Raw genomic sequence first — 144179 nt, 5'->3', positions numbered from 1 at the left:
TTTCCACAGAACTTCCATGTGATCTACTATGCACTGAAAAAAACTGTGATCCCTGCCAGTCCTAAATCCAAAGTGAATTAATTTGAAGCTGTAAGTATCAAGACTCACACCTACAAAATACCTCTCCTGATAAAAAAACATGACTTAACCAATCTGTTTACAGTAGGGTGTCACCTGACAGTTTTTTTTTTAACGATCATCATTAAAGACCAAGCTTATTGTTATTTACAAATTTTGTAATTTCATAAATACATACTTCAATTAGTTTTATTGGGCATATTCTACTTGATATTTATTTAATTTTTGTGTCTGTCATTGTCCTTTGTAATTTATTTGTCTAACACATTGGGTATATTAAAATAAAAGATGAGGTAAAAATAACATGTTAAATTGGAAACAAATGTCCCTTAATAATAGTAAACTTTATAGTAGAAAACTACTTTACTTTGATAATAGAACTCTGTATCAAATTAAAATTAAATAGATGTAGTTTTTCATTTGCTTATCTTAAACATTAAAATTAAAGTGTACAATCCTGTTGTACAACCTTAATTTAGTTGTGTCTATTTTTTCAGGTCACAACCTCAGATAAACTTTACCAAGCAGTTTCGCTGTTTACCAATGAACATTTCACAAGTACCAATTAGCATTTATTCAGACAGAGATGGTCATCTCTAGTAACTGTGCAATTGATGCTACATATCTTGTAGGTAATTCCCACACGTCCTGATTCATCTAAGTTGGTACTTAATATCATCTTGAAATCGCTTGCTTTATCTGACTGTTCCTTGTACCTTTTTAAAGAAATATTTATTTTTTCATTAAAGCCATACCTTGTACTGTAAGGATTTCATCATTGTCCCGTAGATTAGTTTGTTGAAACTTACAAGTTTTAGTTGTCAAGCCTGTTGATTTCCCAATGCAATTTTAGTATATCGCTAGTAATACTTTGTCCATTCCTCTAACTGATATATTTACATCTGTGGTGAGAAAATATTACTAGTTTTGTCCTTGTTTTCAACTATTTATCATGTTTTTATGTGATGTTCTGTTTTTGTTTTATTGAGTTTCTCTAATATCTGATCATAATTTTGGATCTTAGGAGTAATTATCATTGACACGTTCTGGTCAACCCCATTAAAATTAATGTTGCTGTGAGTAGGGTATTATAAAGCTGCTTTGCTGATAGCAATACCTCAGTCAAGCCTAATCCTCACCCAAACTCTGATTTTTGTCCCTAAGAGAAGAGCCATGTTTTTTTTCTGAATTAAGTACCAATAATAAAGCATTCTCTGTTGTCATCTCAGTACTACTTAGACATTTTAGTTTCATTGTAATTAGTTTCATTTTTCTTTAATCAGAGATCAAGTTATTTTTGTACTTGTGTTGTAGGCTGAACTTCAGTCATGTAGTTTAAAACTTTAATTCATGTTTTTTTTTTCAAGTCTTAATCAGCTGTCAATTTTAACTTATTTACTTGTTTTGGTGCGTCTTGGTTTAGTTTTGCATCATACGTCTTACACACGCAACAATTCATACAATCAGTATTTTTTTGTCTTGATTTGTTTTAAAAACGTTCTTGGCTTCTACATGCTGTTTTTTTTCTACTTGATGAATGTTGACGTGTGTTAGACTTTTGCCCTGGATATCATGTTTCTTCTGTTGTAAGTTTTTTAAATATATTTTTAAACTTCAGTGCAAAACATTTTTCCACTGATAATGTTTGATGTGAACTATTTTTTTCCTTTTAACCTTCCATACGTCTATTAAACTGCATTGCCTATTTTTAAAAATACTATGTATTTAGTGCCTCAAATTTCACATCTTGGAGAGTTTAAAATTTAAATTAGATCTCAAGATTTTAATTTTGATAATTTTCTACGGCTATTTTTCTTTAAGTTTTGAAAAAACTAAAATTAGAAAAATGTTCTTTCTTGCATGAAGAGATAGTATGGTATTTTTGTATCTGATGTTGTGTATCATTTTATTGAGAGCAGTTATGTTAGTTAAATGTGAATGTGGTGTCATGATTGTAAACCTGCTGGTCCATTGTCTGAGTGTGATTTGTGATAGATAGATGTAGTACATGATGCAATTCTACTGCCAGTGTGGAACAAATTAATGAATAAAGTGTAGATTTTAAACATTTGTAAACTGAAATTGTTGCTTGGTTATTCAGTCTGTGTATTGTTGTATGGGGTTTGATAATATATTGTCTTAACTGGTAGGGTTTTAAATACTCTTTCTTGTTTCGTAAAACTTAGATTGAGTTGGTCTGTGTATTATTATCATTTAGAGGTGATAAAATTGAAAACATTGAGGGATTCACATCAAGTCCAGTAAAGGGAATGGTCAAGGTTTTTTCTGTGGGATGAAATTGTTGTTGAGACACAAATATAGCTTATTTATGTCATTGCTAACCAAGCTCTGCCTTATCATAAACTCCAATTTCTGGATGTAACAACCTGATGATATTCTAGCGCTACAACCTAACACACTTACTTTTGGACGAGTCCACCTAGGGTTTACTTCAGGCATAAAATATTTTATATAGAAAAATATTATATATACTTCCCTTATATACTTATATATACGGCCTCTCCCCCCCCCCCCCCCCCCCCCCCCACGGAGTTAAAAAACTTCCAATTTCCTGACACTGGTTAAGAAACAGTCTCAGAATCAACGGCTTAATCCTGAGGATGAAAGGCGCCATTATGTGCATTAACGTTAGCGTCTGTACCACCCTGATGGTTATAAGCGAATGACACACATGATCACGTTATAGGAGCCTGACGTTTAATGACTTATGTGTGCACGAGAAGTATTATCCCGAGAACAAGCCGTCAGTGTTTATTCTTGACTTTTTCTCAAGGGGGAGGGGGCACTTGAAATTTTCGGGGGGGGGGGGACGACACTGTTAAAAGTATTTATTTTCTATATAAATAAATTCCATTTTGTTGGGGGGGGGGGGGCGGTATGAAACTTGTACATTTAGATTTTATTGAATGAGGTAAAATGGGGACATGTCATTTATTTGCACGAAAGGCTCTGTATTTTGGTACATTTGACCTTAACCTAGAGGCGCATAAGGAGTTGTTTTATGGCGTGCTTTTAAATATTCAAATGTCTAGACATCAGAAATAGGTCACAAGATGCTTAACTTTTCGCCGTGCATTTTTATTTCATTAGTAGGCGGGGCTTAACTGGACACCGTCAAATTTTTCACTAATGTTAATTTTCCTTGTATAGTTTTAGAAGCTTTACGATCGCATTGTGCTGCACAGTTTTGATAAAAGTGTGTTTTTCCTATCTCTTCTTACACAATCTAGCCCTACACGCGTGTAAATGTTACACGTTGGGCTGACGCAAAAAATTAGCATTAAAAAAAAACTGACTTTTATGGTATATTGTTCAATGATACATGCAGCCGGTGAGTGGGTAAATTGACACCGTTTTATTTTTACACAGTTATTTTTAACCAGCCTCAACTCTATCTGAATAGCGTCACGAGGTAGGAGCTTAAAACGCAATGGATGACACTATCTAAAGTGGTGACACTATCCAAAGTGGTGATACCACCCAAAGTGGTGACACTATCCAAAGTGATGACACTAAAACGAAAAGTAAAATTTTTAATGAGTCTGATTCTCCCAGTAAGTTTACAAACTCTAAAGTTATAAATATTTTTTTTTCTGGACAAGGCGACACCAACCGCCAGGAGACAACTTTTTAAATTGTAGTTAATTTAGTACATCGTGTGTGTGACACCATGGGTTACCGCATCCGGTGTCACCGACCTTGTGACGCCGCCGAGTTGAAGTACGTCAACAAAAATTATGCATTGATGCCAACTGGCCAACATATTGTTGCTTACATTAGTTTTATAAAGAAATTTTTGCTCTACAAAAAACAAATGTTGATTTAATTCATTTTTTTTAATGCTGGCTAAATTGTAGAAGAGAAATTATATTTAAGTGGAAAAAAGAATCGTAACTCCAATACAACATTATTTTTAAAGTTTATTTAATTAATTAAAGAGGTCCTTAAGATATTAGCAAGAATGAAAATTTTTTATTTTACGTTTATTCAGCCAAGCTACATGTCAAAATTGATATCCAGACATTAAATATGATTCACTGTATCTGATTATCCTACATCATCCATATGGCGTGTCTAGTCAGTCTAGACCCTACCGGGATGTCTAAATATTTTTTCATCCGACATTTGAAATTCGCCTCAGACCGTCATAGACCCGCAGACCAAACTGTATGTGAGTAAAGGAAAGCTCCCCTAACAGACCTAACGATGCATAGTGCAGATGAAGTAGAGTTTATATTTTTATTGACCTCAGCATGTTTGTGTGAGTGTGCATGATGACATCCAACAAATATTGCACCTAAGCAAGCATGAATCAAACACCAACACTTTTTATCTAAGCTTCGATAGAACTGTTGCGCATAACCTTAGTAATTTACATTTTAGCGGAATGGCACAGTTGTAATGCATACATCTAACGGTTCATGTTTAAGCTGGATCATACCATTGTAATACATACATCTGAGAATTCTTAACTAAGATAGACAATACGGTCGCGACGGATGCCAATTTAACATTAGTAAGTTCATTAGTAAGTCAGTTGCAATAAAAACTGAAAACTTTCTCAGTCAGGCTGGTCTGTATTTCTAGCACTTTATACTTAAGCAGGACGGTATACTTGCAACAAATGATACTAATACTTCATAATTAACCTGGATTGTGCTACATAATCAACGATTCTTAATTAAGATGGACATTACAAGTGCAATGCAGCTGTAAGTACAGATGAAAGCTGACCAAACCAGCAGCACGTTAACAAATGTATTTGCTTCATACACACATTCACACGGTTAGAAAAAAAAACAAAACAACAAGATTTTAAAAGAAAAACGTTGACAGTAAGAATTAAACGCCACTCATAGTATCGTTACGGTAACTCTACCAAACAATTAATTCACTTTTTAACGAATATAAACGTTATTCTTGATCACAACATCCAGTGGCTTTTTTGGGTTGGGGGGGGGGGGGTGTTGTATATCACGTTATGTATTGGCATATATATATATATATATATATATATATATATATATATATATATATATATATATATATATATATATATATATATATATATATCTGAGATAAATATAGTAATATAAAAAATCCTTTTGCTTAAATAGACAAAAGGTTTTATACGTTTATTTAACCTTTACCTGACCCTAATTATGACCCTAACAGCAATACTAACAATAATAAAAACTCAATAAAATGTCCAACTCCTTTATCCTGCTAACGCTTTTATAACTGGCGAATACCAAAACAACAAAGCGAATAACAAAAAAAAAAAAAAAGATTTGTTCCGTTTCTAAAATAAAAAAATAAAAAACAACAAACAAACGATTATGTGGATCCATGTTTTTAAATTGCTCTGGTAAAACCACTTTGGATACCTAACACCAAACAGGCAAGATCAATGATAAAGCTGACAAACCAATTAGCTCAATGTTTACATTGCACAGTTATTATTACACTGTATAATTCCAATCGATCTGATTATTACAAAATCAATAAAAGAGCAGGTTTTTAATAAAAACATACGGACTGTAGAAAACAAAAGCTGAATCAGTGACAGCAACTATAAGCTGCTTGTGGGAAGAAAACATTCAATAAGAAATTAAATTATATAAGTCATATATATATATATATTTATATATATATATATATATATATATATATATATATATATATATATATATATATATATATATATATATATATATATATGTACTCCATACATACATACATACATACATACATGCATGCATATATACATACATATACATACGTACTACATATATATATATATATATATATATATATATATATATATATATATATATATATATATATATATATACACACACACATAAATCACGTAATGGGTGCAGTTTTTTAGCGTTGGTGGTTCAGGCCTTGATATTTACAATGACTTTCATGATTGTGATTACGAGAGAGTGTAGGTATATACAGGAGATTACCGTACATGAGGTAATAAGACTTTCTAGCTTTGCGGATGGGGAGGTGGTGGTTGGTTTAAAATTGAAAGAGATTGTAAAATTCTAGAAAGTTAGAAGTGCTAGTAGTAATTAAGAGAATAAAGATTTTGTGCACATAGCTCAGTTATTTAAAAGATGGTTTGGTTCTTGATTTTTTTAAAAAGATTAAACTTGGCGTGATGCAGATAATAGTAAACGAATGAATGATCTTTTTTTTGATTGATTGAATTTAATGATAAAAACAATTCTTACACTTATTTATAAATTACATTACCACTATAAAAATGACTTATAAAAGTGTGGCCTAAGATTTTAAGTTGTAGGCCTATCACTTTTCTTAAAAAAAATATAATTGAGTTAGAAAAATAAGATACAAAAATCGCTAAAACTTCGGCTTATCTACCAAGTTACAGATCACCTTCTAGTGTGAACCATTTAAATACACTGTAGATCTATAGACCTCCCCCACCACACCGCACCTAAACTAATTTCCTAACCCTACAAATACGTGCTGTAACATAGCTAAAATTCGCAGGGTCGGTTATTTTTGTCCGGAGGTCATCAGTTTTAATTCACTTATCCTATCATTGCATTATAACGATCAATTTTTTTTTTCATTAGCATAGAGCTAAAGCCGCACACAATTTGTAGCGAAACGAGCGCCCCCCCCCCCCACCCCACCCATTCCCTAACATAAACACACTGAAACTTAACAAACAACTATACATGCGGCTTTTTAGATTGCTGATTATAAAAATGTGTTTAGAAAATCTGTATTAAGTCTTAAAGAATTTAAACTATGAAAAATAAAATGTTGAAATTTACTGAATGTATACTAGGTTCCTATTGTTAAGCACAAGTTAATTGTGAAAAGCAAAAGCTTTTTTTTCCCCAGTAAGTTTTCAAAAGAAGACGGAAATTCAGCAATTGCAATTCCTTACAAACATACAACGTTTTATTTTATACAGCTTTGTTTTCTTTCGGTATAATTATAGCAAGTTAAGCTGAAATAGTTGACACAAATATTGACGTGTAAAGAAAGTTTTCCACCTTTTAAAAACAAATTTAAATAAACACCAAACAATTTATTTTGATTTTTGTGGCCTTTTTGTCGTGATCAGTTGTAAATACCAAGACTAACATAAAACCAGCGTCAAATGAAAAGGCAGGATGACACAAATGTTCATAGCAACAGTCTCTAGAAGGAAATTGGTTAAGAAAAAGGATATAAACTAGCTACATTAATATCGTCTCTCCGGTATGTCGACTGGCTCAGACTGATCCCACGTGATGGGGTTTCTCCGCTTGGCAGGGGGCGCGCTCAGGCACCGTCGCCCGCCCCAGTTCCTGAAACTCGCGCTCTTGGACACCGGCGGTCCGCTGCTCTTGCTGCCGATGGACAATTTCTTGATGGTCACGGCCTCGGACACCCAATCCGGGTGGATAACAAAGTACTCCGCTTGTCCCGAGTGAGCACCGACGAAAAACCCACCGTCGTAGGAGTAGGAAGAGCTGGGGCGGGCTGTGGCTGACTTCCCCGCGGGAGACGCCTTTTCGGAGGTTGCGTCCCTGGAAGAACGAGGCGAGGACGAGGCGGAGCTGGCGAACTGCCGGTGTAGGAAGCTGGAACTGGGCAGGCTCTGGCTCATCAGCTGACTGCCGTCTGTCCACATGTGGGTCGTGCGGTTTCTCTTTTGGTAGGCCATAGAGTGAGGTGGGTGATCGCTCATCTTCGGATGGACGACCTTGAGGTTGGTTTTGGTGCCCGGGAGGGGGACACTCTGCCGTCTGCTGACGGGTCGGCTGGTGGACGGCCGGATGGAGCTCACACTGGCACAGCGCGAGCTTTGGTCGTCACTGGACCTGTACAGAGAGATGTGAGAACGTCTGATAGTGCTCGTCTTTGTATGGTAACATATAGTACTATAGTTAAGATAAACACGTTCATATCTTTATTTAACATACAGTGATATGGGAACATATGATCGTGTATGTCTATTTATGTTTACAGTAGTGGTAGTAATATATAAAGGGACGGAGTGGCCTAGCAGTAGAGAGTTGGACTGCTAACCCGTACGTCTAGAGTTCAAATCCGGGTTCATGTCAGAAGATAGTCCCTGAGTCCACCCAGCTCTGATGGGTACCTAACTCACGTTAAGGTAAGTAAAGACGGCTGGGCATAGTGCTGACCACACTATCCCTTCATATGCCGAGGTCACAGAAACAAGTGAACTCTACTTCACCTGCCCTGTAGACCGTCAGGTTTGAAGTGGAACTTTAAGTAATATATAGTAATATAGATAAAAATAATGTTAAGATAAACATGTTAATATCGCTGCTTAGCACAAAAAGATATTGGAATATATGATTGTGTATATCTATGTAAGTTTACAGTAATGGTAGTAATATATTCTAATATAGATAAAAATATAGTTAAGATAAACATGTTCATATCTTTGTTAAGCACAAAGAGATATGGTGACATCTGAGTGCACGTGTATGATTAGAAAAATAGCACCTCTTCAGTAATGACGTAATTAATAAAGTTAAATAATAAACAGATTAATATCTTTGTTTACATCTAGTGTAGAGAAAGAACGGGCACTTCTAGCAGAGACAAGGGAATATTCTTTTCGGATCAAGGATTCCCAAGACCTTAAGGTCTATACTTTAAAAATAACCATTAATTTATTTCTGGTTTAAACTTTGTATTCGTTTCTTCAGAATCAAAGTCTCGGAGCGCACATGACAAAAAAATAAAATTATGAAGCAAAACGAAAAACGTAACGTTTTATCCTATTTGAAGATTGTAACATGGCTACCATGTAATCAAGCTAGCAAAAAGATCTATATAATTCAACTCCGGCAAGCTAAGCTTTTGAACAAGTCTATACACTAGCATCATGTTGATGTACAGTGTCTGATATCTTCACCCAGTGTTGACACGCTTGTGCAAACGTTAGTGAAATTGATACATATTTCAAAGATCATTGTTGTATTTATAGATTAGCATTCACTTACACGTAGATTCAAATAGATTTTCTATTAATTTCTCAATAAAGAACACACTGTCGAGTGACGTTAAAAATACTTCTTAATGTAGCGTATTCTATTATTTTAAAACCTCTTTTTTGTTATTAATGTTTAATAAATACGCCTACGTAGGATAAATTTAGAAAATTACAGTCTATAAACATTGGCTATTTAATACGCTTGAAATCAAAGACCTACAGATGCATGCTCATTGATCAAGATAAAAAACAACAACAACAACAACAACAACAACAACAAAAACAATTAATTTAGAATGGCTATTTTAAGCCGTGTAGCCTATAAATCTATATGTTTGCATCTCTACAATCCATTTAATATGCACGCTAATTGATTAAAGAGAAAGATATCGCTAGCGATTCTACACCCAAGAGCACCCATGGGACAAACTTCCTGCCACAGCGGCCTCTAAGGAACCGTTGCATCAGTACAACTGGCAACTCCACCGTCACGCGACACGTGTGTCGCACACCCCCGTACCTGCGGTTCTCGGCGCCTCGTGTATTGATTTTAACCAAGTCTATCAACTTGCCCGGCAGGGCCGTCCAGGGGCGGATCCTCTTGGGTTTGTAGACGTGCCCCACAGAGTCAGCCATGACGCCGTCTGACTCCTCCAGCTGGTACAGCGTCGGCACCGGCGTCACCAGCGGGCGGGTGGGGGAGAGCAGTGGTTTGCGTTTGAACGCGAGTGACGGGCCTTTGCCTTGGAGAATCGTCGGAGACTCGTCGGCGTCGTCGTCGTCATGGAAACGCAGCCGACACAGCGAGAGTTTAAAAGTTCTAGAAGTCAAGTTCGTGTTCTCCGCATTGTGACTCTGATGCGCTAGTTTTTTCATCAACTCCCCATTTATAACAGGGGGCGTTGGGTGTGTGGGGCTACCACCCGTGTTACTTTGAGAATCCTCGATCCCCTCCCCCACCGCTCTCTCCCCGTACCGGTGCCGACTATACGACCTCAGGGCTTTGGCCATAATGTCACGATGCTCCACCTCTAGGTCTGAGAAAAACAAGTCACGTGACACCAATTAATTAACATAGTATCTTCACAATAAAACGAAACAAAAAAATGTCTTACCTTTTCAAAGCCTCCTGTATCTGAAAGACGTTGACAAATTTGTTATTTGTCGAAGGATTTTCTGTGGACCTTGCTAGGAAACAAGTACCTTTGCATTGCATCTATCTACGTTTATCTTAATAACCTATGACACACAAATCGTTTGCAGGTATACAAATATCTCCCCGCACTTTAGCTGATCTAAGCTAAAACTATAAAGACAGCTTAACTATCCTCATATAAACACGTTTTTAAAAATAAATCGCAATTTAATTTGTTAATTAATATCAGAAATGATCTTCATTTGAAAACACAAATATGGAACACTCGACACAACACAGGATCCGCCATCTTGGATAGCAGCATAGATTATAGCACTAGAAGCAGCAGCGTCGCGCGGCCAGCCGGATATCGATCGTCAGGTCCCACAACAAAGCCGTCAAAGCTGAGCACTGGCCCGCCTCGGTCTCACCCGAGCAGGGGCGGACAACTCGCGAATTGCTTTGTGTTTCATCAAGACTATCACCTCCCTTGGGTTAGCATATAAAAGGCGGGGGTCGGAAACTACAATTTAAAAAAAGAAACACCGATTGTTTAGTTTTGGTTAAAAAAATGTAACATTAACAGCAGTATTGATACAATTAGCCTATTGTTAAAATTACTTTGACTTAAAAAAACAACAACTCGTCAGCTGCAGTTAATACAAACAATGGGAAGGAAACAGGTGTAACCTATTTATTTAATTTTAAAAAGGTAATTAATTTCCCACTACATAGAATCTTATTTCTAATAACAAACGAAATTTTACAATTTATTGTTCAGTATAAAAAATAGGCCTAGCAAAAAAGGGATGTTTGAAAAGAGAGCCTATTGCTATTATGTTCGTATGGTAGAGGTTTATCGTCTCTCTCTCCAGACCCCCCCCCCCCCCCAAGCATGGGATAGTATAAAATAAAGACATTAAAATATCCTGAGCATGGTAAGCACTTGATAGAATTTTAATAGTTCAATTTGGCAGCTGTTAATCAGAAGGCTATGTTGATCCTGAGCTCCCACAACGACCCACCTCACACAATAGACAGGATACGCCGTCGACACACATTTTCTTTCTTTCGTCGACCTAACTATTGAACAGCAGTGTGTGTGTGTGTCCGTGTGTGTGTGTCTGTGTGTGTATATCTGTGCGTGAGTACCAATGCGTGCATCGATTTTTTTTGGACGAGTCACCTGTACTATGGTCCAGTCACCCCCCCCCTCCCCTCCCCCACCTACATTTGTATCCAAGTTTTTTTTTGCTCACAGACAGTTTTTATTGTTGTTGTAAAAACGTATCTGGCCTTAACCCACCTTAGCTATTGTAGTGAGGTTGTAAGCTGGGGGAGATTACGCGAGTTTATCCTGCAGGTTAATTGTTCTCCCCCCTCTCACTAATGACCTATGTTATTGTTTTCCGTTATTTCGAGCGTAGTCCCCGCATGTGTGTGTGTGTGTTGTTTACCTGGACCGTTTGGATTAGCTGACCGCAGGTGCGACACGGGATAAACAAGCAGCGAGCACACTGAAGCTATTGTAGTTTTTTTTTTCATTTTTTTTTTCACAAATACAACAAACGAAGAAAACGAAAGTGCCCCCCCCCCCCCTGTCCCCTCCTTCACGTCTTTCTTTCGTCTTCGAGAGAGGCCACTGTCATACAGTACATAATCACACATCTCCTTTCTGTGGTCACGTTCTTGTGTTGTTGACACGAACACATACACACATCTCTATCTCACACACACGCCTCTCTCTTAGACACATACACACCTGAAAACAAGCACACACTAATACCACCAACACAGAGATTCAATTACATACACACATGTGTTATACACACATAACGCACATACCACACACTTCAACCACACGCATAAGCACACACACTTACATACACATTGCACATTCATTGCACATAAACACATACATATCTCTCACAACCTCACGCATACGCACATTTCAAAAGCGGTAACCAGTTTATGATTCACATTTAGGCCACACAACAACACAGTAAAAAAATAAAAATAAACAACAACTAAATGACTTGAGTAGTTTTGTAAGGCAAATAATTATTTCGTGTGCTCTAAATGAAAATTGTAAAGTAAGTTATTAATTCCACCCCTTCCCCCCACCGACTCCCCAAACATTATTTTTTTTTAGTTCCATCACTTATCTAAACAAGTTAATTAAAAAAGTCTAGTGACATTTATGCGCAATTTCCTTATGTTATCTAAAAATAGCTCTGACGAATAATGATGGGGTGCGTTCAAGCTAGAAGAAAGATCGGTTTGTAGGTGTTTATGTAATTTTAAAATTTGTGACCGAACGAGAGGATATTTTTGAAAACTTTCTTCGGCAATATTGTTCTAAATTATGGCAGGAATCGATTGGTACATGTTTCAAGTCGCTAAGTGGTCTGGTTGCCGAGATATGGGCCAAAAACTGAATTTTTTCGAGGTTTTTTGGCTTTTCCGGGAAATACATGAAAGAAACCCGGAATTTTTATGGCCTATGCTCATTCTCCTAACTTACTTAACATAATTGCTTTTGGAACTAGTCATCGATATTGCTTCGTTAAGGAGGAGATACGACTTAAAGCCCGGACACACATTCATCCATCCATCCATTCCCAGAAATGACGAGTTAATAAACGCAATTCTCCAGAATGGAAATTGCGCTAAAAATGTTCCCAAATTTTACCATACCTCATCAGTTACTATGGAAGGAGAAAAAACATATAATAATGGCGTGGCTAGACATTGGTGACTTTTCTGATATCCACCCACAGCTACATAAATATAAATTAAAGAAACATTATGAACAGAACAACTTATATGTTTTACAAATAAGCAAATGATGAGTTATTTTTATATGTCTATATTAAAAAAAAATTTACCAATTTTCATACCCCCCCCCCCCCCCCTCCTCGTCTACCCAATAGATATTCCTATGTGATTACTAGATTATTTCTAGTAACAATTCCTTCATGAACATTCAAACTCGTTTTGCTACAAAATAAAAAAATAAAATTGGAATGTCAGAAATCATGTCTAATCTGAACACGCGAGAACTGCTTAGAGTTCGGGCGTCATGTAGAAACGGTGCCAAAGAATTCGGTGGCGCGATGTAAGGGGTCAGACGCGCGTGCTCTCGCTTGTTACCGCCTCATTGATTGGCTGGGATCAAACGCGCCATAGTTTTATTCTGTCTCATCGGCTTCCCGATAAACAAAGAGCTATTTTTAGTAACAATTGTAAAAAAAAAATAATGCACTTGTAGAATCGAATATTTTAATTTTTGTTTTCATGAAATTTGGGAAAGCTTGATGCAGCCTGTTTATTTATTGATAGATCTACAAGGGAGATAACACCGTGTCTTCGCTGGCTGTTGAAAGTGTCACTTTACAGCGTGATTGTTTGCACAGCGTTTTCAGGTCAAGGATCGGTCACACAGGGACCGTTATGAGGTCCCTGGACACACATTGATCTCATGTGTCCGGATATTAAATGATGGTCAATGCGGACGGACATTGTTCTGGCGTGGCCATTCACTCGAGTGCGGGCGCCATATGGGACTCACCCTCTTCTATTGAATGGCGCGTCTCATGTTTTCTAAAGCAATTATTGTTTAGATAAAGGTTCTTCTTGAACGTGTCAGTTTTTCAGATTAATTCTATCTTAGCTAGCCTTAGTTATGAGTTCTTTGGTTCCACGCTTGTATATAATTCGAGCATTCGTCAAACTATCAACACTACCCTCACATATATTCCCTTTAAAATTAAAAGAGATGTTTTAGAAAATTTGAGAGCCGCTGATTTATAGCCCAAGAATAAAATTAGAAATCACCCTGCTCACACGAGTATTACAGCAACTAACTATAAGATTCATGAATCATACTGACTTCATGAATACAAACTCAACTAACCATGAATCATACTGACCACATGAATACAAACTCAACTAATCATCAATCATACTGACCGCATGAATACAAACTCAACTAATCATCAATCATACTGGCCACATGAATACAAACTCAACTAATCATCAATCATACTGACCGCATGAATACAAACTCAACTAATCATCAATCATACTGACCACATGAATACAAACTCAACTAATCATCAATCATACTGACCACATGAATACAAACTCAACTAATCATCAATCATACTGACCGCATGAATACAAACTCAACTAATCATCAATCATACTGACCACATGAATACAAACTCAACTAATCATGAATCATACTGACCGCATGAATACAAACTCAACTAATCATGAATCATACTGACCACATGAATACAAACTCAACTAATCATCAATCATACTGACCACATGAATACAAACTCAACTAATCATCAATCATACTGACCGCATGAGTACAAACTCATCTAAATTTTGCGAATCATGAATCACGCTGACCACATGAATACTATAAAAATGGTTTCATAGTCTGACAAAAGATTGGATGATTGCGCCTAGAAAATCAACGTGCAAGGCCCGGACATCAAGCTGAGTAGAGCCAGAAGTTGCCGATGTATCAGATCCCAACTCTACACACAACAAAAGTGCCAAAGGGAGTGACGTCACCTACACAACCTGGCACCAGCCGTGTCGCAGAAGCTGCCAACTGGAAACCAGAGCTGGTATCCCAGCGCCTAAAGGCCCCCAACCTACTTGATTTCCGTTTTCTCTCCTAGATGGGTTGCTGTCCCCAGCTAGCGAGCCACATCTGCCCGGGGGTTCGAACTCTTGAACTTTTCATGTTAGCAACCATGCCCTACCCCGCCTACTAACGAATATTACGAATCATGAGTCAGTTCTGCTGACCTCACGAATACTAATAACTCGATTATATGGTAAAAAAATATCGCAATATTGTAATTGATGTTTAAATTTGAATTAACAATTTAACAAATTCATTGTATACAAAAAGCATGATAAACTAACTAACATTTTAAAACATCCATTCACTGTAAATAATATAAGAGTAACTGATCAGTAATACTATTCGTATATGTTTCACTAGAAAATCTTACCATATGTCTCTGTCACAGATAGTCGTACAGGCTCGTGATGTGCTGACTGTTCCCTTGACAACGGACTCTGTTGAGAGAAACTTAACATTTTTAGTATGAGAGAATACAACTTTTATTTAGTAAAAAAGTAGTTAAAATCACTAAAATGATGCATGCATGACCTTGGTTTCTATGTAGGGCCCAGTGTCAGATAAACAGGGCTTAAAACTATACAGGATCTTATGCGATTATTATACCACATAGTCTATTTAAAACATTTTATAGCTAAAGTAAAGCAACATTTAAGACGCCCAAATTTCGAGAGATCCACTCAAGTCTGGTCAGGCTCTTCTTCAATGTAGTAAAGCTAGTACAATATCTATCAATACTTACTGGGTTTGTATATATACATGCTGTGAGACACCAAGGTGTATTAAAAAGTGCGGTGCTTATTAAAAGCGCGGTGCTGAAAATTATCAGAATCAGGTCTTTAACAAGTTTCATCAACACTGTTGATTTAAACTCTGATAGACCCACATATCATGTAAAGCAGAAGTTAAGAAATTCTAAACCCAGAGTTGCCTTGCTTCTCAATATATGATGGGCTACTTTTAGAGCTGATTCTACTCAGACAATGAGATTTTTACACGGACTTTTCCTTCTAGAGATTAACATATCCATACTTTATTAAACTTAATTTTAGCAACGAGAACAAAACTACGCTAACATACAGACCTTCCTATATCCCAGTCTTGGTGACGAGGCCGGTGTTTTGCCTCCCCGCGTTTGACCTCTGTCCAGCACAACGTTGTGGTCAGCCATGTTGGTGAACAGGTTCAGCTGTGTTTGGTCAAGAGGGAGTGTTATCTCCTGCTGGTGTAGCTGTGGGTGGTGGTGATGATGTTTGTAGTGATGGTGATGCTGGTGGCCATTCTGATGGTTGGGTTGATGGTTGGGTTGATGGTTTGGCTGTAGGTTATGCTGTTGGTTATCCTGAGAATTAGGTTGATGAATATGTTGTTGGTTATTTTGAAGGTTCGCCCGGAGCTTTAGTTGATGTGTTTGATGATGGCGATGAAAAGTGTGATCATCTGGATGTTCGATAAACGCCGATTCTGTTGCCTGAGAATCACATATTTCCCCGCGACCATTGTTTTGAGAATCACTGATTTGACGGTCGAGCAGTTCGACCTCTGGTACAGCCACAGTACCTCTGCTGATATCCGCACCATCAGAAGTGACGGGATCATCAACACCATCTGCAAGCGATGACGTCTCGTCGTCCTGCGCCATAGGCACCACTATTTTAATCTCCGTTGGCATGTTCTATATGGAGTTTAACTACAAGTTTTAGAAATTTTAATCTTCGTATCACTTGGTGCAGGCATGTTCTGTATTGAGTCTAAACACAATTTTTAGAAGTTTTAATCTACATATCACTTGGTGCAGAAGTGTTCAATATGGAGTCTAATCACAATTTTTAGAAATGGAAATCTTCACATCAATCGGTGCAGATCGTGTGGAGCCAATGCAGTACCCGTCATTTTCCTCTGTCGTGTTCACCAAATCCAAAAAGCGCCTAGCGCCCAAGCAGAATTTTAAACTTCTGAATCTATAAGGAAAAAACCGCAATTAGTGAAGCAAATAGGAATATTAAGCTTAAGGCTATAGGATAATTTAACCAAGCACAAATTATTTGGGTCCAGTAAGCTAAGACCCAGGCATATGGTGTCATTAAACAAAGGCCAAAGCATACGGGCTCATTAAGCCTAGTCCCACTTATACGGGGTCATTAAGCAAAGCCCCACATACATAGGTTAATAATTAAACCAAGCCCCTCACATTTAGGATCGTTAAACCAAGCCCACCAGTAGGCTAGATATGCTCACATTGTACATGTATAAATCAGGCTCTTTAAAAAATCATAAATCAATCGTTACATGTAGGCCTACGTATTCTTCATATCCATGACATAGCAGCATTCGCCTAATTACAATCTGTTTGAGAGGTTCTTAAAGTTCAGGCAGCACGATCTAAAGGTTCACGATTCAAAATCAGACAACATTAGTGCGTGCGTTTTAGTCTGTGTTGAAGCATGAAAAAAGTAAAAAAGCTTATCTTTCGACGGAAATGTTTTTGTTTGTTTTTCTCTAAAATACTTTTTTTAACAATACACATTGCAAATATAAACTAGAGATATTTTTATAACCAAGACATTATATTCTTACCGGTCTAGTGTCAAACCAGCTATTTATAAGATTAAGTATAACATCGATACAACTATTTATAAGATTAAGTATACCACCAAACCAAATATTTATAAGATTAAGTATAACACCAAACCAACATGTTTCAAGGACCACTAGAAAAGATATATTGATACGTTGAACAGCAAATCGATCAAGTAAACGTATCTATGTTATGATCTCTAGCCGATAGGCGACCTCGTTGTACCCCCACGTTGGTCTGAATTAAGGTGATTGACAGCTTATGGTGACTTGATTTTATGTTAGTGAGAGTTTATTTATTTAGGGTGTATGCTTTGTAGACATGTTTTGATCGCACGGGTTTCTGAGCTAAATTAGCAATCTGGGTCTGGGTATCAAGGGAATATACTGTTGAGTATTTTCATATTCTAAGGGCGATAACAATTTTAATGTTTCGCATCTAAATGTTTGAAATCAAAATTTTACTTTTTAAATTTATTTAACTAAAGAGACAGAAGAGAATCTCAAACATTTAATCTCCGAGAAAAAGCTAAATGTAGAATTTCAAAACTTTCTGAAGCCTTTCGTAAGAATATTTTTAGAATACTTCTTTTTGTTTTAATTTTTTAAAATTTTAATTTCCAAAACCATAAATTGATACACTATGATGATTGTCTCAAGTTGATTAAAATTAAAATTATTTAATTAAAAATATAAGAATGACATATAATTAAAATTCAGATCAATACCCAATGCCCGTCACCATAATCGATACAAGTCAAGCACGAATACCTAATTCTGTAAGGGAAATAACTCAATCAGAACTGTTTTCCCGCGACGTTACCTGTCAACCCGGTCTGTTTCAAGGGGAGATAAATACTGAGTTTGTCAGCAGGAGTTACACGCATTTTAATTGAATCGCTGTGTTTTCACAATCTAAATTGAAATAAAACTGAATTCAGTGCACAACTAAAAATATACTTTAGGCACCTAAAACACTCTTAAGACAAAAGTTTTTTAGGGCAATTTTTTTTTAAAATTTACAACATAACTTTTCAGATAAACCTTTCATATTTATGACAAAAATTCTAGCACCGACAATCATTTTTTTTTAGGATAACCCCCCCCCCCCCCTATACACCTATAAAAAACCACTTTCATAAGGAAATCAAGCACTAACGAAAGACTAAAATATTCGGTGAGATATTTGCAAAAGGAAACTAAATTTCCTCGCGAAATTTTTAGCACACAAGTCCAGTGGATAAAGATAATGATATGTCAGTAGATCACTGTGTGATACAATCTGAGTTCCTTGCAGGTGTCCAGAGGCATGGCGAGGGGGGGGATTCATATGTCCCCGGTCGCCGATCTTAGGGGGCGCCAAAATGGGTTGGAAAAACAAATTACAATCTCATTTTAGCTGCAGTTTTGCATTATAAAAAAATATATGGGTGGGGGGTGCAAATTGAAAGTTTGAGGGGGGGGGGGTGCAAATCGAAAGTTTTAGGGGGTGGGGTGCAAATTGCAAAATGAAAGTTTGTCCCAGGGCGCCGGGAAGGGTCGCTACGCCTCTGCAGTTATCTCTCAGTGACCGCCCCCCCCCCCTCCCCCACACACATCCATCTCTCCAAATCTCAGTTTTACAAAAACGTGTTAATGAAAGCAATGGCAAACGAAAATCTAGAAAGAATGGACACATTAACACTTGTAGTTATTTGGGCATTAAACTTATGATAATGTTGATGAAAATGTTAATGGCAATGTTAATGACAATGTTAATGACAATGTTAATGGCAATGTTAATGATAATGTTAATGGAAATGTTAATGTTAATGACAATGTTGATGACAATGTTGATAATAATGACGATGATAATGTTGATAGCCATGGTCGATACACTATTGACAACTTTTAAACTATATCACCACGTTGTTAGAAAATTTCAATTAACGATTTAAACCATTAATTAACTGTAACTGGTTCCAGTAATTAAAAAATTCGAATCTGGCTTAACCAGTTTCTATTTAGCGACACAATCTATTTAAAGATTACACCCTTATCTAGTGCCATAATCTATTCATATCCTCTTCTTATTTAATGCCATAATCTATTTAAAGCTTATACCCAAACATAAACACCAATGTTTCCGTTTTGGCATTCACACACGAACCTACGTAGACATTTGCCGGTAGAAACAACCACTGTTACAAAAATTGTCTTTCAGTACAAGGTAACATTTAGCGTAACGCTAGCTCAACAGTCAACATAACGGTTTTAATTCCACGTCCGCTACCGACAGGTGTAACAGGGTTAGATAACAAAACCGATTCCAAAACTCCCTGCGCAAAAAATAAACCAAACATTTCAGAAAGGTGATTTACAACGAACCATAACTCCTTTGATTCAATCGTGGCTGTTAAAATTTTGTCAAAGCGCTTCTTTGAATATGGATTTGAAAAAAGAAGAGGTTTGTGTATTGCTATTGACAGGTTTTTATAAAACAAGTACTTGGTGACCGTAGACGTAAAGGGGGTGAATAGACAGGGACTTGTGTGTAAAGGGAATTATTGACTGCGGATAAGTAAGACGTACAAAGACAGGGTGGTTTTTAAAATGTTGACAAAATGGTTAGAGGATCTTTGATTTAAAACTTGGGAATAAACGGAGGTGTTGATAGCAGTGGTGTTGTAGGCTGTGGTGTTATTGGATGGTGTGGTATTGGATGGTGTGGTATTGGATGTTTTGATATTGGATGTGGTGGTATTGGATGTGGTGGTATTGGATGGGGTGGTATTTGTGGTGGTATTGGTTGTGGTGGTATCGAATGTGGTGGTATTGGATGTGGTACTATTGGTTTTGGTGGTATTGGATGTGATGATACTGCATGTGGTGATATTGGATGTGGCGATATTGCCTGGGGTGCCACACAAGACAACCCCTCCCCCTAATGTCAGCAGGATATTTTATTGTAGGATTTTCTCTCAAATAATCCCCTCTTGACCCATCGTGCGATGCCAGCGTTGGTCCGCTGATATCAAATATTTGACCACTGCTTGACATGGTTGCTATGATTGGACACTATCAAATGTCACATTGGGTTGAAAGACATAACATGAGCTATGTCAACAAAAACACAATAGCCAGCATACAGCTCTAAAAAAAGTTGATTATTTAAAGTAATGTGTGGAACGAAGTGGTCGAATAGTAGAGCTTTTACCTACTAGCCCGAAGTTCACGAGTTCGGATCTCGGTTCGGGATAGTGACTGTAGAACGTCCATGATTCCACCCAGCTCTAATGGGAACCCACAACTCACATTAGGAAAACAAATGCGGATGAGCATAGTGCTGATCCTAAACAGATGAACTCTACTTCATTTGTCTTGGAAACGTACGAGACGAGATGATGATGAGGAAATAATGCACACTTTAAGAATGTATGTTCAGCATTCAAGATGACAGACAGCATAGTGCAACTGCACACTTTCGGAATGTGTGCGCATAATACAAGCTGACATAATGACAGACAGTTCGCTCCACCAACTAAAGCCATTTTTATCCTTTGTACTTGGCTAAAGCTAGACTCTTGTAAACCAGTGATTGATTTTTTTGTAATTAATGACAACAAATGGCCGTTAAGCCGAAAGACGGATTAAATTTATTCGTTATCGAACTAGCATTAATCCAACTGAGCCCGCGCAGCAGTTGGTACTTGTACAGGAAAGGGGTGTGGTAAAAAGGGGGGGGGGGGTCGGGTGGAGAGGAAAGGGGAAGGGGTAGGGTGGAGAGGAAAGGGGTGGGGTAGCGAGTGGGTGTCGGGTGTACAGGAAAGATTAGGGGAGGGGGGTTACTGAGAAACATTATATAGTGTGGGCATAGATCATGTTTAGTAAATATCGTACGTCTTCTAATAGCACCAAATAGAGTTTTGATCTTCCTTTGTTGATGTTAGTGTCCGGACTGAGGTTAGGGTCTAAATTATAATTTAGATCGGGTCTATGTTTGATTGCTACTACAAAAACAAAAAAAAAAAACACTTTCCTTCGTACACCAGTAGGTGTTTATAGAAAAATAACCTAAATTATTACTTTCTGTTAAACACATATAAATGGTATTTTCTACCAAATTTTTATACCCCCTCCCCTCCCCCCCCGCCCCACCTTCTACTTCTATTTCTAAATACGGACATGATTTAATCAATACAAATTAATGCATTAAGCAGCTGATTAACGGCCCCATGCTTAAGTAGGTAAACAAAGTCTCCAACCCCCCCCCCCCACCCCCATAAAAAAACAACTGTTTCCTTAGCAATACAAAAACATCAACATGTACCGATCAATGAAGCCAGACTGAAGTTTGTATGAAGACTTGGCATTTAAAAAATGAGCATTTTTTTGCCGCATGTGAACACCCTTCACACCCCCGACTTCTTCAAATATTGCTTCGTTTCTTTCTCTCAGCTGTCCAAGTTTTTAATGAACCACGTCATAGCGAACACGAAGAACGAATTAGCTCAAGTTCTATCCAACGTTAAGTGTGTGTAGCGTTAACGAATTCATCTAAATAAGGTTTTCAACGCGCCGTCGAGAGGTATAAATTGAGTTGTGTCCCTTTGATGGCCAATCACCGCGACTAATCTCCCCTGGATATCGAGCTAATCAGTTAGGCGGGTGTAGTGTGACCCAATGGCGTCGATTAACTAACTAGAGACAACGAATGGTTATGGTTAAATGTACTCTACGTTAACGATTTCTAAATAACTTTATTGATTCAGATCATGTTAAATTAATTATAATCATAATTATGTTTAAGAAAACACATTTCAATCATTAAAACAAACTTCAAACTTTTATAATTAGATGGTTAGGTTAGTTTGAAGTACACAACAGCGACACAGATCAAATCCCTACATTGGCACTTACATTTCAGACACAGTGTATGTATTAATCTATTAATATTTGTTCAGTGGAGCAGAAATATCAGGGGCAGCACATGATTATAAAGACCTGTATATGTAGACACTGCAAGCAACACAATGTAGGCGTATTGTAGGGTTAAAGACGTGTTTCGAGAATTGGGATAGTTTAATTGAATTTATAATGTGTGGTCTAGCGGTAGAGCGCTAGACTGCTAACCCGAAAGTCTCGAAGCTGGGTTCAAGTCAGTGGAACGGTAGGGTAGATAAAGGCAGCTGGTCATGGTACTGACCACATCATCCCTTCATATGCAGACAAACATATGAGCTCTAATTCTTTACTTTTAAGCACAAATACAGAACTAATTAAGTCACAGCTTAGGATTTAAAGGTACCACGTTGTGAAACGCTGAAATGTCCACACAATCTTTTAGTGCTAGACTTAAAACTACCAAATAAGACGAAAATTAGTGTAACTGAGATTCGAACCTAGCACATTAGCCAACCGTCTCGACCACTCTTTCTACAATAATTAGTTAACTGTACGCATTAGTTTTCATTTAAAAAAAATATATTAAGCATTAATCTAAAATTTATCAACAAATACCTTTTCTTTAAATTAATCAAAATGTCAAAATTAGGTACAAAATTCAGCAATAACCTGTGCTAAAATAGACCTAATCACAAAGAAGAAGTAACGATACAACAGACAGAAAACATTACCTTAACGTTAAGATAGTTCCACAACTCCAAATGAAACCCCTGGGATCCAATCGCCCCCCTTCAGAACTCTAGCAGTGACGTCAGACCAACGGGTTCCACCGGTTCCCCTCCCCCACCCCGCCCGGCGGTAAACACAAAATATACCCAGAGATCTGGTCTAGAACCGTTAGCTTTACCAATCAATGCCCAGGTGATTTGACGAATGAATAGAATAATATTCCAGCATTCTTTGGTCTGATTTTTCTTCCACTTTACCCGTGTGAATGGAGGAACTTTTGGACCTATTCCGTTAGAGGGGTACAAGTCGACCATTGTTAAGTCTAAGTTAGGGTGTTAGGGACAGGTCAGCTTTGATACTAACGTTAAATCTAGAGTTAAAGTTAGAAATAGTTACAGGTTTTGAGCTGTAGAGCTAATTTTGAAGTCGATTCGCGACAAACTTTTTCTTTCCCTTATGGAATCAAGCGTCGGACTTTCTTGCAATTCTTCTTTATTTTATACCATAATTAATTACTATTTTCGATTTTACAAATCTGAATTTACCTTGAAAACACCACCCAGTTAACTTTATTAAAATATTTGATGCAACTTTTATTACAACCTCACCTGATGGTTGAATTCCTCTATGTAATTACAACACTAATTTTCCCAGACTTTAATTAGTGAATGCGACATTGCCAGGTTTGATTTGATATGATAGCTAAATCCATTGTCGACAGTAAAGTGTCACCCCCACTCCCTCTAACAGTTTTGCATTATTGGTTTGGTGTCACCTCTGCTCTCTAATGTTATTATTTCCACTGGGTAAAACAATTTATAGTCAATAAAATTAGTTTTTAATTTGGTGTCGCCTCCTAAATGGTGTCATCCCTTAAACGGTGTCACTCCTAAATGGTGTCACATGACTGGGATCAAACCTCCCCCCCCTCGCCTTTTACCCCTTGTATAAGACAAATACGAGTTATAGTAGGTGGCACATATTTATTCACTCAGCAAACATTCGAACCTTTCATTAATTTATCAGCAACCTGACACCAAGCCTTCATAACTTAGACCTCATTTCTCTTCACAAAATACAGTTTTACCAACCTTTCATCAAACAGATCACAATTCCCCTCACATAATAATTTAACTAATGAGACATAACATAACCACATCCCTAGTCACATAACAACATCCATAGTCACATAACCATGAAGTTTAATCAATTCTCCATCACATAACAACATCCCTAGTCACATAACCATACAGTTTAACCAAACCTTCAGCACTTAGACCACTGTTATGCAATTCAAATTAATCAAAAACAAAGTGTCAAAGGTTAAATGCACAATATATATCCCCCAACTCCCATACTATAATTATCTTTTTTGCCTTCTCACATACATATTCAATCTTATTATCGTGTCTTCAGATAGACTACAGACCTGAAATCAATGGAATAAAATAAGCTTTAAAAAGGCCATACACACCCTGTATTTCTCTAACTGCTTGACTGGATCTATGACAAACGTATGTTGTATGACTTCTCAGACGTATGTCTGTTTTTTTGTTGTACGACACGAGGAAGCCTCGCTTGAGTGGATCTATGACAGTCCAGGTATTATCTCGATACCTGTCTCTCCGGTGCCAGAGAAAAGCAACTTGTGTCACAGGTAGTGCAGAGATTTGTCGGGCTTAATGGTGCCTTGTTGATACTTGGGTGACTGTTGACCCGGAAGTGATTGCTCGTATACCAGTACCAGCCGGCGGTTAGGTATTACTTACTGTAAAAGGCTAACACGGTTGGGGAACTTTAGCATACGGTTAAAAGATGTCTCACAAGCTGTCTCAGGTACCACTCTAATCTTTTATAGTAAATTTGATTGTTCTCTTAATGGGCGGCGTTGTTGGATAGTAGAGCACATGGCTGCTAACACGAAAGTCCCGGGTTCGAATCCCAGGTTCGAGTCCTGAGGATATTTTAGAGTCTACCCAGCTCTAAAGGGTATTGTGAGGGTACGGGTGTTTACGATAAATGAATGATGACAGAAATATCCAACACAAGTTCAAAATCAAAATGTTTTTTATTGACATTATACCTGTTTTTACCTAACTAGCCTATTCTACACTCTCTACTGTTTACTACTACTGCTAACTGTTCACTATACTACTAACTACGCACTCCCATGACCAATCCTAACACTAACTTTCTGTTTCCTAGCTCTGCAAATTACGACCGTCTCTGACCGCTTCCTAACACCTTCTCTACTCTTCGCTAGCTACCTATCAACTGCCGCTAATCTCTCTACTACTGACCCACGCCTCAGTGGTCAGCTGACCGTCCCACGTGACCGGTCAGCTCCTGTATTTCCATTGGCCTCTCCAACCAACCAACTAGGCCTATAGTATGTTTCTGCTAACCTATATCTGCTAAACATGTCTGACGTAATCTTGCGTCATCACAGGTATCTTACTCACATTAGGAATAGTAAAGGCATAGAGCTGACCACACTATTCCTTCACAGGTCACAGAAATAGATGAAGTCTACTGGACAGTGGGTTCAAGGGGGTAACTTTCTTCATCTCTTGTATTACATGAGCTGTTGTATTACATGACCATTAGCTCTTTTATTAAATAATGGCTGGTACCAAGAACGTCTCAAGTTCGAATCCGGGTCCAAGACAGTAGAACGTACTTGAGTCCACCAAGCTCTGCTAAAGACATTAAAGGCAGCTGGGCTAAGTACTGACCACATCTCCTCTTTAACAGTGGCTCTGTTCCTCAAGGAACCAAAAGGAAAAATGAAGATGATGATGCGGATTTCTTATGATTATCCTCACTCCCCCCCCCCCCCCCCTCTCATGCACACACAAATCAGCACTCGCTTCAAACAACATCTCAATTCTCTTTTCAATACGATCATTTTTTTACTCTCACCTTCTTGTACACTCTTACACGTCTAACTTTATGGACACGACTAGAGTGACAATTGTGGCAAATGTGACATTGTGTCGACCAACACCTTCTTCTCACAATCTCATTCCCTGACATCAAGTGACGCACATAAATCTCCCCCGTCCCTGGCTGATTGTCTGCCACTCAATCCACCAATCAGCATGATTTTCACGACATTTGCAACATACCCCGGGCATGGCTCCTCTCCATGAGCCCGACATTTACAACATGCCCCGGGCATGGCTCCTCTCCGTGAACCCGACATTTACAACATGCCCCGGGCATGGCTCCTCTCCGTGAACCCGACATTTACAACATGCCCCGGGCATGGCTCCTCTCCGTGAACCCGACATTTACAACATGCCCCGGGCATGGCTCCTCTCCGTGAACCCGACATTTACAACATGCCCCGGGCATGGGCCCTCTCCCTGAGCCCTGACAACCTGTCACTCACATCCGTCGTTGTAGGTTTACAGCTCTGGTTTTAGCCGGTACCACATCCGGTTTCTGTTCTCGTAGGTTCTACTGCTTCCGGTTGTCAAGATTGCATTGGAAAGAAATAAGTAGCTTTTCGTTTCTTTTTAATTTATAGTTTTCAGCAACGATAAATAGACTTATTCCAACGTGCAAGCCAGATAAATCAAGCTATTTTTCTAACTAATTTTTTTAAAAAGTGTAGAGAAAATACTTATCATCATCTTTTCCCTTTCGGGCTCAAGATACATTGGGCAGATAAAGTAGAGTTCATCTGTTTCTGTGACCTCGGCATGTAAAGGGATAGTGTGGTCAGCACTATGCCTAGCCGCCTTTACTTTCCCTAACGTGAGTTAGGTACCCATCTGAGCTGGAAGGACTCTGGGACGGTCTACTGACTAGCACCCAGATTCAATCTCGAGACTTTCGGATTAGCAGCCCAGCTCTCTACCGCTAGGCCACGGCCGTCCTTCGACAATACTAATACATAGAATAAAAAACCAGTGTTCAATTTACGATCATCCTACCCCGTACAACAAAGTATTAAAACACCACACTACCCCAATCATGTTGTATAATATGCGAACTGTATCTTACCAGACTTTAAGATCGTTTTTTCCGTATAGATTTACGTTGGCAGAATATTATTTCTCTTTGTATAATTACAGTGGTTGATTGAGTTGAATCATTAATTAGTGACGTGTTGATACAACCGTAACTAACACCAGCTCAATGTGTGGCAGGTGGCTGGGTGTGTTCATACCCCCCCCCCCCCCAACTTATAACCAGGTGTGCTGAAGACACTCATGGAGACGGGGGTGTTTTGTTTGCTTGAGGCAATGCATGCCTCGGTGAACGATACGGCTCGATGGCTATACAAAAACACCTTGGCCACAGAAATAAACAATCATAGGCAGCTAACGTGTAGAACTAATTAGCTTGACGAACTAGGCGATTGACAAAATTATTATCGTAAACTGTGTCCGTGTAAGCGGCAAACCGGCACTTTATAATCAAAGGCAGCTAGGCAATTAACAAAACAATTATCGTAAACATTGTCTATGTAAGCGGCAAGTCGGCACTTTAACATCAAAGAAAACTCACTGATGCAAAGATGTGGATCTAAAGACATCGATCGCAGAATGTTCTGGAGATTTACACCAGGGGTTGTTTACGGTCAATCACTAAACCAAACAGGGACCCCACGCACATAAAGGTAAATTGTATCAAGGATCATTAAACCGCTGCATTGAACCCAGATTTAGTGTTGGGGGGGGGGGGGGGTGGCTTTGGGTAATAGTTTAAGGTAAGTAGAAGATATGACGTAAGGAAGGTTAAAAAATTTAGACAATATTTACCTCCGCCCCACCCCTCTTTTTTACATTGTCCCCTAACTATACATCATGATTAGAAAATAAAAATCGCAGCAATTTATGTTATATGAAGACAATTTACCAACGGAGTATGTATGTTTACTCGCAAGGTAAACAAGCGTAAGAACACACAATTCAAAGTCTAATTCTCATTGTGTAAATATACGTGACACTCCTAATACATCAGACATAATAAATAAATCAATAACCGTTTAGTTTTTGAGGCATTTTAATTTTTTTTAAATTCGAGAACAGGTTTTTATTCATACAGAATTCTCATATCAATTTAACCAAAAACAAACATCTCAAATGTAAAGGGCACTTGGTACATCTCAGAGCATTTCGAGATAGTTAAAGTCACATTTGGGTTAATCTTTCATGGTAAAACACATCAGCGGAAGACATGAAATCTATTCTTAATGGGACCTTTATTTAGTACCATCGTGTTATTTAGTCAGTAGTCGAGGTCTAGATTAGAGACGTGCCTGTCTTAAAGGTAAGGTAGGGTTCTGGATACACGGGTCAAATCTAGTTGGTCTGCCCGCTTATCAAGATTACGGGGGTTCAAAACCTCTGCAGTCGAGATTATTTTGAACAAACTACAGCCGTGTGAGACTAGGTATGATGGTACTGGGAATGTCAGGATAGACGCTGTGGACTTATTACTGACCAATGAGAACATTATTTTTTAAAACAAAATTTGTACAAGAAATCAATTAGTGTAAAATAATTGCAGTGGTTTAAGTTTAATAAACAGAAGTAGCAGTTAATTTAATTTCTCATACATACGCATTCAAATAACATAACACGTTTTACATTAATAGCATGCACTCGGATTGAAATAACAAAATGTTTACAGTAATGGCATACACACGCATTAAAATAACAAAATGTTTACAGTAATTAATGTAAAAGCTGTTCTCTAGGTTGGAATATGCAATATAAACTAGTTGATGGCACTGACTAACCCACACACCGCAGTGAAAGTACATAGTAGAATAAAAATATAAACATTAGAGATCCGTTCTGTTGCTTTGTCTAATGTTACAAGCAGTGGCGGATTGAGCGACGGGGCTGACAAGGCAGCAGCCAAAAGGGCATCTAAATTTTAGTGGTTTAATGAGATTAAGCTATATCTATAGCATGACATACATACTCTCCGTGATATAAAAAGTCACGGTTGCAGAATACATTTAAGAGTTGGACAATTTTTAGCCTGTGGCTCCGACCAAGCTAAATCCGCCTCTGCTTATAAGTAATCTTGAACATGTATAAAAATATTAAATAAACAGACATGTACAATTATGTTGTAAAAACATAAAAAGTTAAGTTATCCAGCGAACTTGGAGAAAATAAAATTACGTATTGTATATATGATTTATTATCTAATCAGTAGTATGTGTAAATACGATCAGTGGCTTAAGGCTCTAAAATCAGTTTTTACAATCTTCGATGTAGTTGGCTGGTTAGTAAAAACTTCATGGATGTATTAAATTCCTCCGGATACCACGCAAGTGTAACGCTAGTTTTATGTGTACTAAGTACCAACGATCACGGCCATTAGATAACTTATATCTTCGTCTTTGTGTAGAACGTAAACAGTCAATTTTAAATACTAATAGAGTAGGTTAAAGAACAAACAACAATATAAAAGCATTATACACTAAGCACATCTTAAAATCTACATCTTACTTACTGTTAAAATAATGTCTAAAGATTTAATTCTATCAAGTTTACATCGGAAATTAATTTTAAGAAACGTGGCTAGTTGCTAATTAGGCTACCTATAAAAACAATTGTGGCTGTTTAAAAAAACATGCCAAGTACTTACATAAGCAATAATTTTAAGACACAACATTGTAGTTAGACAAATACAATCAGAAAAGAACAATAACAACAAGTGAGATATAAATAAATATAATCACAGTTCAGCACAGTTGTCGGTGTAGGTCATTCTGCAGACTCGATTACAGTCAAAACAATTACTCGATACTAAATCGGATAAAAGAAAGTCAAATAACGAACAAAATATGAAGCTTGAATACACATATTTTAGTGCGTGTGAATAAAATAATGAGCCTTGTATATTTGTATCGTAGATAAATAATCTTCGCCAGTTAACGTTCGCGATAAAATATTCTTGTTTACATTTCATATATATATATATATATATATATATATATATATATATATATATATATATATATATATATATATATATATATATATATATATATATATATATATATATATATATATAAATATATATATATATATATATATATATATATATATATATATATATATATATAAGGATTCCAATAGTACACAACGAAAACATGATTGCAATAGACCGACTGATCTATAAAGCTTAACGCTATTACAGAAACATGAAAAATAAAGCAGAAGTTGAACACAAATATGGGCATAGATCAATACAAACTAACGTCATCAAATTTAAATCTTCTGTTTGCACTAAAACATCGTTTTGATACTGGCATTAGTTGATATAAGCAGAGCTCGGCACTTGATTGGATTAAAATGATCAACATTTAATAAAATTAATAGTTTTTTAAAAAGATTTCACTAGTGTAAATATTGTTGAATGATTTGTCTGTGTGCCGCCTTAAAGCCGTGCTGTAAGGCATCACAGGGATTGGTCAGTTTTTGTTTGACGCTGTTCAAGCGGTCACCTATTGTTGAAGTTGTTGAACCTGGCCACAACGTCCTCGACCGACTCTCTCTTGGTGGACCTCCGAGGTTCCCGTAGCGACCTGCTGACGAAGGGGTCAAAATCTGGGTCCTGACCCGTCTCGGCTGAATGGTTTCTCAACATCTTGCGGTACCGACGTTCAAACTGTCGCCTCAGTGTGTTGTTCTTGTCCACCATGGTAGATTTACTTCTCCCTAGTTTCGAAGAGTTGCCTTTTTTCTTCCCGCTTCCGTCTGCGGATTTTTCTTTCACCGGAGTGTCGTCAGCGGAAGCTCCGGCTTGTTTAGCGGCCGCGTCTTGAAAGGCTTGGTTCTCCAGCATCAGGGAATACGGCGAGTCGCTTGCAGGTTGGATGGGTACGTCGCTATCTTCAAGACCGAGAGATCTCGACGAGAGATAGTTGGCGCTGCCGGGGTAGATAGAGTTCCCCGGCTGCATGCTGGCGGGTCGGCTTTCTGTCGAGCTCATGTACTCGTAGTCTTGGTCTGTCAGGTCTTCGTCAAAACCGTTGGACAGCTTTTGTAGTTTTCTGGCGTACTCCACGATATCGCGAATAGCTTGTTTTTGGTTGAATTTCTTCTTGTCAACTTTGAGCTCGGTAGAGGCTAGGATATGCAAGAGAGTGCCGTATCTGTGTCTTAACATAGCAGCGAACTGAAGCAGGAGTAGAACAGCGAACACGCTGAGAAAGATTAAGCCCAGAGGTTCTATACTCAAGTACCCGCCGCCGTATTTCGGGATCTGCAGACTTATCTTGTCCTTGACGCGCTGAAGCATGAAGATGATGACCATCCAGAAGGCGTTCATCATGAAAAACGCGAACGCGATGTTGTTTCTCATGGACTTGAGGTCTACGGTGATTTTGGCCTCCACGGCTTTATCGGGGTTGATGGGGTGGAGGTACTTGGCTATACACCTCTGCCAGAACTCGATCTCTCTCACAGGTAGGTACTGCACCTCACCGTGCTTCAGACCTGGGTCTTCCAACCACCGTGGGTTAATGAGCTCATCACGTTCCTCCTCCATGTAAATCTCATCTCCAGATAAAGATCCAGAACTGGATGAACTCGCGTCTCCGTTTTCGGCCTCTTCCTCGATATCGTTGATGTTGGACTTGTTGGATTTCTTGGAGTGTCTTGATCTAGATGATGACCTCTTGCGGTTGTGCTGAAACGCTGTGCTGCCGTTAGTATTGACGGTCTTAATTCCAGCTTCAACTTTATCCAGTTTTTCAATCACCTGTCTCAGAATTTCCGTATGCAAGTCTTGGTTCCCAGATCCGCATAACCGCCTTAGATATCTGAAGAATCTTCCGCAGCAAGCGCTCTCTTCTTCTTGGCGATGTATCCAAGCTGAGATGCCGCTGTTCTTGGGCGTCAGCCGCTGCTGCATTTGGGCTTTGATCTCCTTGGCTGAGGTCTCGCGAGTTCCCCAGGAGACGACGTGCAGGTTACACATGGCGTAGATCATCAGCAGCACGTACCCAGAAGGCAGCGCCAAGAAATACAACGCCCCCGGTAGCAGGCAAAAAAATTCCTGAGGGTGGAACGACGCCGAGACGATGAAAATAGCGATCATCATGATGAGGAACAAAGCGTTAGGGCTAATGATGGTGTCCTCGGATATCTGAACAGCCGTGCCGACAATGACAGCCATCATCAGCAAGGAGTAGATGGCGCTGAGGACGGCAGCGATGGTCAGCTGGGTGTCCGACTTGGTGATGAAGCACAGGATGAGGAAGACGGCGATGGGTCCGACGATGATGAGGTAGGCGAGCCAGAGGTCAATGCTGAAGACAGGGTTCACGGCGCCGGCCATCATGAGCAGAATAGTTGCAGGTCCCAGTACAGTAGACAACATCAGGAGGCCCTAGAGGAATAGATGAAGTCATACGTCGTGTATTTAGGATTAGATATAACAAGGGTATAACAAATGATTAAGGTTGATATACCTATATCAATTGAGTTTAGACACCATCTACTACGACGTTTATGTTAAAGTCGAGAGAATGTGTTTATTTTGAACCGGTATTACAAACAAAAAGATACCCATTCTATAACTAGTCATAGCTGTAACTATTCCTACAGCCGATGAATCAGCATTATTGTTTTTTTGGCAACAATTTATTTCTAACAAATAATGTAAGCTAAAAACATCTTGGAAGAAGCATTGACGTTAGATGTAGTGTAGTTCTTTTAATTAAGTTAAATTAATTAGTTTGTGTATATTATAATTGTTTTCCACTGTTTTCTCCGTAATTCTTGAGGTGATCGCCAAACCATGTCCTATCCCTTACTTTAATGTAAACCCAGTCCTTAATCTAAGCTTAAGAGAACAGTCGTTTCAATAGACAGACTTAAGAAACATCTATAATGAAGAAATTAACTTCTATAAATACACCACAGGCGTATTCTACCACACACCAGGTGTAATGATCTGGTAATGCCGTCTATAAACCAACGAATGACTTACCTGGTATGCCATGTACAGGTAGGAGATGTTGTCGTTGGCGGTGACGGTCGTACGGAAAGACTGCAGCAGGTCCATGATGTTGGCCAGGGTGGAGGGGATCCAGCGACGCCTCTGGTTGAAGAACTCCTTGAAGGCTTCAGGGCAGTGGGTCATGGCGTCAGAGGCGGCGCAGTACTCTACCTTGTAGCCCTGCTGGAGCAGGAGCGTCGACAGCCACCTATCCTCCCCTGGTGAAGTCAAAAAGTTTGATGAGACGTGAGTTGAGGAGAAGATACATTTTATAATGCTCTATGATGCTAAGTATATATTTTAGAATAGGTTTTTAAGATTTTGATAGGTAAGGCAAAATGTACTTGTTTTGTTTCGGTAAACTATTATACGAGTGTAATCAGAGTAATAATAAACGTAATAGGTTTTAAAACAAATTGACTTTTATTTTGATTGTCATTTTGTAAGGTTTTCTTTTGGTAACGTGAAATAGTACTGTTGAACTATTATTTAAAGTAGCACATTAAAAACCAATAAACCACTAAGATGTTGGTTATAGGCTTGTTATGTATGGTTGTATACAAATGATGAGAAAGTAGAAAACTGAAGACTCTTTCTGGTTTTACTGAAAGATACTGTCTGACATTTAAACATTTTCTTGCTCGAACTGTAGGTAGTGTCTGTCTTTGATCGTACTGCAGGTAGAACCTGCCATGTTTTACCTTGATCGTACTGCAGGTAGTGCCTGACTTACCTTGATCGTACTGCAGGTAGTGCCAGACTTACCTTGATCGTACTGCAGGTAGTGCCAGACTTACCTTGATCATACTGCAGGTAGTGCCAGACTTACCTTGATCGTACTGCAGGTAGTGCCAGACTTACCTTGATCGTACTGCAGGTAGTGCCATGACTTACCTTGATCGTACTGCAGGTAGTGCCAGACTTACCTTGATCGTACTGCAGGTAGTGCCACGACTTACCTTGATCGTACTGCAGGTAGTGTCTGACTTACCTTGATCGTACTGCAGGTAGTGCCAGACTTACCTTGATCGTACTGCAGGTAGTGCCACGACTTACCTTGATCGTACTGCAGGTAGTGCCAGACTTACCTTGATCGTACTGCAGGTAGTGCCAGACTTACCTTGATCGTACTGCAGGTAGTGCCACGACTTACCTTGATCGTACTGCAGGTAGTGCCAGACTTACCTTGATCGTACTGCAGGTAGTGCCAGACTTACCTTGATCGTACTGCAGGTAGTGCCACGACTTACCTTGATCGTACTGCAGGTAGTGCCAGACTTACCTTGATCGTACTGCAGATAGTGCCACGTCTTACCTTGATCGTACTGCAGGTAGTGTCTGACTTACCTTGATCGTACTGCAGGTAGTGCCAGACTTACCTTGATCGTACTGCAGGTAGTGTCTAGCCTCAGAAGATTTGGTGGCGTAGGTCCTCATGACGTTGTCGTCCATCAGCGCTGACCCCCTGAACAAACTGAAGCACCCGGGGCTACACAGAACACAGCCCAACATGTGCTCGGCGGCTTTCTGCAGCCAGTGACCGATGGCGTACTCAAAGACCTGGTACCAGACCATGGCACCTGCAGGCAGAAGGTGAAATACAGGTAACATTGGGAAACATGTGAAATACAGTTAACATTGGGAAACATGTGAAATACAGTTAACATTGGGAAACATGTGAAATACAGGTAACATTGGGAAACATGTGAAATACAGGTAACAGTGAGAAACATGTGAAATACAGGTAACAGTGGGAAACATGTGAAATACAGGTAACAGTGGGAAACATGTAATACAGGTAACAGTAGGAAACATGTGAAATATATGTAACAGTGGGGAAAATGTGAAAAAACCCTGTGAAAAATCAAAGCTTGTATGTAAGTTTAACATTCCAAAATGTGTATAAAATGTATTACAAATACTAAAACTGTTAAAAAGATACAAATCATTTTAGGTATGGTACTAATAAATCACGTCAATTAGTCAAACGAGCACCAAAACGGAAAAAAAGAAACACAATATAATTCTAACCACGACTCAATACTCATACTCAAATTACACGAACATACGGTAGAGCATGTTTTCAAATGGATTATCGTTTAAAACATTCAGGTGTGTTATTTGGTATTTAGCGACCATGTTAGCGTTACACTGAACCCCCCTAATATTTAAATTTCCCATTTCAGCTGCTTTACTTTCCTTAACTAGAGTCAGGTACCCATCAGAGCTGGGTAGACTCAGGGACGCCATGCAGTCTCGAGCCCTGACCGAGATGCAAACTCGAGACCTTCGGGCTATCAGATGAGCGATTTATCGTCCAACCACGCCGTCCCATGCGTCTACTAGACTCCCCCCCCCACAATATAACGTGGCATAAACCTACCACCATGTTAACCTGATCCAATTATATAACACTCAACCCCCTATCACGTGACTTCCACTAGCCCCCCCCCCCTATGTTAACCTGATCCAATGACGTAACACTAAACCCCCGTATCATGTGACTTCCACTAACCCCTCCCCCCATGTTTACCTGATCCGATGGGGTGGATACGACCACATGCGGCCCCCACCTTCTTGTTCTTCCTCATCCTGTCCACCAGCAGCTGCACGGCGTGAGGCTTGAAGTCCACGTCCCCGTCTAGAGCCAGGATAAAGGTGTTCTCCGCCTGGGGACAAGGTCAAGGCGAGGTCAAGGTAAGGTCAGTGTAAGGTCAAGGCAAGGTGAAGGCAAGGCCAGTGGAAGATCAATGGTAGCTCAAGACAGGCTATGGCGAGGTCAAGACAAGGTCAAAGCAAGGTCAAGACAAGGCCAAGGCAAGGTTAAAGTCAATGCAAGGTCAAAGCAAGGTCAAGGCGATGTCATAGAGAAAAACAGTTTAACAATAGGTTTAGGAAACATAAAAGGTGAGGAAATAGTACACTTGCAATACCACTCATTAACAACATTTAAATGAGTAGAAGTAGAATTAAATTTCTAATTTAGAATTTAGGAGGCAGTCCATTTTGTTCACCTTGCGAGCTGAAGTGATTTTATGTTTATCTTTCACACGCTTAATTTTGTGTACTAAAAACCTAGGCGTGTGTACAAAAACCTAACTGTATGTACAAAACCCCAGGTGCCCCAGGTGTGTGTACAAATCTCCAGGTGTGTACAAATCCCCAGGTGTGTGTACAAAACCCCAGGTGTGTGTACAAAACCCCAGGTGTGTACAAATCCCCAGGTGTGTGTACAAAAACCTAAATATGTGTACAAAACCCCAGGTATGTGTACAAATATTTAGGTGTGTGTACAAATCCCCAGGTGTGTGTACAAAACCCCAGGTGTGTGTACAAAACCCCAGGTGTGTACAAATCCCCAGGTGTGTGTACAAAAACCTAAATATGTGTACAAAACCCCAGGTATGTGTACAAATATTTAGGTGTGTGTTCAAAACCCCAGGTGTGTGTACAAAACCCCAGGTGTGTGTACAAAACCCCAGGTGTGTGTACAAAACCCCAGGTGTGTGTACAAAACCCCAGGTGTGTGTACAAAACCCCAGGTGTGTGTACAAAACCCCAGTTGTGTGTACAAAACCCCAGGTGTGTGTACAAAACCCCAGGTGTGTGTACAAAACCCCAGGTGTGTGTACAAAACCCCAGGTGTGTGTACAAAACCCCAGGTGTGTGTACAAAACCCCAGGTGTGTGTACAAAACCCCAGTTGTGTGTACAAAACCCCAGTTGTGTGTACAAAACCCCAGGTGTGTGTACAAAACCCCAGTTGTGTGTACAAAACCCCAGGTATGAGTACAAATATTTAGGTGTGTGTACAAAACCCCAGGTATGAGTACAAAACCCCAGGTATGTGTACAAAACCCCAGGTATGTGTACAAATATTTAGGTGTGTGTACAAAACCCCAGGTATGAGTACAAAACCCCAGGTGTGTGTACAAAACCCCAGGTGTGTGTACAAAACCCCAGGTGTGTGTACAAAACCCCAGGTGTGTGTACAAAACCCCAGGTGTGTGTACAAAACCCCAGGTGTGTGTACAAAACCCCAGGTGTGTGTACAAAACCCCAGTTGTGTGTACAAAAACCCCAGTTGTGTGTACAAAAACCCCAGGTGTGTGAACAAAACCCCAGGTGTGTGAACAAAACCCCAGGTGTGTGTACAAAAACCCCAGGTGTGTGTACAAAACCCCAGGTATGAGTACAAATATTTAGGTGTGTGTACAAAACCCCAGGTATGAGTACAAAACCCCAGGTATGTGTACAAAACCCCAGGTATGTGTACAAATATTTAGGTGTGTGTACAAAACCCCAGGTATGAGTACAAAACCCCAGGTGTGTGTACAAAACCCCAGTTGTGTGTACAAAACCCCAGGTGTGTGTACAAAATCCCAGGTGTAACGTGTTACCTGGACCAACACACGTTCCGGGATGTACTTGAAGAGGTTCCCCTTGATGAAATGGCTGGACGTGCTCTTCCACTTCTCCTCCCTCTCCAGTGTTGACGTGTTGAACGACTCGTCCTGTTGACCCAACAGACGGTACCCCAGCAGGTAGTACATGTACATCACCTGAATTATGGGCAAAAACAGTTTCAACTTATTTTTTCATGTCTTTAGCATACGATACTGCTTTGTGTTGGTGTTAAAATGCGTGTTTAAAATAGTTGCATTTAAACATTATTTTCAATGAATTTTGAACATCGACAATGTAGATTGTTAATGCTTTAAAATAATTTTCAATGAAGTTTAAACGTAGACAATGTAGATTGTTAATTATTTAAAATGCACACGGTAAAGCAACATATATGATAAATTCGGGACGAAAACAAGTCGGTTGTATTAAGTAATGGTCGATAACCAAGTATTTTTAAATTTTACATAAGTAATTTAGCATTTGTTTCCCTTAGTATATAAATTTTTGTTTTCCCCGAGAGAATTGATAATTTTTTTCCAAGCGTTTCTCACCTGTGACCAACGTTTCTTGTGCCTGATCTTCTGCTTGTCCTTGATGTGAGCGATCAACAGGTTCCCGCCTGGCAGGGTCCATACCAGACGACCTCCGTAGGGGGTGGGGATCTTGACAGGAGGCAGTAGGGTGATCTCAGACTCGTGGATGGCACTGAAAGATAAAAATAGACATTAAATTATTTCCGAAAGATAAAAATAGACATTACATTATTTCCAGCTTCTTTAATACATATTGGTGGGGGAAAATATTAGAATTTAAGCTTTTGAACTTAAATAAATATTAAACATTTATGGGGGGGGGGGGGGGGGGGGGACAGTAAATGGTGAAGTAATTTTTTTTGCTAAAATTTAAAATACATTTGGCAATACAATGACTAGTTCAGGCATACGTTAGGTTTATGTGGATTTAAAAAAAAAGTAATGCTAGATAAGCATTAGAAAGAAATAAACTTTAATGATGAAAAATACAATCAACGAAAAAGGAATGGCGTCACGGAATTTATTGTATAGGAATATTTGTGCTATTACTCCTTTTTTTTTAGCTGCGTTTTTTTTTTATGTTGGAAGTGATTCCATCCAACACAGTGGCGTAGCGAGGTCGGGTGTCACCCGGTGCGGCACTTGATGGTGTCACCCCCCCCCCCCCCCAGAGGCGTGGCGACCCTTCCCGGGGACAAACTTTCTAATTTTCGATTTGCACCACCCCCATCAAGTTTTCGATTTGCACCCCCCCTCTCAAGTTTTTCTCTATATATTTTGCTATTTTTTTGCCTTGGTGCCACCCCCATAAAAGGTGACGATGAGTATGTAGAGGGTGGGGTTATAATTACAAAACTGGGTCGAGGGACGGTGAACTGATTGCATGGGTCTATAAAGCACACACAGTGGACTTTCGCTCCAAACTCCAAACTTAAAATAGAACTTAAAATAGAACTTAACATTTAGGGCTATTAAATACACATATGTTAAGAACTCAACTGTGATTAGAAAAGCTTAGAATAATCTAGAACATAGTGGAGAGTGCATGTGTGAGTTGAATTAACCCCTGGGTGTTTATATATTTTTATTCAACGTTCGAATGAGGGTGTAAAAACTGAGTGAACGATGATGAGGGGGCTTTTTGGTAGCGACTAGCATAGGGTACGTGACGTTGATTGGTGGGAAACGTTAACTGAATCAAACTACTTGAACTATGTAGACGTTGTTGTGATGAATAAAAGCATCTCGCGACAAACTGCTTCATTCTGTTAAAATGACCAAATTTTAAAATACTAAACATAATATTTTAAATTCTAACATGAAGTTCGATCATTATTTAAGTTAAAAAAATATTTAGATTTTTTTCAAATTACAAAAAAAAAAAAAAAAAAAAAAAAAAAAGTCGATTGACGTACGTCGTAGGGTACAATTTAAAACAAACCGAAAGTCCTGGGTTTTCCCGTACATTTGTAGGTCACCGTGTCTCGATTACATAGTTTCCTAGTTGGATGAATTTGTGCGTGTGTGTGTGTGAGTGAGAGTGCGTCTTTAAAATTCGTAATTAGCTTTAATTGACATATAAAAAGGTAATTAATACCAAGCTAATTTTACCTTAATACCTAACGATGCGGCGAATTTAAATTATGACGGTGAGTATGTAGAGGGTGGGGTTGTAATTACAAAACTGGGTCGAGCGACGGTGAACTATTTCGCGATTTCACGTTTCATGTCAGGTCGACATTATATATTGTCACTGGGGGGTCAAATTTACAGGCTGGTTTGGGAAGGGGTCGGGGGGGGGGTCAAATATACAGGCTGGTTTGGGAAGGGGTCGGGCGGGGGGGGGGGTCAAATATACAGGCTGGTTTGGGAAGGGGTCAGGGGGGGGGTCAAATATACAGTCTGGTTTGGGAAGGGGTCAGGGGGTGGGTCAAATATACAGGCTGGTTTGGGAAGGGGTCAGGGGGGTCAAATATACAGGCTGGTTTGGGAAGGGGTCAGGGGGGGGGTCAAATATACAGGCTGGTTTGGGAAGGGGTCAGGGGGGTCAAATATACAGGCTGGTTTGGGAAGGGGTCAGGGGGTGGGTCAAATATACAGGCTGGTTTGGGAAGGGGTCAGGGGGGTCAAATATACAGGCTGGTTTGGGAAGGGGTCAGGGGGTGGGTCAAATATACAGGCTGGTTTGGGAAGGGGTCAGGGGGGTCAAATATACAGGCTGGTTTGGGAAGGGGTCAGGGGGTGGGTCAAATATACAGGCTGGTTTGGGAAGGGGTCAGGTGTGTGTGGGGGGGGGTCAAATATACAGGCTGGTTTGGGAAGGGGTCGGGGGTGGGTCAAATATACAGGCTGGTTTGGGAAGGGGTCAGGTGTGTGTGTGGGGGGGGTCAAATATACAGTCTGGTTTGGGAAGGGGTCAGGGGGGGGGTCAAATATACAGGCTGGTTTGGGAAGGGGTCAGGGGGGGGGGGGTCAAATATACAGTCTGGTTTGGGAAGGGGTCAGGGGGGTCAAATATACAGGCTGGTTTGGGAAGGGGTCAGGTGTGTGTGTGGGGGGGGGGTCAAATATACAGTCTGGTTTGGGAAGGGGTCAGGGGGGTCACATATACAGGCTGGTTTGGGAAGGGGTCAGGGGGGTCAAATATACAGGCTGGTTTGGGAAGGGGTCAGTTGTGGGGGGGGGTCAAATATAGAGGGTGATTAGGGACTTTGTGACTGGCTTATTGAGGTGGTGGAGGGGGTGCTAGAGGAATTGTTGTACATGTTATTTTGTTTAACGTCGCTGATATAGTCAAGACCATTCGAGTGATATATTTAGACACATTTAATTGAACTTTATTTGAACAACCAGCCCTTTTACAGCTTAGTCTATTGGTTCAGATAGGGATTGGCCAAAAATAAAACATGAAAGAGATCGATTTTCAGCGATGCATAAAAAGCTGTAAATTAAAGGACCATAACTTAAAGGAGTCACCCAAAATCGAGTGGGATGTAGAGGAATGGTTGCGGCCCCTTGCTGCACAAGCGGTCCACAGAAATAATGATGCGATGAACACTTGTTACCAAATGTAAAAATCTATCATGCAAATCGCTATTTGTAAAACTTTTCTGACACAGGTACACATTAAAATAATGCATTTTTTTTTACCGAGTGCTAAGCTATGCTTTACTTGGAGGAAAACTTCAAAATAAAAATAACAGAGCATAGTTAATTACTGCATAGCCGTGGAGTTGCGCAGTCAACACACGGCTATGTTACTATAGATGTGCTGTATGAACACACGGCTGTGTAGGCACAGATGTGCTATGTAGGCTTAGCTGTGCTGTGTCAACACACGGCTATGTTACCATAGATGTGATGTATGAACACACGGCTGTGTAGGCACAGATGTGCTATGTAGGCTTAGCTGTGCTGTGTCAACACACGGCTATGTTACCATAGATGTGATGTATGAACACGGCTGTGTATGTAGAGAAGAAACGTGTAAACTGGGACCGTGCCAGTTGCGTTATGACGACTCCCTGACAAATTTTGGTGCAATGCTGGCGTAACTAAAAGGGGGGGGGGGGGGGGGGCGGTGGTCTAGACTGAGCAGAAAACGTTTGACGTTCACGCCTTAAACAGGGACACGAATAGCGCGTTTTTCACATCTCTGATGCCAGACCAACTGACGCGTGAATCTACTCATCAACCTTATCCCAATAAAAAAGTTAAGTATTCTAAATGTAATAGATGGGAGAACTAGTAGTTGTCTTATAGGTAGGACTCTTATGTGTTTCTTTTAGACTTATTTACATCGGGGGAGGGGGGGTGGGGGCACTTGAAACTTACGTGCGTCGGGAGGGGGCGGACTAAATTTTCCGGGGGGGGGGGGGGAGCAGAGTTTATATAATTTATATAGAAAATATATACTTTTAACAGTGTCCGCCCCCCGAAGAAAGTTTACCGCCCCCCCCCCCTCCGAAGATTTCAAGTGCCCCCCCCCCGGAGAAAAAAGTCTGGAAGAAACACTGGGGGGGGGGGGGGAGCACTGGTAAGAGTAGATATTTTATATATATTCTATTTTGTTTTGCTAAAAATAAATAAAAATTTAAAATATTTACAATAGAAAATTCTACAACCTTACACGTAAACAGATTACTAACTTTTAAAAAAAATATTAAACTGATTGTAACTAAAACGTTGCTTTTATTTTTAGACGCTGTTAGTTTTGTTGTACTATAAAGCTAGACCATCGTGAGAATGTATTTCTGTTGATTTAACTCCCAATCCTTTCCATAGAGATTTGATTCAACTGGAGGAGAAGGGTGAGGTGAGGACTGTGTGTTTTGTAAGACGCTGTAATGGACGGTTGTGGGAGGGAAGAAGGGGGGAGGGGAGAGGGAGATGTTTCCGGTATGACGTAGCTGGGCAAGCCATCTGTGGGGGGTGGGGTCTGGTGTATGTCAACAAGCGGAGTGGTATAGTGGGGGGGGATTTGGTGACAAATGTTTTAGTCGTGCGTGGTGAGGGTTTGTTGTGGATTGTGTCACGTCGTGTAGAGGGGGTGTGTGTGTATGTGTGTGTGTGTGTGTGTAGGGGTGGTGGGTGGGTTGTAGTAGGTTGGGCGATGTGGTGAAAAGTTAGGATGTTGTGGTGTGATGTGATGGTAGGTTTGGTGATTGTGAAGGTAGGTTGTATGATGTTTATGTGTGCGATGCTAGGGTGGTGTTGAGTGATCGTTGTGGTGTTGTGTGAGGTGGAAGGTTGGGATGAGGTGTGGTGGTAGGTTGACGTGGTGTGTGATGATAAGTTGGGTGGTGTTGTGTGTGATGGTTGTGGTGTTGTGAGTGGTGGTATGATGTGGTGTGGTAGGTTGGGCGATGTATGAGGTGAGCAAAGTCCCAATTCGAGAAACTTCTGCCTTAATGTTCTTGAGTAAACTATTGCTATGTAAGCAGGTCCGGGGGAAAAACATATTGAAGCCGGAGTCAACGGGCCATATTGCACATTACATTGCACATTACATTACACATTACATTGCACATTACATGTTCCTATGTAATTATGTTGAAAGAAATCCCTTCCAGTGTAAGTTCGATACGGTATGTGTAGACCTACCCTGTTATAGAAGACACCAATACTTTTTTGTTTTAAGTTTAATTTTTTTAAAATTTTAATTATGCAGTGTGGCAGTTAAATCCAACGAATCTAATAAAGTATCCATAATCCACAGATAAGCAAACAGACAACGGATCCACAGATCAACATAGAACCAGCATAACTATGTGGGTTAAGTGGGACGGTCTGCTATTTGCACGGTAACGTGAGAGCACACACACAGTCTGTGTTGAATGAAGACATGATTAAAGAAGGGGCAGCACTTTTTAGAGTGGGACAAGAGGGTGGTTTTATTAAAACACGCAGAGAAATGCTTTTCGTTGAGTGTCAGGCATGGTATCAAAATGTTGGTGGTAAGTGTCGTAGTGTGGGTGTCAAAATGTTGGTGTCAAAATGTGGGTGTCAAAAATAAGTGGGAAACAGAAGACGGGTGCCAATGGTGGATGTCAAAAACTGGTTGTTCAATAGGTTGGAGAGGTTGGCGGTTGTCCGGATACTTGTACGGGCTATGTATTGCATTGCATTAGTTACGTAATTCAGGGTGTTTAGAAAAAAAATGTAGTCCTTGGTTAAGCTGATTTTGATTTAAGTTTGAGTAAAGAGAATAAAGACTTAAAAAAAAATCTTTAGTTTATAAAAGTTTAAAATCTTGAAGTATCTTCATGCTATTTTAAAATCAATTTAGTAATTGTCGCATTTATCCAGCGGTAGAGTGTGATACATGCATTGTGTTTAGAATAATTTAAATGCAATTTACGAAAGCTATTTACACAATTAGTAAAATTTGAAAATATTTCGTACATCTGTATTATGCTTTGTATAAGCTACAGTGAATGAAATGCTACACATGTAGCGTAAAGATTAATCTTTAGTACAATACAATTAGCTTCTTGCAGGGGAATAATATTTTGTACTATGAGGTAAAATTAGGATGCTTCTAGCACACAGAGCTAGGTTTAGTGAACGAGCTTTGTTCACTTAAAGATGTGCTTAGAACAAATAACTATCCACAGTATAATATACTACGTGTAGTACAGAGAGATATTCCCACCACATTGAGTTATGTTTAGTACACAGAGATATTAACAGTACAATATACTACGTGTAGTACAAAGAGATATTCCCACCCACATTGAGTTCTGTTTAGTACAAAGAGATATCCCCCCCCCCACATTTAGTTGTGTGTAGTACAACTGGTATCTGCTGGTGAAATGCCTAACTGTTTAGTACAACTGGTATCTGCTTGCTGAGATGCCTAACTGCCCACAAGAGGGATGGGGCGCCAGGTCTAAACAAACACATTAACACCAGCGTGAACAAAGTGTTAGAATTTGCATGGAAGTTGAGTGGTTGTTGACGATTTGATGTGTGCTGGACAAATGCATGTGTTGGGGGGGGGGGGGGGGTGAGTGGTGGTGGTGGGGGCAACTTGTGTGGGGGAGGGGGGGAAGATCATACCCCATAGATAACAGTACTAGTGGTCACGGGAGGGTGGGTCGAATTAGTGGACTTAGAGTGGAGGGAGAGGCGGACAGTGTTATGTAACTAAGCTGAAATAGCCCGGGATTTGTAGACAGCAAACACAGCTGTTGTTTACATTTTTTTCTAAAAAGTTGAACGTGTTAAGATTCTAATGAACAGCGAAACAATCCAGAAGGTTTTAGTCAGTACTAAAATTAACATATGTTGCTGCTGATACTTTACAATCTCAACAATGTCTTATATTATAATATAATTATAGACGTCTATTATACATTAAGATACCAAATACTGTTATTTTATCGTCTAAAATTAACTAGATAGAAATTACAATGCATAATTTTTAAATTAATTGGTCTTGCCAATTTAGCTTCGTTAATTAAAGATTTAATAAACAAGATATTGTTTCAAATTCCTTTTCTTAATTACAAAATGTGTGGTTATGTAAACGAAATGAACTTTATCAAAAGTGGCAGCTAAATATTATACAATGTTGAAATAGACGCTATAGGGTTAAGGGGGAACAATCCAAGTGATTTATTTATTCTATTTGACAGATGGCGGGAGTTGTCTCGAGACTGTACCACGTGACAAGGGTCACATCACTGACAGCAGAACTCTGGACCAATTGTGGATGGGTCTAAATTGGTGCTCGTAAGTAGGTTAACAAGCTGTCAATCACCCGTCAAGGGGTGTGCCGCGCATCACTGATCAGACAAGTGCGACAAGTGTACAGACATTTGCCATCATAGTGAGGGTAATGTCTGGTCTACATGTAAATACGACACAGGGGCTGGTGTGTGTGTGTGGGGGGGGGGGGGAAGGGGGAAGGGGAGGAATGGAAACTTTAAAATAAATGTATTAAGTATACAGTGTGTAGAGCACAATGATGGAAGAAATTAGAAAATGAAACATTGGGATGGAATATTTGGCACGCAGAGCTTGATGGTATCGGGTTTTGTGGTGTTAGGTTTGGTGGTGTGATGTTTGGTGTTGTGATGTTTGGTGGTGTGAGGTTTGGTGGTGTGATGTTTGGTGGTGTTAGCTTTGGTGGTGTGAGGTTTGGTGGTGTAATGTTTGGTGGTGTAATGTTTGGTGGTGTGAGGTTTAGTGGTGTGAGGTTTGGTGGTGTGAGGTTTGATAATGTAATGTTTGGTGGTGTGAGGTTTGGTGGTGTAATGTTTGGTGTAATGTTTGGTGGTATGAGGTTTGGTGGTGTGAGGTTTAGTGGTGTGATGTTTGGTGGTGTGAGGTTTGGTGGTGTGAGGTTTGGTGGTGTGAGGTTTGGTGGTGTGAGGTTTGGTGGTGTGAGGTTTGATGGTGTGAGGTTTGGTGGTGTGAGGTTTGGTGGTGTGAGGTTTGGTGGTGTGAGGTTTGGTGGTGTGAGGTTTGCTGGTGTGAGGTTTGCTGGTGTGAGGTTTGGTGGTGTGATGTTGCTGATGTGAGGTTTGGTGGTGTGAGGTTTGCTGGTGTGAGGTTTGGTGGTGTAATGTTGCTGATGTGAGGTTTGGTGGTGTGATGTTGCTGATGTGAGGTTTGTTGGTGTGATGTTTGGTGGTGTGAGGTTTGGTGGTGTGAGGTTTGGTGGTGTGATGTTGCTGATGTGAGGTTTGGTGGTGTGATGTTGCTGATGTGAGGTTTGGTGGTGTGATGTTTGCTGATGTTATGTCTGCCTCACCTAGCCGCCTCATCCACTATGGCCACAATCTGCTTGACGAAGATGTTCGGCATCCACTCGTTCTCGTCATTGAAATCCATGGCGTCATCCACAAAAATATGGGCTGAAATAATCAAACACAGACTTCAAATACACAACATAAACACAACACTCATGCACAGTATTTTAATATACATTACTTCTCAGTATCCTCTATATAATAAATCTATAAAGTAGTTCTAGAGATTGTGTTATATCAGACGAAAGTTCAATGTTAATACAGATCAGTTTTAAAAGTTAAGTATAACATAAATTATTAAAACAAACACAATGTACACACATCTACATCCACATAACTTCTAAATCGTCATTAAAACAACCACACTGTACACACATCTACAGCAACATACCTTCAAACTTGTTATTAAAACAAACACAATGTACACACATCTACAGCCACGTAACTTCAAACTCGTCATTAAAACAAACACAATGTACACACATCTACAGCCACGTACCTTCAAACTTGTCATTAAAACAAATACAATGTACACACATCTACAGCCACGTACCTTCAAACTTGTCATTAAAACAAATACAATGTACACACATCTACAGCCACAATGTACACACATCTACAGCCACAATGTACACACATCTACAGCCACAATGTACACACATCTACAGCCACAATGTACACACATCTACAGCCACAATGTACACACATCTACAGCCACAATGTACACACATCTACAGCCACGTACCTTCAAACTCATAGTAGTCCGGATCCTGGACATTGAAATAGTCCTGGGCATTTCTTCTAGCGCTCTGGTCAATGTCTAGTCTGTAGGAGGACAAAAAAAAACAACACTTGTCAGATATTAAATGTTAATTTACATTTCAATTACATTCACTTACATCATCTGCTGATTATGTGGGCAACAAAAACTTGTTCTGCTGGTGTAGAGTACAGTATGTAAGGGATCTGTTGTGTGGTTTTTTGTTGTTAATCTATTACAATGAGATTATAATGTGCCAACTTTAAAATATAGGCTAAACTACAACAATAAGGATACCAAGTACCAACTTCAAAATATAGACTAAACAAAAACTTCACAAAACAACGTTTTAATGTATGCACAAGCAACTAGCATTCAGTGAAATATACTTGAATATCCTGAGTGTAGCTTACCTAAGCAGCCCTTAATAAAGTAACCTGCACTAAAAAAAACTAGCAAAAAACCTCACATTTAATTAAACCTACTCAAAATTCCCGGATTGTATGAAACGTATTTTAAATAACCCGCACCAGATGAAGACTACCCTACCAACCGGCAATAAATGTAGCTTACCGAAAAAACCTTACCCAAACATCCCGCACAATCAATAAAGCCAACTCAAATAACCCGCACGAGATGAAGCCTACCTAAAGACAGACTGCAGTAACTCCGTCATTTCCCGCTCCGTCTCGTGCCACATGGTGGCGCAGACGTAGATCTTAGGCACCACCTGCTCCCTCTGACGTCTCAACGTGGCATCGGTGCTGGAACTGTCCATACTGACGTCATCAGCGTACACCATCTCCTGCAGAATCACAATTTTAAAAAGCTAATGTAAACATCCGGTACGACACTTCATGACGTCGTCGTCTAAGTACCGTAACTCAACCAATAGAAAACAAAATCCAGCGTCACCTTGAGAATTCTCTCCCTGTCGTTACGGCGCCTGTTCAGCAGAAGGGATTGTTCAATCAGAGCCCCGCAGTACTGGGGCAGCAGGAACAACCTGGGGGTAAGGACATTCAACACGTTAGCTAAACTTTCCAACTGAACTTAAAGACATTCAACACGTTAGCTACACTTTCCAACTGAACTTAAAGACATTCAACACGTTAGCTACACTTTCCAACTGAACTTAAAGACATTGTACTTCAACTGGATGTTATGATAATAATAGCTTTAAGTACTGACTTGTAGTTATTAAGACCATATTTTGAGAGAGCAATAATATTTTTCTGTCTTTCATTCAGGCATCTCCATAAGACCCCCCCCCCCCCCACCCCACCCTAGTTTCTTTCGCCTCACGGAAGAAATATTAAATTAAAAAACCTTCTAACCACAACCCCTCCCCGGAAAGTTACAAATGCGGCACCACCCAGAGCAAATATTTGAAAGAAACCCTGGTTGGTAGATCTGTCGAGTACTATGAAATATTCATAACAAAGAGGACATATTTTTTTCTAATGGACGTCAAATTCACTGAACTCTCAGTGAAAACAAAACCTTAAGTCACTGACCTCTCAATGTAAACAAAAGCGTAGGTCACTGACCTCTCAGTGTAAACAAAACCTTAAGTCACTGACCTCTCAGTGTAAACAAAAGCTTAGGTCACTGAACTCTCAGTGAAAACAAAACCTTAAGTCACTGACCTCTCAATGTAAACAAAAGCGTAGGTCACTGACCTCTCAGTGTAAACAAAACCTTAAGTCACTGACCTCTCAGTGTAAACAAAAGCTTAGGTCACTGAACTCTCAGTGAAAACAAAACCTTAAGTCACTGACCTCTCAATGTAAACAAAAGCGTAGGTCACTGACCTCTCAGTGTAAACAAAACCTTAAGTCACTGACCTCTCAGTGTAAACAAAAGCTTAGGTCACTGACCTCTCAGTGAATGCCAGACGCGGCGCCTTGGGTGTCCAGATGTAGCGGGTGATCCAGAGCTGGGAGGCCCACCAGAGACCAAACCCCAGCCCCAGATGCCAGATGAGCCAACGTTTCTCCCCACTGCCCTCGGTACACGTCCACTTGAGAAAGCCGGGCATCAACTCCAGCTTACTGCTGTCTAGGTAGCAGATCTGTGGGGAGTATTGGATAAGGTTTAGCAGATATGTTGGGATAGGGATAAGGTTTAGCAGATCTATTGGGATAGGGATAAGGTTTAGCAGATCTATTGGGATAGGGATAAGGTTTAGCAAATCTGTTGGGATAAGGACAAGGTTTAACATATCTGTTGAGATAGGGACAAGGTTTAACATATCTGTTGGGGACAAGGTTTAACAGACCTGTTGGGGACAAGGTTTAACATATCTGTGTTTAGTGTATCTGTTAGGTTAAGGGACATAAGCTGTCCAAACCTACCGTTATAATCGTGGCCACAGATACTGGCGTGCTGAGACTGAGCGGGATGGAGAAAGATATTCTCTGCATGCACAACTTGCACGCCAGCCTGGCGAAGTAGTAGCACAGGCCGGTGCTGAGAATCTGGACGATGGGCGGCAGGTAGGTCTGCCACTGGCGCCACCTGTAGACGATGGTCTTGGTGCAGACGGTCGTGTTTTTTCCCGCCAACAGGATGGTGGAGCAGTTCTGATGGATGATCTCCATGTACATGGATTCTGGGAGTTTGGGCTCGTCTGAGGCGACTTGTGTGATGACGTTGTTGTTGTTGTCGAATGGGCTGGAGGTCACGTTTTGGAGGGTTGGTTGGAGAAGGTTGGGCAACTGTAGGGATACAAAATATGTGATTGATTGTCTGGTTGGATGAAGTTATATTTGAAACTGTAGGAATAAATCGTGATAGATTATCTGGTTTGATGGTAGCAACGTTTAATGAAGTTATATAGGAAACTGTAGGAATACAAACAATGTGATTTATTGTCTCAATGGTAGCATAGTTTGATAAAGTTATATAGGAAACTGTAGGAATAAAAAACGTGAATGTTGCAAGTAATCAACAGCTGGGGGACCCACCACAGACCAAATCCCAGACCACGGTGCCAGGCCAGCCACCTTTTCTCTCCACTGCTCATGATTGCATTAAAAAATCCCCCCCCCCCCCGCGAGCGGCGTCATTTTCAAGTTTAAGTTATAATATTTTAAAAATTAAAAAAAAAATCCATGAATAATTGAACTGCGGAAGAACTGATGTAGATATAAAGGAGTCACAGTTTGAAATTTAAAATTATTGTAAATTTAATTGATAATTTAAAAATCAAAAATGGTAAGACAATTGGATTCTAATGTGAATTCAGAAATGAAACATAATAATAATTCAAAATATATTAAATTAGTTTGTAAATTATGTCTTAATTAATGTTCAATAGTTTTAATACTGGGACAGCATTATATTGAGACCGGCAAAATTAAAAAGAGCTTTCTGTGGCGGCTCCATGTGTCTGGGCATAAAAGGAAAAATATTATGACTACATCGAGACTGTCATTGTGCCGAGACTGTACCTATTTGTTTTCCAGTTAATCTATTTTAAACCGCCAATCAAGACAACAGAAGCAACTTACCAGGTTCTGGATCAAATTCGTCGTCTGCGTCGTTGTGCCGTTGTATGTCGTCTGCTCGGCTGGGATGTTCATGAGCTCACCAAACGCCTTGTGGATCATGGGCAGGTTGGGCACCAACAGGAAGGCCAGGCCGAAGGTCACCCCGACCTTCCAGAGACTGGCCAGGATGTAGCACTTGACCCGGCACCGGTGTAGAGCGTCCTTGTACTGCTTGATGGGCACGTAGATACAGCCTATACGGAGATCCTGCAAGGGTTGGATTGGTGGTGTTATTATTGTTTACATTTTTATATTTCATTTATTCTAAAGGTAATTAACTATTTGATGGGTACATAGATGCAGCCTATACGGAGATCCTGCAAGGGTTGGGTTGATAACGATATATTCTCATTTTAAAGCTCCGAGAAGCGAGTAGACAACATAACACAACAGTTTAGCATTTGTATCGTTCTCATGTTATAAGTCTGATTAACTGCTTGATAGGCTCGTATGTGCAGTTAAAATATAAGTCATGCAGGGGTGGATAAGTCGTGGTATTGTTTCACATTAAATCTTAAGACACGGAGATGCGGCGAAACAACACTATCCCTTAGCCCTTGGAGTAGACTCTGAACCACGGAAGTTGACCCTGGACCCCTGCAGTTGACCCCTGGACCCCGGGAGTTGACCCCTGAACCCCGGCACTAAACTTACCTCGTCACAGAAGTTCTCCCATCACTTGACAGAGATTAGAAACGACCCCGGGAGTCGACCCCTGGATCCCTGGAGTTGACCTCTGGACCCAGAAGTTGACCCCTAGACCCCTGCACTTGACCAGACTTACCTCGTCACAGAAGTTCTCCCACCACTTGACAGAGATTAGAGACGACCCCAGAAGTTGACCCCTGGACCCCAGAAGTTGACCCCTGGACCCCAGAAGTTGACCCCTAGACCCCTGCACTTGACCAGACTTACCTCGTCACAGAAGTTCTCCCACCACTTGACAGAGATTAGAGACTACCCCAGAAGTTGACCCCTGGACCCCAGAAGTTGACCCCTAGACCCCTGCACTTGACCAGACTTACCTCGTCACAGAAGTTCTCCCACCACTTGACAGAGATTAGAGACGACCCCAGAAGTTGACCCCTGGATCCCTGCAGTTGACCCCTGGACCCCTGCACTTGACCAGACTTACCTCGTCACAGAAGTTCTCCCACCACTTGACAGAGATTAGAGACGACCCCAGAAGTTGACCCCTGGATCCCTGCAGTTGACCCCTGGATCCCTGCAGTTGACCCCTGGATCCCTGCAGTTGACCAGACTTACCTCGTCACAGAAGTTCTCCCACCACTTGACAGAGATGAGGAACAGAGAGAGCGGGATCTCCCATGACATGTCTGAGAGTGAGTACGTGTTTTGCCAGGGTGAGCCTTCGTTGGTAGACGCTAGTTCTGTTAGATACATACAGGAGTAATTTTATTATAATAATCGTTTTTATTTAATTAAATAGGTAACTTTTCCACAAATAGATTTTTATTTTAAGATTTTTAAAAAATGTAGGTTTAAGGTTAGGTTTAAATATAGGGAAGCATGAGTAATATGGTTAGAATTTGGCTTAGGGTTGGATATTGTTATTGACGATTCCAATTTAAAGTTGATCTGCGTTGTTACAATCTGAAGGGGAAAATGTACATTAACTTCAAGGGAAACACAAGACCGGGGGGGGGGGGGGGGAGGGAGGGGGGAAAGAGAAAAAATCCCGGGATAACTCGGGGTGGCCCAGACCTGGAGCAGGCGTGCTTGTCTCCCCTGGCACTGAGGGCGTCTTGACACACTCGGACTTCATGGAGGCCAGAACGATGACGTAGGCCGACAGCTGCATCAGTAGGGCCAGGATGTCCAGCAGGATTGTGGCCACTTTTCGCTTCGGTTCGTCCGATCTTTTGGTGGCGAACAACCTGATGACGTAGATCATAACAAAAAAATTGTTTTAAACTGTTATGTGGTGTAATTGTAAGAATTGAAATTAATTTATAAGTCTCCTATTTAGATATTCATTTAAAAGTTTCAGAAATGTCAAATCCTGCACATAATAATCTTTATACGTATTGATTTGATATTTTGTAAAACTATCAAGTATAAACATCAAACATCTAACGCCATAAAGTTTTGTGAGAGTAAAGCACTCATTTTCATGATAATTCACCTTCGCTTTTAATAGTTTATTTTTTGTTTACCGATGTTTTACATTTTAAAATGCTTTTTACACAATTCAAAACTAACTTTTTGTTTGAAAGTCTATAGGTCTATAATTTGCCATATGGCACTGTGTCCATTTAACTTAACACAGCTTAGGTGACGTATCACCTGTAGGTAAAACTAGACTTACCTGAGGATGGCAGGCACTGAGCACAAGGCATTCATGAGCAGAAGGCACCGGACAGTGTCTAGACACGGCAAGACACGGAACAAAAACAGACAGAGACCAAAACTGTGAATGGACTCCACACACAAAACCTGAAACACATAACACATGCTGAATCACCGTTTTTGTACGGGTCGAGTTGCTAGTTCGTTACATTTATTTATCTCTCTGATAATACGCAATTCATCTTATAGGAAACATCGTGAATAAATTAAAAACATTTCGAAATAATTACTAGTTATTTTAATTTATTTGTGCTTAGCATATAAAATACAAAAAAAAAAGCTGTATATATTCACACAACATACAAATATTAAAGTCGATGATACATTCGTTCACTTGTACCATGCTTTGAAATAAACCAAAAGAGAAAGTTTACCCATATTAAGTTTAAGATGGAGGGACCGGGAAGGTTCCCAAACAAGGCTTTGCCGAGGGATTCAATAAAGATGACAAGATAAGGGAAGCAGACGGCTCCAATCAGCAGATACACCCAACGGTCTCTGTTCTCTGAACCCTGGGGACAGAGAGAAATATTCAATTGTATGAATATATATATATATATATATATATATATATATATATATATATATATATATATATATATGTATATATATATATATATATATATATATATATATATATATATATATATATATATATATATATATATATATATATAAATGTGGACATATACGGATATATGTGCATCTACACGTTTTTATTGAGATATATAGACATTGAGAGAACACAAACATTTATCAAATTACTCAGCTAAATTTGCTCAGTAGAAATTTGCGGAGATTTAGCCTTTATCCTACAAACAGGTATATAAATGTATAGTAAATAGTTGTGGAGATTTAGCCACTACTTAGCTGTAGAGATGTATAGTTATTGGAAAAGAATGTAACGATATATGCGATGAAGTTATATAGAGTTGATTTTGGAAATTGCAGATAGGTTCAAGAATACATATGTTTGTATTATACAGAAATTTGCGAACAAATTGAGATATTTCGTAAGATTTGCCGGTACTTCTGCAGACGATTTAAAAAATGTCTTGAATACTTGTCCTAAGGAAACGCAGACGACGAAAAAACAAAAACACACGAGGGGAAGATCCCGCCGAATTAGGAGATTTAGGTAAAACAAGAAACACAAGAAACGAAACAAAACAAGGGAATTTGTTTTGTTTTTTAAAGTATGCGTCAACAGCGAGTCGTTCAAACAGTCACATGAGGGGGGGGGGGGGGGTCGTCGGGTCACGTGACCACTGGCCTGATTAGCTGCACTATAAATAGACTGCAAATAATCCCAATTGGCAATAGAATAGGAGGTAATCCAGGCAGTCAATAGCCCAGCTGAGATGACTGAAGCACATGTGCTGTTGTTTGACGCAAGCACATGTGCTGTTGTTTGACAGAAGCACATGTGCTGTTGTTTGACAGAAGCACATGTGCTGTTGTTTGACTGGAGCACATGTGCTGTTGTTTGACGCAAGCACATGTGCTGCTGTTTTACTGCACCACATGTGCTGTTGTTTGACTAAAGCACTGAGGATTGGTTTACCAAAGTTTAGGTTAAAACTTTCGTTTAGACCCGTCTTGAAACGAGACCAGGGTTGTGCAATGTGTGCCCCGTCCAATCAGAATGAGTTAATTTATGTACCGGAAATAGATTTGAACCGATCAGTAACAAAGTCTATGTACCCCACCATCAACGAGGTTACTTCCCTTCTCTTGAAACCACTTCAAATTTGTGAACCCCAAAGTCTTTGTTTAAAAAAAATTAAATGGACCATTTTTTTATATTTAAAATCAGTATTGTGAATTCTGTTTGTAAATTTTGTTTTTACTAATCCAAATTAATAAAGTTTTTTAATGATTACGATGGAATTTGTGACTTTCTATCTAAAAACCTACGCAGTAAATGAACCATAAATTCAACGGTTGATCAACAGAATTGGAGGCCCACACGTATTGCTAAGTTTAAATATTTAAGCAACATCTTTCTATATGCAACAGGAGACACCTTCTTAATTATGCAGATTTTAATGAATGAAATAAAATTACTCAGTTCTTGTATAGTAAGTCCACTGCAACACTCTATAAAACATCGTGTAAGCTAAAACTAATTAATTAGTTTTGAATTAGCATATTTCTATACTCATTTTACTTTCTTGAGAGTTCAATGACCGTTCATTGACAGTTCGAGGACAGTTCAAGGATATTTCAATGAGAGTTCAGTAACTTTAAATAAGACAGGGCACAGAATGTTTAATAAGATAGGAAACAGAAATTAATTTTAGACAGAAAACAGAACTGTAAATAAGATAGAAAACTTAATTTAAATACGACAGGAAACATGATTTTTTAAAATACGACAGAAAACAGAATTTAATATAAGACGTGAAACTAAACTTAAGACAGAAAACACAACTTGTGATAAGAGAGCAAACTGAACTTAATTTAAGACAGAAAATAGAACTTAATGAGAGAAAACAGAACTGTAAATAAGACAGAAAACTTAATTGAAGAAAGAAAACTTAAAAGACAGAAAACAGAACTGTAAATAAGACAGAAAACTGAATTGAAGAAAGAAAACTTAAGTTAAAAGACAGAAAACAGAACTGTAAATAAGACAGAAAACTTAATTGAAGAAAGAAAACTTAAAAGACAGAAAACAAAACTTTAATAAGACAGAAAACTTAATTGAAGAAAGAAAACTTAAGTTAAAAGACAGAAAACAGAGCTTTAATAAGACAGAAAACTTAATTGAAGAAAAAAAACTTAAGTTAAAAGACAGAAAACAGAACTTTAATAAAAGAAAAAAAAACCCAAAACCTACCAGACTAGCATTCCCAATGGCCTGAGTCATGAGCAAGAGACTGGCCTTGCTAGTCACCGCTGTGGCTAAGACAGCGATGAAGATGATGATGTAGGCGATAACTTTGACGGTCTTGGCCGCGACCTCAAACCAGTTGGTCGTGGTCTCATAGAAGGTCTCGTTTTTCTTCGACACTGACCGGAACACGTCCCACGCGACGGCACTGAAAGATCCAGAAAAATTACTGAAAACTATCTTATTAAAACTTGTTTTTTTTTTGGGCATTATTTTAAAAATATTATCCTCCAATAATCATGTCTGGTAAATTCAAATATTTAACATTTAAACAAGTCCCCTAGAAGCGTTGATATCGAGATAAAACTACATGATTTTTACTTTAAGATCTAGACTAAGGACTTCGGTTTAAGATCTTTGGACTTAAAATAGACAGTGCACGTATTTATTGTGCGTTATATTTTTTCAAATAAAAAAAAACTACATTTTTATTCTTAATAAATACAATGACAATGCAAAAAGGTTGTAATATAATAATAAAATAAAAAATAGTACAGGTCAAATATTCTTTAAACAAATATGTTAATTATCACGCATTTTTAATTATCCTTTAGCAAAGTAGTAATTCATCTTTCCTTTAATCACTTCTAGAGAAACACAAAGCTAACAGATGACGTTTCAATATCCACGGTTATAGAGCAACACGGAAAAAAAAAACCATTGTTAAAAATATTGACGTAACACGGCCGTTCGATAATTAAAAAAATATTATTCACCTATTCAAAGTCTGAGTTTCAAAGAAAATTTTAATCATTTCCCCACACCTGCCCGTCTCCACCAGCGGGGTCAAATGTCAGTGGCCGAATAAACCCGGATTAAAAATTAAACCAGCATTTTATAAACCGGACACCGCGTCAAGGTCAGCGTGACCTCGGGGCGTCCATTTAGCGGCATCTCCTCAATGGTGTAGTTTCTCGCATGGGACCTTTAGGTCAGCGGAGGGCACAGGGAGGTGAGGGGGGGGGGGGGGTGTTGGCAAACACGACGGCGGGGGAGGGGGGAGATATGATCGCCATTTAACAGCCAACTGAAAATGGCCTGGATGTATCCATGAACACACCCCCCATGCGGAGTTCACCTTTGATCCATAGACACAAAAAAAGGAGCAGACGAGGAAAAAAAAACTGACCAGTTGACCATACTGTGAGTACACAGATGGGAGGGTGGGAGTACACAGATGGGAGGGTGGGATTTGTGTGTCTCCTGCCTGTTAAGGGCAGTTTTCAACAGGATGATCTGCTCTTGATTGACTTAAACCCCTTCCCTCCCCTTCATATAATCCCCAGCCACTGCGCAGTTGGGGAAACAACGCAATAGAATTACCTGAACCCACTTCTTTAGATAAAACACAACCAACTATCTGAAGGCTCAATGTAGATAGGACTGACAACAGAAATGTGTACGTAAGATGTTGTAGCATTAAAAATGTTTTTAAAAACGACTAAAATTTTTTAAGGGCTTGTATTATGTTGGATGCCGGATCTCTTAAATAAGCAAAAAAAAAAATGGTTTAGAAATGATTAATTGTGGTGAAATCATATTTATATATCAATCTGTCACCGTAAGTTGTTGTTAATAAATCATGTGGTGAATATGTGTTTACTTTATTGTAATAACGTATTTCGGAAAAAAAAAAATCTACATTGTAAAAACATTTCAATTTAAAAATATAAACATTTTAATAAATGCATCTGATTTTGGTGTATTTTGATGTAGATACTGGTGTGTGTATGTGGGGGGGGGGGGTGAATACTACACTAATTACCCCACACACTAAATCAAACAAGCACACACTGTGTATGCTTGTGTGCATGAGTTTTGTTTTGATTATTAATTCGTGTTAAAATCAAAACGCTAATCTATATACTTTTCTTTCTCCCCCCCCCCCCCTTACGTTAATTTTGTGACGCTTGAATAAATCGCTGTAGCAAGAAAACATAATTTGACAGACAGCAAAATGATAGGATCGTCTCCCGTCCAGACCTAGATCAGTGACCCCCCCCTCCTTTACCTTGCCCACCCCACACATTGACCAAAGACACATACCGGACGTGGTCAAACCTCGCGGGAAATGTCCGGTCCGCTTCCGTGCACCAACACGCCGAATCTAAATTTATCCGATCGGTCAATTCGTTCAGTGCCACGAAAAACGCTGAGACAAAATTCGTTTTTAGAAAAAGACACGGATTTTATTTAACGAGATTGGCACAGAATTGTAATGAAAATGTGAAACTTTCAATCTTTTAGATCTCAAATATGGTTTTATTAACTTGTTCACCACTGTATGTACTTGGGAATTTGATGATTTATGTTAATGTGGGTTTATAGACACTAAAATGCTTATATAAAATAATCTATGATTTAGTAGTATAAAATAAGTGTATCTGCGCTTTATAATTGTAATGTCTAAATGAATATTAATCTAAATCCCCCCCCCCCTTAAAAAAAACGAATAAAATATAGAAAAGTTGACTATCGACGTTGTTTCTTATTCTAGACTCTAGACGTTAAAGGACGCTAAGCATAGCTAAGCATATTTCAACTAATTCGATGTGTTCTGACCTGAATTTAAGTGCGGTACTGATACAGTTTCTTACACATTAGGCACGGAGCTAGCTTAGTATCATAAGCGAACTTTCATAACTGAACTTTATTACAAACATAATTTTGGTGTGAAAATTAGGCAACAACAAGAATAATCTCCGAACCACTCAAACAGTTATATAATTGTTTACAAAATAATTATTCGAACTTTTAAAATTAATATGGTTATAAAAACCTTACTGTTTGATTTTTGTCGGGCTTTACTAAAGATAAGATGCTTTAGATGTTTTTAGTGTTTTCGGTAGCTGAAGAAAATTTATAAAAAGCCCAATAAAAAATGCCATTTTTATTTTGTCACTGGAGATTTAAATAAACATGGCATAACAAGGCCATATGATTTTAATAATAAACCGGGAGTGACCTCCCCTAAACGTTCTCGAATATTCTTATATAAAACAACAGGGGATGGCAACTCGGGATAAAGACATGATTTTTAATCCATTTTTAATTACTTATACTTTTTAAAATAGAATAGAATCTCGTAGAAAAAAAGAATTCTCATCAAGTGAATGCAAAACAAAAATTTATTTAACAAACTTTATCGTTAAAGTTACTACAAAGTGGGGTTTACAAAAGATCGAGCACGGAGTTTCTGTACAGCCGCCAATTAATGTTTGTCGTATGAAACTTATGCTTGGTGAACATTAATAGAAATTTAGCCTTATTATACAAAAAAAAATATGTTCAAGTTATCTGCATTTGTAAAGTTTATACCATTGATTCTTTGTTTTTTGGACATTTTTAAAAAATATTTTTATGAACGTATAATTAAAAAAATGATTTTCGTCCATGTTAACAATAATGATGGAAGGATTTTCGTCAAATTGTTGATTTCCATTACTATTCTAGACTAACTTTTAGTGCTGAACTTAATGCCGTAAACGGACATTTCTTCTTCTTCTTCTTCTTCGTTCTAATTTTTAGCGTTGGAAGGGATCGAGCCTTATCTGCCAGAGGGTTGAACTCGAGACTTTTTTTTCGAATTTATCAACCATGAGCTTTTGCCGACTCGACCACGCCTCCATCACAATTAAGGATACGTGTCAACTGGTTATGCGCCATTGAGGCCATTGACTCCGATTTCAGCCTGCTTTTCTTTTTGGATTTGCTTCCATAGCCTTTGTTCAACCAAGAACAAACTACAAGGCAGCAGTTGTTTCATTTTGGAGTTATCTCTCCTAGAAGAGTTACTGTCCCCAGCTAACGAGCCTCATCTGCTCGAGAACGGACATTTAACACGGAGCTAACTTGCATCCTACAATCCTTTCAATCGCTCTTCTGTGTTTATTCTCGTACGGGGTTGATATACTCTAGTCTTAAAACTAACATTTGGCGTAAAAATTAGAGTGTACTACACAGACTTAAAGAATTTTATTTAGTATTTTAAGCAGCAGTTTAGTGCGGATTGCCTAAGCGCCTTAAACATACATTCGATGCGGGACTTAAAAACAGAAGTCTTGATGCTGGACTTACTTTGTGTCTTCCATGGTGGCGTGCCCCGATAGGTTGGTGATGTTGGTTGTTGCTGTGCTCTCTGACGCCGTCGTGTTGGATTTCTGAGAGTTGCGTCGGTGACGCTTGCGTCTGCGTCTGTTCTGAGTTCTGGCTTCGTCGTCACTGCTACCCACTGGGGTTCTCATGATGTCACTTCCTCTGGTGGGGGGAAAGGAGGGGGGGGGGGGTGGAGAGACGTTTAGCATTAAAATATAGGCAGAATGACATATCTCAAGATGTCACTTCCTCTGGTGGGGAAGTGACATTTAAAAACTAAACTTTAAGCTGATGACATATCTAATTATGTCACTACCTATGATAGAGTGTAAGCTATATTTACAACCAATGTGAATTATTCTACTACATCATACTATTGTAATAAAATTTATCTTTATAATTCCATTCAATTTTATTTTCATATTTCGTTTACACCACGTTATGTGTAGACCTGGTGCTAGCTGAGGTATGCTGATAAAGTATGGCTAAGTACAAGCATGGGGCTAGCTGATGTATGCTGATAAAGTATGGCTAAGTACAAGCATGGGGCTAGCTGATTTATGCTGATAAAGTATGGCTAAGTACAAGCATGGGGCTAGCTGATGTATGCTGATAAAGTATGGCTAAGTACAAGCATGGGGCTAGCTGATGTATGCTGATAAAGTATGGCTAAGTACAAGCATGGGGCTAGCTAATTTATGCTGATAAAGTATGGCTAAGTACAAGCATGGGGCTAGCTGATGTATGCTGATAAAGTATGCCTAAGTACAAGCATGGTGCTAGCTGATGTATGCTGATAAAGTACGGCTGAGTACAAGCATAACGCTAGCTGATGTATGCTGATAAAGTATGTCTCAGTACAAGCATGGTGCTAGCTGATGTATGCTGATAAAGTATGTCTCAGTACAAACATAACGCTAGCTGATGTATGCTGATAAAGTATGGCTAAGTACAAGCATAACGCTAGTTGATGTATGCTGATAAAGTATGTCTCAGTACAAGCTTTGGGGCTAGCTGATGTATGCTGATAAAGTATGGCTAAGTACAAGCATGGGGCTAGCTGATGTATGCTGATAAAGTATGTCTCAGTACAAGCTTTGGGGCTAGCTGATGTATGCTGATAAAGTATGGCTAAGTACAAGCATGGGGCTAGCTGATGTATGCTGATAAAGTATGTCTCAGTACAAGCATTGGGGCTAGCTGATGTATGCTGATAAAGTATTGCTAAATACAAGCATGGCGCTAGCTGATGTATGCTGATAAAGTATGTCTCAGTACAAGCATGGCGCTAGCTGATGTATGCTGATAAAGTATGGCAAAATACAAGCATGGGGCTAGATGATGTATGCTGATAAAGTGTTTCTCAGTACAAGCATGGGGCTAGCTGATGTATGCTGATAAAGTACGTCTCAGTACAAGCATGACGTATTAAGGTTACCTGTGTGTCGTAAGGCCTGCCGTCATCACTTTTATTGCGTCATCACTCTCTGACGTCCCTCCTGACTCACGCCTAAAACCCTCATACGCTGGGGGAGGGGGGCTGAAGGCGTTAATGATCTGCAAGACAAAGACACGGATGATTAGCAAGGGCGTTATTTATCTTTAAAACAATAAACGTCACAGGTAATTAGCGTACAAGCAAATGAGTTGAAAAAAGGTTAATTAGTTTAGGCGTTGATTGGCAAGACAAATAAAGACACTAATGACAACGATTTCAAATCGTTTTTGATATTTGGTTGCTTCAACTGCACATTTGATAGCATATATAGGCAAGTGGATAGATTTACAATCAGTAGTGTCTGTTCTTTTTAGACCCTCAGTGATTTAGTAGGTTACTAGCTACAGTTTTGTTTTAATACTCCCTAATTTATTGATACTAATACCACATGTAATTTATTTAGTGGCAAAAAAAAGGTAATTAAATATTTACTCTAATATATTATGAAAATGAAAATAAGCACAATTAATATTCAAACATACAGATTTTAAATAATATCAGTGAATAATGGAAAGAATATAACTATTTCACAAAGTCACTTTTAATTATACATTTAATTCATTAACCATGGCCATGGATTTTATGGGTAAGAATGACTCAAAAAGGAATTAAGAGTACGAATTGTCAACTAGCTGTTAGCTTATTAATTTTAAAACTTTAAAATGCATCAATTTTGTTACTTTGTTACGCAAGAATGTAATTATTCATCTGCAATATATATATATATATATATATATATATATATATATATATATATATATATATATATATATATATATATATATATATATATATATATATATATACTAGAGGCTAATTAAATAGTATGACAACTGTGTTGTATTACATAATCCTCGTATTAAAGAAAAAAATCTATTTAATACATAATTCAGTCAAAATATGAAATATAATCAAGACTTTAAAATCGCTTTGGCTTAGCTATACATCTTCCTTCCTCTCCATTTCTACTTAGCTTCCAACAGTCACTAAATCCTAACCGGTCCCAGAAAAACCTGACACCCCTTGAGCCAAAACTAAATCTATTCCCAGGATACAGAAAGCTGGGTACCACTGTACAACAACGCTGTTAGTTTTTGTGAGCTCCGCAGGGAAACTCTCGCCACAGACCACAACCAAGCCACAACATCAAGATTAGAAGTAAAGAAAAACATGTTTTATTTGCAGGAAGTTTTGCAGATTCTTATAACAAGTGTATTATTATTCTGACAACTGGTTTTATTAAATTTTATACAGAAAGAAAATGCATGTACAATGTTATTAATGAACTGATTCCAGGAAAATTTTACAAAATTTATAAATTAAAATACATTTTATTTAATGTTTAAAACACATTATTAAATATTTTTTTTAAAAACTTTTGGTAATTTAAACTTTTAAAACAAAAAAATTCGAATTAAGTTTTTCCCACCGATTTTCCACCACAACATGAAGACGAGTGACATGACAAAAAAAAGTGTTCCCTTGTCCACTAGTTTCTAACAGTAAAAAAATGTTGAGATGAGCGTCCAACTCACCCAGGTGCAGTGTGGCTTTGAGAGCGATAGAGACATGTAGTAGAAAGGAAGAATTCTGAGCCCGCTGAGAGAATTCACCTTTCTAGTAAAAAGAACAATAACTTCTCAGACCAAGGGGGGCTTTTAGTTTTTTTTTTTTAATAAATAAAGCTAAGATTAAATCAGTGTTACGCTTGATTTATTTTTTGGCTAAAATATAATTAATTTGGTTTGTTACATTTATATAGTTTATTTTATATCAACTACGAAATTGAATATTTTTTTGTTTCTTTATACACATGTTGCGGACCGCGTTTCTTATTTATAATCACAAAAAAAAAAAAACAGAGCAAAAGAAAATATTGCTCAGTTTGTAGCAAGGAATGATTCATTAGAATTATTCTATAATGAGGTTCCGGCAATAGACACAAAGACAAGGGAAATGAAAATTTAATGTCATATTATTGTTATATGGTACAACAAAGACCTTAAATAGATTAACCCCGAGACGTTCATAAGTTAAGTTTTTCAATATCCGAGACATAGGTTCTTAAATGTATTGAAGACTAACGAGAGAAACTTAAGACCCTACTCGCTATACATGACAGACCAACACATCCGAAGTCCCCTAACTCTTAAGTAGACTTACCATATCAAGTTATGTGCCTTACTCTTATGATAAAACCAAGAGAACAACTATTATCCTATAACTCTTATGAAAACTCACCACAATAGTTAAGTCACATAACTCTTATGAGTAATAAAAAGAGGGTAGTGTTAGTCCTAAAAAAGAAAAGGAAATTACATGTGCAATAAACGTTTCGAACTATTAAATCTCACAAGATCAGCTTAAGTCCCTTAATTTTTATGAAAAATCACAAGAACAGCATAAGTCCCATAACTCTTATGAAAAGTCACCACAACAGTTACGTCCCCTAACTCCTATGAAGACACTAGAACAGTTAAGTCCCCTAACCCTCCTGTATACATAATTGAAGTCCCCTAACCCTCCTGTAGACATAACTAAGTCCCCCACCCCCTGTGAACACTCACCCATGTCATATCAGGGCGTGGCAGCGTACGTGTCATACCGTGTGGGTGTCGTGTCCAGCTGACACCCCACCGTCCACCAACCACAGCCGGACGGAACTTAACACACGACACATACCAACTACTACCCTCCGACTCACCCTCAGGGAACACGCTGGTCACATTGTGTCAGAAATATAACAACACACCGTCCCACCGTCCTACACAGACGTCACACAACCACCAAGTCCGATGCTCAACCGTTAAAGAAGAAGTCGCCCAAAGTTAACAAACTCAAACAGAAGATTGGCTTTTGAAGGCTTTTAACCTTTGAACTATTTCATAATCTCTAGGTCAATTTGATGGTTTAAAAAAGTCTAGACAGCATCAAAGTCATCTAGAATCTTTTCTTGACTTAAGTAGGTGGATTTAAAAAAAAAACGAATTTTCTCCTTAAAATTGTCTTATTTGCTTTCTGTGGTAATTTAAACACTAGTTAGGTCTTGACACCACGAGATAATTCAGCAGGTAACAGGTTCAGTATACCCAACGTTTGTCTAATTCAGTAGGTAACAGGTTCAGTAAAGCACACGATTCTCTAATTCAGCGGGTAACAGTTTCAGTATACCCAACGTTTGTCTAATTCAGCAGGTAACAGGTTCAGTAAAGAACACGATTCTCTAATTCAGCGGGTAAAAGGGTCAGTATACCCAACGTTTGTCTAATTCAGCAGGTAACAGGTTCAGTAAAGAACACGATTCTCTAATGTCTTTCCACAAAGCTCAATTTAACTAATCCGGAAAAGCTGTGAATAACGATACAAAGCAGGCCTTATGTTCAAAACTTGAAAACTGAACATTAAGAACGTAATGTCAGAACGATACATGAATCGGGGTACTAATAATGCGCATTGGTGTCCATTTTAGAATCATTTTATCATTTTGTGTGTTTGATATTAAACAGGTGGAAATATAAAACAGCGACTTTAAAAAACTAAATGAATAAATCCGAGATTTTGGAAAGAATAAAGCGAATGAAACACAATATACCTTTGGTGAATTTAAACACAAAATTGAGTGAAAACAATTGTTTTACTTTTAAGACGTTAACAATTCGATCTTTAACATTAACATACGATACAAGGAATTAGACTTTAAATGTGTCTATAGTTACACAATTTGATCTCCAACTTAAAAAAAAAATCCCGGATGCGAAGGATAGGACGTGACTATTGTCTGTACCTCGTGACCAGACTCTGCTATTATGCAAATTTTTTATGCTGACATCTCTCACTTGATTGGGGGCAGGGTAAATAAACCGGGGGCGTCTTAGAGAAATCGTGCATTTCTATAGTTTAGTCAAGTTGTGGGTGTGGGGTGGGGGGGACGACGACAGACGAGTAGGTAAGTGCGTGTGTGTGTGGTGTATGGGTGCGTGTTTGATTAAGCTGGGGTAGGTAGTGACATAGGTGCAGTAGAATATCGTGTTTCGTCAACTGGGTGGATATGAACTAATTTATAATGAGATGCAATGGTAAATAGTTTTCATTTTTTGCGCAGCGGGCTAAAGATAATATTTAACCAGGCTGGTTACCATAGAGAATCAAAGGTTGTCATGGAGATGAAGTGCTTTTGCGAGTGTCCAACGTACGAGGGATGAAAGGACTGCACTGTTCATTAAAGATCGCTATGTAATGACAGCGGTGAATAAATGAGAATAAGTTAAAATGTTTTGAGCATTCACGTAAGTATCTAGGTTAGGTTAAACAGAAAGAAAACTATGGTGAAGCGTACATTTACTCGCACGTGATAATTAATTAACCAAAGAGGTTAATTAACGATATTGTCTTAAGTCAGGTGTAAGTACGTTAGATTCTGATCTGGCCATGATTTTTATATTGTGGCCAAGCTGCACCATCAGGATGTAGCTGTATGAACAATTTGGCCAAGAGTAGAAACGGGTGTATGTAACTACAAAGGGTCTTCTTGATGTATATGTTTTAAAGTTATATCCACATGCTCTCACTATAGTCAGTTTTTCAATGAACTGCAGCGTGTTACAGGTATATCTAAGGATGGGGGGGGGGGGAGGTAGGAGGAGGACACCCCGCATCCGTAACACAGCCACCCCCGCCTTTTACGAAGTAGAAAAACAAATTAATTTAGAAAATAAATATTTTAACCCTTGACCCCTCTCTTTCAGAGAGGGGGGGGGGGGTGTCAAGTGCTCCCCCCCCCCGAAAGTTTCAAATGTATACCCCAACCTCATGAAAAATGTCTTAAATAAGTCCTGTTAAAATGGCCGCATGAAATCACTATGGCCAATATGTTTCAATGCGTTGGCCATATGTGACATTATGTCATATGTTTCAATGTCCGTAACAAATAATGATATTTCAGCCAGTGGCGTCGATAGGTCGGATTTCGCCCGGTGCAGCACTTCGTAGCGTCCGCCCCCCCCCCCCCTAAATGGTGTCACCCAGTGCGGTCCGCACCCCTTCGCCCCGCCCTCGCTACGCCTCTGATTTCAGCATATAATCTCTACAAAGATTAACATAAAAAATAATGTCTCTATAGCCTAACAAAGGTAGGCTACTATGGATGAAAATGTTTCTAGGGACTGTCTTTAAACTGTTCTAAAATCTACCTGAGTGACAAAATAACTCATACATCTCATTGGTGAGGCCGGAAGAAAATTTAGTATATAAACTTGGAAAAAATAAGGTATAGAGATTTGGTATCACGTAACGGCTACAACAAAACAACAAGTCAAGTTTAAATTATTATTAGATATGTTTTATGTGTGGGTTATGTTTTTAGTGTTGTAGAATGGCTAGATTTTCAAGAAACAGCCGTCTAGCTGGATATCGGATAAGTGTAATAATAGGCTACATACTTTTCCTTGGGTAAGTTTCAAATGTATCGGCTCTAATTAAATTCTTATTATTGTATCACGAATCAATAGCTTTTGAATACCACAATTCTGTTATCACACAAACTTTGAGTCACATCGAATGTCAAGTATTTTAGCAATCGCATCTCTAGTCTTGACATTTCCACGTCAACTGACAAGATATCTATAACAATCTCTGAACTCCATAACAATCACGCACATACGCATATAAAACCATTAATATCAGCTACCCACCATACATCACACACAACACACAGATCCCATCACACATAACACACACATCCCACAGCACACCACACAAACATCCCACCCCACACAACTTTGATGAGATCTCTTATTTCACGTGCATTTTGTTTGGTTGATTTCTCCATGCATATTTATATATTTAGAATTCAATGTGACATTCTCACCGGACCAATTCTATCCCAAATAAACCACGCCCATAATATAAAACAAAACAAAACCGCACATTTGCTGAATCAAAAAATATGTCTCTCGGTTGTATTTTGGTATTTCACATCGTCTAAAATGTATGAATATCAAAAACAATGTTTTAAAACATACAACAGAAAAACATAGCTCCAACATCACCTCAAAACTGACTGTTTTCATATTGTTTACAGATTGTTTACATATTGTTTAAAAGCTATTTATAACACCTGGTCTCTACTTTCATAAATGATAAATAATAAATTATCTATAATTTGAGATGTTTATTTATAAAATCATCCAACGGCAGGTTTCCATAAGCCGACAACATAAACCAAACATAAACGCACCTATACATATAATAAAACTGAACATACTTTTAGTCAACACAACTCTAGGTACTCTAGACTTGACTAAAGCTAATGCAATGCGAACCATAGCCATAGCCTAAACTAGTTGTAAACTATCATAATCCCTAACCCTAGAACTTACATTAATCTTAACTCTAAGGCAATCTTATACCAATATAGCTCTCAAACAACTACCAGGCATTGACAGGGTATTTTTTTTTAACTAAGCCCAACTTTGTGTTTACTATAAGTAAATCGAGTAAAATAATATGCAATCAACAATGACATAAGTTTGCTTACATTGCTTGTTTTATTCTTTGAGGTAGTATCTCTCGACCAGTATCCCCGTATTCCAGATCGAGAACTTGATTAAACACGTACAGAAACGTAAAGCATCAGCCACCACCACAATCTTTTTTCAAATCCGAAATCCCTGAAATATCTGCTATCTAGTCCAGATGTGAACAACCCAGGTCCAGAAATTGGGCTGTCGTTATGGAATAATGATGGCTATCTAGTCCCGATGTTGACAACCCAGGTCCAGAAATTGGGCTCTCGTTATAGAATAATGATGGCTATCTAGTCCAGATGTGAACAACCCAGGTCCAGAAATTGGGCTCTCGTTATGGAATAATGATGGCTATCTAGTCCCGATGTTGACAACCCAGGTCCAGAAATTGGGCTCTCGTTATAGAATAATGATGGCTATCTAGTCCCGATGTTGACAACCCAGGTCCAGAAATTGGGCTCTCGTTATAGAATAATGATGGCTATCTAGTCCCGATGTTGACAACCAAGGTCCAGAAATTGGGCTGTCGTTATGGAATAATGATGGCTATCTAGTCCCGATGTTAACAACACAGGTCCAGAAATTGGGCTCTCGTTATAGAATAATGGTGTCTATCTAGTCCTGATGTTGACAACCCAGGTCCAGAAATTGGGCTGTCGTTATGGAATAATGATGGCTATCTAGTCCCGATGTTGACAACCCAGGTCCAGAAATTGGGCTGTCGTTATAGAATAATGATGGCTATCTAGTACCGATGTTGACAACCCAGGTCCAGAAATTGGGCTCTCGTTATAGAATAATGGTGTCTATCTAGTCCTGATGTTGACAACCCAGGTCCAGAAATTGGGCTGTCGTTATGGAATAATGATGGCTATCTAGTCCCGATGTTGACAACCCAGGTCCAGAAATTGGGCTGTCGTTATAGAATAATGATGGCTATCTAGTCCCGATGTTGACAACCCAGGTCCAGAAATTGGGCTCTCGTTATAGAATAATGATGGCTATCTAGTCCCGATGTTGACAACCCAGGTCCAGAAATTGGGCTGTCGTTATAGAATAATGATGGCTATCTAGTCCCGATGTTGACAACCCAGGTCCAGAAATTGGGCTCTCGTTATAGAATAATGGTGTCTATCTAGTCCTGATGTTGACAACCCAGGTCCAGAAATTGGGCTCTCGTTATAGAATAATGATGGCTATCTAGTTCCGATGTTGACAACCCAGGTCCAGAAATTGGGCTGTCGTTATAGAATAATGATGTCTATCTAGTCCCGATGTTGACAACCCAGGTCCAGAAATTGGGCTGTCGTTATAGAATAATGATGTCTATCTAGTCCCGATGTTGACAACCCAGGTCCAGAAATTGGGCTGTCGTTATGGAATAATGGTGTCTTTGACTCGCGTGTCGGTATCGGGCATAGATCGATAACTACTTGTTTGATCGTTTTTAAAACACCGTAGGTATCGATTAGCAAACACTTGGTATTGATCACTAGATCAGAATAAACATGAATATTTGGCTGCTGCCTGCCCATCAATGATACTACACTTGGGTATAAAGGGCGGATAACTCATATAATTTAGCACAGAAGGGGCGGTAACTCCTACACCTTAACGGAAAGGGCGTTAACTGCTAAGCTTAAGCACCAAGGGTGGGTACTTCAATATTCTACCTTCAGTGTGTGTGTGTGGGTGGATGGGGGGGGGGTTCTCCCACACCGTAGTATAACGGGTAAAAACTTCTACACCATAGTGTAATATGGAGACAAACTTTACACACTAGTAATAAGGGCGTTGGAGCTTTCACACATAAAAAATCAAATAAAAGGAGTTACTAGACGAGATTTGTAAAAAAAAAAAACAATTTAAAAAAACCACTCAAACGCTCAAATATTGATTCTAGTAACAAAAAATTCCCAAAAAATCACGTTCAGATTATAATAGTTATTGCCTTTATTTCTACTATTTACGAGATTCATTAAATTCTCTACCAAAGAGTGAACAAGAGTAAGTAAATCTTCTATGAAAAGAAATTTCAAATATGATTCTTACTTAATCCTTTGCAGACGTATCCAGTAAAATAAATTTAATTTAATCCACAGCAAACTTATTTCTTATCATGAAATTGCACGTACATACAGAAAATTATACACACATCACATCAAATATCACCTAGTTCATGTTATATTTTCACATATTCGGTATCTTTGAAGAATTCATTTGAAACATACGGCTCAAAGATTATGCAAGGATGAAAATTTGTTTAGACTAAGGTAGGTAATTCACTCACTTCTCTTCCCTGTTGAATAATCTCCCCTCTGTGTCAATACCGCGGTGTGGGGCGAGAACTCAAGTGATCCACGTAGACACAATATCCAAACGCCAAAGTCCCAGTTTAACGCATAACCTGCCGAATGTCTTATTCAACTCATTTCAGTTTTCCCCCCTCCCACTCTTACCTTTTTTTTTCAAATGTGCACGGCCATTTCTAATAAAGGGAGCGCATCCCTAGAAAACTAAGAGCAAATAACTCCTCCATATTTGATCGGTCTACATAACATTCTATTGAGGGTGACGAAACGGGCCAAACAAAAGGGCCCATATAGTCAGGAGAGTACCATCGACATGCCGCCCCAGCCCGTCCCCTAATGTTTGATGCGGTGACACACACGTCAATATTAAATTAAAGGCACTCCCCTCCCTCCCCCTCCCTCGTACTATACTCCCACTTCCTTCCCTTTAAAAAAAAAGATATAAACGGAACTAACTATTGCGAAAATTTAAAAGAAGGAAAAAAATTCCTGAAATAAAACCTGTTGGAGAATTGTTTACGTTTTTAAATATATTCAAGTTATAGTTTAAATAACTTATAAAAATAGTTTCAAATTTTGTAAGTTTTTATTTTTAAGTTACTTAGCACAATTAGATTTAAACATTTATTTTAAGGTTTAATTTTAATTTTTTAAATAAATATTAGAAGACTGTTCAACCATGTGTAACCCTCTTCTCCCCAGGGGCTTTAAAGGAATATGAAGATGTTCAACCATTGCGAAGTGGTTGTTTTAAGGGTTGGTATGATAAATGGGGTTGTCTCAATAGAAATAAAAAATGTATAAAGATTGGGGGTGGGGAGAGATGATGGTTGATTTGTTTCGGTAAAACATAACGACGTAGTTGTTTTTTAAATAATATGTTTGACTCCCGATCCCATTTTTACTTTCTCGTATATACGAAGTATAGAGAAAGTCTTGTAATCGTGCAAAAAAAAAAAATCGAGATTTTTACAAATCTCGACGTTTCACACCTCACTGATACGGAAAAACATAATTTTGCAATCTTGTCCGTATGTCTGTGTGTCTGTCTGTGTGTCTGTGTGTCTGTGTGTCTGTCTGTCCGTGTGTAAACACGATAACTTGAGTACCGTTACAGCTAGGTTGATGAAATTTCATATATAAGTATTTAATCAAAATCGTAGATCCGTATCAACTTTTGAGCGATTTCCGATAACCGGAAGTGGTACTTTTCCTACTTTGAATTTTTCAAAAGCCTATAACTTGAGTACTATTTCAGATAGATAAACGAAATTTCATATGTAAGTAAAAGATCTAATTCTCTACCTTCTATTAAATTTTGAGTCATTTCCGTTGACTGGAAGTAGTACTTTACGCTACTTCCGATTTCTCAAAAAACTAATGTAAATTTTAAAAGTACTAATAATATTGCGCACCATTATGCGCTTTTTTATTTGGCGTTCACTTGGTGTGCAATTAATTTGTCTACGAGATTTTATTCTATTTTTAAAACTTTAAGTATTTAAAATGGATTAAAAATCATGTCTATAGCCCGAGTTCCCATCCCCTGTTATTTTATATAAGAATATTCGAGAAAGTTTAGGGGAGATCACTCCCGGTTTATTTTCATTTACCCTCCGCCTGTATAGATCTATATTCATAAGAGCGACCACCCTGTGTTTTCGCAGTCCTCTCTACATATTGATACAATAAGAAGTGTACCCGAGTCCGCTGCCCACACTACACCCACCACCAGTCGTTAAACGAAGTTAGACGTCATTGGTGGTAGAAACGACAGCAACTGTAACACAACACTCGTGCTGATGTCGCAGTGGTGGTGATGGTGTAGGTGGTGGTGATGGTGTAGGTGGTGGTGATGGTGTAGGTGGTGGTGATGGTGTAGGTGGTGGTGATGGTGTAGGTGGATGGCGATGGTGTAGGTGGTGGTGATGGTGTAGGTGGTGGTGATGGTGTAGGTGGTGGTGATGGTGTAGGTGGTGGTGATGGTGTAGGTGGTGGTGATGGTGTAGGTGATGGTGATGGTGTAGGTGGTGGTGATGGTGTAGGTGTTGGTGATGGTGTAGGTGGTGGTGATGGTGTAGGTGGTGGTGATGGTGTAGGTGGTGGTGATGGTGTAGGTGGATGGCGATGGTGTAGGTGGTGGTGATGGTGTAGGTGGTGGTGATGGTGTAGGTGGTGGTGATGGTGTAGGTGGTGGTGATGGTGTAGGTGGTGGTGATGGTGTAGGTGATGGTGATGGTGTAGGTGGTGGTGATGGTGTAGGTGTTGGTGATGGTGTAGGTGGTGGTGATGGTGTAGGTGGTGGTGATGGTGTAGGTGGTGGCGTGAACATCACAACATGACGACGGTACGATAAGATACGTTGGTCACGCTTGACTGATTGGTGTGATGACGTAACGACACTGACATGGAATGTAATGTGAACCCGCTCCTTACAGCAAGTCGTTACTTACAGATTACAGCTCGTATTGACAAGCTTTGTAAAGAAAAACTAATTGTATGTATGGATAAAGCTATGTAAAGAAAAACAAATTGTATGTATAAAGCTAAGATATGTAAAGAAAAACTAAATGTATGTATAGATAAAGACTAAGATTTGTAAAGAAAAACTAAAATTGTACGCACAGATAGCGACTAATTTTTTTCCACGTGGAGAATTTTAACAGACCCATTAAAATCATCTAAACGTATGGATCCACTGACTCCTTTCATGAGCACAAAACTTTTTAAAACCCCTAACAGACGCATGTAAAGGATATAAAAGAGACTGACTCATCTAAAGGACACACAACTAAAAACAAAGTTAATCGTTTGAACACATTCATAAACTCAGACAAGATTACATATTAATTAATTAAAAAGTTGATTATAAGTTGAACTAAATGCGCGTTTTAAACATTGCATGTTGAACGAAAGAAACAGTTAAACCAGATTCGAACTTTATTGAAATCTAGAAACTTTAATAGCAAAGTCACTAAAATGGATAACAGGTAAGAAGAGTTAACCCATATTCAAGGAACAGACAGATGGGTGGAATATCTGACCCATAACAGAGTGATGTGTGGATTGAACATTTAAATAACTAAATGACATTAAATCGAAATACAAAGTTTTTATCAAACAAAGTGTCATTAAGTCGGAATATCAAGTATTTATTTAACAAAGTGTCATGAAGTAGAAATATCAACTTTTTATCAAAGTGCCGTTACGTCGAAATATCAAGTTATTATTTAACGAATTGTCATTGAAGTTGTTTGATTACACGGTAAAACGAGTTAGCATATAGATCTCAATAATTTTTTTATAGAAAGTGCAGGTAAAAAAGAAATATGGAGTCTCTACTACCGTATTTAACAAACTGACAAGTCTTGAAATATCAATCACTTTTTCAGTAACTGGTGATTGTAGTGATATCAAATCTCTATTTACAAATTGGCAAGTTTTGAAATAACAAGCCCCTATTTAAGATACATTTCAAAAGTTTAAAATATCAAGCTCCTAATTAACGAACAATTCAACTATTTAATGTACCAAGCTCCTAATTAACGAATTTTTCAACTATTTAATGTATCAAGCCCCTAATTAATGAACATTTCACTAAGTTAAAATAGCAAGCCCCTTTTAACAAACATTTCGCCAATTTCAAATATCAAGCCCCAATTTAACAAAGAGTTACATGATATTAACATGCATTTCTCATGCACTAGTCGCGAACAAACATGGGTAAATATTAGCAACATGACGTGTAGTAAAATATCACATTCAATATCAAAGATAAATGTTAAGGTTTCACATCAACTTTAAGCCAGCTAATAGATATGAATTTAAATGACGCAATCAAGTTAGTTTAGGTAGTTTTGATATACACATGACGTAATATATTTGCTAAGTACAACATCAAAGATCTAAATCAACTTACCACTTAAACTCAGTCCAATCGTATTTTTGTGTGTTGATAATTGAAAAAATTAAAAAGGAATTTTGTTTATATGATACGCGAAATCCTCTGGATAATTGGAATAATCTGGCGTTAATTGTAGTGGTTTTGAACTCCAATATCCATGTTTGGTTTAACTACTGCTAAAGTGGTTGTCCTTCCTTGTAATCGTTATGTTTCTTTACTCAAAAAGTTTGAAGCATCGTTGAGAAATTATGTTTTTATCAAAATGTAGATGTAGAATTCCAAGGCTCGTAGACCTATTCAAATAGTTCCAAACTCCATGCTAGACCACAGGGTTGGCAGTGAGCGGCCCCTCTCCGTCACCGGCCAACTGACCAAATGACAGAAATTCAAATCCGTCTACCGTTTATGAAACGCAGCTTGTATTTCCGGTGAGCATAATTCGGGCATTTAAAAATTTCCCCCCTAAAGCTTCCTAGGTCACAGGTCAAGCGATGATATCCTTACGCAACATGAGAAAGTTTTATTTAAAAAAATCATTTCTGGTTAAGATAACTCAGTTTTTCTGTTGTAATCCCATCCTTTGAGCAGAGCTCCCTGTTAAAAAGCAAACCAGTTGCTAGTGGTCAACACGGAACAAAAAATTACAATTGGATAAAACTGTTTAAAAATTGCTTCAGCTATTTGCTTTTTTTCCTTCTCCCCCTCTCCTCTTCATGTCTTTTATTTAAACTACCAGTCCCCACTTTTTTTTTTAGTTTAAAATGTGTGATAAGTTAAGGCTGTAGCAGATCATACCACGACACACGAAATTGTAAGAGATTATCAAAAATCAGGGGGGGACCCTGCCCGCCGCTGTGTTGCGCAGTGGCAACATTCGAACTGGCTTGTTTGGCAACAAATACACAGCGTCCGTTTGACCAGAGGTCTAGGGGACAACACCAAAAGAGCTCCTTTGTTTGCCTATCAATATTGACACCCCCGAGGCCTTTGAGTATACGGCTCTTCCAGTAATCCCGACAGGCGATTCGAATCGGGCAGGCAAGAATAACAGCTATGCAACGTAGCTGTTTCTGCTAGATGAAGCAGAAACCCCTATCGGGAAGAGGGGATGTAGGGAGAAAAAAATAAGGGGATGATGTGTTTATTCAACGTCTGAGAATCCGCGATGTCTAAGTTTTTTTTTCTCTCTCCACATTTGCGGAGCTAATTGGGATTGGAATGTACTAGAAATAAATTCTGGACATTGTGAAGATCGGCAATACATTCTTGCAACCGATTATAGACAGATTATTTTTTCATTTTTTATGTGTGTATGTTTGTATGTGTGTGTGTGTGGGGGGGGGGGGCGTTGGCAATATCCTGACGCCATCAAAATTAGCCTAAGAGATTGATCTTGTATAATTATGCTGTTAAATAAAATACTGCTCGTGTTTTTGATTGGGCAGGCTAGAAAACCGTTAAAAGTTTGAACAATAGGTGGACATGATGAATCCAATGTGTGCTTGGTTAACTGTAAGCACTTCTCTATTGTTTACGTTGGGTGGACTCGGTTCAATGCTGTCTAGGTATTGAGATTTTAAGACTAGCAAACAAAGTAACATTTCGTTTTGATACAATAGTAGGCATATAAGCCTTTTTTCACAGAAAAGTTGAAGTAGAACATAAAATGTTCTATTATAACCAGACTAGTTTGAGATCAAACATGTATGACGTGCTTGCATTGCTTCATCGTCTGGTAATTACAATTAAAGTAATACTAATCTTATTAATTAATTTTAGCACTTATTTCAAAACTTAAAAAAAATATTTTTTTTATATGACATTGTTAAAATGGTCCTTGTATATCGTGACCCAACTGATGTAGACTGAAGTGTGATGTCATTTAAAATAAGGGAGTTTGACATTTTGTGACACTGTATGATGGTGCTTCAAGGGGGTGGGTGTGGGAGGGGGTTTAGAGAAATGAAACAACGCCGTTTATATCACCAAACACAACCTGGGCATTGCGCAATGTATCAAGGGTAAAGAATTATAGGGTTATCGCTGCCCATACAAGCAGACACAAGAAACAGATGAGTTATCTTTTCCCTTGTAAGCATAGTCTTCGGTCTTCGTGAGTTATTTTGTCAACATTTTACTAAATTGCTACGACCGATGTATTCGCTTTCTTGCTTTTTACAAAGATAATTTTTGTATAAATCAATCTGTCTCCTAGTTGTGATTAATTCCATGAGTTGCTGTTTCGTTCATTAATTTAACCGGAGTATTTATTTGTGTGTGTGTAAAAAACGAGTAAAATTTTCGTAATCTAATGTTTTAAAGAATATAAATAATTGTTCTAAAATGAAAATATAACAAAAATATAAAGACATCATACGTGTATTCATTTTAAAAAAAATTTAAAGGGACAAATCTAAAATAAACGGCCACACAACTATTTTAATTATGTTTTACAGAATATTAACTTTGCAGCCATATATTTAAAACTTGCTTTATAAAGCTGATTACAGGTGTAACGGTACCTAATGTACTTGATGATCTTGGCAACCAGTTCTATAACAGGCGTTGGACCTAAATTCCTCAAGTTTTTCAAAGAACTGACAACACTCGCCCCTTCCTCCAGCATTGGACGCAACATTCTGCACGGGAGGTGGCTGGCCCTTACCTAAATCACGTGACTGGCATGCTCACCATTAGTTGAACCTCCCAGGGAATGGGAGGGAATGGGAGGGAATGGGAGGGAATGCGCCCTCAAGGCTGCAGCACATTTCTAGAATAGCTTCTGCGCACTTCCGGTATGCAAGGCACGTGTCTTGATCCGCTTGTGTCATGTGACTTTGTTTTACATTTTATTCGTGGTTCCTCCAACAATCCCCTCCCCATTATGCCTCCCACAACCCATCCCCCCTATCTTCTTGAAACTGTTTTTGTACTCGGAAATCCGCAAAAACTAAATTTGAAAAACAAAAATGCTTTATATTTTTAAAAACTATAGTACCAGAAGAACACATTGTCAAGCCAATACATTGGAAACATCCTCAAATATTGTTTTGATTAAAACAGTTACCGAGATAAAAGGTGAACCTCAAACAGAACTAGTCAGCTCACGTTTCGGATACTCTGTTTCGTTGACCGTACAAAGACGGGTTTAAGTGCTAGTACACACGATCGACCCATGTCTGATGCACGGCTTAATTCATGGAGCCGCAAGTAAATTATACGTGGCCAATATTGTTACATGGCCACATATAAATTATTGGTGGCCCATATTGTTGCATGGTCACATATAAATTATAGCTGGCCAATATTGTTGCATGGCCACATATAAATTATTGGTGGCCCATATTGTTGCATGGCCACATATAAATTATAGGTGGCCAATATTGTTGCATGGCCACATATAAATTATTGGTAGGTAATATTGTTACAGAGCCACACATAAACTATAAATGGCCACTGTTGTCTAGTCGTTGTCCAGAAGGATTAAAGTCAGGTCTAAAACTAAAGTCAGCACTCCAAAGTCATGTTTCCTGACGAAAGTCAGCACTCCAAAGTCATGTTTCCTGACATGTTCTAGATAGTAAATTGCGAGCGATAACGTTATCTTATAATTATACAGTTGTATTGTGAAAACTATTGCAATCACTAGCCAGTAGTTGGCATTTATTTTTACCACTTCTACCAAACTCTAACTTTATACTATTTGCTTCATCTTTGCTACTATTTAATTTTTTTTTATAATTTCTATATTTTTAAACTTTTTGTCCGAAAAATCATTGTTTATTAAATTTTGCTATTAATCATGATGAATTAATTAAACAAAATAGCCACTAAAGTACTTTTATACGTCACATGATGCACAAGTCTGCACTTAACCCATGACCCCATACAGGGTCAGCTCACCATGAGAGGTCAGCGTGAACTTTGCTCTGAAGATTGTTGTCCAGACCCGAAAAAGACTTAAAGTCGGTCTAAGCCGGCGCGAGAAAACATGGTTTGGAAGATTTTTTTATTCCCAGATGTGGGCAAATACCGAGGGTTTATGGGAGGCGAGTCAGCCAAGTTCGCAGATTACCCATGCCAGGTCAAGAAGTCGTAACGGTCTTGTGTAAAGGGGGGGGGGGCGTGTCGGTTCATTAATTAACAACACGTAATCGTTATTACGATATATATTTAAAAAAAAATAAAAAAATGGAATTTCAAAAGAAAAATTAAATATTTTAACATGTTACAATTTACTCAACTCTTAAAGTACCTGATTAAAGTCGGAAAAAAAAAATGAAATGACTAGTGGAGCTGGGATAGAAAATATAAAAATATAAAAACTATAAAATCTAAAAAAAATTGAATATAAAAACACGTTTTATTGTTTGGAATGAACGTCATGGTCAAGTGATGGAGCCCACGGTAACAAATTCAAAAGTCACGAGTTCGAATCAGAGTTCTTCCAGGCATCTCTTCGCCCCCCGAACGAAATGGAAATTATATAGAAAATATATACTTTTGACAGTGTCCGCCCCCCCCCCCCCCCCGAAAATTTCAAGTGCAGCGCCGGAGAAAAAAATCTGGTCACGTGTTAAATTCTACCGCAGCTCTGATGGTGCTAGACTCATGGGGGAAAGGCGTCATAAAATGCCGAGGTCACAGTAACAGGAACTCTACGTGTCATATTTGTCAAACTTGTGTCCAGTCACGTGATGTATAACAGTATTTTAGTTTTTCCTGTGGGAAGCTTACAACATTGATGTAAGACCCATGAATAATTTGTTAAACTCTTGTGTAAATGGAGAGGGTAGAAATTTTAACAGAGTTAATTAAAAAAAAAATACCCGCTTCCTCCCCCCCCCCCAACCCCTCCATTACCAGCACATGTGTGTAAAGGTTTGTTCAAAACGATGTCGTCACTGGTAAGCAAACGACAGCGTGACGTCACACGACTCAGGTGTATCAACGTTTGACCCCCGTGCTAAAAGTCGTGGGTCAATGCGCAGGGGTGGGGCGTGTGTTTGCCCGTACCTCAAGAACAAATGACTTCTGCAAACAGTTGGCTATTGCAGGTGAGTGCACTGCAGGTAAGTGCAAAAACAGGTGCAATACCACCCTAGGTGCAGTTGGCGGTTAACTTGGGTTTGCTGAAGTTCAACAACAGCGCCCGAACGAAAATCACAATCGTAAATCAGAAAGTTAATTGAACAATCTTAGCCAGCTGGGCGAGATTAGTTTTAAATTATTAGAGAAGCGTGCACAACTTTTAACATTTACTTCATAATAAAAAGCCACCCCACCCCCCCACCCCCTCAAAAAAAAAATAACACATACATTCTCTAGCAACTCCGTGCTTAAGTCGGAAGGGATCCCTTCCAACACTAAAATTAAGAACGAAGAAGAAGTCGGAATAAAAACACATCATATGTACTGCGATTAAACAATATTTGGCTTGAGGTTTACGACCGAAAAATCAGACAGCTATATTAAGTAATTGTTACTTTAAATGTATTCCATTCGAAAGACTCAACACTAAAGTTAACACATCATTAGTGTGATGGCAACAAAGGAATGACGGGTTAAAAAAAAAACAGAATATAAGGTAAATAAATTCCAGTGTATTCCTCCTTATATGTAAAGAAATAAAATTGCCAAATCCTAATATAAACAAACAATAAGACAAACAGACTGAGTATACGTAGCAGTAGAAATCACGTAGATGAAATAAAAATAGTGAAAGAGAAAAAATGAAAAAAATAAATAAACAATTGACCATAAATCTCTGGCCTTATATACTGATAGAAGATGAAGCTGAAAGACAGGCCATCTATATATAAAATAAAATAAAGCTAAAAAAAATCCGATGGCTATTATTATTACTACTAGATACAGGAAAAACAGAGGCGGATATGTTGAAATAGAATCAGGGGATATAACCCTCACCTTTAAATCCGGTTTCTCCAGTTTGCTGAGCGTCTTCCTCAGCTGATCATCGTAGCTCTTCTGGTTCTTCTTGAGAGCGTCGAACACCTTGTTCTCATAGTCTTCCTTCCGTTTCTTCAACAGGGTGTTGGAGGGGCTATTACCACTGCGGGTGGAGATGGTTGAGGTCGGGGACTGATCGAAGAGCTTTTCAAACTTTTTCCTCATGATGCCCAGCTGGTCGAGAGACTTTGGCGTGGAGCAGTGCAGATCCTGCTCCTGCTGCTGCTGTAGCTTTTTGCTCCGGCTCCGGACTAGGTAGCCGCGGACTTGAGCCTGGGCTAGGATGATCTTACGCTCTTCGTCCCTTCGGAGTTTAGTCAAGTGGGCGGCATCGGCGTAGCTTAGAAGTATCTGGGGAGAAATATCACGAGTTAATGCAATGATAAAGTTTATTTAGGGTAGGGGGAATATAAATATATAAATTAAAATATTTTAAAAACGTAACACAAATTTTTTTGGGCTAAAAAACGGAAATAAAATTCACATTTCTGATTGTTACATAGTACAGTTTCTCTTTCAGACCTAGCAAACAATAAGACAAATGCATTATAGTTCATGTTCCTTGACCTAAGCATATAAAGGAATAGCGTTTCAGCATTACGTCCAGCCGTCTTTAATTTTTATAACGCGATTCATGTAGGTCTATACATAAGAGCTGGATGGACTCAGAGACGCCCTATAGTCACGAGTTGAGGCCAAAATTTCCGAACTCTCGACCTTCGGGTTAACAGTCGAGCTGTCTACCACTCGACCGTCCTGTTGAGTGTTACATAACTTATGGTACATAACTTATGTTACATAACTTATGTTACATAACTTATGTTATACTGCTAACATGTAGCTTAACACAACCATTGCCATTTATTTCTTTCTATGACCATCTTTGTCCTCCCCTATCTCGATCTCTTTCAAGCTAGGGTCAAGCGCTCTACTACTAGACCACGTCATCCCAGAGATTGTTACATAACTTATTGTTAACTTGTAGCTTAACATAACTCTGAGCAACCTTGTCCTCCCCTATCTCGTTCTATTTCAGGCTAACAGTCAAGCGCTCTACTACTAGACCACGCCGTCCCAGAGATTGTTACATAACTTATTGTTAACTTGTAGCTTAACATAACTCTGACCAACCTTGTCCTCCCCTATCTCGTCTATTACAGGCTACTGCTAGACCACGCCATCCCATAGATTGTTACATAACATGTATCTTAAGATAACTCTGACCAACCTTGTCCTCCCCTATCTCGTTCTATCGCAGGCTACCACTAGACCACGCCATCCCATAGATCGTTACATAACATACAGTTAACCTGTAGCTTAACATAACTCTGACCAACCTTGTCCTCCCCTATCTCGTCTATTTCAGGCTACTGCTCGACCACACCACCCCATAGATTGTTACATAACTTACACTGTTGTATCTTAACAAAACTCTGACCAACCTTGTCCTCCCCTATCTCGTCTATTACAGGCTACTGCTCGACCACGCCATCCCAGAGATTGATACATGACTTATACAGTTAGCCTGTAGCTTAAGATAACTCTGACTGACTTGTATCTTAATATAACTCTGACCAACCTTGTCCTCCCCTATCTCGTACTCCCGGAGCCCGGCTCTCTTGGCGATAAACCTGCAGTGCTCGGCCGTGGGCTCAATATCTGCAGATGACGAGAACACCAGCATCTTGTATCTGGAGGTCAAAGGTTAGCAGAGATGGGAATCAAAAACTTCGCAACAGTTATCAGTTAAAAAATAGATGTAATGTTGTTGGTGTTTAGAGATATTGTGTGTACATTTATCTTGATGTCGTTGTTTTTGTTTCAACTCAGATCAAATCGTAGCTGTTGGAGACATTCCATTTTAAGTGTCCATGGGATCAGTTTCATATAAAGAGTAACATTTCTACTACAGTAAGCTGGAGTGAAAATTTACTTATTTTGTATTTGAAGGTACGTGTATTTAACAGATTCATGACTTCTCTATGACATATACCTTACCTACCTCTCTATAACATAGATATTTCCCACCTCTTTATAACACAGACATATCCCACCTCTCTATAATATAGACCTGATCTACCTGTTTATAACATAGACATGACCTACCTGTCTATAACATAGACATGACCTTCCTGTCTATAACATAGACATGCCCTACCTCTCTATAATATAGACCTACTCTACCTTTTAATAACATAGACATGACCTACGTGTTTATAACATAGACATGACCTACCTGTCTATAAATTCCTCAAAGAGAAGTCTGACCGGAAACCCGAGTTCTTTGATTTTCTTGACGTCCATCTTGGAAAGGTCAAGCTGTCGGCTGATGGGTCGTTTGGCCGACTTGTCGACGTCTGCTGTCGTGTCCAGGTTAGTCTCCGTCACGCCCTTCTTCAGCTTTTTCCCTGGATCATCCAACTTTGACGGTTTTGTTTCCACTGTTGCTATGGTTTCGCATTTTGCCAGATCATCAATACTGTATGGAATTTTTAAAAATGTGTGTTTATGTATTGTGATCAACATAATGCATTTGTATGTCGAGTAAATGTGTCTTCTTGAATATTGTAGCTATTTAATTTCGAATGCTTTTAAGGACTAAACATTTATATTTTAAATGTGTTTAGTTTGAATGTCTAAAAAAAAAGAATACATGTTTTTAAAAAGCTCGCTAAAATTTTGAAACACTCATATTTTCCTTAAATAATGTTATATATTTATAATGTTAAATACACAGGCCATCGACTAATGTTTGAAAACATTTCAGTGTGTAGAACAATTAGAATAAAAACGTGTGAATTATTTGGCAGATTTGAGTTTACCATCACATAGATATTTTAAGATAGGAGTAGATCTATTTGCTTCAGTGAAAAATAGCGGTGCATATACAGTTAATTGTCTTTAGAGGCAAGTACAATTGCTTCATTTATACAATCATCGAGTGTGAATTGAAATATTAATGTTCAATATAAAATAACAGGGGATGGGAGCTCGGGCTATAGACATGATTTTTAATCCATTTTAAATACTTAAAGTTTTAAAAATAGAATAAAATCTCGTAGACAAATTAATTGCACACCAAGTGAACGCAAATAAAAAAGCGTATAATAGTGCGCAATATTATTAGTACTTTTAAAATTTACATTAGTTTTTTGAGAAATCGGAAGTAGCGTAAAGTACTACTTCCAGTCAACGAAAATTACTCAAAATTTAACAGAAGGTAGAGAATTAGATCTTTTACTTATATGTGAAATTTCATTTATCTATCTGAAATAGTACTCAAGTTATAGGCTTTTGAAAAATTCAAAGTAGGAAAAGTACCACTTCCGGTTATCGGAAATCGCTCAAAAGTTGATACGGATCTACGATTTTGATAAAATACTTATATATGGAATTTCATCAACCTAGCTGTAACGGTACTCAAGTTATCGTGTTTACACACGGACAGACAGACAGACACTCAGACAGACACACAGACAGACACACAGACATACGGACAAGATTGCAAAATTATGTTTTTCCGTATCAGTGAGGTGTGAAACGTCGAGATTTGGATATTTCTAATATTATTTCTAATAATACCTAACATTCAGTAAAAGTTTTGTAAAGTACCAAATATGTTTTATTTTTATCTAATTATATTTGGTTTAAAAAGTTAAACTACACAAACCAAATACACGAAAAAATCAAATAAAAAAACAACAACTTACGAGACTTCTGATTCGGGTGGTCTCACCCGCGTCATAATCTGTCACTTAATCCAGTGACTAATCCAGCCGAGTAATTAATCCTTTAGTTCTATAAACTGTTAAACTTTTTTGACAAAAATTTGTCACAAAAACTTTCTGAAAAAAATTGAAGTCGTAGAGCGAAAAAAAAATCTGAAGGAATATCCAACACCACAAATTGAATCTTTTGTTTCGTATCTTTGCACTTCCTCGAAAAATAAAACGTTTCGCTACTAATTAAAGTTACTTAAAAACTTGAACCCATCACCGGAGTGGCTGGTGTTGATATTCTCGTATGTCGTGAAGGCTACCCTCTCATGTACATATACAGCTAATTGTGATTCTAATTTTAGTCTGCGGTGTGCACCTACAATCAAACACAAAAAATAGAAATCCACCCCGCACCGCCGTGTTGTGTTTCTAAAAATAGCTCAAACTTAGGTGTGCTGGTAGAATGATGACGTCGCACGTGACCAACTGCTACTGTGGCTATTGGTCAACCGAGAACTGGTTCTGGAATCCACTTGACGAAATCTCTCGGACAGTACGCTTCGGCCCACTCAAGATTTGAGTAAACTTTACGCTCCCCCACCCACCCGCGCCTTCCGTTTTCACCCCACTCCATTCCCCCACACCCCCACCACTTAACCCTGCAGGTACCTGCAGGGGAGACCCGTCATTGTTTTACTAACCGTCAAGCATGGTGACATATCTCTTTCATGTAACGTTCAGTTCTAGACAAACAAGACAACGCCTAGATCTACCACTCCACCCCCCCCACCTCATCCCTAAATTTCTTTTCCACTTAACCCTGTATCCGCTACTCCACCCCCTTCCCCATCCCTAATTTCTTTTAACTCATTCAAATTCAAATCCAAACATTGACTTACACAGGAGCCGGTTTTCTATCGAGTAGGTTCTCTCCCCTTTTTAAAAAAAAAAGGTAGGTTCTCTCCCTTTGCATGACCGTCGTCAGAATTGATTACTCAAGCATACCTGTACCTTTTTTTGACGTAACACTCTACGTTTCTGCTTTATTGAACAAGGGCTGCTTGCGTAGTTTAGTCATGCTCTTCAAAGGTGTTATACGAGTAGGATGGGGAACATGGGCGGCCGCACTAGGGGTCATGGGGTGGGGGTGGCGTATCCCCCCCCCCCACTACAAAACATATCTTAAAAACTATTCAATTGTTCATTAGATTTGCTTCGATAAACTGAAATAAATAAAAGTGCAAATTAATGTCATAATTAGGTGTTATGAAATATGACATCGTTTAGCTAATATAGCCCTTATGTTTTCAATAACTATTTATCTGACTTAGTCTCTAATTAACCATGTCCCGTCCCCCCCCCCCCCCCTATAAAAGATGCCATGAGTGCCTATGAGCCGAGCACGGGTACATTTTATTTTAAGCCATTCCATTCGTTACGTCTACCTTTAGATCAAACCCTAATCCTACCAGCCTATGTTAAGCCATTCCATTCGTCACGTCTACCTTTAGATCAAACCCTAACCCTACCAGCCTATGTTAAGCCATTCCATTCGTCACGTCTACCTTTAGACCAAACCCTAACCATACCAACCTATTTTAAGCTACTCCACCGTCACGTCTACCTTTAGATCAAACCCTAACCTCACCAGCCTATTTTAAGCTACTCCACCGTCACGCCTACCTTTAGATCAAACCCTAACCCTACCAGCCTATTTTAAGCCTGACTTCCTCCTACCCCGGAGCTGTGTTGGTAGTGTATTGACCATATCTGAGATCTTCCTCATCGACTTATAGATCATGTATTGATTCATCGCTCAACTAACCCGGATCTTTTCTTACCTATGGGGGCAGATAGCTTGACTCACAGTTTTCCTAGGAAAAATTTCATCGTTTTGTTCCTTCATTTAAGTTAAACAATCCTGGTTTTTAACTCACCCCCCCTCCACCGCTCATGTACCTACTGAAGACAAATATTGCAACTGCCTAAGTAAGTTCCGTCTTGACGAAAAAAAAATGTTTTAGACGAGTTCCGTGTTTTTTTAAAGTTACTTTTTCATGCTCACCCACCTAGACCAGTGACCTCTTCCGTCTTGGGTGACCCTTGCATTGTTTGTGTGTGTGTGTGGGTGGGGGGGGGGGGGGAGCGGTGGGAGATAGGACTTAAAGACATATAGACATGGAACTAGGGTACTTTTTAAAATGACTAAATTATTTTAACAGAACAAAATGTGCTATATTATTTAATTTCGGAATTCATTTTATTTCACACGAGATAGTTAACTGAAAGCATGTAAATGGGATGGGTGATGTAGAGTTCATCAGTTTCCGTGGTCATGAATACAAATTAATAGACTTTTAGTACAAAGTTACCGGCTGTTCGCCAGGTACTCACTATAGTTTGGTGAACTCAGTGGAGTAGAGACTAGTGATGTAGATAGTCATATGACTAAGTTTTGAACTGTTTACACCGTGACTTACTATCTCGAGAGAGAGAGAGCTCGACCACACCTCTTGAACTGGAATTGAATTGTGGAGTCCATATCACTTGTATCTTGCTCAACTAATACTGGACTTATACTTTAATCTTTTATTCTATTTGTTTGAATTCGCATCTCGTTGCATAGAAACGCATAAACACTATCGAACGCAGATGAAAGCGGCCTATATTTGTCCTATTTATGTAGCCCAGTTGAGAGAGAAAGGATGTTCTATTTACAGTAAATAGCACCGGCCGTTACCGCCTCTACAATGTCTACGATGTGTAGGCCTACTGTAAACCATGCTTTTGTTCAATTAATATTTTATTTAAGTATTTGACTATTGTAGAATAAAACTGGGGTTGTGGATATTTCCTTGATGTAATCTCAAACCAATAAATCAGGATCGTAAAATAAAATAAAAAATGGCGATTAATTAAAATTTATCATTTAAAATTAAATTAAAATTAAAAATTATATTAAATTAAATTAAATTAAAATTTACATCAATGTTCCAGTTTTTGCATTTCAATTAACGTGTGTGAATATTTCACATGTACAGGGGCGTACTCTGTATCTAATGAAATATGGTGGGGTGTTAACACCCCCCCCCCCCCCACACACACACCTGATTCTGCCCCGCCTATAATGTAAACATGAATTAGAGATCAATTTCTGAAATTGTTGACTCAGACCGCATTGGTATACAAGCGTGAAGGTGTTTTAGAATAGTTGAAGTAAAGTTAACCTGTTTTTGATCGTAGGGGTGCAATCGCTTGGAATTCAAATTCTAAAAGACAGTTACAGTAGAGTTCATCTGTTTTTATTTTACTTAGGAGGGTAGTATGTGGTCAGCACTAAGCTTTACCGTCTATGGTTTATCAAGGTGTCTGTATATATATACATATAGTTTATATAGTAATTAGTGAGCTGAACTCAGGGCCTTCGGTTAGCAACCAAGTGATCTAACATCTTAACCATGCCTCCTCCACCAACCGTTCAATATAAGTGGCATATATATATATATATATATATATATATATATATATATATATATATATATATATATATATATATATATATATGTGTGTGTGTGTGTGTTTGTGGATATCTATATGTGTATCGGCAGAGGTTGAGAGATGGATCACCAATTATGTGTTCACTATGGGATCAGCTAGCATGGGTTAACCACAACCTCTTCCTCTAATGCCGTGATACCTGTAGGGTTTCACTTCTCTGTGGGCATCCACCGTCTCTTGAGTCAAATATCATGCCATATACAGGCTGTCTGGAGTTCTTGTTTCAAATATCATGCTACATACATCCTGTCTGGGGTTCTTGTGTCAAATGTCATGCCTTAGACAGCCTTTCTGAAGTTCTTGTTTCAAATATCATGCCATAGACAGCCTGTCTGAAGTTCTTGGGTCAAATATCATGCCATATACAGCCTTTCTGAAGTTTCTTATCAACCCTATCTTCCCAAATACACCCAAGCCGTAAACATATTTAATCCCCTCATACGTGTTATCCTAACCCATACACCTTTAAATCCTAATCCACTCCAACCTGTATATCCTAACCCACGCAACTGGAATCCCTAATCTGCTAGTTTAATAGCAATAACATAAGGGAAAGACAAACTAATAGGGGTTTAGGTAACCAGCTAAAAATGGTATGGTCATATCAATACGCTTTGGCACTGAACTCATGGGGGCTGTAGCTGAAGCAATTGATCGCTTGCCTCGCATGTGAGTGGTATGGGAATCGAAACCCTGCAGCTTTTCATAATGTTTAGAACACACGATCTATTTCACGAACGTATTTACCTTTTCAGTCCAAAGAGTTTTGGTCTTTTCTTTTTTTTTTGAAAATAAAACCCCCACACACCTTAACTATATGTATATTTTAACGCATTCTCACCTAGAGATACAAATTCACAGTTACCTGGATTGTATAATCCATAATGTTTAGAACACACGATCTATTTCACGAACGTATTTACCTTTTCAGTCCAAAGAGTTTTGGTCTTTTCTTTTTTTTTTGAAAATAAAACCCCCACACACCTTAACTATATGTATATTTTAACGCATTCTCACCTAGAGATACAAATTCACAGTTACCTGGATTGTATAATCCACAACAAACTGCATATCCCATTCTACCATTACCTCCATATTCTAATTCCCACATTTGATATTACAATGGTGTAAGCTTCAAGTTTGACATTAGTGTAAGCTTCAGCTTTGACATTAGTCTAAGCTTCAATTTTGGCATGTAAGCTTCAATTTTAATATTACAATGGTGTAAGCTTCAATTTTGACATTAGTGTAAGCTTCATATTTGACATTAGTGCAAGCTTCACTTTTAATATTACAATGGTGTAAGCTTCAATTTTGACATTAGTGTAAGCTTCAATTTTGGCATTAGTGCAAGCTTCACTTTTAATATTACAATGGTGTAAGCTTCAATTTTGGCATTAGTGCAAGCTTCACTTTTAATATTACAATGGTGTAAGCTTCAAGTTTGACATTAGTGTAAGCTTCAGGTTTGATAATAGAATGGTGTAAGCTTAAAGTTTGACATTTGTAAGCTTCACGTAGAATTACTACTCAATAATTGTACGCTTGGTCGGCGTGGTCGAGTCGGTAAAGCTCATGGTTGCTAAACCGAAAAGTCTCGATTTCGAACCCTCGGGCAGTTGAGGCTCGTTAGCTGGGGACAGCCACTCTTCTAGGAGAGACACCAAAATCAAACAACTGCTGCCTTGTTGTTTGTTCTTGGTTAGACAAAGGCTATGGAAGCAAATCCAAAAAGAAAAGCAGGCTGAAATCGGAGTCAATGGCATCAATGGCGCCATGTAATCCTTAATTGTGATGGAAGCATGGTCGAGTCGGCAAAGCTCATGGTTGATAAAATTCGAAAAAAAAGTCTCGAGTTCAAACCCTCTGGCAGATAAGGCTCGATCCCTCCCAACACTAAAAATTAAGAACGAAGAAGAAGAAGTAGGCTTCCCGTGAGTGATAAAGCTACGTGACTTCAGCCTCTAACACAACACTTCACATTTTATATCTGCTTATATTTTGTAGTTTTATGTCTACATAATTAAACTAGACAAAAGAAAGAATAGAGGGCCTATAAATAAAATCTAACAACATATGTTATGTGCTCGATGCTCTGTTTACATCTATACAGTAAATCTGTATAATGATATGGACTGCATTGTATATGGCTGCACAAGTTGGTCTGTATTTTGAACTTACATGCCTGCACAACTTACTCTATATACATAAAATTAGATAGATGATAATCAAGAAAATATAGTAATGTTGTATGGTAGTACAGTGTTATTCAATAAAGCGTTATAGGTGAACAACATACTCTATATATAGATGCCGATTTTCTAAATATATGAAAGTTATATGACAATAAAATCAGATGTATGTATGACAGTAAAGTCAGATGTATGTACCACAGTAAAGTCAGGTGTATGTATGACAGTAAAGTCAGGTGTATGTATGACAGTAACGTCAGATGTATGTATGACAGTAAAATCAGATGTATGTATGACAGTAAAGTCAGGTGTATGTATGACAGTAAAATCAGGTGTATGTGTGACAGTAAAATCAGATGTATGTATGACTGTAAAGTCAGGTGTATGTATAACAGTAAAATCAGGTGTATGTATAACAGTAAAATCAGATGTATGTATGACAGTTAAGTCAGGTGTATGTATGACAGTAAAGTCAGGTGTATGTATGACAGTAAAATCAGGTGTATGTGTGACAGTAAAATCAGATGTATGTATGACTGTAAAGTCAGGTGTATGTATAACAGTAAAATCAGGTGTATGTATAACAGTAAAATCAGATGTATGTATGACAGTTAAGTCAGGTGTATGTATGACAGTAAAATCAGGTGTATGTATGACAGTAAAGTCAGATGTATGTACCACAGTAAAGTCAGGTGTATGTATGACAGTAAAGTCAGGTGTATGTATAACAGTAAAGTCAGATGTATGTATGACAGTAAAATCAGATGTATGTATGACAGTAAAGTCAGATGTATGTATGACAGTAAAATCAGATGTATGTATGACAGTAAAATCAGGTGTATGTGTGACAGTAAAATCAGATGTATGTATGACAGTAAAATCAGGTGTATGTATGACAGTAAAATCAGGTGTATGTACGACAGTAAAATCAGGTGTATGTATGACAGTAAAGTCAAGTGTATGTACGACAGTAAAATCAGATGTATGTATGACAGTAAAATCAGATGTATGTATGACAGTAAAATCAGGTGTATGTATGACAGTAAAATCAGGTGTATGTATGACGGCAAAATATATGATGGCTCCACCTATTGACAGAAGACTCAACTGTCAGCCATCTTATGAATAGAGAGAGTTTACACTAGGAAAGTCAACACTACTGCATAAGGCCGCGCTTTAAAGATGGGAACACTCTTTGAAGGTTTCTTGTGCAGAAGAGGGGGGGGGGGGGAGAGTACTCTTAGAGACAACCAAATTAATGATATGTTAGAGAAAATAAGAATACGTTTTACATAGGATTTACAGTTTGTATCAATATTGTATGTGTACACTCATACACACACACACACACACACACACACACACATATATATATATATATATATATATATATATATATATATATATATATATATATATACGAGTTTGTGTGTGAGAGTGACATTAAAAAAAAACCACTATACGTTTAAATGTGTGACAACAGTTCATTAAAGTGAATCGAGAAAACACGAAACAGCCAATTTCTCGGAAATCTGGCCATTTATTTGCCAATGTGGTCAGCCTGATCCACATCGGGAGTCCTACCTACCTCAAGCAATGCCGTCCACCCACTATCAACAAAACTCACAACCTCTCCCTCCCCTCCCTCCTATGGATGCTGGCCGGGCCCTATTCACTCCTGTATGACGTCACAGTGTGCAAACAGTGCGTTAAACAGCAAACAGTGGGTGACTGTAAGCACAGTGTGGTGTAGGGTGGCTGAGGTGCGCTCTAGGTGTGTGCACATTACATTCACAAAAAATGTGTATATTTACAATAATTACCGCTTGGTATATGGTGGAAGAAATGTAGGTACTTACAATTATTACCACTTGAATCACAATGGAAGAAATGTAGATACTTACAATAATTAACAATTGAATCACAGTGGAAGAAATGTAGATACTTACAATAATTACCACTTGAATCACAGTAGAAGAAATGTAGATACTTATTATTATAGATAATTATTACTTACTTACTATTGCTTCAGAGTGTAGATGTTAACAAAAATTACCAATTATTCACACTTCACAGTGAAAATCAATTCATCAATTTCATATATAGTAATATGTTTTCATTTCGTTACATTTTATCAGATAATCAGTATTCGAATATTATATTCAATGAACACCGTACTTGAAAGTAAAACAGTTATTTTACCAACTCATTTCAAGACTTGTATATCCAACATTAAATTGGAGTTATCTGTGTAGTAGTCATTACTGGGGCGTTCAGGTGAGCTGCTGTTTAACATTGTTGGTGATGAATCGTAATGACAAGATGGACGCTAATTAGGGGATAGATAATCCGCGTGTGTATTAAATCCGTTAATCGAATATAACCACCATAAAATATCCTAAGTCCCTGATCGGGTTTCTATGAAATATTTTGGCGATGATGGTCATCGACATACGAGTGACCGGCTTTGATAAAACACGTCTAGTAGGGTGTATTATTTTTTTATATATCTAGTCCCAAGTGCATCGCACCACCTTATTCGGACATGAGGGGCCGTTTGGTGGACATTCGGGCTCCGAACTCGTGACTTTCGATTAGTGATACCAGGGACATCCCACCCAACACAGATATACCACGCCATCCCACCCAACACAGATATACCACGCCACCCCACCCAACACAGATACACCACGCCATCCCACCCAACACAGATATACCACGCCACCCCACCCAACACAGATATACCACGCCATCCCACCCAACACAGATATACCACGCCATCCCACCCAACACAGATATACCACGCCATCCCACCCAACACAGATATACCACGCCACCCCACCCAACACAGATATACCACGCCATCCCACCCAACACAGATATACCACGCCACCCCACCCAACACAGATATACCACGCCATCCCACCCAACACAGATATACCACGCCACCCCACCCAACACAGATATACCACGCCACCCCACTCAACACAGATATACCACGCCATCCCACTCATACAGTCACTAGTGAAATGACCTACATACCAATAACAAGCATACATTTCTCCTTACTGTCCCTCCCAAATTCCTTCCTGTTCAATATATGCGCACTTACACAAATCATCTTTAAATGCGCATCATGATTCTTAAGTCCGCACCATCCCGCACTTAAACAGGAAGCGACCAGACTAGTCTATAGACAAGATGTGTAAACACGGCCTTACATCTCGTTCATATCCTGCCTATACTCGCTGTCATGAGCAGAGAATGGTGACATTATGAGTAGCTGTCAGCTAAGCTGTAGTTACCTAACTAGATGAAATGTTTGAAAAGTCATCAGACATGATCTTATTTTGTGGTGATCTACTTTGTGCTGAGTTTTCATCGATGATAACTTGATAGTCAAACGTCCTATACGATAGTAGTATAGTAAATGAGGTAGATCTAGTTGTAGTTATATATTGATCAATTATTAATGGGGAGTTTAGAAAAAACTAAAACAATATTACAAGGGAAATAAGCGTGAATTACGTAAAACATGTAACTGATTTCCATGATTGTCAGCCCCCTGATGAAAACTACTTAAACTTCGACAAGAGTTTTGTTAGTACTGCGACCCTAAGCTTAAACCAAACATTGGATCTTATCCGAGCAATTTTATCTTTAATCCTAACCCTTTAAAGGACCATAAATCTTGCCAGCCAAATATTAATTTTAATCTATTAACAACAAACCCGACAGAAACTAATCATTAAAAATATTCTTCAAGAAGAAGTTAGGGTTAAGCTAAGGTTGTACATGAAGTGCACTAACTACACAGTCATCTAATCACACATGTAGGATGCACATAAAATGCACTAACCACCTACCCATCACACATACAGGATGCACTAACCAAATACCCCTTACACTTACAGGATGCACTAACCCCATACCCCTTACACCTGAAGGATGCACTAACCACATTACACATACAGGATGCACTAACCACATACCCCATACACCTGAAGAATGCACTAACCACATTACACATACAGGATACACTAACCACCTACCCCTTACAACTGCAGGATGCACTAACCAAATTGCACCTGCACGATGCACTAACCAAATTGCACCTGCACGATGCACTAACCATCTACCCCTTACAACTGCAGTATGCACTAACCACATAACACCTGCACGATGCACTAACCACATACCCCTTACAACTGCAGTATGCACTAACCACATAATGCACAGTGCACTAACCACATTACACCTGGACGATGCACTAACCACATTACACCTGCAGGATGCACTTATCACATTACACCCTACAGAATGCACTAACCACATACCCCTTACATCTACACGATGCACTAACCATATACCCCTTACACCTACACGATGCACTAACCATATACCCCTTACATCTACACGATGCACTAACCATATACCCCTTACACCTACACGATGCACTAACCACAAACCCCTTACACCTACACGATGCACTAACCACATACCACCTACACGATGCACTAACTATATACCCCTTACACCTACACGATGCACTAACCATATACCCCTTACACCTACACGATGCACTAACCACATACCCCTTACACCTACACTATGCACTAACCACATACCACCTACACGATGCACTAACCACATACCACCTACAGGATGCACTAACCTCATACCCCTTACACTTGCAGGATGCACTAACCACATACTCATTACACCTGCACGATGCACTTACCACATACCCCTTACACCTGCACGATGCTCTAACCACATACCACTTACACCTGCAGGTGCACTAACCACATACCCCTTACACCTGCAGGATGCACTAACCACCTCCCCTTACACCTACACGATGCACTAACCTTATACCCCTTTACACCTACACGATGCACTAACCACATACCCCTTATACCTGCAGCATGCACTAACCACATAGCCCTTACACCTACACAATGCACTAACCACCTCCCCTTACACCTACACGATGCACTAACCACATACCCCTTATACCTGCAGCATGCACTAACCACATACCCCTTACACCTGCACGATGCTCTAACCACATTACACCTACACGATGCACTAACCACATACCCCTTACACCTACACGATGCACTAACCACCTACCCCTTACACTTGCAGGATGCACTAACCACATACCCCGTATACCTGCAGGATGCACTAACCACATACCCCTTACACCTACACGATGCACTAACCACCTACCCCTTACACTTGCAGGATGCACTAACCACATACCCCTTATACCTACACGATGCACTAACCACATACCCCTTACACCTGCACGATGCACTAACCACCTACCCACTTACACCTACACGATGTACTAACCACCTACCCCTTACACCTTCAAGATGTACTAACCACCTACCCCTTACACCTTCAAGATGCACTAACCACATACCCCTTACACCTACAGGATGCGACGGTGCCGGAGCTCCTCCCCACGACCCCCCCTCTACAGCCCCAAACGATGCCGGAAGTGCAAATGCCGGTGCATCTGCTCACCTAGCTACGACCCGTGCTGTCGCCGGACCCGACGAGTCAGATCTTCCAGCCCGACCCGCAGGACCCGCCCATCTCTGTCTCCGGCGTGCTGTGACCCCTGCTCGCCATGCGACCCCTGTGACCCGTGCGACCCGTGCGACCCGTGCTACCGATGCCCACGCCGCAAGTTCAGCCCGTGTTTCTCTAAAAAGTACTCCTCTCTCTTCTGCGACTCGCTGGAAGGACTGGTCAAGAAATCTTGCCTGCGGAGCTGCAGCCCGTGCAAGACGTATGTCCGCAGGTCCCCACCCTCCAGTTACCCCCGGGTCTGCAAGAACTCATGCTACCCTTGCTTCCCCAGAAAAATAGAACCCTGTTTCCCCAGACCCGTCGACCCGTGTATTCGCAGATCTTGCAAACCTTGTTTTCCAAAACCATGCGACCCCTGTTTTCCAAAACCATGCGACCCCTGTTTTCCAAAACCCTGCGACCCCTGTTTACCCAAATATTGCGACCTCTATTTGCCCAAAAAAACGTGTGACCCCTGTTTATCCAAATACTGTGACCCATGTTTGCCTAAATACCGCGACCCCTGTTTATCCAAATACTGTGACCCCTGTTTTCCCAAATACCGCGACCCCTGTTTATCCAAATACTGTGACCCATGTTCGCCTAAATACTGCGACCCCTGTTCGCCTAAATACCGCAACCCCTGTTTATCCAAATACTGTGACCCATGTTCGCCTAAAAACTGCGATCCCTGTTCGCCTAAGTACTGCGATCCTTGTTTGCCAAAATCCTGTGACCCCTGTTTGCCCAAATCCTGCGACCCCTGTATCTCAAGTTCCTCTGACCCCTGCTGCACAAGAGTGAGCTCCTGCCTCCCCCTAGCGCGGTGTGGGGTCTGCCCAGCAGGGAAGTGCCTGTGCTTCAAGAGGCTCAACCGTGACAGCATCACCTGTCCAAGTAACTATCACATTTTTAAAATTTGTTTTATCTAAGCCTTAGAACCAGTGGCGTTGCCAGGATCGTCTTAAGGGGGGGAGGGGGGTCCAATTTTTACCCAGGGACAAACTTTTGATTTGCACTCCCCCCCCCCCTCAAACTTTCGATTTGCACCCCCCCTCAAGCTTTCGATTTGCACCCCCTCATACTTTTTATATATATACCGAGGGGTCTACCCCCCCCTGCCTACGCCACTGCTTAGAACTAGTACAAACTTAAGTCTGGCTTTAGTTGCGGTTACTGGGTGCTAAAACCATGAACTCATCACACTAATCTAGGTACGTTTAAGTTTAAATATATAACTATAAATAGTAATATGACCGCAATAAAGGCTTCTACCTACGCATGGTATTTCCAACTTAGTTTCCACCTGTATCTAAGATAAAGCAAATATGAAAAACTTCTCTAATAGCAAGCTTTTAAATGCACTGAAAATAAGAAAGACAAACTAGTTTGCTTTCTTTTATAAAAGCTTGGGTTTCTAAAATATGTAGAAGATTTCATGAGTAACAGACTTGTATTGTGATCAAAGTGGAATGTATCTGGAAAGTTTGAACAAAATCGCTGCATTAGAAGTGGGTCAAAACTGAGTTACAAGATTTGCCACAACCCCACAAACAAACAAAGAGACGTTGCGAACTAAATAAAAGCTTGTAAATGTTAACAAAATAACTCATTTAAACTGATTCTTCTATTTTGATTGTAAACACAACTCGTTTATATTTGAAAAAAATGTGACATATTAATTTTCTTCCACAAAATAGTAAAAGAGCGAACAATAAAAAATGGCGTCATAGAAAGTGCCAGAACCACTCTGACAGATATACCAAGTGAAGCGTACGATTCCACTTCCTCCAAGTATAGGTAGGCCGACGTCTTCTTTCCTTAAAGGTTATGTGAACTGTGGTTTTAATTAGTTCATTGCAGATGATATAATATGTTCAGTTGACAAACATGTGCGTTGAATAAAATTAGCAGTTGTGCGGTGTAGTGCCGCCCCAGGAAACGTGTCAACTGGTGTGGTTCGAATCCTGGCACGTGACAATACGGACACACCCATGGTAGTGTTTAATTTCCGACGAGCGAAAACCTAATTCACGGTTTCATAATCGTATGTTGTTAAATAAGTTATCTTGAAAAGGCGGGATTGCTAACACAAAAAGTCCCAGGTTCGGATCCCAGGCAGTCGGGGACAGCTACCCGTCTAGTAGAGACAGCTGCAACATCAAACAAGTGCTGGTTGTGATTGTTGCAACATCACACAAGTGCTGGTTGTGATTGTATGGGTAAATTCTACGGAAGTCGGAACCAACTGGCATTCGGGCATTTGTCGTTTGTCGTATTCAGGCAAGTGTCCATTCGGGCATTTGTCGCATTCGGACAAGTGTCCATTCGGGCATTTGTCGCATTCGGACAAGTGTCCATTCGGGCAAGTGTCCATTCGGGCATTTGTCGCATTCGGACAAGTGTCCATTCGGGCATTTGTCGCATTCGGACAAGTGTCCATTCGGGTAAGTGTCCATTCGGGCATTTGTCGTATTCGGACAAGTGTCCATTCGGGCATTTGTCGCATTCGGACAAGTGTCCATTCGGGCAAGTGTCCATTCGGGCATTTGTCGCAATCGGACAAGTGTCCATTCGGGCATTTGTCGCATTCGGACAAGTGTCCATTCGGAAAATCGGCATTCGGGCAAACGGCATTCGGGCAAGTGTCTTTCAGGAAAACGTCCGGCTCCTTACTAAATTATGTTGGAGAAATTCCCACAAATATTAAATTAAGAACAAAGTTAAAGAAGGGTATCTTGAGTTTTTCCTTTAGTCGTGGTTATGGCAATCTGCATGTGTTACATACAACCTGTTGGTGTTAGTTTCTATTTTGTCTTTGTCATTTTGTCATGGTTATGGCAATCTGCATGTGTTACACACACGGCCAAAGACATCCTGTTTCTATTTGCTCCACAGATCTTGCTGCAAGAGTACCAACGCCTCAGAGATTACCAAACTTACACTTTCAGCAGACGTGGAGGAGACGGGTAGGTTGGGCTCGTTCGTAACTGGTCAGGTGCTCCACAAGTTGTTGGGTGCTCACCAGAAGACTGTTTATGGAAGGGGCGCAAAGGTGGTTTGTCTATGGATGGGGGTGGGGGGTATAGGGGACCAACCCACAAGTTGTCGGTGCACGTGAGGAACAAATTAGAAGAGCGAACATCCGGCGTGAAATCTTGGTACCATCTTTCGATTTAGCCCAAGTTTACATTGCACAGTTACTAAATCACCCGTTTAACATTTTTTTCTCGTTTTACTAGGACCATCACTCAATTTTTTGGAAAAGTTCAACAAATTGAACTGTACTTCAAGTAAGTTAGAAAAAAAAACAAAAAAAAAATAAAAACAACAACAATCACCTAACAAACAAATGATCTTACTTTTGAAAGTAATTGACTACAACTATGTTTCATTCCCTCTACCAGTCTGAAACCAAATCTATTAACTCAGCATATATATATATAATATATATATATATATATATATATATATATATATATATATATATATATATATATATATATATATATATATATATTTAAATATATATATATATATTTAAATATATATATATATATATTTAAATATATATATATATATATATATATATATATATATATATAAATATATATATATATATATATATATATATATATATATATATATATATATATATATATATATATATATATATATATATATATATATATATATATATACCATTATGCAAAAAAACATTTGAACGTTCCCCACTAGGATTCGAACCCCACTTGTGTCCATGGCAGGCGGACATCGCAGTGAGTGGCACCGTCCGAGCTCACTGCAACTCGACAGCTGGTGAGGCTATAGATAAGGAGAGTTACACAGAGAGTAAAGCCACTTACGTGTTAAGTCATTTATAAGTAAAGTCACTAAAAAAGTAAAGTCGCTAAAGACTAAAGTCACTAATGTGTAAAGTAATTAAAAAATTTAGTCAATAAAAAAGTAAAGTCACTAAAAAGTAAAGTTACTAAAGTGTAAAGTCACGGAATGAGTTCATATTTAGAGCAACCTACTGTAAGAAAAAAAAGTACGGCATTAGACTAAAACATGGTAGTGTAGATGAAGTAGAGTTTCAGTCTAATATTTACAAATAGTCACCTCTCTATATCATACACACGTGCAGAACTGTTATTGGCGTTGAGTGTACTCACTTTTAAAGATGTGGTACTTTACATAAAACAAGCATTAAAATTAAAGTGTTATAAATAAAATATAATTGCTTATGCTTAGATCTGTGAATTAATAATTTCTTAAATCACCACAGTTGAAATAATCAAACGCTTGAGGGGAAAATTCCAATCAGAGGGAGAAAGGTATACAACAGGTGAGCTCAAATTTAAGGTATACAACAGGTGAGCTCAAGTTTAAGGTATCCAACTGGTGAGCTCAAGTTTAAGGTATACAACAGGTGAGTTCAAGCGTTAGGTACACAATAGGTGAGTTCTAGAGTAAGGTACACAACAGGTGAGCTCAAGTTTAAGGTACACAACAGGTGAGCTCAAGTTTAAGGTATACAACAGGTGAGTTCTAGCGTTAGGTATACAACAGGTGAGCTCAAGTTTAAGGTATACAACAGGTGAGCTCAAGTTTAAGGTACACAACAGGTGAGTTCTAGCGTTAGGTATACAACAGGTGAGCTCAAGTTTAAGGTATACAACAGGTGAGTTCAAGCGTTAGGTACACAACAGGTGAGCTCAAGTTTAAGGTACACAACAGGTGAGTTCTAGCGTTAGGTACACAACAGGTGAGTTCTAGCGTTAGGTACACAACAGGTGAGTTCTAGCGTTAGGTACACAACAGGTGAGCTCAAGTTTAAGGTATACAACAGGTGAGTTCTAGCGTTAGGTACACAACAGGTGAGCTCAAGTTTAAGGTATACAACAGGTGAGCTCAAGTTTAAGGTACACAACAGGTGAGTTCTAGCGTTAGGTATACAACAGGTGAGCTCAAGTTTAAGGTATACAACAGGTGAGTTCAAGCGTTAGGTACACAACAGGTGAGTTCTAGCGTTAGGTACACAACAGGTGAGCTCAAGTTTAAGATATACAACAGGTGAGTTCTAGCGTTAGGTACACAACAGGTGAGCTCAAGTTTAAGGTATACAACAGGTGAGTTCTAACGTTAGGTACACAACAGGTGAGCTCAAGTTTAAGGTATACAACAGGTGAGCTCAAGTTTAAGGTACACAACAGGTGAGTTCTAGCGTTAGGTACACAACAGGTGAGCTCAAGTTTAAGGTATACAACAGGTGAGTTCAAGCGTTAGGTACACAACAGGTGAGTTCTAGCGTTAGGTACACAACAGGTGAGTTCTAGCGTAAGGTACACAACAGGTGAGCTCAAGTTTAAGGTATACAACAGGTGAGTTCTAGCGTTAGGTACACAACAGGTGAGTTCTAGCGTTAGGTATACAACAGGTGAGTTCTAGCGTAAGGTACACAACAGGTGAGTTCTAGCGTTAGGTGCACAACAGGTGAGCTCAAGTTTAAGGTATACAACAGGTGAGTTCTAGCGTAAGGTATACAACAGGTGAGCTCAAGTTTAAGGTATACAACAGGTGAGTTCAAGTTTAAGGTATACAACAGGTGAGCTCAAGTTTAAGTTATACAACAGGTGAGTTCAAGTTTAAGGTATACAACAGGTGAGCTCAAGTTTAAGGTATACAACAGGTAAGTTCAAGCGTTAGGTACACAACAGGTGAGTTCAAGTTTAAGATATACAACAGGTGAGTTCAAGTTTAAGGTATACAACAGGTGAGCTCAAGTTTAGGGTACACAACAGGTGAGTTCAAGTTTAAGATATACAACAGGTGAGTTCAAGTTTAAGGTATACAACAGGTGAGCTCAAGTTTAAGGTATACAACAGGTGAGTTCAAGTTTAAGGTATACAACAGGTGAGCTCAAGTTTAAGGTATACAACAGGTGAGTTCAAGTTTAAGGTATACAACAGGTGAGCTCAAGTTTAAGGTATACAACAGGTGAGTTCAAGTTTAAGGTATACAACAGGTGAGCTCAAGTTTAAGGTATACAACAGGTGAGTTCAAGTTTAAGGTATACAACAGGTGAGTTCTAGCGTTAGGTACACAACAGGTGAGTTCAAGGTTAAGGTATACAACAGGTGAGCTCAAGTTTAAGCTATACAACAGGTGAGCTCAAGTTTAAGGTATACAACAGGTGAGTTCAAGTTTAAGGTATACAACAGGTGAGCTCAAGTTTAAGGTATACAACAGGTGAGTTCAAGTTTAAGGTATACAACAGGTGAGCTCAAGTTTAAGGTATACAACAGGTGAGCTCAAGTTTAAGGTACACAACAGGTGAGTTCTAGCGTTAGGTACACAACAGGTGAGTTCTAGCGTTAGGTACACAACAGGTGAGCTCAAGTTTAAGGTACACAACAGGTGAGTTCTAGCGTTAGGTACACAACAGGTGAGTTCTAGCGTTAGGTACACAACAGGTGAGTTCAAGTTTAAGGTATACAACAGGTGAGCTCAAGTTTAAGGTATACAACAGGTGAGCTCAAGTTTAAGGTATACAACAGGTGAGTTCAAGTTTAAGGTATACAACAGGTGAGCTCAAGTTTAAGGTTTACAACAGGTGAGTTCAAGTTTAAGGTATACAACAGGTGAGCTCAAGTTTAAGGTATACAACAGGTGAGCTCAAGTTTAAGGTACACAACAGGTGAGTTCTAGCGTTAGGTACACAACAGGTGAGTTCTAGCGTTAGGTACACAACAGGTGAGCTCAAGTTTAAGGTACACAACAGGTGAGTTCTAGCGTTAGGTACACAACAGGTGAGTTCTAGCGTTAGGTACACAACAGGTGAGTTCAATTTTAAGGTATAGAACAGGTGAGTTCAAGCGTAAGGTATACAAGAATTGAGTATAAATAAGGTATACTTTAGGTATATGTAGGGTAATGTATACTTTAGGTAAGTATAAGGTTAAGTGTCGGTTAATAATACTTTATTATAAAGGTATAGCATTTAATAGATGAATATAAATAAACGTATAGCGCGGGTGTGCTTGCTTGAGTGCTATATTTTAGGGAATATTTGCCTTACAGTTTGTAAGTGTTTACTATATTTTGTTAACTTATAATTTGTAAGTTACCAATTCTGAACACATTGGTTCTGCATTATGTAGTGTGCATTTTATTGGGATATTTGATATATAGATCTGAATAATTGATTTATTAACAAAAACAAGCTTTAAAAAATTGCTTCGTTGCCAAAAATACTAAAAACACTAAACATCTAGTCTTTAGTTAAATTAAAATAAGTTCGACAAAAACCTCACGACAAAGTTTTTATAACCATATTAATTTTAATGGCATTACACACGATTAAAAAAATAATTAATGAAAGCTTCGAGACTGTTTTCGTTGTTGTCAATGTAAACATTAAAAATTTGGGGAAAAAAATCTTAATTAATTGCAAATCAAACAGAGGCGTAGCGTTGGGGGGGGGGGGGGAGGCAGGAGGGTACATATGTCCCCGGGCGCCGACCTTAGGGGGCGCCAAAATGGGTTGTAAAAACAAATTAAAATGTCATTTTAGCTGCACTTTTGCAGTATAAATAGTTTGAGGGGGGTGCAAATCGAAAGTTTGGGAGGGGGGGGGGGGTGCAAATTGAAAATTTGCTCCAGAGGGGAGCACCAAATTGAAAGTTTGTCCCCGGGCGCCGGGAAGGGTCGCTACGCCTCTGAAATCAAGTAACAATAATGCTAGCGTGTGTTATCTTTCCTTCACTAGACTCATGTTGTAAAGAGCCACTGGGATCTAGTAGATCTAGTAAAGGTGAGTGTGACACGTATGTTCAAGTTTAAATATCACAAGACTTTAATCAAGCGGCTGGCGCCAACGTTCAAGAAATCAGGTTTACGGTCTGTGTGTTGGGATCAGGCATTGTTCAGAGAGAAATGTTGAGGTTTATCTTTAACAGTCCAGCTAGTGGTGCTTTCATCTTTACTCGGTTTAACTGAGTCTATAACACGAGCCTATTACACAACATTTCTTTTAGGTTTTGTATTGTTGCCGTTTAACTGACCATCATGAGCTTATTTCACAACATTTCGTTTCAGGTTTGTATTATTGCCGTTTAAAAGTTACCATGTCGTCCCCGATGTGTCAATATAGCAGAGGAAGTAAAGTTCATCTATTTCTGTGACTACGACACATGAAGGGATAGTGTAGTTGTATCCCAAGTTGACATTACTTTCCCTAAAGTGAGTCAGGTACCCACCAGAGTTAGATGGACTCAGAAACGCCCTATTGCTTCTAGGTCGAACTCGAAACGTCCGTGTTAGAAGTTACGCGAACTATCACCCGACCACTTTGAATCATTAGACCATAGGTTTAAACTTTATTTAATTTAAAAATTTTTTTTGTTTATATCTAGAGTTCAAGTTTGTTGTTTTACTATCTGGAATCTCCTCTCCCCCAATCTCCCTTTTCTTTCCCTTAACTTCCCCACTCACCTCCACACCTCCCCTCCTTCCCTTCACCCTTCAATTCCTCCCCTCCTCCTCCCCATCTTTCCTCCCCACCACTCCTCCTACCCCCCCCAACCTCCCTTTAACACATCCCATCCTCTCAATTCCTCCCCTCCTCACCCTTCTCCTCACCTCCTCACACCACCTCCTCTGTCTACACCAGACCCCCAAAGGATGAGTCTAGGAGAGCTGGCAGACGGCGGAACTCTGGACTTCTCTAAAAACAACCAGGATCCCGACCAGGAGGGCCAGGCTCAGCTACAGAAGGGCACTCAGAAGGGCACACAAAAGGGCACACATAAGGGCATCATGTTGAACCGAAACAAGAACGGCTACGTAGAACCGGAGGACGGTGGCAGACACGGTTACAGCCAGGCCGTCAGACACAGAAGGTTCGGGAACGAATCCACGCTGTGCGCTGACAGAAGGACGCAGCCTCCGTTATACGAACACGTTATTCCAAAGAATGATTCGGTTAGGGAGAACTTTTCTAATCACACAAGAAAAAACTATAAAGAAGTTTACAACGAAAGTAAAATGTGTGGGGAGAGTTCTAGAACTTCAGATTACCGTGCCTGTCAACACAACTCCCCTACATGTCGGAGCCGGGACCGGTTTTACGAGTCGAGGGCGAGCCCGGAGAGGGACGGCACCGGCTCTGAAACCGGAAATTACCGGACAGCCTCTGAGAGGAGCACGAGCTCACGGTCCCAGCTGGGGGACAACATGACACGTGACGTGCAGCAGTTCCTGTGCACGCGCAAGAGCAAACGTTTCTATAGCAACCTGCGTGAGCGGGAGAAAGAAGACCCGCGCGACATGGAGTCACATGACCCGCGTGGCCGAGAGTCACATGACACAGGCGCATGCGCGCGTTCATCACACGACACGGAAGAGGCGTTCCCCACTTCCAGACGGCCATCGAGGACCGGCACCCCCGCCCGTGGCACCCCCGCCCGTGGCACCCCAGCCCGTGGCACCCCCGCTCGTGGCACTTCCTGCGACCCCGAGGGTGACACGAAGAAGTCGTGCTGCCGGACGCCGGAAGTCGGGCTGGAACATCTGTTTTTTACTCGCAAGAAGGAGCGGGACGGGAACCACGTGACAGACAAGACAGGGACGCTCAGAGGTCATGAGACAGCCAGACAGCACGTCAAGAAACGGGTGTCTTACGACAGCTCCGACGCCTGACCTGCAAGCTTGAGCTAATTAATTAATTGTAATTATATAATTATATTCTCATTAATAAACAGTAACATGCTCAATTGTAATGAGCAGTATTTGAAACGAAATAGTATTCTAAAGCGCTTGAAGTTGTATATCAATACCATACGTGTAGTCAACATTCAATAAAAACATTCAATAAAATAGTGTCGTTAATTATTTTGGTCAAGAAACGTAATTTGACTAAGTACAAAAGAAAACGGACACTAATTGTCTTTAATTCGGCAGGTATAAACAGGCACCAATTCTTTAGAATTGTTTAGTCTGCATCAGAGGCGTAGCGACCCAAACCGACGCACGGGGCAGCCCCCACCCCCTTCCAAGTTATATATAGTTATTCAAATTGGAGAAAAAGCGAACCCCCTTCCTCGGCCCAGTTGTAAAATGTTTGTGGCGCTTTTTACAAGTCTCTATCTTGTAACAGCCTTTATTATTGGTGTCACACAGTTGTTGCAGAAAACAATTGAAACTGTAAAGTTAAAGTAGGTCTTTTAAAAAAAGAATACAATTTAATTTTTTTTGCCAGCCGTTTGGCACCCCTAGGCAGAGGCGTAGCGATGGGGGGGGGGGGGGGCATCGGGTACATATGTCCCCGGGCGCCGACCTTAGGGGGCGCCAAAATGGGTTGTAAAAACAAATTAAAATGTCATTTTAGCTACAATTATGTATTATAAATAGTTTGAGGGGGGATGCAAATCGAAAGTTTGAGGGGGGGGGGTGCAAATCAAAAGAAAATTTGCTACCGAGAGGGGCGCCAAATTGAAAGTTTGTCCCCGGGCGCCGGGAAGGGTCGCTACGCCTCTGCCCCTAGGGCAGGAGACAGACGCGAGGGTCCCACACGCCCTGCCCCCGTTACACTTCTGATCTGTATACAGAAAAGTGGAATATCTTTAAAGTAAACTTTTAGCTTGGGCAAACTTTATATGTATACACGATTCAGATTCATCGTGAATTCAGAGTTTGGCATTTACATTATCTGAAAAATACGGTACAACAATCAATTAGTATCTGTGTTAAATTATAAACAAATTATAAAACTGGCTATGGTGTGTTAACGGTATTTAAAGTCTACACCTGTCTCTGAGCCAGAGAAATCTTTCAAATTACAGGTTGCACGTCTGCCAGTTTATCGTGTACATCTTTCACCTGTACTCATCCTCTCCTCACCCGACACACACAAAGTTTTACCACAAGTTGGCCAACTGAAATGTAAACACAGATTTTAAACATGTTTGCCTAGCATCTTCCATTTAAATAATTTTATTTGAGTGTAGTTTTTCTAGACAGCTTGCCACCTTCTTACCCACCTACCCCGTCTTTTCCTTTCTGCTTCCCCTCCGTGTACTCCCCTCTCCCCCCGCCTCCCGTCGTGTGAACGTGAGAGGCGTGTGCTAGCACTCACACACAGCTGATGTAAACTGTCATGGCCGACTGAGCTGAGCTAAACTTCCACAACATCTTCACCGTGACATCATCTGATGTAGACTTACACTCGCACAACTTACAACCCAGTTGTTGTAGCAACAACAACCACCAACAAAATATTTAAGTGCGTTTGGTTGCACGTGCATTGATACAGCTCACCATCAAGTTACTCAGACATCCGTACAGATGAGGTCAGTGTATCGTGTGCTTGTATTGATCGGCCTCGCGTTTCCTTGGCCTGTAGGTGAGTACTTGATTGGGGACGGCTAGCTCGCAGATTATCGAGTCGTTCCTTATACAAGGTTAAATGAATATGTTATCAAGATAGCACATAGTATTTCAACAAATTAAGTGATAGATAAAAGCAGGTGTATATAGTAGAAATAACCTGATACAGATATAGCACAAACATGAAAATATATGATTTAAAGAACTGTATAACACATAGGCCTGATACTTGCATGTGTAAAGATTTGGCACATTAATGAGTCTATCGTGTTGTAGATTGCAGTTTTTATTTTTAGCTTATGTAGGTGTGCTGTTTTGTTGCTAGGTATGTGTAGTTTAAGTTAATATGTTCATACTTTACATGGAGGCGTGATTTAACTATAAGATGTGTAGAAATGAATGATGAATATCTGACGTTGGGATGTGCTGATTTTCATATATTATCATACTGTTTACCTACTGTCATGTCGATTTGTTTTGTTTACCAAATGTCACGTCAATTTGTTTACTTACTGTCATGTCAATTTGTTTTGTTTACCGAATGTCACGTCGATTTGTTTACCTACTGTCATGTCGACATCTTTTGTTTACCTACCATCACGTATATTTGTTTACCTGTTGATTTGTTTACCCCAACCAGCGACCCACCAGACAGATGGACCAGAACACAGACTTTACCTTGACCTATTTGCCGGGTACACGGCCGAGGCCAGGCCGGTCAAGAATGCCAGTCATACGGTCATCGTGACCTTCGCCATGTCACTCAACCAACTGCTAGATCTGGTACGTCACTTGTTTGATTGACAGTTAACTTCTAGACATTGTGGGTCACCTGTTTGATTGACAGTAATTTGTAAACTTCTAAGTTTGTGTTAGACATTATGTTACACAAACATTGGCTGTTATAAATCTTAAAGACAGTACCAACCTGTGGTTCTTAACCTGTGTTCTCACCGGGTTTCGGTGAGTTAGTTTCAGGCGTTCGGTGAAGGTCGACACAACCCGACTCATACGATTCACGATCGGATTTTTTTTTGTGCGACTATAATAACTATTAAGAAGGATTCAAGGAATGCGTTTATGAAACTGGTAGAGTTCGTACCCGCAAAAAGGTTTAGAATCACTGGTTTAAAAGTAGCAGGCTAATGACTTTAGCATCGTTTCGTGGTAAAATGTGTACATAAAACAGACCTATAAGGGATTAGATTAGAATGTTATTAGAAGACACTGAGCACATGAAGTTAAATAATCCATTTATATTAAATATAGCTCTGTATGTTAGTTTTTAAATGTATTTTAAGTAGTTAATTGTCATTGACAAAACAATCTTATTACTAATGAATGAACTCACCAGGATGAGAAGAACCAAGTTTTGACAACCTCAGTCTGGATCTATGAGGTAATAAATCACATTTACTTAACCAGGCTAGACAGTTTAACCATGTGTTGGTGGTAATAGTTACATTTAATTAATACAAATGGCCAATGTTTCTTTTACTTTCAGCCATTTTTCCGGATGGGAGCGGGTGGGGGAGGGGGGGGGGGGGAGGGGGGCACTGATTAAAGTATATATTTTCTAAATTTTTTTTTGGTCTGAGGTGGGAAAAGGTGTGTGTATGTGTGTGTGTGGGGGGGGGGGGGGGCGTAGGGGGGTAGGTGAGATGCCTGAAAGAAATTCTGCCTGTAGCACCTATTAGCACATTGCGAGATTATTCTGATTTCCTGATTTCTAGGAATGGAAGGATGAAATGCTACAATGGTCACCCGACCAATATCAGGGCCAGAAAGCCATCATGATACCTGCTGACAGTGTTTGGCTACCTGACATTTTCATTTTTAACACGTAAGACCTCATTTTTAAAAAAAAAAACTTTGATTTTTTAAATGTTTTCTAGTTGATATTAAAATAATTTTCTAATTTTTTTTTTTGAACATCTGACAAAATCGGTCAAAGAAAGGTAACTCAACAATATTGATGATGTTAAAGATAACATTAATTAACTCCCCTAACAAGAAAATTTAAATTATGCAATAGATAGTAAGGCACGTATGCCGTGACATCGTCATTTTCTTTTAAAATTTTAAACAACATAGGGTGATTTTAACTCTTTATTTTATAACCTGTTTCCTGCATTACTAAAATTACTGCAATTTTTATTTGACGCAGAGTAATAAAAAAATAAATTCGCAGGCGGTCTAAGGGAAACAACCGAAAAGTATTGTAGTTTGATTAAGACAGCAATAATTACTTCCCCTTTAAAATGAGAATTATTTTTAAAATTCACAAAACCCTCAATTTTGGCACATATCGTCACAAAAATCCGCCCCCTCCCACCCCAGAAATGTAAACTCATTTTTTGATGACCCCCTTATATTATATAAAGTTGAGTACTTATCTCTCTCCCAGGGCGAGTGCCAATATGGATGGTTTTGTCAGCGTCAACGGTAGCAAGGTGAGCGTCAAGCACGATGGTACGGTCAGATGGATGGTGCCCCTGATGGTAGCCAGTGTCTGCTCCGTGGACGTGACCTACTTCCCTTACGACCAGCAGACGTGCGTCATCAAGTTCGGCTCCTGGGTCTACGACATCGAACAAGTGGACATCGTCATCGACTCCTCGCTCCCAGACCTGGAGCATTACGTCATGAACAGCGAGTAAGTTCTTACGTCATGAACAGCGAGTAAGTTCTTACGTCATGAACAGCGAGTAAGTTCTTACGTCATGAACAGCGAGTAAGTTCTTACGTCATGAACAGCGAGTAAGTTCTGGAACCGTCCTTACGTCATGGGTATACTTTTCAGTATCGTCTGCTGGTTTTGATGCTATCGTCAAGATTAGGGTTACAATAAACATCAAGATCATGGTTGAGTTTAGAATTAGAGTCGGCCTAGAGTAGAGATTATCGTGCCCAAGACAGAGTTTCTTCCAGACATCTTTTCAGGGGTGCAGAGCCCCCCCCCCCCCCGCGAAGAATGTCTACCGCCCCACCCCCTGAACGAAATGGTATTTATATGGAAAATATATACTTTTAACAGTGCCCCCCCTCCCCCCGAAATATCAAGTGCCCCCCCCCCCCCCTCCCCCCCCCCCCCGGAGAAAAAAGTCTGGAAGAAACACTGCATATGGGGGAAGACAGAGTAGTTCAATTGCTTCAGATACATCGGCATATGAAAGGATAGTTGTTTCCTCAACAGTGAGATAGGTACCTATCAGAGCTGGATGGACTCAGGGTCTTTCTACGGATTTGAACCCGGATTCGAACTCGAGACTTTCTGGTTAGCAGTCTAGCTCTCTTCTCTACTGCTAGACCACGCCGTTTCTTGATGTAGAGTTAGTAGCATAAAAAAGTAGCAATAAAAGCTTCATAACTGTTTTACAAGTACATATTTGTGTTCTAACGAACTATTCCGTAATTAATTTTTCCCCCTCAGATACGATTTGAACAACGTCTCCATATCACGTGGTGTTCTCGACAGCACCTGTTGCCCTGGCAACGGCCAGCACTCCATGGTGGAGCTAAAAATAGAACTCCACCGGAAGTCGCTGTACTACGACTACATCGTCATCGCGCCGACCATCATGCTGTGCGTGCTGACCTTGGCCTCATTCCTGCTGCCCTGCGACAGGGGGGAGAAGATGGCCATTGGCCTGACCGTCTTCTTGACCCTTTACGTGCTCCAGCTGCGGATAGCGGACAATGTACCAGACACAAACGCCACGCCGATACTTGGTAGGTTCGATACGATACTTGGTAGGTTCGATACGGTACAATACGATACTTGGTAGGTTCATTACGTTACTTGGTAGGTTCGATACGATACTTGGCATGTTCGATAGGATACTTATAGATTCAATAAGATACTTGGTAGGTTCAATACGATACTTGGTAGGTTCGATACGATACTTGGTAGGTTCAATACGATACTTGGTAGGTTCGATACGATACTTGGTAGGCGCAATAATATATTTGGTAGGTACAATACAATACTTGGTAGGTTCAATGCAATACTTGGTAGGTTCGATACGATATTCGTTAGGTTCAATAATAAATGTAATTGCAACATTGTTGACCTCTATAGTAATTCACATTTTCAATGAATTTATCATCATACTTACAAGTGTAAGTATGCCTTGAAAATGAGAAAATGTATGTTTAGAATTAGAGCTATGATTAGGGCTCTTAAAATTTAAATCCAAAATGTCTAGAGTTTAGTGAAATAAAGTATACCAATGACTTGGTGTTTTTTAAACTTATTCTTTCTAACATTTTTATTTTATTTCTAATACAGTTTTCGGATGTATTTAATTTAAAATGAAATTTGATATAATTTGAAATGGTTGAAAACATTTTATTCTGATTAAGCACTGACATTAAAATAATAGTTTAACCAATTAATTATTCCCCTAATTAAAGACAAATCTTTCCTCAGGTGTGTTTATGCTAATCGTCATGACCTTCAACTGCGTGTCCCTGATCATGGCCACCATTGTGATGAACATTAAAAAAAGGGGAGACGACTCCACGTGTCCTGACGTACCCACTTGGTTATTCGCCCTTTGTCACTGCGCCTTCGGCAAGGTCGTGTGCACCAGTTATTTTGGTGACGACCAAATCTCGTGCCCGCTGGCTACACACTCCAACGGGCAGCCGAAAAACACCGGATTACCGAAAAGCACTGAACTGCCGAAAAATACCGCATTAGACGCATCCAACTCAGGAACGTCCTTAAACTCTAAAGAAAGCGACACTCAACACGCGAACAATAAAACTAAAACCGTGCACGAAAATTCGAAAAGTTCGAACTTGGTTTTTACAAACCAAAACAACTCAAGCAAAACGGCTAAACCGCCGCAGAAGACATCCGATGCTGGTCTGACCGACTCGCTCAAGCGAAGACTATCGTCACTTCCGGAGCAACGCTGCTACGACCCACACAAGACGCCACACCCACAAAGTGAAAGCGAAAGTGAAATGAAGCTGAGGAAATCTACCAGCGAGACGTCAAGGGGAGATCAGTCTGATCAAAACCCCAGCGCCCAACCTACTCTCCAAACAGATGAAGATAACATCGGGAATGTTTATATCAGGAAGAGGAGGTGGTTTTACGTGGCGGAAGTAGTCGATAAGTTTTTGTTTCTCGTGTACCTTGTGCTGCTCACAACTTCTATATTTACAGTTTTATATTTGATCCCCAGGTATTTCCGTAGGTAAATCTGATTTTTATTTTAACAAAACTTGATTTTAGCCTTTAGATCAACTTACAAATCTCTAGAGGTTACTAATTTCACCCAAAAGCTAAAATCCAATGCAATCCAATGACAATTTTTATTTTACTGACAATGATAATTTAGATAAATGTTTGCATTTTAGAAACCAATACTGTTTTTTTTATCTAGAAAAAAAATCAGTAACTACGTTAATCAACTTTGTGACTATATTATAGAATTAGCGGCATAGTCAAACATTACATCACCTTCCCTTATTACAACCCCTCCCCTAACAGACTCCCATTTCCAATCTAAGTTAAGTTCAGACTACATTGAATTCGTTGTCGCCATTATTCTATCAATTTATCGTTTGATATAGTCACTGACGGTTGATATTTAATGAATTGTTTTAATTACTGTGATCAAATGTACGCTGTGATTAGATAATGACTTTTATATTAGCTGAATAGAATTCTTTGATGTGTAGAATTATTATACACATTTTAGCTCAATGTGTATTTTATGTGTATTATTTAAATTTTAATAAAGGCATTAAACATTACTTGATACAAAGATTGTCTTTAGTTATACAGTGTTTGTGTACTCAGTACAACTGACAAACGGTCAATCCTATAGAATTAGATTGCATTACATGTTTTCTGATGTTATGCATATCACTACGAACTGAAATTTTAGTTTAATGTTTTAGAATGTGTAGTACACTGTGATTAAAAACAAATAACAACTGACCAACGGCCGATACCTTCACATTTAGACTTTATTGCATCGAGTTATTAATTGTATACAAATTATACCTGACCGGTGTTCAACTACACACCATCAGTCTACAACACACGTGTGTAATGTGGTGTTTATGTATATACTGACCAACTCATCACAACACGGTAGTAAGGGAACAACAACAACAGCAAGTCTATTTTTAGCTATAGGTCATTGCCATACGGTGTTGTATTAAAATGTACACAGATTATTTTCACACGGCCATACGGGGAATTCCCAATAGATAGTCGTAATGGGTTTCATTGGTAGGACCAATACAATCATAGGGCTACCATTTTAGTGTAATGAGACTAGATGATTTGATGCCAGTAGAGGGTAGGGCTAGTGTCCGATCAAGTTTTATTTTAATAATAAAACTTTAAAAGCAAACAAATAGAGAAGGAATCGAAGAAAAACTTAGCAAAACGATGGATGAAACTTTTATTAAACAGTCTGATAAAAATTCCATTATTTAATTCCTGACTGAAGTTGGTGTCGCGCGCTGATCTACGTGTAGTAAGGTTGCTAGTTGAATGTCCTTTATATGAGCTGAAGTTGTTCAAGACAAAAACAATCGTCAAGCCTGGTGTTTATAAAACTGTAGGCTAGCCTGGAAAACTGTTCGGCCTTGAACTTCAATCAGGCACATGACAGGTACGGTCAGATTTGTGGGCGTGTCTACCTCACACATCACACTTTCTGGGTTCCCGAGTCTGTCAATGTAATCTTCACCTTCCTTACATTTCATAATCTCTGGGTTTTCGTGTTTGTCCATACAATAACCATCATCATTGTATTTCCTACTCCCTGAGACCCTGCAATCTCCGGCACCTACAGAACTCTCACGTCCATAGATCAGATCCCGGACCTCATTCAAACTTGCAGAGCATGTCCCAGCACCTTCCCACACAGCGATGTCCAAGACTTGACCCAAGACACACTCCCTCATGTGGATCAGCTCTACCACCCCCACACCACACCTCGTGTCCTCCTCGCTCAGCTGTTTAAAAACATCTCCCGTCTTTAGCCCTAGAATTATGGCGTCAATCACGTGATCGTAGTAATACAGGAAAGACATGTGACCGTGTAGGTCAATCTGTGAATAAGTCACTCTTCCGGTTGTAGTAAAAACATACTCGGGTTTTGATAACAAATTTACGTTGTATGACGCCCATTTTTGATTTTCCGGAAACGATTCTTCTATATCAGTCGGAATCGGACATTTTTTCCGGGTAGATATCATTACAGGGCAGTAGGTAACCAACCCGGAAACGAGAAGTTTATCTTTGTTGTGGGAAAACAAAGACGTTTTGAATGTGATCCCTTTCCGGGATTTCCCGAAGGGGTTGAGTTCGCACAGGAGGTCTTTGAGACAGGTGTCTTGGTCGTACATGTCTTTGGTCACAGACAGCTGCACGCCGGTGCTGAAGAAGGTTAGGTCACGGTGCTTGAGACAGTCGATTAAATTAAAGTAGCTCATCTCACCCTTATCGTTGACAGGTGCTGTTAAGGCGTTGAAGTGGGATATCATGCAGGTAAATAGTAGGCACTGGATTGATGGGTTACCTACATTGGGTGGATCAATACAAATTAGAGTCTCTCTCTCTCTCTTTATATATATATATATATATATATATATATATATATATATATATATATATATATATATATATATATATATATATATATATATATATATATATATATATATATATATATATATATATATATATATATATTGTATAATTGGACTGTTGATAAAATTCCATAATTGTGCATTCAGCATTAAACAAGTTATAATACATCAAAGTAAACTGTTTATATAAGTTAGCTCGATATATAATTGTATTCAGACGTATTTACAATGACCCCCACCCATCGCTGGTCTAACCCTAACCATTGAAGCAAGTCTCGTGTCAGAAATCCAATTCTCGTACAACCGTTCTATTGTTAGCCAAAGTAATGACTGTGAGCAGAGATTGTTCTCAACAGTTCGCATTTCCCCACCAGCACATTTTTACTTTCTCCAATTCGAGCCAGGTACCCTCAAGAGCTGAGTTGACTCAGATTGTAGCTGAGCATTACCACTCAGCCTTGACTAAATTACCTACAGAGTTTGAACTCTCACTTCTTGTATTTCTTAATGTGTAGTAACTTAGCGGACAATACCGCCTCCTAATGCTCTAATAACGTTTGATATTTTACCGTTAACATCGAAAGCATCATATGGTAGGCCTGGGTGGTGATAAAGAATGGTTTTTGTTGCTGGTTCAAAACTCAACAATTTTAGTTGTAGCTCCTGCATCGACCTCTCGTACCTGAAATAATTTTTTTTAAAACTTGAAATATGTTTGCCCTGTTAGTCAAAGAAAGTCATTACGATTGATTTTAATTAAAGTAATTAAAGTTAATCACCCACCTGAGTGTTTTTATAACTTTGCTACCTTCAGCCATGGCCGAAAGTTGGATGGTCAAAAAATCAGAGTTCGGACACTAGGCCAAAGTTTGGCTGTTGGCCTAAGTAAAATGTATGACAACAAATTAAGAGATTTTAGTTGCTGGTCATTTAGAATAGTATCACCTCCAAATCAAGCGATTTCAGTAATGACTGAAAATCAGCCAACACAATTTCGGCCACGGTGAATACTGGAGACACAAGTCAAATGATGTCAACACGTTTTTATACCACGTTTAAAGTGTCGCAATTTCAACACATTTTGAATTATCACAATCCAATTGTGTAAGTCACGTGATGCGATTTTAGACTTCACATGTAAAAATGTCGTACGATAATCCACATGTACACGTGAAAACCAGGAGTTAAACATGATCCGTTACAAGATCTGTTGAGTGCTGTAGTTCTATTTATAGCTTCCACAGGACCCTAACAGTTTTAAAAACGTGAGTTATTTATTTATAATTTAAATACTTTACATATTTAAACTAATGGAATTATCATTTACATGTCCTTACTAGTTTACATGTTAATAATTCGATTCGTTTAGTTAATGATGATTTGAAAACATTTGAACAGGCAATTCAATGTCTTGTTTATTTAAAAATATTACGTAAGCCAGCATTGGGCTTAAAAAAAACCTCGGTTTTATGGTTGGTCAAATCATAATCTAGAAAAGTAGCGAATAAACAATAAAATTATGTCTTCACATTTTAATCAATTAATTGCAAGAAAAACAAACCCTCGTTTGATCTGAACTTTTTATTTAAAAGTAAAAACAATCTTGTGTTTTAAAGATTTAAATAAACCATCCTACAGTAGTTGGTTCCCAGATAAATGCGCAATCGTCAAAATGCGCAAAAAAAACTGCGCAAACTGAAAAAAAATCACAAATACAAACTAATTATACTAATACACTTCAATTTTGCCATATTTCGAGGAAATATTTTTTATTATACTACAATGTAGGCCTACATGTAGTCACTCTTTGTTAATGTCTATAAATGCGCGACTTAAGGTAACAAACATGCCACTGTGTACTTTTAGGTACGCAGTTTTCCGTTGTGCAGTTTTCTGTTGCGCATATTTCCCGTCTGCCTTTGTCTTGTTATCTAAGGGTTAATTATACATGTTGAACATCATAGAAAGAGCAAGGAAGGGAGGGAAGCAGCGAGCAGAGACAGGGGAGAGCATCTAAATTCATTATGGTTTACATGGCAGGGCTGGTTGTTAAGACATCCTGGCCTGTGACAAGCCTAGGATTGACCCAGTATATCCTGGTGGGATAAAGGGAAATGTTGTTTGAAAAGGGAGGATAATTTTGTTAAGAGCGCCAGTGGTCCTCACAATTTTAATTAGAGGGTCAGTGGTCCTCACGATTTTAATTAGAGGGTCAGTGGTCCTCACGATTTTAATAAGAGGGTCAGTTGTCCTCACGATTTTAATTAGAGGGTCAGTTGTCCTCACAATTTTAATTAGAGGGTCAGTTGTCCTCACAATTTTAATTAGAGGGTCAGTTGTCCTCACAATTTAAATGAGTAAGACGTCAGTAGTTCCTCTGGTCCTCACAATTTAGTTGACCCGAGGTCAGTGGTCCTCACAATTTTAATTAGAGGGTCAGTGGTCCTCACGATTTTAATTAGAGGATCAGTGGTCCTCACAATTTTAATTGGAGAGTCAGTGGTCCTCACAATGTAGTTGATTAGAGGGTCAGTGGTCCTCACAATGTAGTTGATTAGAGGGTCAGTGGTCCTCACAATTTAGATGGCCAAAAGGGTCAGTGGTCCTCACAATTTAGATGGCCAAAAGGGTCAGTGGTCCTCACAATTTAGATGGCCAAAAGGGTCAGTGGTCCTCACAATTTAGATGGCCAAAAGGGTCAGTGGTCCTCACAATTTAGATGGCCAAAGGGTCAGTGGTCCTCACAATTTAGTTGACTAGAGGTCAGTGGTCCTCTCAACGTGGGCGGGGACGCCACGATTAGGTTACCTTAAAAGGTAAGGGGAAAAAGTGTGGGTGGGGGCTACGGTAAGTAATTAAGGCACTAAAGAGTTGGCACGTGTTATACAGGTTTTAGCATGACCATTTTAATATACTGTTAAAAGTATAACAGTTAGATGGTAAAATGCCGTTCTACTCTTAATACATTGGTTTAAGAAGATGAAGGCGTGAAGCTAACGGCATAAACATAGATAATCATAAAGACATATGCGTGGATAATCACGTATAAACTACGTTTGACGTGTGGTTAATGCTGACACAGTGAAAAACACATCAATTTTAAACCTACACATCACATCATACAACGACAAACATTCACACATCACATCACACAACTACAAACATATATGCACTTATCCATTCGAGCTCACAATTAACACACAAACACCAACTTACACATTAAAATATTCGTTAATTAATACAAAAGCATATCACAACACGCGGTTACTTATTGTAAATGTGTAGCTAGACACATACACAAGACAAAACACACACATATAATCCAAACACGTACCTACACATTAAGTGTACATAGCCCCATCACACACACCAACGCTCCCAAACACACATACACACCAACGCGTACAGATACTCAGACATACACTAACAGAAACACACACAGAAAATGTGAGATTAAACAATTTTAAAGCACACATCTGCGAAGGTCACCTATTCCAACACACATTTCGTTGTTTTTTAAAATTATTCCTAAGTAAACAAACTTGTATATTTTTTATATCAAATTGACACGATTTTCCCTCACTATTATCATCAATAAAATGAATTTCCACACCCTCAATACATTTGTAATAAAACACAATAAATGTGAAAAAATTCCCAATCGAATTTCTCATGAACAAATACATCACACCCTCCCTGTAACGAATTTTGCACAGTGTGTTTGCTCAGCTAAAAACGAAACGATGTAATAATAAAACGATAGAATAATAAAAATATATTTCACACATGAATGTATAGGGAAGCCTCTCTGCTCATGAGATTTCTGTAGTAATTGTACCAATGGTTATATTTTATATTTTTTAACAGGAAGAAATTTTATAAAAAAAACATCACAGCAATATTTGAATAACCTTCGTTAAACTGTATTTTCTGCTTAAGACGCGAAAAAAAAATTGGATTAGAATATTTTGAGAGTCCCTGCTAGGAAAAATTGAGTTTTCTGGAGGGCTAGCCTTGATATTGCTCGTCCTCATAACTCGGCTCTGCTCATCTGCCGGTCCACGGGGCTAGATATAGAGCTAATGGTGTATGGGTGGGAGGGTGTGGGAGTGGGGTGGGGGTGGGGAGCCATGAATGAAGGTACGTGGGGCGGGGCGGGGCGCCATTAGGGATGGGACGGGGAGCCATGAATGATGATTTAGCTCCCAGATTGATCTACGTTTCCTGTCGAAACTCTGGAATTTTGTTTTTGGTGTGGTTCGATCAGTTTTTCTTTGAACTTACGCTCATCTCCAGGTGTCTAATATATTAGCCCCCCCCCCCCCCCAAATTCTCTAATGAGAGTTGGCCAACCTGTACCTAAGGTATGTTGGTGTTGATGTAGCTGAAAGGAACGGAGGTTCTAGTAAAACCTTAATATTTTTGTACTCCTCGCATTCATCGTTAGCAGTGTTTCTTCCAGACTTTTTTCTCCGGGGGGGCACTTGAAATTTTCGGGGGGGGGGGGCGGTAGACTTTCTTCGGGGGGGGGGGCGGACACTGTTAAAAGTATATATTTTCTATATAAATTATATAAATGTCATTTCGTTCGGGGGGGGGGGGGCGGTAAAAATTTTTCGGGGGGGCTTTGCCCCCCCCCCCCCCCCGAAGAGATGCCTGGAAGAAACTCTGATCGTTAGGGTTAAATTTTAAACACTTATAACAACACAAGTGTTGAATGTTTTACACAAACCTTACAAATGTTTTCTGCAATTTTTATTTACGATGAAATAATTTAAATGGGAGGTTGATCTGTCTAGATGGCGGAGTGGGGGGGGGGGGTGATCTGTCTAGATGGGAGGTTGATCTATTCTAATGGACGAATGACAAACACAATCCAGACTTTGATAACAATAGGTTAAATAAGTGTATCATTGTACACAAAAATGTGTGGTTAGCTAATTACAAAGGATTTACATGCAATGAAGGATTAGTTAATTACTGCACATTGACAGTCACGTATTCATTGATGTGCAAAACTTATGCCGCTATCACATGCACACAATTTGCATACACTTCTTTGTCCAGAGTTTGCGTAAGTTGTGTTTAAGTTTTTATATAGTGCTCAGATGTAAAATATGTTACCCACACATACAAACACATATATACAAACACATACAGTAACTTTGTGACTGTTCGACTTTTCAGTAAATAACCCCTCGTCTACCGAAACCTTTAATTCTCTGCAAATAAAAACAAACTAAACTAAACCATTGCCAGAGTTTTCACTGGAGGTCGAACTCTTCTGTCCCTAAACATGGCATTTGACAGTTTTGTTATTCTTTGATCTCATCTCGTGATCCCACGTGAACCTCCGCGCATGCGCCTCCCACTGGAATTATGGGGCGAGCTCGGTAGTCTCGTATCTGTGTGATGTTTACAGTGTAGGTCATGTGATCACAGATCTGATACTCAGAATGTAAACAATAGTGGGCGGTGGTTAGAGTCAAAGGTAAAGTATATGCTTCACTGGACGGCGGGAAAATATAACAAAAATGCATGGGAATTTCTAAGTGCATGACTTATTACATGATAGGGCACAGTGGCGTAGCGAGGTCGGGTGTCACCCGGTGCGGCACTTAATGGTGTCACCCCCCTAAATGGTGTCACCCGGTGCGGTCCGCACCCCCGCCCCCCCCTCGCTACGCCCCTGATAGGGCACATAGTGCATGGTTTTCCTATTTTAAGGGCAGAAAGGAGATGGGTTTCAATATATCACGGCATATTCCATGGGTTTCAATAATTATTGTATAATAGAGTATATGTGTTTTCATATGGGTTAATGGGTTCATGGGTTAACATTAATCGGGCACGAAGTAAATGGGTTTTAAATGACTTAAATGGCACACAATCGTTATATTAGGGTACAGAAACCAATGGGTTTCAATATATTAGGGTACACAGTCCGTGGGTTTCGATTAATAAGGGCACAGTCCAAGGGGTTTTATTATATTATGGCACACAGTCCATGAGTTTCTATATTATATCAGGGTACACAATCTATAACTCACAATGTATCAGTAAATTAGCTACACGAGCAACATGGCTTTCACCCTGCGATACACAAGTCCCATACGTTTCAGCCCACTAAGCACTCTGGGATATGGTACTCTGTTGTTCTAGTGTGTACATTTTAGTTGACCGCACATTTGTAAGTAAAATAAAACGTAAGGTATCGTCTTTAGACCGAGCGATCCGTTGGGCAGATGAAGTAGAGTTTCTTGACCTCGGCATTTGAAGGGATAGTGTGTTCAGCACTATGCCAAGCCACCTTTACTTTCACTAACGTGTCAGGTACCCATCAGAGCTGGGTGGATTCAGAGATGTTCCATTGACTTGAGCCCGGATTGGAACTCGAGACGGGTTACCAGTCTAGTACTCTACCTCTTGGCCACGCCATCACGAGCCTAAGAACCCAGAACGTTATTTACTCAAACACGAACATTAATATTTCTAAACTTTAATTTAAATATTTTCTAAACTTAATCAACATACACAGTCTATAGCAATCATTTTTCTACAGTATCATAAGACAAACCATCACGTGATACCCGGATTCCATTCTCTGACCTAACCCTACTTGAAGACAATTCAATGTTTTCTTACCAGAGCGTATAGAGGAAAAAAAAATATTTATAACTTGTAAAAACACACTTCAATAATTTTAAAGAAAAAATCGATCATGTCCAAGGTTATCAAAAACTCATTTAAAACTTGTAAGAATGCAAGGCGATCAATTGAAATAAAATGTTATTGAGTGGAAGCATTCTGGGAATCAATACTTCGATTACTACCTGGCACAGTGAATGGAGAATGTTCTTTAGTTGCTAGTAGATTGATGCTCCTAATGGTTGATTTACTAGCGGTTGGATTCTATGGAGATGGTGACAGTAATACAGGCAAGAGGAGACTTAACATGGGGAGACTTGGGACATGGGGACACTTGGTACATGGGGAGACTTGGGACATGGGGAGACTTGAACATGGGGAGACTTGGGACATGAGGAGACTTGGGACATGGGGAGACTTGGGACATGGGGAGACTTAGGGAGACTTGGGACATGGGGAGACTTGGGACATGGGGACACTTGGTACATGGGGAGACTTGGGACATGGGGAGACTTAGGGAGACTTGGGACATGGGGAGACTTGGGACATGGGGACACTTGGTACATGGGGAGACTTGGGACATGGGGAGACTTAGGGAGACTTGGGACATGGGGAGATTTAGGGAGACTTGGGACATGGGGAGACTTGGGACATGGGGAGACTTGGGACATGGGGAGACTTGGGACATGGGGAGACTTGGGACATGGGGACACTTGGTACATGGGGAGACTTGGGACATGGGGAGACTTGGGACATGGGGAGACTTGGGACATGGGGAGACTTGGGACATGGGGACACTTGGTACATGGGGAGACTTGGGACATGGGGAGACTTGGGACATGGGGAGACTTGGGACATGGGGAGACTTGGGACATGGGGAGACTTAGGGAGACTTGGGACATGGGGAGATTTAGGGAGACTTGGGACATGGGGAGACTTGGGACATGGGGAGACTTAGGGAGACTTGGGACATGGGGAGATTTAGGGAGACTTGGGACATGGGGAGACTTGGGACATGGGGAGACTTAGGGAGACTTGGGACATGGGGAGATTTAGGGAGACTTGGGACATGGGGAGACTTGGGACATGGGGAGACTTGGGACATGGGGAGACTTAGGGAGACTTGGGAAATGGGGAGATTTAGGGAGACTTGGGACATGGGGAGACATGGGACATGGGGAGACTTGGGACATGGGGAGATTTAGGGAGACTTGGGACATGGGGAGATTTAGGGAGACTTGGGACATGGGGAGACTTGGGACATGGGGAGATTTAGGGAGACTTGGGACATGGGGAGATTTAGGGAGACTTGGGACATGGGGAGACTTGGGACATGGGGAGATTTAGGGAGACTTGGGACATGGGGAGATTTAGGGAGACTTGGGACATGTGGAGACTTGGGACATGGGGAGATTTAGGGAGACTTGGGGAGACTTGGGACATGGGGAGACTTGGGATACGGGGAGACTTGTGATATGGGGAGACTTGGGACATGGGGAGACTTGGGACATGGGGAGACTTGGGATACGGGGAGACTTGTGATATGGGGAGACTTGGGACATGGGGAGACTTGGGATACGGGGAGACTTGGGATACGGGGAGACTTGTGATATGGGGAGACTTGGGACATGGGGAGATTTGGGACATGGGGAGACTTGGGACATGGGGAGACTTGGGATACGGGGAGACTTGTGATATGGGGAGACTTGGGATACGGGGAGACTTGTGATATGGGGAGACTTGGGACATGGGGAGATTTGGGACATGGGGAGACTTGGGACATGGGGAGACTTGGGATACGGGGAGACTTGTGATATGGGGAGACTTGGGACATGGGGAGACTTGGGACTTGGGGAGACTTGGGACATGGGGAGGCTTATGACAAATGGAGACAAATGTTGGAAGGGGAGGGGTGGAGGGGGGAGAATCGGATTGAGAGTAAACTGTGCTTTTGTGTGTATGGGGGGGGGGTAGGATTTGGGGTAAAGTATGTTTGTGTGTGGGGTGATCGGATTGGGGGTAAAGTGTGTGTGGGGGTGGGGGTGGTTGGTGTCGGATTGGGGTAAAATGTGTGTAGGGGGATGTCGGATTGGGGGTAAACTGTGTGTGTTTGTGTGTGTGGGGGGGTGGTGGTTGGGGTCGGATTGGGGGTAAAGTGTGCTTGTGTGTGTGTGTGTGTGGGGGGGGGGGGGGTTGCCGGATGGGGGGGGGGGTAAAGTTTGCTTGTGTGTGTGTGTGTGTGGGGGGGGGGGGGGGTTGCCGGATTGGGGGTAAAGTTTGCTTGTGTGTGTGTGTTGGGGGGGGGGGTTGCCGGATTGGGGGTAAACTGTGTGTCCGAATGTACTTATACTTTGTATGTACCTCAGGGGGGGGGGAGTCAGAATGGGAGTAAAATGAGCTGGTGAAGAGGGTAAGTATGGGAGTAAGTGGTGTGTGGGAGTCAGATTGGGAGTAATCTATGTGTGTATGGGGGAGTAAGAATGTCAGTAAAGTGTGTGTGTGTGGGGGGGGGGGGGGGGTCAGGATGGGAGTCCACTGAATGGAACATTGACCGTCTGGCTAGGGACGGGCTGAAGACCACCCTAATGAAAAGCCCGCCGTACGCGTCACACAACTATTAGCTGGAACTCTCTAGAAGACTCGGGGCTGGCAGAAAGCTTGGCACTCAGGAACCGCCTCGGTATGGGAGGGGAGGAGGGGCGGCTCAATGTTAGTGCTGTATTGGTGAGAGAGAGTCAGGTATCAACGATTCTATTTATATTTTTATAAATCAGTTTAAAATTATTTATATTTTTATAAATCAGTTTAAATTATTTAATTTCATAAATCAATTTAAAAATATTTATATTTTTATAAATCAGTTTAAAATTATTTATATTTTTATAAATCAGTTTAAAATTATTTGTATTTTATAAATCGGTTTAAGATTATTATTTTATAAATTGGTTTAAATTTTTTATATTTTAAATTCAGTTTAAAATTATTAATATATTTTATAAATCAGTTTAAAATTTATCTATATTTTTATAAATCAGTTTAAAATTATTTATATTTTATGTTTAAAATGGTCGTTATCTATACAGTTTACTTAACCAAAATAAAAAATTAAAAGTTATATTACATTAAAAAAAAGTAAACAGACATGTTAAAATAAAAACCAGGAAGTTTCAGACCAACGTGAGTGTAGACCACGGGCCCTGGGCAGTCGGTGTTTCACGTGGACAAGGGACGGGTTTCATGGCAGCGGAGCTTAAAGCCGTCGCTGTGTATAGATTTAGTGAGCTTAAGTGGTGTTCGGGTGAGAGTTGAAGATGGATTAAGGCATTACTTTAAGTCGTGGAGACTAACGTGGATCGTTAATATTTAATTCAGGTCTGTCTGTTTGTTGGTGTGTCGTTTCTTTTCTGCTGGTGTGCCATTTCGTTTTAGTTTTCTTTCTGATATTCTAAAAAGTGTTTAACACGGCTTGTGTTAATTTCTAGCACGGCATTAGGAATAATTAATTTTTCATTATTTAAGGTGAGTTAATTATTTTGCTTACATATAAAGTATGGCTTTAACAGAAAAAAAAGTCGATTAGTATCCAAGTAGGAAAGTTTTTAAAGTTTAATTTTTTTTTTAGTTTTAAGAAAATTTTATTTTATTTAGTGAAGGTTCTTATTAAAAAAACATTCAACCTTTAATTTGTATTTAAAATCATTTTCTTCGATTTAGTTCAAACAAAGGTTAATGGGTACAGTTTGCTACAAGTATATCGAATATATATTAATATTTATTATATATATATATATATATATATATATATATATATATATATATATATATATATATATATATATATATATATATATATATATATATATATATATATATATATATATATATATATATATATATATATATATATATATATATATGGGAGTGTGGTGAGAAATGGAGCAACAAATTTATCCCTCAACAACAATTTTTTTCTCTCTTTTATTTGTCTAGAATAACCCCAAACTTTTCCAATCACTTAGATATGCAATTTTTCGATGTTTGACATAGTCGTCGACACTCTTGATAGAACATGTAGACTTATGTGACACACATATTAAAGGTCATCATGTTGGTGAGATGTGTAACAGGGGTGGTGAGAAGTGGGACAGTCACGGAGAAGTGGTAGGGAAGAGGTGACGTTATGACGACAAAAATATCGTTACAAAAACATATATAGGGCAAAAGAAATTCTTAACTTTAATAATAGACCTATCAGTTTTTTAGTGATTGGTCTAAAGTAGCGTATATTCGATTTCCAAAATTAACGTAAAAATTGTTTACCACTTGCTAGTGACGCGAAACAGTAACGATAGAGTAAGAAAAAAATCAAATAATAAACATTTATTTATTATCTCTATGCAATTTTTCGATGTTTGACATAGTCGTCGACACTCTTGATAGAACATGTAGACTTATGTGACACACATATTAAAGGTCATCATGTTGGTGAGATGTGTAACAGGGGTGGTGAGAAGTGGGACAGTCACGGAGAAGTGGTAGGGAAGAGGTGACGTTATGACGACAAAAATATCGTTACAAAAACATATATAGGGCAAAAGAAATTCTTAACTTTAATAATAGACCTATCAGTTTTTTAGTGATTGGTCTAAAGTAGCGTATATTCGATTTCCAAAATTAACGTAAAAATTGTTTACCACTTGCTAGTGACGCGAAACAGTAACGATAGAGTAAGAAAAAAATCAAATAATAAACATTTATTTCCAACCACACGTAGCAAACCTTAAGATTAACGAACATTTTAGAAGTATATACAGTTTAATACTTTACGCTTCGGCTTTTTCCATTACATTTACACGTTTATATTTCTATGTCTTCATTATTCCTACACAAACCTCTCTCATTTCCACACAAAACCTGCCCAATCTCTTGTGAGAATATCTCTAAGCTTCGTACAAAATTGTTCCAATCTTGGAATAAAATCTCGGCATTCGTTGCGTAAACCCAAGCTGGATAATCCAGTCACATATTGAACGTTTCAGCTGGGTTGAAAGTTTTCATTTTCAATAGAAATAATCAATTGTACAAGAATTTAAAATATTACTTACTGAATCACAAGTACGTATGTGTATATTAGTAGTATGAACAGTATATTGTAGCAATATACTAAAACGACAAAGCACGAAAAATAGGCTCAATATCACAGCAACAAAGGACCACATCCCAAAATATAGAATACCAAAAAAAAAAAAAAAAAAAAACAACGTATAAAAACAAAATGCAAAAATAAAAATATCAATACAAAATTCTACCACAATAAAAGCCGCACAAACTATATCTTAAATCGCAACACTTCTAAAACGTAAAAAAAAACATTGACGTAAGAAAAACACGGCACAACAATAATGAACGTAAGACAGCAAGAAGCATAGAAAGCCAACAACTAATAATACATGAAATATAATTTTTTAATATAATACATACAACAAGTATTAAAAATGAAACAAAAAAATCACTTGTTATATGAACCAAACAATACAAATCAAGCAATACATCAACCAAGCAATACAAACACAATCAATACATGTGGCAAGCAATTAATTCAACAAGCAATATATGGGCTAAGCAATATATCAAACGAGCAATATATACACCAGATAACAAACAATACAAAAACAAGCAATACGTGAACCAAGCAAAATATCAACCGAGCAATAAATCAACCAACTAACACGCGGAACACGTAACACATGAACCGTGATCTCTAACTGTTAAATTTAATCCTAGAAGCATTAGTTCTCAAGTCACGGATGAACAATTCGACTAAGCCAATCATTGCTATTAATAAAGTATTCAATAATGTTATGTTTTTCAAAGAACGCGAATCGTCTAATGTTTCTGCCCATCTATCTATATATATAATTCTCTTCTTCGAGCCGTTAGAAAACAAGCTGCAAACGCTCTCCCTACCTCCCCACCCCTACATGGTTTTAGTGAGTTGTGTTCACTCTAAATGTTTACAAGCAGAGCCAACGATTTTAAACGTAGGGGGGGGGGGGGGGGGAGGAGGGGGGGAGGGAAGGAAGGGGGGGGGGGGGGTTATGGTCCTTAACGAGCTACTTATAGTGTTTTAAAGAAATATTTTCAGTGTCAGCGTTGGTACTGTCGAATTCACAAATTATGAATTATTGAAAATTAGAAACAACTAAATAGCGGCGTATGTTATGCCGCGGGCCGGCTCGTTCAAAATATTTTACTAGTGCTGGAAAAAAAATCAAACTACTAAAGCGATACCTGATTCTATTTTTTCAAAGCTTTAAAATTTCATCCACGTAATCCAATCCAATCATGCTGCAACGTTTGAATAATATTTAGAAAACTTAAAGGCAACTTTGAACGGTTACTATAGACATTGTTTTATTCCTGAAGTTTGTAATCTTTCTGTAACTTTGTTGTCCGGAAGTTTTTAAAACATTTCCGGCAAGTTGGTGGGAAAATCTCACCGGAAGATTTTGTAATCTTCCTATGCATCTTAGACGCTATCCCACCGGAAGATTTTGTAATCTTCCTGTGTCTCTGGTGGACTATCCCGTCGAAAGATTTTGTAAACTTTCCGTATAAATGTTACCAGGGACAGTTTGTATACTTCCTTTCTAAAGTAAATATATCTCAAGAGAGGAGATTCGGTAATCTTTCAGTAATACCCTAGGACACATCTCTCTCGGGAAGATTTAGTAATTTCTTTATAGAACACATCTCACTCGGGAAGATTTAGTAATTTCTCTATTGAACACATCTCACTCGGGAAGATTTAGTAATTTCTCTATAGGACAAATCTCACTCGGGAAGATTTAGTAATTTCTTTATAGGACACATCTCACTCGGAAAGATTTAGTAATTTCTCTATAGCACATCTCACTAGGGGAAAGAACTCTACGAGCAAAAATTTGGCGAGCAGGGGGGCAAAGATCATAAGCATTAATCATTGGAAGCTTCCAGCAAACATGTGATGTGCGCATGCGCTAAATTTACCGAGCCTAAATGAAAGTCAAACAAAATGAATATTGCTGTTAAAACCTACATATTTAATTTGTTGAATATCGGGCAATATCCCAGCTATTCGCTTTGATAAACTAAATCTAAAATAGCGGGGAAATATTTGTGACGAGTTTAGAGCAGCTTTAAGAGTTATCCCAAACCGATGACGTCATCTTCATTAGGGACATGTTATATTCTGATATCAGAGGTCAACAACCGCCACAATAAGTAGTTAAATAGTGCTTTGTGCTAGTTTGTGCTAAGTAATACTTACTTATATAAAATAATACTAGTTTATGTAAGGGTGTACTGTTGTTTTTAAAGTAATACTATTTTATATACAGTTACACTAGTTTTTGAAAAGTAACACAAGTTTTTGTAACTTAATACTCATTTTTGTTAGGCACTACGTGTTTATTTAATTAAGATATATTAGATTTTGATGCGTTCATATAAAAAATGTTTTATGTAAATTAACATTATTTTATTTACAATAACATCGTTTTATGTATAGTAATACCAGTTAGTATGAAGCAATACTAGTTTATGTTATGTAATATTATTTTTTTTATAATTAATATGAGTTTATGTAGAATATTACCAGTTATGTAAAGTAATATTATTGTTTTCTTTTTTAGTTTTGAATAAGTTGATGTAAAAATGTATTTGTTTATGAAAAGTTATTCTACTGTATATAAAGTAATTTTCTTTTTGTAAACTAATAAGAGTTTATGACTGGTTGTAGATAACTTCTTATTGTGATTAGCTACACATCAAATAAAGAACACACAATTTTACTAATAATTAAATGATAAAAGTAAAAAATAAAGTATTTTAAAAATGTTAATTTTACTTTCAGAAACAAAATTTTGTATTTGTAAAGAAGGTCTATTGGTAACAACACGAAATGTTTTCATAAAAAAATACTTCTGTAATTATTACTTCTAGAAGACTAATATAGAAAATAGTACAGATAAACTGTAATAAATATTGACTAGCCTCTATAGCATAAGTAGGATATCTCCATATTTCCTTTAGATAAGGACAGAAAAGTCTGACAATTCTTTAATGAGATGTACTCTCACGTGAGAGAGTTTCAATTTCATGAAGGTCAGACTCGTTTCAGTGGTTTATTTTTTGACGAGGGAATTCCCTAATGACGTAACTCGTCCTAATGTACAGTTCATTGCCCGTAGTCTGGAATATTTCCAGACAGACATAAAGTTGTGTAATACTTAAAACTGTATGAGGAGTATGTTTTTTTTAATCTAGTGAAACATATATACACAAAATAGTCTGTATTTACATGCTGACAAAAAATATACAAGATAAAAAACATACGCAGATCTAATCTTTCAGCATATATTTGGATGCGGTTGAGGGGGTCGGCGTGGTCGAGTCGGTAAAGCTCATGGTTGCTAAACTGAAAAGTCTCGAATTTGAACCCTCGGGCAGATGAGGCCCGTTAGCTGGGAGAGACAACTCCAAAATCAAACAACTGCTGCCTTGTAGCTTGTTCTTGGTTGGACAAAGGCTATGGAAGCAAATTCAAAAAGAAAAGCAGACTGAAATCGGAGTTAATTTATAATTAAGAACGAAGAAGAAGAAGAAGAAGGATGCGGTTGGATGAGGTGGGCTGATATATATATATATATATATATATATATATATATATATATATATATATATATATATATATATATATATATATATATAGCTATCTTAATGTCCCCTAACAGATACGCCTTTAGCCATACACATATACAATCAGAGTTTCTTCCAGGCATCTCTTCGCCCCCCCCCCCCCCGAAAAAATTCTACCGCCCCCCGAACGAAATGAAATGTATTTAATTTATATAGAAAATATATACGTCTAACAGTGTCCGCCCCCTCCCCCCCCGAAGAAAGTCTACCGCCCCCCCCCCCTCGAAAATTTCACACACATACAATCACAAACTTACGTTAATCGTTGTGAAACTGTATAAAGCAGATCTGATTGGACAGCTCAATCATCACGTTTAGGGTTCACCCTATCGATAAACACCATCACAACACAATATTAAATCGTCTTTAACAATAGCATGTAGTATAATGTAAATAAACAAACGATAATCCCACCTGCATATGTGGAAAATAAATGAACTGTTAAAAGCAAAAAAATTAGGGACTTGTACACACATGCATTGTGAGTGATTTCGGAAAGGTAAACTTGCGTACAAATGTAGATGATTTAATCTCTCGTTTGTCAGGGCAATAAGTTACCTCCCATTTAGTATTTCAAAATTCAACAGGGGAAATAATGTCTACTAAATAACTAGAATTTAAAGCAACATGAACTCAATTATAGATAACGCTACTAAAGATATATAATATCAGAATATACGTTTTGTTCTTAATTTTATTATCATTTGTAATCAAATACTAAATTTTAATAAGAAGTAGCTTAAAATACTGAAGTATTTTAAATTTAAACACATTAGCTTTACTTAGAGAATAGTTTGATGATTAAAATCAAATTAACAAACATGCGAGTAAGTCAAAAACTATAGTGTATATATAATTTTGGATCCCTTAAAAAGGGACTAACAAAATGCGAATCCAACAAAAGTACTCCCAAAGTAATGTATAACTTGGCAGTGACCCTTTTGTGTAAGTTTAAAATTGAGAATCGTTCGAGGAGGGAGGGGGTGAGAAGTTTATTCTCCTCGCTTCCGGTTTCACTTTGACGGACCGCCTCAGACACTCCATACGATCTGCGCGTGCGTGTGTATATTCTCGTGCTTATGCGTGCGCGCGTGTTTTTGCGAGTGTGCAGTTGTTTTGGATGCTTTTAAATTATACTTTATTATGAGCCAACGATAGTTTAGTTCACTCTACGATTATAAAATGTAGGCATATTAACGAGTGAGTTCAGACACAGAAGGCAGTGTGAGTAGAAATATGCGTTCTCGAGTGTGTTTGACAATATTGTAAACTAATACACGCTCCACTAATTGGACGAAAACATAACTACAAAACAACAAAAGAAATTTATATCCAAGTTAATACTTCTGTTTGAAAGAATTTTTAAAATACGTTTTAGATAATTTTGAACCTAGCCTATGTACTGTATTTAGTAGTAGTTCCTGTCCAATAACATATTAAAGCAATAAGTTTTCTGAAATATTATAAATTAAAATTTTCTTTCATTTTTCAATTTTCTGGTAAATCTGCTGAAAAATTATTATTCTTGAGCAGTGATCGAATTAGTGTGTAGGTGTGTGTGTGGTGGGGGGAGTACCTACAAGTACATTGTTATTATATTTGTCACGTGAATTCATTTTTTTTAATCAACAAGTTTACTTTGATTACTTCAACACAATACAGCTGTGACTACCACATTCAAGACCTTTACCACCAAAATGAACACTCACACAGTCACACGCACAGTCACACACACAATCACGCATACACACATTTTCTTATACTCACACACACACACACACATACACACACACACACACACACACACACACACACACAAACACACATACTTCTGTTAATCATTGTGAAATCTGTATAAAGCAGATTAATTATCAAGTTTAGGGTTCACCCTATCGATTAACACCATCACAATTCAATTTTGAGTCGCCTTTAAAAATATCATGTAGTAAAATGTAAATAAATAAACGATAATCTGCTGATGTCTAAAATAAATGAACTGTTAAAAGCAGAAACTGTAGGGGACTTGTGCACACATGCCTTGAAAGTTATTTCACAAAGGTAACTTTGGATACAAATGCAGATGATTAAATTTATCAGGGCAATAAGTTACCTCCCTTCCGTTACTAAAAATATAAGGGAGACAATTTATAATTAGATAGAAATAATAAAAAAAAAACTAACGAAAATATTGATAACGCAACTAAAGATCTATAATATCAGACCAGACGTATAGTTATTTACTTTATTGACATTTGTAACCAAATACTACATTTAATAAGCACTAGCTTAAAATACTGAAGTACTTTAAACTAAAAACATTAGCTATTCGTAAAGAATTGTTTGGTCATTTTAATCAAATTACTTTAACTTACTGCCTGGGAAATTTGCTCAAAAACAAAATTTTGGATCCCTGATAAAAAGGGACAGTAAATACATGCAAATGAAGAAAGTTCTAAATAACACTACACCTGTTTCCCATTCTCCTCGAAGTGCCCCTCCCCTCCCCCCCCCCACCCCCCCCCCCCCCCCAACAACTTTACACCTAAAGTAATGTCTAGCTTGGCAGTAACCCTTCTGTCGTTTACCACCAGATCAAACCTCTAGTATAATATTATTTACATTCATCAACATCAGAGCACACAAAACACAAGCAAAAGTTTGGTACTTCAATATCCGTAGTTTGTCTGCTACTTTGTTTCGTTCAGATTTGATACCAGTTACTATTTTGTAATGATGTTTTCTAATTTTTTCTTCAACTTAAGTTTTGTTAGGACGTTGAACTAACAGTTCAAGTTTATTATTGAGAATTATTCGGGGAGGGAACGGGTGTGTATTTTATTCTCTTCACCTCTGGTTTCACTTTGACTGACCGTCTCAGACATTCTATATTTTTCTGGGGTGCGGCAGAGTTTCTTCCAGGCATCTCTTCTACCGCCCCCCCCCGAACGAAATGAAATTTATATAATTTATATAGAAAATATATACTTTTAACAGTGTCCGCCACCCCCCCCCCCGAAGAAAGTCTACCGCCCCCCGAAAATTTCAAGTGCCCCCCCGGAGAAAAAAGTCTGGAAGAAACACTGTATACAATATATACATTAAGAAATATTAACAATAGAACACTGTTTACGAATTATCATAAACATTAAAAAAAAACGTTTAATTTATTTTTTTATTTTTGATGAGATTATATTTACTTCATATTTCTACCAAACATTTGATAAAACCCGACTATACTTAATGTTGTTTACATTTGCATGAGTTAACAGATTATAGACTATTTGGGTGCACTGATAATATCAAATGCTTGCTACTCACGAATTGTGTACTAATACCCAAGGCTTAGTTGGGCTGTACCTGTATATAATTTTGCTTCAACCGTTCACGCTGATTCATACCCTATTTATAAGGGCATGTTTTTACAACGATAGAATATACCGTATAAATCTAACATATACATCTGACATCTATTCACAGCAAGCTATACATATTTTGACCCCTTTTATAAAACGTCATTCTTACACGCATATTTAAAAACTGTTCAATTATGCTAATTTATTTTACACATTAATATACAAGCCTATACCTTAGTCATTTCTTAAACCTACAGTTTATACAAATTATATACGCTAAAGGCGCTAATAATATCTACAGCATAAACACACATTTTTGTTACGGAAATTTCTTAATGCGAAGTGCTGCATAACGTGCCTTGATGTTAGCACAGTTGTATGTATCTTGACATTAGCACAGTTGTATCTTGACATTAGCACAGTTGAACTGTGTATGTATCTTGAAATTAGCACATCTGTATCTTAACATTAGCACAGTTGAACTGTGTATGCACCTTGACATTAGCACAGTTGCAATTGCCCATCTTTTTAAACCAACAATAGAACAAAAACCAAACCCTCACACTTCAAAACTCGCCGTATTCCCACATATATAAAGTAGCCGAGTTAGATCTTATAGATGCCTTCTGTCAGTCCTCTATGGCCGAGCTCAGACGAACCACATAAACAGCCATTAGCTGAAACAATATCCCAAACTTCTGGAACTATAATTTACATCCCCCCCCCCACCATCCACTTGAAGAGAGTAAATTCATCTCAATTTTTGTATGACTGTTTAAAACCTCATTTTGTGCGCCCCAGCGTACTAAGAAAAACGATGGTAAAAGAATAGTTGATAGATTAAAGTTCTAGAACAGATGTGTTTGCTAATTTATTTAATTGGTTTTAAAATTAAAATATGAATCATTCCATGACTTGCTTGTGTACAAGAAATTTCGGCCCCATCTTTCTTCTTAGCATTTATACTTATATTAAAAAAAAACAACTAAATGAATGAAAGCAGTGTATCTTTATTTCACTATTTATGATAAATTTTTTTAGTGGAAATAGCTGCTTATCTCAAACTGCTAAAATCTACTGTTATTTTTGTTGTTGTTGTTGAAAGATAGACCTCATTTATTGATTGATTTAATTCATTGAAAATTCAAAGGCCAACTTATTTTAAAATCTAGAATTTTATATTTCAACAATTATTTGATTTATATTTCAGATGTTTAAAATGAGAACTTATTCACATTATCCTTATTATCCGTATTGATTTCGGAGCATATTCTAATTATTCATTAATTTTCAATATAATTTTAATAATATAACATAAAATAGTATATACTATTTATATTTTTCTTATATACCAATCATTTACCTACTCCGAAAACTTTCAGTGCATATCAGTTGCTAATCTAAGTATCTTCAGGACACATCAAAAACTTTTTCTTATTATATGTTCTCTATTTTAAATCTACACTTTGACCGTATTTTTAAACATTTCAATTTGATATTTTTAATGCACAAAAACTTATTTTACTTTAAATATTAAATCCTTGTCTTTTGTTAGAATCGGCTGGTTTATTTTTCCACCAGTGTCTGTAGTAGAAAAGATTTTATTTTTGGATTATATTGTTCTATTTGACATCTAGCTTGATATATTAGGTTTCACAATTGACGCGTTTGCAATCCAGTCTATTATAATGCATGTATTTTATATTCAATACATTATCCATACAACTATAACATTGTTAAATTATGCACCATGAAAGAAATCTATTGTTTTCATACCCCGTCTAGTTGTTTCATTCACTTTTTAAAAATAAAATAATGCAACATTTAAAAATATGTTTTAAGTGTACCTTTCCTTCTTAATTCAGCTGACTGATATTTAAAATATTTCTAAAACTTGAGTCGGCTTAAACCAATTTTATTTTCAGATGGTATCAACTAATCCTAATCAACTAATCCTAATCAACTAATCCTAATCAACTAATCCTAATCAACTAATCCTAATCAACTAATCCTAATCAGCTAATCCTGGCTTTATTTTCCCTCAGATTAAGTCCCACATTGCTTCACTCGCTGGGAAACCCAGGCACTCTAGTCCACAATGGCAGTCATCAAACCGATTAAACGTACCATCTGCTGCAAGGGGAATTAGTCCGTGATTTATTCATGCTGTCGAGACGACTAATCGAAACTTTAATTCTCCACTGATTATGGAAACGGATCGTGGGGCTTAAAGCGACTTATTTTACAAACTGTAAATTCTAAAATAATAAATAATATATCAAACGTGACGTCTTTTAAGGGAAATAACTCGGGAGGTTTTTAAAAATAATGCAGCACATTCGGATTGGCTGTGATTTACGTTTTCACTTGGGAATTTCAGACCAATTAAAACTTAATTTAAATGTTGTTGTCTAATTAATCCGATGAATAAATCTTATGTTTACATTTAACTAGTTATATAAATGAAGTAGACTTCTAAGCACTTATTTAAAAGATTTGGCATAATACGTGTATTTCATTAAAAAAAAAAATTAAAATCCACCAACAATTTAACAGGAGTTTAATTTGTGTAAAAGTAGGAATTTCTGTGAAAACTAGAAAAGCAGTGAAAAACGAATTCGGTCTACCAAACTGTGCTCAACTGGATACAAAATCTGGTCATGTTGTGTGGGATGATATGCCAGTTTGGTCAGCTATTCTAACCTTACAGTTTGTAAATCGTGAACAAAAACATCATTTGTGCTTCCAGGTATTATGTGCTGTATGTATTCCTGAAAGGGAACTAATCGGGTATTCGATACACAACGTATCAAACTCAGGAAGTTTCTAGAAACCAGTCTGGTAACCACCTACGCCCATCCGTCTTTCAAACGCCATTTAAATTTGAAATTAATTGAGCAAAAAAGTATACAGACAGTCTGGTGTTAAACTTTTCTGAAGGAAAACAAGACGACTTCCTAAAACCTTGATCAACATATTCCACCAAAGGATTTAACAACATCAACAATGGCCGTGGTCATCAATCAACACTCGCAGGGGAGGAACCTGCGTGCTTTGTTGCTATGGAAACACAACGCACTTCCGGTGTTGTTGTCCCTCGTATTGCAAGCCGCAGCATGTAAGTACACAGTTTACATACTTAATTATTTCTTAAAGTTATCGATTACTTTTACATCTCTGTTGATCAGGTGGCCACATGTAAGTACATAGTACTCATGCTGAAGTACATAGTACACTTGCTGAATTATTTCATATCTTACAGTTATCGATTACTTTGTACATCTCTGTTGATCAGGTGGTCGATGAAAGTACAAAGTACACATGCTGAATTATTTCATATCTTTAAGTTATCGATTACTTTGTACATTTAACTCCGCTGAATCTGGCCATGTCAGACAGATGAGTTGTTTAGTTTGCCAGAAAAGGATGCAGATAATATTTGCCTCACAAATTTAGGTATCGATTTTTTTCCCACTGTAAGATAAATCGCGATGTAATTACAAATTACAGTTGAGGTTTGTTTGCAGTCTAATGAAAATTTACATAAGTTGTGGTGTTTGGATTAACCGTGTGGTATTTGTCCAACATAAAGAACTGGTTTTCTTTTCTTTTAATAATATAGTAAGCTTTAATTTTATTCATTCAATATTCAATGTATGTTTATTCTTTATTTGGTCACTGTTCAGTAAGTATTTAAACAAAGTTCATTCAGTACTCTGTCGTTGGTTAGAAATTAGAAATAAACTTTTTTTTTTCAGTATTTGGCTATTGTTTTCCAATATTTGGAATTGCTTTACAGTTTTATTCTTTTATTTTACAACATTCGGCTATTGTTAATTCAGAAGTTTGTCATTGTTCATTAAAAAATAATCTATTGTTTTACAGTTAATTCAAGTTTAGATAGTTGTTCATTAAGAATATTACCTTTGGGTTTATTAAGTTTTCGCTATTGGCCACTGCGCATTGGTATTAGCCATTTTGTATTTCGACCTTGTTGCTAAAAATATGAGCGTTGAACTCGTCGGAGTATAAAAGTCATCTATGAAAAGTTAAAAACTGCTCAAGGTTGTCTTTTGACCGTGTGGTGACCATAGTCGACCATCGACTGACTGGGTCGATGACCACAACGACTAAAAGCCTCTAAACACCATCACCAGTCATGTCATTGAACTTTTCTCAACACCAGCAGCCCTAAAGTTTACACGCGATTTCCCCACAAACTATCACGGGCTGGGTTCTCTGTTTGATTGGCTGTAGCTGACTGATCACACCTCGAGACTTAACGATTTTTTTCTTTTTCCCCACTGGAACATCTTCTGAACTAGTTAACCTTTACCTGCACAGGTGAAAACTTTCTTGAAGAAAGCATCAATTTTAAAAAAATGTTTTTTTCAATATGATTAAAGAAATACAAAAATAAGAGTGCGGTACATGGTAGATGAATTGTGATCACAGCTCATTAATTAGCTCGTATGGTCAACACTAGCTTCAGGACACAGGAGTTAGCTAGACTCAAGGGTGGGTGGGGGTGGGAGGAGTGGGGGCATCCTTTAGAGTTACACTCGAGCGAGTGGACTGAACTGGACATTTCCGTTTTTAGCAACCATCCGACCTTACTTGAATGTATACGTGATATTTCCTAACAATTTGTTTTTCTGCTACGGGCGTAATGGTTTTTAGCAATGATTTAAAACAAGGCAGTATGGTTTCAACAATGTTATCTCTGTAGCATCAACCACTTAACGCCCCCACCCCAGGATTCCATCAGATGCAGAACATCATCCGATTATTTATGGTAGGAGTGGCCTTCTGGGGTTGACATATTCAGATCTCATGTTCATTAAAGTTACATTTAATTACCAAAATCTAAATTATTGAATTTTAAACACATATATTGTCTTATAAACACAGCTACTAACATTCTCATGTTTGTATCCCCCGCCCCCCACAGCATGCGGCAAGGAGAGGGCCGGCTACAGGGACTATGACCGGTTCGCCTACCACGTGCCCAAACAGCGGGGCCCTAACGTCCCTGACGAGCAGAGGCTACTGGACCACATCATGCGAGGGTACGAGAGGTCCGTCAGACCCGTCAGGAACGCCTCGTCCCCCGTCGTTATACAGATGGGGCTGACCTTGACCCAGGTTCTGGACATGGTGAGTTACCTGATCCTAACAAAGTTATAGACACAGTGAGTTACCTGATCGTAACCTAAGTTATAGACATGAGTTACCTGATGGTAACCCAAGTTATAGACATGAGTTACCTGATGCTAACCCAAGTTATAGACATCAGTTACCTGATGGTAACCCAAGTTATAGACATCAGTTACCTGATGGTAACCCAAGTTATAGACATGAGTTACCTGATGGTAACCCAAGTTATAGACATGAGTTACCTGATCTTAACCCAAGTTATAGACATAAGTTACCTGATGCTAACCCAAGTTATAGACATGGCCAGTTAACCAAAAGTAGTATGTGGTTATACAGATGGGTCTAACCCTAACCCAAGTTCTGGGCAAGCTGAGTTATTCGACCCTAACCCTAACTCTGGACATAAACCCATCTAATGTCAACAAATCATACAAATTTAATATAATGCCAATGTATAATTTCAATATGTACTGCCCATTTCTAATTTACATAACATATTCGCATTTCTAATTCATTTATGTAATCCATGTAAAATATTAATATGTACTGCCCGTAACTAACTCACATATCTTATTCATTCAGTTAACATGTACATATAAGTCCCACTTTTAAAATCAACTGATAAAGCCCTAAATAATGCACACATAAATGCAACGGATAAAAAGGATTAAGAAAACATAGAGTGTCCTCATATAATGCCTAGGGAGTGCCCCCACTGATAATGCCAACATTGCGTATGTTGCTGCATAATAAAAATCACCCCGTTGAGATCAGCGTTACAGATACAACTGTGTCTACATCAGTTTCCTGGTTGTTAGTTTACACCTGATACAGTGTTTAACACGGTGCGTGGTATACACCTAATACAATGTTTAACACTGTACGTGATATACCCCTAATACAATGTTTAACACTGTACGTGATATACACCTAATACAATGTTTAACACTGTGCGTGGTATACACCTAATACAATGTTTAACACTGTACGTGATATACACCTAATACAATGTTTAACACTGTGCGTGGTATACACCTAATACAATGTTTAACACTGTGCGTGGTATACACCTAATACAATGTTTAACACGGTGCGTGGTATACACCTAATACAATGTTTAACACTGTACGTGATATACCCCTAATACAATGTTTAACACTGTACGTGATATACACCTAATACAATGTTTAACACTGTGCGTGGTATACACCTAATACAATGTTTAACACTGTACGTGATATACACCTAATACAATGTTTAACCCTGTGCGTGGTATACACCTAATACACTGTTTAACACTGTACGTGGTATACACCTAATACATTTAACACTGTACGTGGTATACACCTAATACAATGTTTAACACTGTACGTGGTATACCCCTAATACAATGTTTAACACTGTACGTGATATACCCCTAATACAATGTTTAACACTGTATGTGGTATAGGCCTACACCTAATACAATGTTTAACACTGTGCGTGGTATACACCTAATACAATGTTTAACACTGTGCGTGTTATACACCTAATACAATGTTTAACACTGTGCATGGTATACACCTAATACAATGTTTAACACTGTACGTGATATACACCTAATACAATGTTTAACACTGTACGTGGTATACACCTAATACAATGTTTAACACTGTACGTGGTATACACCTAATACAATGTTTAACACTGTACGTGGTATAGGCCTACACCTAATACAATGTTTAACACTGTACGTAAATCAGCCGCTCCTCTATCAAATTTAGGTGTATATTTCACGTTAGTTTAGGTTTAGGGTGAAGGCTATTCAATTTGAGCCTCGGGTTTGAGTTAAACAAATTTTGTCAAAAGGAAGAAAATGTTAAGCAAAGAGTGATGTGGTGAAGTTGAGACCACAATATTATTTTAAAATAAAAATAAAAACGTTGCCGTGTCGTCTTTTAAAAAATCATGCTAAAATATTCATACCAAGCATAACATTGTTTTCTTTGTTTTTTGCTTGATGTTCAAACAACAATACGTCGAAAGAGTGACATTTAGATTTATAAACGAACAGCTTTTAGTCTCTTTCTTAAAAAAAATAATTACTTAGCCCTCCAACAATTAAACAACACCAACCCTTCCTCCACAATCTTAACTAAAAAATGTGATCGATACTTCCCTTTCAACCCAATCACATAATCCTAAACCTCTATTTTCCAAGCACCGTCTAATCTCCAACCTCTAAGCCGTCAAGAATAACGTCTAAATGCCAAAAGTTGAATGAAAACGCCACAATGAACGCTAAAAAAACGTGGAGAGTATTGATAGAGTTACTTATAGAAGATCGATCATATCGAACACAGAGTTGACAGGCGAACATTGATCGATTTTATACGTTAGCTGTGTTGAACGCTTATAACGGAAACTGTCACACGCTTTTATATGTCATCACATTGACTAGCCCGTACCTTTTATGTCAATAAAAACTTTTCAGTTGATCGGAGTTTAAGTAAAGATTACTAATTAAAATGTACCAGACTTTGTTTCATTTCCGGGATATTTGCACTATTACGTTATTAAACCATCAAAACATCGTGTCGAAAACCTCTTGGTTATACCTCTCTTCAATATATATATATATATATATATATATATATATATATATATATATATATATATATATATATATATATAATAATGAGTGCTCCCATAGTCTGATAGATGATCAGATAGTTGTGAATTGGAAATCAAAACTCATAACCCGGTCAGTACACGTCCAATCTCATTTCCTTCCATTTTTTAAATCTCAATAATGAGTTATTTTTGTTTAAGAAAAAAATCAATTTCCGTGGAAGAAAAAAGAATCAAAATTATACTACATCTTTATCTGATATTTGAACTTTTGAATTTAAAAAAAATATGCTCCAGAAACTCGATATATTCAATTTTCCATATTTCCGGAGTTTCTACCATTTTGCAAATATTAAGTTTCCAGCCAAAAACTTGAATCCGCCAAATAAAATTAGAAAATACTTATTTTAACCTACAAAACAACATACTTAATTAAAGCGTCAAACACTGTGGATAATGAGCATCCATTAAAACGAGTCACGGTTATTTTATCAAAGAAATTAAAACAACATAAAGGATGTTGTGTACCAACCATCGAAATGTTTTATGAATGAATGTGATGTTTACAAGTTTTTAGTTCAAGTTAATTGACATTTCGTATTTAAAATTCCTTGTTTTGATTAATCTATACCTTCATCTATTAATGTAAGTTAGAACATAAACCGACACACAAGCTATACGAACCCACTGTCTTCTTCTTCGTTCTAAATTTTATTGTTGGGAGGGATCCCCTCCAACACAATTAAGTATACTTATCAACTGGTTAAACGACATTAAGGCCATTGACTCCGATTTCAACCTGCTCGTTAATTACTGACTGCTTCAATTTAATTAAAGAGGTGTAGTTCCGTTAAGATTGAATTAAATTTGATTTAAAAAAAAATTACTAAAGTTTTGTATTATTCGCCTGTGTTGTGTTTTTCTTGTAGCAGTAAAAAAAAAACGTAACTATTTAGAAACAGTTACTTTACCAATGTACAGTGTCAGCAATAGCCAATCCTGTTATCGACAAAACTAGCCCAGTGTTTCCGTCCCTTTACCAGAAACAGCTGTACGTATGTACACATGCTTAAATATTAAACACCCCCGAGAGTTATCGATTACTTTGTACATCTCTGTTGACCAGATGGCCAGATTTAATTCCGCTGAAGCTGGCTACATCAGGCGGATGTGTTGTCTTGTTTGCCAAAATGGATGAAGGAAATTTGCTTTTTGTGTAATTAAAAAACAGACAAATAGGCCTACTAATCAAGGCATACGTAAGGTTTTTGAATGTATAAAAATAAAATCGAACAAAATAATATAAAAGTTTTGTAAGTTATATAACACTGTACAGGTTGTCAACATTACTTTTGGTTCAGAGTTGTGGGACCTGCATCGTTTGAAATTTTTGAAAAAAGTACTAAAAATAAACCCACCCCCACCCCCGGACAGCCCGAGTTTGTTTCGTCTCGTTTGAATGAGATATCCCACGTGACCGGAATCCACTGAAGTGATTACTGGGGGGATTTAACACTCATCGGGTATTGTGCCGGTCTCAGGGGAGTTAACGCGGGTGACAAACATTGCGGGAGTTGCGCGACTTTGGCTGGACTGAAATATACAGTGTGTAGGTGTGGGTGTGTGTGGGTGTGTGTGGGGGGGTGGGGGGGGTGTGGGGTTAGAACTTTGACTTTCCGGTTAACGTGGTTACATACACATCTTATTTATATGTTGTCGTCGTTTCTAACACTAGTGTATATGGAAGTAAAGTTCCCTTTTTGAAACTGACGGTCTAAGGGTTAGATGAAGTCCAACTGTTTCAATGACCTCGGTATATGAAGGAATATCACTACGCCCAGGCGCCAGTGTTTCTTCCAGACTTTTTTCTCCTGGGGTGGGGGGGGGGGGGGGTGGGGGTGGGAGGGAGTAATTGAAATTTTTGGGAAGGAGGGGGCGGACACTGTTAAAAGTAAGTATTTCTATATGAGTTCCATTTCGTTCGGGGGGGGGGGGGGGCGGTAGAAACACTGACAGGCGCTTTGGGTTCTCTAACGTGATTTAAGTTCCTATTAGAGTTGTATGGACTCAGGGACTTTCTTAGGACTTGAACCCGGTTTCAGCCTCGATAGTTTTCGGTTGGCTCTACCATTCAACCACACCGTACCAGATTAATTGTAAAGCGTAACGATTTTGTTTTTCCTTTGAATAATTCGATGTTCTTTATCACATAATTAACACTGCCGTGAGTTTGACTAGCGCCCACTAAACTATGGCAATTCAAGTTGGAAATAAGACTGCATGTACAACCCATATCATCTCTGTTGGGTGATTGATGTCTAACAGGAGTTTCAAACAGGCAGAGCTGGTCAGTGCTAGCATGGGAAGGGTAGATTTGGACACGATCGTTTTAACAGCAAAAGTACGTTAACTTTTAATGGACAACAAGTCGGTTAAAGAAAGCAAGTATAGATTCAGCTAAAGAAAGCCACTCTAGATGCTGTTAAAAAAGACAACTCTAGATCCTGCTAAAGAAAGACAATTCTAGTTTATGTTAAAGAAAGGCAGCTCTAGATTCTGATAAAGAAAGCCACTCTAGATGCTGTTAAAAAAGATAACTCTAGATTCTGATAAAGAAAGACAACTCTACATACTGGTAAAGAAAGACAACTCTACTTACTGGTACAGAAAGCCAACACTAGATGCCGAGGACCATCAACAGCTTGTCCACCCACGTACTTGATATATTTTTTATCACACATTAACAACTTGTCTCCCGTTAGAGCCTCTCCTTCCACCCCTCACCCTTCATTTAACTCCCTCCCACCCCTCCCAACTTCACACCCCAATCTATCTCCCACAAAGATGGCTGTACTCAAGCCTAATACAGGCGATCTCGATAGAGGTTCTCGTATAGGAAGTAATTGAGGTCATGCTTTATATAGAATACGGCCACGTGACCGAATGGAATATTTAAAAAAAAACATGATTTCCGGTTATCGACGGTACGAAAGAAATACAACGTTAGCACAACATACATTTTATTCCTTTCTTAATAAAAGAAAACAATTATAGTTGTAGTATTTTTAAAAGAAAGTAAAGATTAGCTCATATACTTAACTACAAGAAAACATTGCGTTTATGTTAACAAATGTTTTTTTTGTAAAGTTTAAGAAAACATTATTAGAATGTAAGATCGAAGAAAATAAAAAAAAAACATTTTCTAATGTTTGTCGTTTATTCTTGTACAGTCAAGATCCATTTTCTTCTAAACACAAAGATACAATTTCTAAAATACGTGACGTTGTCAATACCTTTCTCATTGTGTGCTGTCTTAGGTAAAATTATAAATGATTTAACCGTCAATAGATTTCTTTAAAGTAAGACTATAAGTAGAGTGGTGAAGCTTCAACAAATTACTTGATAATGTACAACTGAACTTTCAATACAACAAAACAATTACATC

The 144179-nt window shown here is 38.7% G+C and overlaps 8 protein-coding genes across 8 annotated transcripts in view; 4 read left to right on the top strand and 4 right to left on the bottom strand.

Moving 5' to 3' along the window:
* LOC131952675 (BOS complex subunit NCLN) overlaps positions 1 to 2154 on the top strand; it is a 7793-nt gene extending 5639 nt beyond the window's left edge. Inside the window, exons 14-15 of the mRNA XM_059315436.1 lie at positions 10 to 90; positions 576 to 2154. Coding sequence (XP_059171419.1) covers positions 10 to 81 — 72 coding nt within the window. The 3' untranslated portion in view covers positions 82 to 90; positions 576 to 2154. The remainder of the gene's footprint in view (positions 1 to 9; positions 91 to 575) is intronic.
* Positions 2155 to 6841: 4687 nt separating this feature from the next.
* On the bottom strand, positions 6842 to 10736 carry LOC131952666 (uncharacterized). Its single transcript, XM_059315427.1, has 2 exons — positions 10219 to 10736; positions 6842 to 7955 (listed from the first exon to the last, which is right to left on the bottom strand). Exons 1-2 carry the CDS (start codon positions 10317 to 10319, stop codon positions 7334 to 7336), a joined length of 723 nt encoding a protein of 240 aa, XP_059171410.1. The 5' UTR covers positions 10320 to 10736; the 3' UTR covers positions 6842 to 7333.
* Positions 10737 to 15973: 5237 nt separating this feature from the next.
* LOC131952672 (cyclic AMP-responsive element-binding protein 5-like) lies at positions 15974 to 16579 on the bottom strand. The gene has a single exon (XM_059315432.1). The coding sequence runs from the start codon at positions 16577 to 16579 to the stop codon at positions 15974 to 15976; it is 606 nt and encodes a 201-aa protein (XP_059171415.1).
* Positions 16580 to 30197: 13618 nt separating this feature from the next.
* LOC131952673 (chitin synthase chs-2) lies at positions 30198 to 80467 on the bottom strand. The gene is made up of 21 exons (XM_059315433.1): positions 80117 to 80467; positions 61389 to 61507; positions 59933 to 60112; positions 55802 to 56003; positions 53334 to 53471; positions 52919 to 53046; positions 52315 to 52487; positions 51856 to 51980; positions 50551 to 50796; positions 49393 to 49755; positions 48916 to 49109; positions 47951 to 48041; positions 47683 to 47840; positions 47021 to 47100; positions 46278 to 46380; positions 38036 to 38189; positions 37478 to 37639; positions 35612 to 35747; positions 34458 to 34658; positions 33070 to 33296; positions 30198 to 32466 (listed from the first exon to the last, which is right to left on the bottom strand). The coding sequence occupies exons 1-21, from the start codon at positions 80321 to 80323 to the stop codon at positions 30574 to 30576; spliced, it is 5280 nt and encodes a 1759-aa protein (XP_059171416.1). The 5' UTR covers positions 80324 to 80467; the 3' UTR covers positions 30198 to 30573.
* A 237-nt stretch (positions 80468 to 80704) lies between these two features.
* Positions 80705 to 84221, bottom strand: LOC131952671 (unconventional myosin-XVI). The gene is made up of 4 exons (XM_059315431.1): positions 83869 to 84221; positions 82395 to 82637; positions 81738 to 81849; positions 80705 to 80725 (listed from the first exon to the last, which is right to left on the bottom strand). The coding sequence occupies exons 1-4, from the start codon at positions 83901 to 83903 to the stop codon at positions 80705 to 80707; spliced, it is 411 nt and encodes a 136-aa protein (XP_059171414.1). The 5' UTR covers positions 83904 to 84221.
* An 8597-nt stretch (positions 84222 to 92818) lies between these two features.
* Positions 92819 to 104915, top strand: LOC131952669 (uncharacterized). Its single transcript, XM_059315430.1, has 9 exons — positions 92819 to 93062; positions 95077 to 96110; positions 96914 to 97013; positions 98112 to 98182; positions 98456 to 98506; positions 98952 to 99032; positions 99502 to 99561; positions 102985 to 103029; positions 103888 to 104915. The coding sequence occupies exons 1-9, from the start codon at positions 93058 to 93060 to the stop codon at positions 104913 to 104915; spliced, it is 2475 nt and encodes an 824-aa protein (XP_059171413.1). The 5' UTR covers positions 92819 to 93057.
* Positions 104916 to 106503: 1588 nt separating this feature from the next.
* Positions 106504 to 111886, top strand: LOC131952674 (neuronal acetylcholine receptor subunit beta-3-like). Its single transcript, XM_059315435.1, has 7 exons — positions 106504 to 106617; positions 107242 to 107384; positions 107956 to 108000; positions 108335 to 108444; positions 109009 to 109257; positions 110035 to 110333; positions 111034 to 111886. The coding sequence occupies exons 1-7, from the start codon at positions 106560 to 106562 to the stop codon at positions 111813 to 111815; spliced, it is 1686 nt and encodes a 561-aa protein (XP_059171418.1). The 5' UTR covers positions 106504 to 106559; the 3' UTR covers positions 111816 to 111886.
* A 24087-nt stretch (positions 111887 to 135973) lies between these two features.
* Positions 135974 to 144179, top strand: part of LOC131952668 (neuronal acetylcholine receptor subunit alpha-2) — a 97211-nt gene continuing 89005 nt past the window's right edge. The window contains exons 1-2 of the mRNA XM_059315429.1: positions 135974 to 136085; positions 137919 to 138124. Of these exons, the coding sequence (XP_059171412.1) occupies positions 135974 to 136085; positions 137919 to 138124 (318 nt within the window). The remainder of the gene's footprint in view (positions 136086 to 137918; positions 138125 to 144179) is intronic.

The sequence above is a fragment of the Physella acuta genome, unplaced genomic scaffold (genome assembly GCF_028476545.2).
Source record: "Physella acuta isolate Inbredline_101_S28 unplaced genomic scaffold, ASM2847654v3 ptg000886l, whole genome shotgun sequence".
NCBI lineage: Eukaryota > Metazoa > Mollusca > Gastropoda > Physidae > Physella > Physella acuta.
Note: the sequence above shows the minus strand (reverse complement) of the source record. Positions and strands in the feature narration are given on the sequence as shown.

Excerpts from the sequence above, each read along its gene's own strand:
- LOC131952666 (XM_059315427.1), bottom strand. The coding sequence starts at position 10,319 with ATGCAATGCAAAGGTACTTGTTTCCTAGCAAGGTCCACAGAAAATCCT. Across the intron at positions 7,956-10,218 it reads ATACAGGAGGCTTTGAAAAG|GTCCAGTGACGACCAAAGCT; the intron begins GTAAGACATTTT and ends CTCTCTGTACAG.
- LOC131952672 (XM_059315432.1), bottom strand. The coding sequence starts at position 16,579 with ATGCCAACGGAGATTAAAATAGTGGTGCCTATGGCGCAGGACGACGAG.
- LOC131952673 (XM_059315433.1), bottom strand. The coding sequence starts at position 80,323 with ATGAGGAAAAAGTTTGAAAAGCTCTTCGATCAGTCCCCGACCTCAACC. Across the intron at positions 47,101-47,682 it reads TTACTGCAGTCTGTCTTTAG|ACTAGACATTGACCAGAGCG; the intron begins GTAGGCTTCATC and ends GTCCTCCTACAG. Across the intron at positions 34,659-35,611 it reads TATCCACCCCATCGGATCAG|GTGCCATGGTCTGGTACCAG; the intron begins GTAAACATGGGG and ends TTCTGCCTGCAG.
- LOC131952671 (XM_059315431.1), bottom strand. The coding sequence starts at position 83,903 with ATGACGCGGGTGAGACCACCCGAATCAGAAGTCTC. Across the intron at positions 82,638-83,868 it reads CCACCCGAATCAGAAGTCTC|TATTGATGATCTGGCAAAAT; the intron begins GTAAGTTGTTGT and ends AATTCCATACAG. Across the intron at positions 80,726-81,737 it reads ACGAGATAGGGGAGGACAAG|GTCAAGGAACATGAACTATA; the intron begins GTTGGTCAGAGT and ends TTATATGCTTAG.
- LOC131952669 (XM_059315430.1), top strand. Across the intron at positions 99,033-99,501 it reads TCACTGCAACTCGACAGCTG|TTGAAATAATCAAACGCTTG; the intron begins GTGAGGCTATAG and ends AAATCACCACAG. Across the intron at positions 99,562-102,984 it reads GGGAGAAAGGTATACAACAG|ACTCATGTTGTAAAGAGCCA; the intron begins GTGAGCTCAAAT and ends TTCCTTCACTAG.
- LOC131952674 (XM_059315435.1), top strand. The coding sequence starts at position 106,560 with ATGAGGTCAGTGTATCGTGTGCTTGTATTGATCGGCCTCGCGTTTCCT. Across the intron at positions 107,385-107,955 it reads TCAACCAACTGCTAGATCTG|GATGAGAAGAACCAAGTTTT; the intron begins GTACGTCACTTG and ends TGAACTCACCAG. Across the intron at positions 108,001-108,334 it reads CCTCAGTCTGGATCTATGAG|GAATGGAAGGATGAAATGCT; the intron begins GTAATAAATCAC and ends CCTGATTTCTAG.